General features: G+C 41.0%; 4 protein-coding genes across 7 annotated transcripts; 3 read left to right on the forward strand and 1 right to left on the reverse strand.

The window, feature by feature from the left end:
• Positions 1-6,432: 6,432 nt before the first annotated feature.
• LRRC3C (leucine rich repeat containing 3C) lies at positions 6,433-13,938 on the forward strand. Of its 2 annotated transcripts, XM_030541394.1 has the most exons (3): positions 6,433-6,766; positions 8,021-8,266; positions 12,318-13,938. In XM_030541394.1, exon 3 carries the CDS (start codon positions 12,399-12,401, stop codon positions 13,179-13,181), a length of 783 nt encoding a protein of 260 aa, XP_030397254.1. In that variant the 5' UTR covers positions 6,433-6,766; positions 8,021-8,266; positions 12,318-12,398; the 3' UTR covers positions 13,182-13,938. The 2 variants fall into 2 exon arrangements, with proteins under 2 accessions (XP_030397254.1, XP_030397255.1); XM_030541395.1 differs by lacking the exon at positions 8,021-8,266.
• An 11,513-nt stretch (positions 13,939-25,451) lies between these two features.
• On the forward strand, positions 25,452-41,609 carry LOC115639216 (gasdermin-C3-like). The gene is made up of 11 exons (XM_030541701.1): positions 25,452-25,602; positions 26,976-27,208; positions 27,766-27,940; positions 30,184-30,352; positions 31,538-31,640; positions 32,211-32,258; positions 33,058-33,090; positions 33,642-33,781; positions 35,301-35,478; positions 36,689-36,762; positions 41,138-41,609. The coding sequence occupies exons 2-11, from the start codon at positions 26,998-27,000 to the stop codon at positions 41,369-41,371; spliced, it is 1,365 nt and encodes a 454-aa protein (XP_030397561.1). The 5' UTR covers positions 25,452-25,602; positions 26,976-26,997; the 3' UTR covers positions 41,372-41,609.
• Positions 41,610-48,245: 6,636 nt separating this feature from the next.
• On the reverse strand, positions 48,246-62,897 carry ZPBP2 (zona pellucida binding protein 2). The gene is made up of 8 exons (XM_030541709.1): positions 62,601-62,897; positions 61,447-61,549; positions 58,825-58,950; positions 57,110-57,271; positions 55,929-56,147; positions 51,838-51,923; positions 50,504-50,681; positions 48,246-48,343 (listed from the first exon to the last, which is right to left on the reverse strand). Exons 1-8 carry the CDS (start codon positions 62,895-62,897, stop codon positions 48,246-48,248), a joined length of 1,269 nt encoding a protein of 422 aa, XP_030397569.1.
• A 6,704-nt stretch (positions 62,898-69,601) lies between these two features.
• Positions 69,602-118,946, forward strand: IKZF3 (IKAROS family zinc finger 3). 3 transcript variants are annotated; one of them, XM_030541583.1, is made up of 8 exons: positions 69,602-69,715; positions 80,415-80,468; positions 81,526-81,636; positions 97,514-97,774; positions 98,494-98,661; positions 101,177-101,293; positions 109,863-109,979; positions 116,278-118,946. In XM_030541583.1, the coding sequence occupies exons 1-8, from the start codon at positions 69,709-69,711 to the stop codon at positions 116,979-116,981; spliced, it is 1,539 nt and encodes a 512-aa protein (XP_030397443.1). In that variant the 5' UTR covers positions 69,602-69,708; the 3' UTR covers positions 116,982-118,946. The 3 variants fall into 3 exon arrangements, with proteins under 3 accessions (XP_030397443.1, XP_030397444.1, XP_030397445.1); XM_030541584.1 differs by having other exon boundaries at positions 81,529-81,636; XM_030541585.1 differs by lacking the exon at positions 98,494-98,661.
• The last annotated feature ends 2,950 nt before the right edge of the window (positions 118,947-121,896 follow it).

The raw sequence follows: 121,896 nt of genomic DNA on the forward strand, positions 1-121,896 counted from the left end.
CTGCTTGGCATAATGCCCTGAGTAGGGCGGCCAAGCCAAGGCATCTGGGCTGTTCCTGTGCAGGCTGTGAAGCTGGCGCAGCAAAGCGGCTGTACGAAGCAGCCCCCAGGATCCTCTCTCTGTGTTTGAACTAACTAGGCCTTTGTCTACACAGGGGTTTTAACCTGCACTGTGCAAGCCCCCTGTGTAGACACAACTGAATCGGTTGCACCTTACAGCAGTGCAAAGCATGGCTACAAATCAGCTGTAGGGGTGGCTAAAATCCCAGCACAGACAAGGGGTAACTCACATTTTCAAAAAGCTTTTAGCTCTGATTTGCTGGGGCGAGTGGTGGCAGGATTTGTAATATGCCCTTGTGAGTTTCACAGTCTCTGTTTCATGCTCCATACTTGGGTTAATAACCACACGTTACCTTTCTGCCGTGATTGGTATCCATGCGTTCCCAGGGAGCCCACAAACTCTCATTCATTAGCCTTTGCAGACCCTTTGCAAGGTGGGTATGATCACCCCACCCCACCCCTTTTACACATGGGAAAATTGAAGCAGGGAGAGACAAAATAACTTCCCTGTAGCCACAAGATGAGTTGGCACCAGAATCCAGGAGTCTTGACTTCCAATTCTGCCCCCACCCCACTTCTTTCCCAGAGCTGGGAATAGAACCCAGGAGTCCTAACCCCCAATTCCCTGATGCCCAACAACTGGGTAACACTCCCTCTCTGCTGTGATGAATGCAGAAAGGGCCTCCAGGACAACTAGAGTAACCCTGGGGGAGAGTGTGACGACATCTGAGAGCATGTAGGAAAAAGCACCATGGTGGACTGGGAGCCAGTTTGCAGCAGCAGGTGACGATCCACCTGCCTCTGAGTCAGATTCCTCTGAGGAGCCTGCAGTGAAATAAACAGAGCCCACCAGGCCGCCCGTTGCTACGTAGGAGAGCAGCCAGAATCACAGGAACAATGACGGCCTGGAGTCACCGCAATGCCACTAATGGGACTGGTAACACCCACCAGGCACTGGGAGGCTAATGAGGCTAATTAGCCCCATCACTAGATTTGGTTTCCGGTGCTAAATAAAACACCCAGAACTAGGCTGTCAGCATCATTACTGCTTTAATTCTGAGCCCAGAGCAGGCTGCACACAGGCTTCTTCCATGGCCATGCATTTCGTCTGATGCTTAGGAGTGGGTCTGTTACCAAGCAGGCTGCTGGGCTCCCTGTCTCACCATGCCTTGTCCTGTCTGCACTGCAGATCAGCTCCCCCCAGGAAAAGAGGAGCCACAAGCAGATGTCACACTGCAGGTGGGGGTGGCAGTGCCAATGACTTCTCTCTGATGCACCTGGTTCCTGCCAGTGCTCAGGAGCCCAGAGTTTGCCCCCTCCTCTGTGCGATGGCCTCACTTCCTTCTTTGATGCCAATGGGACAGCTGACGTAACAAGTCAGTGCCCACTAACAACTGCATGGTTCTCATTGTGCTGCATCCTGTGACTTCTTACAGCTTTGCAGCAATAGCAAGGCTAGAACTCAGCTCTTCTTGCTCCAAAAGCACAATCCCCTAAAGCGAAAGGAACAGCTTTGTTAGCCGTACAGGGCCTATGACACACAGGGGAGAGGTTCTGAATCCATCCAGTAGAGGGCAGTGGGGGGACTAATAGTCAGAGCTGTTCAGTGCAATGCAGCTCCCACTGAGTGGCTTTAAAATAAACATGCACTGTCTCTCTTTAGTTCTCTAGGCAGTCATGTTGCATCATCAGATGGTCCTGGCTGCAGGAGTGTTATTTATTTATTTATTTTTTAGATGAGTTGGGGAGAATGGAAATGCATGATTAAATTTTTTTGCTCCCTGCATTGAAAAGGCAAATGAAGAATTTAAGATCATCCTTAAACCAAGCCAAGCTCACACAGCTCATCCCAGGAATGGGAAAGGATCTGGACAAGATTAGCAGTGACCTAAGGGAAGTCACTCCAGTGCCTTTCACTCCGAAGTTAAGGGACTTCAGCTAGCAAAGCAGCCCACAGTGACTGCAAATTCTGGGTGCTTGTAGTATCCCAAATGGCCCTGAATTCCTTCTAATGAGAAGAGAGTTTTCTCCTAAATCAAAAGGGATGAGAAAAAACATCTGTATATCTGAACTTTAGCAATAACCATAATCTCAGCCCAAAGGTTTAGGGGGAAATGGGGAGTTCCCGGAATCCTTTTTTCACCAGCTAGTAAACATAATAAAATAATAATAAAAAATAACTCCAAGCAAATAGGTGGGATTTCATAATGATATTGATCAATAATGATCACACTCAGTAGTCGATTCCAGGATGCCTAGAGTAACCTAATTTTACCTAGGCAAGTGGTGGAATCTCCTTCTTTAGAAGTTTTCAAGGCCCGAATTCACAAAGCCCCGGCTGGGATGATTTAGTTGGGGATTGGTCCTGTTTTGAGCAGGGGGTGGGACTAGATACCTCCTGAGGTCCCTTCTAACTCTGCTAGTCTATGATTCTGCAATGCAGGGCCTATTTGGGGCGATACCAGGGGTATAACAGGTCACACTGGCACCAAGTTCTAGATGTGCAGAGATTTTTTTACAGTCCCACAGGACTCTTGGGAGCTATACGGGGTGTTGGGTGCCAGAGAGCCATACTGGAGACTACTGATCTACCAGTCTCCCTCCACCCACAGGCCTCCCTACACCTGGGCCCTGTGTCCAAGCAAGTCCAAGCTCAGCAGTTTGTGTCAGAGGCTGTCAGCATATCAGGGACCGGAGAGCAAACCAAAGGAAGGACTTTCCAGTGGAAGGTAAAGAATAAACCTGCAGGCACAGCAGAGGCCCTCATTAGTGCAAGAGCGTCCCCAAGGGCTGACCCTGCACGCTTGGGTGTGTTTGCCAAACAAGAAATGACACCGAAGGGCTAAAAGGAAAATGCAGATGGACACAGGCGCAGTCTGCAAGGAGGTGCTGAGCATGCATGGATGGAGCAGCAGCTGGCTCCATCATGGGGTTGTTATTTGGTCCAAGGTGAAGGATCTGCTGCAGCAGTGTGGCTATGCTTCACCTGGCAATGGCGCAGAGCTGCCTGTGGGATCACAAAGGAACTGGCAGGCAGGCCTCTCTCTAGGTGGAATGATTTATTTTCTATAGGTCTATCTATTGACCTGCCTGCCCACCCCCATACTATATATATACATGGAGATATACCTATCTTATAGAACTGGAAGGGACCCCAAAAGGTCATTGAGTCCAGCCCCCTGCCTTCATTAGCAGGACCAAGTACTGATTTTGCCCCAGATCCCTAAGTGGCCCCCCTCAAAGACTGAACTCACAACTCTGGGTTTAGGGCATCAGCTGGGTCTGTGGATGTGCAAGGCATTTTGTGGTTCTTGTTGTTATCCTTTATTCCCATGGCTCAGCTCCAGGGAATTATACACTGGATGTTTTCTCCCAACATGGTTATTGCAAGACGACTTTGGCAGAGAAAGAAATGCCTTGTCTTTCTTTCTGAAGGCGGGACAATCTGGGCTTATTCTGTCTGCTAGTGGAATGGATTTCCATGTTGAGGTGGCCTCTTGCTGTGTCCACCTTGCTCCCAGAACACTGCCCTCGGGTGATGAGATTTGATCACAGGCAGCAAGTCAATGAAACCAGAGGCAGAGGAGGTCAATGGAGATGCTGCACCAACCAGGGGCCAGGCTGAAGGAAGGCATAGTGTGTGCTAGCTGAGTGTGGTTTATTCATTATGGTAGACTTCTTGCTTAGTGTGTAAATTGTCCTGAGGTCCAATGCCAGGCAAGCCCTCATAACACCTGTGAAGGTTATGGCTGTTATGTCCACAGCTTACATTCAGAGAGAAGTTAGATAAAAAACATAAGAGACCCTTGCTGAAAGGTTGCAAAGTAACACCACTTCATCGCTTAGAATTCAGAACAATAACACAAAGGAACCCAAAACAGAAAGAGACAAACAGGCTAATCTTGAAATCAGAGAGGCTCAGCTCACCTCACTGTTCTGTAGACTGACTGTCTGATGACTGAGACTAATCTTAGGGTTCCTGCAAGCAGGACCAAGAAACCCACCTGAAATTTGAAGTGATAGCCTACAATTTTAACACAGGTTTACACACACTACAACGGTACTGTAATCTCTTTGAGCTGAGTGAGGTTTTGCAGGGTTGCTTCCATTAGGATGAGAAATTGGTAGTATGGGTCTGGTCTACTCTTGGTGTAATTTTTTTATAAAAAACGTACAGAAAGTCCTGTTTCCCTGAACACAATAGGAACAAACAGCAGCAGGCCATTTCCTAGCCCCCAAGTCTGTCCCTCCAGCAATTTCTGTGCCCAAGAAGCTCTGCCTTTCTGCTTCCTCTCAAGGGCATGCTCAGAACTCTTTGTCCCTGACTTTCTGCCTCCAGCACGTGCCAGTTGCATCAAATATGCTAGTGGCTGAATTTGTAACTTTGGGAACCCTGCAGTTCACATGGGTTAGCTTTGACCTAATGTGGCTTAGTCTTTGGGCAGTCACCTCCACTGTTTGCCACTCTCTTTGCTACATAAAGGGACTTGATTGCACCTTCTGTTGATCCTGAAAGCGAGTGCTTGACCACCACTGGTTTTAATGAGATCTGGTTGTTTTTGGATCTAAGACTCCACTGGTGGCAGCTATTAGCACCGTCCAGCATCACACCAACTCCAAGGCTTGGCAGAGGGAGTTCAGTCTTGTGGTTAAAGCACAGGTGCTAAGGAAACCTGCATTCATTTCTAGGCTCTTCCCTAGATTTCTTGCATGATCCTGGTCAAGCCACTTATGGGCTGATTTTCAGAAGTTCTCAGCATTCATCAATGCCCTTGAAGTCTATCGGACATGAAAGTACACAGCAACTTTGAGAATGAAGCCAGTCATTCTGAGCCCGAGTTCCCTATCTGTACAATGGCGAAAATAATATTTCTTTTCTCCCACCCTTTGTCAGACTTGTGTGGACAGAGCACTAGGCCGGGACACAGATTACCTGGGACTCAGGAGACTCCCAGCTCTGCCACTGGCCTGCAGGGTGACCTTGAACTAGTCATTTCCCTGCTCTGTGCCTCAGTTTCCCCATATCTAAAATGGTGATAATGACACTGACCTCCTTTGCAAAGGGCTTGGAGATCTATGGATGAAAAGTGCTGCATAAGAGCTAGGTATCATTATGTAGGGCAGGGACTGTCTCTCACTGTGTGTCTCTGCAGTGCCTGGCCTACAGGTCCTCTAGGTGCTACCATAACCCAACTAATAAATAATAAATAATGGTGAGATGAGGGAACGAGGTGGAAAACCGAGAGATACAAGTTTCATGAGATGGGATGGAGTGAGTCCTTGAAAGGCCTCTAAAGCAAGGAAGGAATGTTGAACTGAAACCCCTGAAAATAAAGTCCTGGCCTTGAAGGGATAAAACACCAATATTATTTTAATTATTTATATCGCAGGAGTGGCCAGGAGCCCCAGTCACAGACCAGGACCCTGTGGTGCTGGGTGCTGAACAAACACAGAACAAGAAGACAGTCCCTGCTGCCCCCAAAGATAGATGATATGAATCTAAGGCTATGTCTACCCTACACTATAGATTTCTGCCACCGTAGCTATGTCAGTCAAGGGTGTTAAAGAGGTGTGAGCTGTCCGGGGGTGTGCTCCAAATGTGGATGCAGTTATACCAGCAATACTGTGCTTTTCCCAATATAGCTCGTTTCATTCAGCGGTGGTGAAATAAACTACCAGTAAAAGCATCCACACTTACTGATATGGTAAACCTAAATATAGATTATCGGTAGGAAAACTTTTCTTTCTTTATTCTAAGAGCAGCTATATCAACACTGATATGAAGCCAGTAAAATTCACCATCCATCTTGGGTCTTTTCTGACTTCCCCACTTTAGAAAGGGTTGAAAGCAGATCTCCATAGCTGAATGGGAAAAAAAGGAAGCAGACAAAGCCTGTTCTCTGCACCCTACAACAACTCCTCTGATCCTCAGGGTTACTCTGGATTGCTCTTCTTACAGATCTTATTCTTTTTTTAAAGAAATGTTTAACCTGCCTATCCCTCTGCTATCTCTGCCTCCCATCATTCAAGGAGAGGTAGCTAAAATCTCCATCTAATCCATTTGCCAGTATACAGGGGCCAGATATCTGGGCAGATCTCCGAGAAAGGGGGTGTTGAGTTGATTCTGCTAAAATGAACCTTGCAGCTACAGTCTGAGTGCTTTGCTTCTCCCAAAACTAATGGGCTTTCCCCCCTGGTTGCATGGAGACTCTCTCAATCTCTCTCTCTCTCTCTCTCTCTCCTCCAGGCGGAGTTTTCAATTCCCTGAGGACGGCTATCATTCTCCGGCGAGGAAAAATCCACTGCTTTTTCTCTCTCACACACATACAGAGTCTCAGATACGCACACCCCCAGCATCTGGGCACCCGCTTCCTTCCCTCTAGCATCTGTAGCTTTTCTTTGCCTGCGATTTCTTTATACAACGGTGCTGACCCGAAAGGGTTATTTGTTATCGCTCCTCTTTCTTTGCACATCTGGCTGCACCTTGCAGCCCCCACCCCCTCCTCATACGCTGGAATTGAGACCTATTTCCAACGATCAGGATCCCCCAGCCTGCAGCCTGCTTCCAGGAGGGGTACCGTGACAACAGGAGCCGCTGTGATGCCTGCTTTTGTCGAAATCGTAGCTGGTTTCTTTCTGTTTCTGTCCCTTTTCCCTCTCCAGTTCCAGGACTTTGAGTAGATGCAGAAAGATGCAACTGACGAAAGGTGAGTTAATTTCACTGAACGCGGTTAATGCAATAAGGTAAAAGATGAGGCTCGGGGGTTGCCTCAAACATGCTCAAAGCGAGAAGGAATGAGACAACATCAGATCGGTTCAGGAAAGAAACGAGACGGCCAAATTCTGCTCTGGGTTGCACAGGTGTAAATCTGGAGTGACTTCACTAACTTCCTATTTATACTGATCAGAATCCGGCCCTGTGATCACTCATCCGGCAGAACCTCTAAAGATCTCATTTCACGTGCTCATATCAAAGGTAAAACCAAGGAATTAGGTAGAAACCTGCTTGGCTGCTTTGACCTTCTCGGAATGGCTTTGAAAAGGAGAGGCGGCGGGAGGGGTGGGGAGGGGCAGGGGAAAGCATGTTTCAAATCAAAAGCGAAAGGTAAAAAAAGAGAAGGAAGGGGGGGAGGGAGTCTGCTGATTGATGCAAACAAATAGCTGGACTCGGGGGAGGCAAGAGTTGTGTGCGTTAAGTTTCTATCAGCTGCTCTCTGAGTCTCAGAAATCAGATGAAATCTGAGCTTACCCAAGACAGGGGAGTTGAGTGTTGTATGTACATCAGACCCCAGGAGGTGCAGTTTTAAATCTATCCCCGGTTAACCTGCTGGCGGATTTGCTTTCTCCTCGCTGCAAGCAGGGAGGGGTCTTCCTCTTCTGCCCTAACTTTCACTGCGGTGGGGTGGGGGATCCCCTCCATACATTGTCAGGGTTTCTTTTCCCCAGAGCTCCAAGACTCCACTGTATTAGGTCCGGAGCAGATCTGACGCCTCCTTCTGGTGATGGGGAAAATGGCATCGTCTTTCCCGAGCTAGAGGGCTTGAATAGTCGGGAAAGATGAGAGAGTAATTTTTCTTCTTGTCGTTTATTCGAAAGGCTGAAAACCCCAGGAAACCCCCCAGATCACAGAGCTGTTGTGATTTATTCCGGCACCCATGCGTATGCTAGACACTCTCAGGACAGAAACACAATCCCTGCCCAAGAGAATGTGCAGCCTTTCTGTCTCTGTCTTCAGAGCAAACTGTGCCTTGTCAGGGTGCTGTCCCCGTCAGCTGTATAGTCCATCGATGCTCCCCACTCCCCCAGCCATGCTCCCTGCGCTGCCGTTGTGTTTTCGGTCTAACTTCACGTGGTAAGTCCCTGGAGGAGCCTCGACTTTCTGTTCCATGCACATCTAAGGAGTAATAAATACTGCTGATCATATGAGAATAGTGGGACAGTTTCTTTCTCTCTCCTGTTAGGGGGACTGTCTGCTGGCAAAGATCTGTTTCCTTGAAAGGCGGGAGATGGGGGCGGAGGACACAACTTCCCTGGTTCATCTCAGGAAATTCAAGAGCAAACTGCCTGATAAAACACATAGGGGAGTATTGTTCCACTTCTCCTGCAGAAGATTTTCTGATCTGCAAGGTGATTTCCACTGAATATCACTGGGTGGCTGCAGAAAAGCAATTTTCTTCCTGAAAGGCAGTGGAATATTAAGGCAGCAGGTATTGCAGTTATATTTGTTTTACATTATATAATATTTTCTTTCTTTCCTTCTTTCTTTCTTTCTTTCTCTCTCAGCCAGAGAAGGGTTAATGCAAAAGGGATGCAATGTGTCTATTGCACTACCCCTTTCTGCCTGTTTTCACTGCTCACAAGAGGTCGGGGAGGGGGTTGGCTTCATTTGAACACACTGGACAGATTGGGGATTTCAGGAATAATTCACAGGTGCACCTCACTGCTGCTGGATGTGCAGCGATACACTTTGCAACTCTCCGGAATATATTTCTTGTTTGGTCTCTGCCCTCTCTCTGGCTGCAGGTATCAGGAGATAAAGGGCTCATCACCAGCTCAAGACAGTCAGTGTCTGGGGTTACCAGGTCTCCTCTATTTTCCATATTCACTTCATGTTCCCCAGCTAAAATATCCCACTGTGTGGTATCCCCTTCTTCTACCAAAGAAGGCTGGATGTGTCCCCTTCTGCCTCCTCTGACCACCTGAATGATGCTAAATGCTCCTGTCCCATGCAAACCTAGGGCCAAAGTTAGAGAGGAAGGATGGTGCAATGGTTCAGATGTTAGCCTAGGATTTTGAAAACCTGCATGCTCTGCCACAGACTTTCTGTGTGACCTTGGAAAGTCACTTAGCTTCTCTTGGCCTCTATTCTTCCTCTGCAGAATGCAGATAATAGCCCTGCCCTACCTCACAGGGATGTGATGAGACTAAATACATGAAAGATTGTGAGGTGCTGAGATACCATGGTAATGAGGGCCAAAGACGGCTCTCAGATGCTGTTGCCAGGTTGTTTGGCCAGTCCCAGAGAAGAGGAAGCTGCAGTCATATCATCAGAGATAATTAAATAGCAACTGGCTAAGAACTAATATGTCAAGAGATGAGATTTTCAATACTGGTATTTAAAACCCCCTGCTGCTGCTTCGTGGCCTCCATCTCTGCAGATAGTGCTAGTGCCTTTCTTCAGGGGAGCTGCCATTTTACAGAGGTTTCCCAGCAGAAGCCCCGTAAAGCGGCACTGCAGCCTGAGACAGGCTTTGGGAAACCCAAACCCAACCAAACAGCCTGTCCGTGGGGGATGATTATCAACATGCAGGTTTCAGATTCACATTTAAATGTATAAGCTCAGAACTGGCGTGGGGTGTGGATGGAAGATACCTACACATTGCCAGTTGATTATTAATCACCATCTTTGCAATGAGGAGGAATTGTACATCCACATAGTGCTGTTTCCTTTAAGGTTGCAGGAATTAAAACTGGGATGAACGTTTCATTGATCATTGCTAAAAAAACAAAACAAAAAAAAAAACACCATGCAAGCAAAAAACAATGAAGCAGCATATAGGTGAATGCAAGTGCTGAATGTCTGTCGCCTACTTTGAGATTCCTTGTGATAAGCTACTCTAGAAATGTACATTTCATAGGAGTTTAAAGCTGGGTTGACAGCCCTGGAGACTAGTCATCCACAGAATTGGAGAAGTCCAGGCAGAGAGACTGCAAACTTCCACAGATGGCCCCATTACTGAGCTGGTGAACTCATCATGTCTAGATAATACTTAGTTCTGCCTCATTGCTTTTGTCTACTTGTTTTTGCAGATCAGGGTTCCTCTTGCCATTCTGCTGCTGTAGTTTTTAGCAAAACCCCTGTAAAAGGCAGCCAGCTGTGGGAGCAGCAGGGCACAGATCTTGAAGGGCCTGTATCTGGAAGAGATCAACTCACCAGGCAGCCCACATCAGCTTTTTAAAGCATGCCTCACCCCTTGCCCCATTTGAACCATTTCTGGGGGACCCCACTCAGTTTTTAAATTCAGTGACTATGTGGGCACCCTTTCATGTATGTTCCTTTAATCGTGGGCTGAATCAGGCAACAGTTTCTGTGTCTCGTTTGGATTGCTAGTGCTGGTATGATATCGAAGTTGCTGTCAGGCTCAAAAATATGAGGGCTCTTTCTGTGCAGTGTGGAGGCTGGTAGATTTCACAGGGAGACCCTTATCTGCTGTATCCACTCTGGGAACATATTTGCAAGCTCTGCTCAAGCAAGTTTCCTTTTTCTGTTTTTGTTTCTCCCTTGCTGACGTTCTTCCCTTCTGGAATAAAGAGCTGGATGGAGAATGCGATTACAGCACTTCGTGGGGGCCACCCAAACTTGGTGACACAACGGGATGTATTGGCCAAAAGCCAGCCTTCTCTGTGTGTGAACCAGCTGGGTTGGGGCCAGTGGCAATCTGGAAGCTAACTTTTGCTAGGACCAGGATCAAAAGCAAATGCACCCACCGAAGTATTTGCTTATGCTTGCATCTTTCTGGAGAGATGAATGGAAATTGCTTGTTTGAGTTTGTTGGCATTAAAAACCTCAGAAAGGTCAACTGCAAGTTTCCACAGCAGGGTGATGGCAGCCCTGTAGATGAATCTTTGTACCCCCAAATCAATTTGTAAGAGACCACATAATTAAAGAGCAACAGACAAATCCTGGACAACTCTGGGGGCCAATTTTGCTTCTGTCTCAAGTATTTCTGCATTCTGCTCCCCTTGTTGTCTCTATTAAGAGAATGATTGCCTGAACACAGGATTTTGCCACCGCTGCTTATTCCCCACCTGGAGTCCCAGGGTGAAATCCTGCCTCCCATTGACGCCAATGGTAAAACTCACATGGATTTCAGTGGGGTCAGGATTTTACCCCATTTTGCTTCAGGCTTAATCCTGTAAATTCTTTGTAGCACAGGCAGCTTGCGAAGAGGAGATGTGCATCCACTGAGCAGGAGGCTAACTCTATTTCGGTGAAGTTTTGGCACTGATTTCAATGGGAAGCATCATAAAAACATAAGAGTGGCCGTACTGGGTCAGACCAAAGATCCATCCAGCCCAGTATCCTGTTTATCGACAATGGCTAATGCCAAGTGCCCCAGAGGGAGTGAACCTAACAGGCAATGATCAAGTGATCTCTCTCCTGTCATCCATCTCCACCCTCTGACAAACAGAGGCTAGGGACACCATTCCTTACCCATCCTGGCTAATGGCCATTAATGGACTTAACCTCCATGAATTTATCCAGTTCTCTTTTAAACCTTGTTATAGTCCCTGCCTTCACAACCTCCTCAGGCAAGGAGTTCCACAAGTTGTGCCCCTATGAGCATATGCATTCAGTCATCATGCAGTGCAGTGCAAAGCACGATACATGTAGGTTCACTAGACTCAGCAGGGGGTATGCTGGGGGAGCAGACACTGGGCATGCCCTGGGCAATGATGCCGAGCCTTTATCCATATTATGGAAATGAGAAATGAAATACCCATTTTTTGGCCATAACTGGTGCTCTTCCTAGGGCCAGGAAGGGAGGTGAACAGCCCTGATTCTCCTGCCTCTCTCTGCTCCCAGGCATCACTGTCATTTCCACAGCAACCTGTTAGGATGTCCCAGTTCTCTGGATAGGGCATGGGACTAGGAGGGCAAGAAGACCTCGGCTTCTAGACTCAGCTCTGTCACTAATCTGCCTTTTGCGGGCCAGGACTGTCTTTTTGCTGTATGTTTGTACAATGCCTAGCACAACGGGGTCTGGACCAGCAACTGAGGCTGCTCAGCACCATGGTAATACACACAAAGAATAATAAATATGATCTTGGGCAAGTTGTGTCACTTCTCTGTGCTTCTGTGAGATGGGGATGTTGATACCTGGCTTCCTTTTGTGATGCTCTCTGAGATCTCCAGACAGAAGTTGCTGGGTGTGGCTGTTATTCAGGTAAAGTGCTTGGAAATGCTGACCACAGAGCCAGGTTTGAGAGCCATTGCCCTACAATACATGCACATGCTACTTTTTCACTGGCTTGAGTTCTGGGCCTGGATACTTCTGATGTGTCCAGGACAGATCTCCATGCTGGAAGCCATAATTCATCTGTCGTGTAACAAGAAGGGGTGGTTGGGTATTACAGTGGTGCGTGCTGTTATGAGACACCAGATAGAGAGAATAAAGGACTGGGATCACATAAACGCCACACTGTTTCTCCCTGTCTAGCATGTTTTATATCTTCCCCTTGCTATCTCTTACTCAGATACGATGAATCCGGCGGCCTGCTTGAGAAAGAGACACAGCTGATAAGCAAGTGGCCACATGATTATGCAGACACCCCACCATGCCTCTAGTAGACTGGTTCCTCCGCCACTCAGTTACCATGTGGCTGCTTCTCCAGAGCTTTGTTCTGATGACCTTTTGTTTCCATTCAGCCACTACCTTTTCCAAGGGCTGCTATCACGCAGAAGAGGGCGGTTACAAAACCTTCCGGTGCAGCAACGCTCAGCTCACAGAGGTCCCTAAGGACATACCCAACGACACTAACAAACTCTACCTGGATTTCAACCAGATTGCCTTCCTCCCCATTGACGCCTTTCGGAACTTGCCAGTTCTTCTGGAGCTGGATCTGTCTCACAATGCCATCGTCAGGATTGAGAGTGGGGCTTTCCGGGGCTTGTCGGAGCACTTGCATTCCTTGGATTTGTCCTCAAACAAGCTGGTGTCAGTCAATACGGATGTCTTTAGCAATCTGAAGGCCAAGGTCAATCTCTCCAGCAACCCTTGGCTGTGCGACTGCAGGCTCCAGGAGCTGATCAGGACAGTGGACCTGGTTGCTGGGTCCTCTGGGAGCATCGTCTGCGACTCCTCTGCTAAGGAGGAGCATGTTGGCAAGCCCTTCCTGCAAGTGGTCACAGACATGGACTTCTGCAGCGTTTACAAAAAGACCACGGACATAGCCATGCTGGTCACCATGTTCGGCTGGTTCGCCATGGTGATCTCCTACCTGGTCTATTATGTCCGGCAGAACCAAGAAGATGCCCGTCGGCACCTTGAGTACCTGAAGTCCTTGCCCAGCAAGCAGAGGAGGTCAGAAGAGTCCTCCACCATTAGCACCGTGGTGTGACTGAAAAACCGCTCCCTCCTGCCCCAACCCCAGCAAATGTAGAACCCCTGGGGAAATTTGTGGAAAGACCCCTGATGAGTTTCATGGGTATTCAATCAGCTCCATAGACACACAAAGGCTGAAGAGGCTTTTAGTTAACAACAATAACAACAAAATTAGTTTTTCTCTTTAGAAATCAAAGAGACGGTTTCAGGAGACCCAGACCTGCTTGTTCAGAATAAAACAGGAGCAAGGAAGGCTTGAGCTCTATCCACAATTCTGCAGAACAAGAGCCAACTGGGTTGTGATCTAGAGCAATTAGCGAGGGCTCAGCAGGACCACGAGGGATTTGGGCATCTGTTTATTGTGTTGAATAACAGAGGGAAAAGAAAAGAAATGAAACCCAGTGTGTCTCCTCAAGCATACAGTAATTACTCAGATGATTCCCCTTGCAGACATTAAACAATTTAAAAAGAATTTTATATACTTTACAGGAATCCATTAAGGTGTTAAAAAAATCAGTGGTTCAGATAGTGGGTCTCCTACTTTCCCAGTGGATACTGGTCATGGCCAGAAGGCATTGCCTTGAAGTGGGGAGATTCCTCACAATCTTGTATCTAACTGCCTCCAGAAGAGAGAACTTTGGTCATCATGTTTACTTTAGAACTCACAAGTTTGTCGACCTATCACTGTGACATGTTGGGAGAAAAAAGGATGTGGTGGGTTAGAGTGAAGCCACAATTAAGTTTCTCTTTCTTTCTTTCTCTTTCTTTCTTTCTTTCTTCTGTTGGCAAGTGGCCTCATGCCTCACACTCACCAAAAAAAAAAATAACATCCCTTCTCTATGTTTCCAGTATTGAAGCATAGAATCCCCCCAGTCCCATGTTGAGAAACAATATTTGAATACCTAATAATTAGAGAGGGGCCTGATCCACTAAATTTTGGAACTTGATTGGACTATCTCCAAGATTTGGGGTGTGTGTGTTTGGATCAGAGGTTTGGGATGGCCTTTGATGGAGGACAGCTGCAAAGTTTGAATCAAGATTCAGCTGCTGTTTAAAGAAAGAAAAGCCAACTGGAACCAGAATCTTAAAATTTAACAGCTGGATCTACCTCTGGCCCAGGAGGAAAAGGCTGTAAAGCTGTTTTGTTTTGTTGCATCCAGTCTAAATGGACTAAGGGTAAATTGCCTTAATCTGTCAAGGTCATGAACCAAAGTTCTTTGAGCTCAATCTTTGCTTTGATGTGAGTGGGTTTTGGATCAGGCCTCAAGTCTCTCTTCTTTCTTGTGTAGTTCTGACAGCAACCAACCATTATATTATATTACTATTAGCGAAGACCCTACTGCAGCAGAACCTGGATTCAGATCCTAATGATGAACTGAACTTCACAACATTTTGGGGGTGTGTAGATGTTGGGTCTAGGTTCAGGCCCCTCCCTGACAAGCATGAGACCAAATTTTCCTGAATCATCAAAAAGAAAATTTGAGTACTGGGGGAGGGGAAGTTGGTGAAATCTCCAAATGATCTGAAAGAGATTTAGATATGGGAAGCAGCAAAAGTTCACTTGGTGCTCGTGAGAAAATCTGATGTCCCATGCACAAATGCCTTCAGAGCTGCTCAGATATATTCAGAAGTGCCTACTTTCCAAACATCCGCAGGGCTCCTGCATCACGCACAAACACCTTTTGACTCTGTCTGATGCCACTTTTGTGCATTGACAATAAAGATCGTTTAACAAGTTTTCCCTTTACAAATCTATCTGATGTGCTGGAAAATGGAAGGCTGAAAGCAGCTAATTCAATGACCTGGGTCATCCAGATGTCCACATTAAAACCAAATGTGAATTAATGAACTGCATATTCCCCCCCCCCCGCCATCAACCCCAAGTACCCCTGACATCTATGCTCTGTAACAAAAGCCCAGTAGAATGGTGATCTTCTGGGATGCCAGGTTTAAAACATGGTGGTCAGAGCATGCTCACCGTGTGGGATTATGTCTTGATAACATCTGACCAAATGATATGCTTAAATAGACTGTTCATTTTCTTACTTTATATGAGAATAAAGTTGACTTTTACTTTGGAGTTTGTGTCACTCATCTGAACGGTATGAAATGTTGCTCTCATGGCAATTATTCCACCTGACCGGCTAGGCCAGGATTGGAGCTAGACATTTCAATGCTTTCGGTGCAGTGTAGACATAGTGCTGGGATCATCCCTAAAGGAGAACACTTTCCCACCCCCACAAAAGCTGCCCTGGATGGGGAGGAAAGTTGTGGGCTGGAGCTACCCCTAAAAAGTCAGCGCCCTCGGTAGCTGCCTAAGTGGTTTGACCCTTATTTAGCAGAGAAGGAAAGAATAAGAACCCATGGCTGGAAGCAGAAGCCAGACACATTGAAATGAGAAATAAGACAAATTTGGAACAAACTCTCAAGGGAAGTGGTGGATTCTCCATCTCTTGAAAGTCTTCAAATCAAGACCAGATGCCTTTCTGGAAGATGTTTAGCCAAACATAAGTTGTTGAGCTCAATAGAGTGTAACTGGGTGAAACTCTGTAGCCTGTGTTATATAGGCTGTCAGACTAAGTGATCTAATGGTACCTTCTGGCCTTAAATTCTATGAATTTGTGCATCTTACATCCAGTCCTGGTCTCAGCACTTTATCCCTATCAGGACAAAAGCAAAAGGTTCTTATGTTTTAACATCAGTATCACAGTTTTGGTGACCGGATGTCATTCCACTACCAACCCTTGAGAGCAAGACATGGTGATGGTGCCGTTTACAATTGTGATTTCCAGGAAAGACAAGGCAAGATTTGTTCAATTTGCTTTTGTTGCTATTTCTGTTTTAAAGGAAAAAATGAAAATCTGCCTCGGGATGGAAGGAGATGTGGAAGTATGATCTGATATGGCAACTCCTACATTCCTTGGAGCTTCTCTTCCCCGGGGCACTAGCTAACCCCATCCACTTCCCAAGAGGCATTAAAATCCAGTGCAGGATTTGCATGTGGCTGGTGAAAAATCCCAGTGAGCAAGCCGTGCACTCATGTCAGACGCTGAAAGGGAATTCTCTCTGTCAGTTCATCCATTTGACATAAATAGTAGAGGAAGTAGGACTGGATTTTTTTATGTCCTCGTGGAATCTGGTCTGGTTAGAGCCCCTAGGAAGACAAAATCCTGAACTGGATTTCTTTGCCTGCCTGGAACGTACTAGGTACTTCCCCTATATAGAAAGCTGGGGCAGGAAGCTCTAAGCTTCCCTTGAAGTTGTTTACTGCCTATGTTTGCAATAACAAAAGAGTCACTAATTTTTCCGTGATTTGGTGACCTGATGATGGAGATAAGTGGAAACCTTTTCAATTACCTGGTGGTGTGTATGCCAGAGCTGACTTTGTGACTTTAGAATTCACAGCTAATTGGCTTCTTTTTGAAGTGCCACACCTGCTGCTTTGGAGGCATTGTTGACAAAAGAAGGAAAAAAGATGAACAAGGCTACTAAAAGGCCCCATAGAGATCAATGATTAACACACCCACAGAATTTCAGGGAGGCTGAATAACAGTCATTGCTTTTGCCTTATCTTTTTATACACCACTATACCTTTTGCGACACCAAAGTCAAGGGCAACACCATTTATTTGTATATAGACATCATTTTAAGTACCACATATAAAATACATCAAATTATATTTGCTTGCTCTTCTATCTTCCTTGGGAGGGCTGAAAAAGAGCTCTGTAGACCATTGTAAAGAATACCTTTCCCTCTAGAGTGTTTACACCCTTCCAGTAGCTATAGACATTTGCCATGTTTCCCCACCATTTAGCTGTCGTTTAGACAAGTCATAACTTCCTAACTTTCTAAATCTTTCCTCATTCAACTTTCCTGATCATTTCTGGAGCTCTTCTCTGAACTCCTTCCATTTTTTTTGGTCAAATGTTCTGTTTGGCACCGAAGCTTGCTGGCTGAATAAAAGATTCCAGGAACTTTCCCATTCAGGAGTGACCCTGTGAATTAATGCTGCTGTAGACGATAGTGTTTTGGGTGTGTGGGATAAACAGTAAGGATAGAGTGGAAGCTGGGAAGAACCTGTTAGTGTTTAGAGGGAGCTTAGTAGCATTTCTACATGCCCAGTGGTTATTCCATAGCCTAGGCTTTACAGTGTAAGCTGATAGCCTGCTGTGGGAACTGAGGAAGGAGCTTCCCCCCCCCTACCCATAATGGCCAGAACCCAAGTCAATAGGAGTCTTCATCTGCTTCAACAACCTTTGGATCCAGCCCAACTGACCTGGTGTATTTTGGGCCTGAAGAACTGTAATGCAAAATACTGGACCATGAGTATGTCTACACAACAATAAAAAACCCTCCAAAACAACCCTGAGTCTCAGAGCCTGGGTTTGAGCAGGCAATGCTCTGCCCCTGTTCTTAGATACCTCAGAGATTGCTCAAACACACTTTCTTTTAGAGTTCAGTTTTTATTTTATTCCAAACCCTTCTACCACCACCAGTATAATGCAACATCACAGTTTTACATCCATGCATCTTTCACCCCCTCTTTAGTAAGGCCCAGGTGGAAAAGAGATCTCCCTAGGGAAGCTTTTTCATTCTAGACTCAGTTAGCCCTGTCCTCCCCCATAATGCTGCCTTCCTGGTTTTTATCAGGTTAACCAGCTGAGGGCTAATTAGTTTATTACCTCCCCATCCTCTCCTTCTTATTATCTAATTATTCAATCAGCACTCACTGGGGGAACTAATTGAGGCTACCCTGATCAGAGGGCAAGCCCACCTGTCAGGTCTCAGCACTCTGCCACACCAGGTTAACTGACTTGGGCTCCCAGGGCTTATGCTACAAGGCTAAAAAGAGCAGTGTAGACTTGCACTTTACTGGGGCTGGGATCTGAAAGCCAGTGAGTGGGGTGGGTCTCAGAGCCCAGCTGCAGTCTGAGCATGGGAATGGCTATGCTGCAATTTTTAGCCTCAAAGAGCAAACTGGAGTCAGTTGTCCCAGGCCTGGCAACTCGTTTCTGTGGGTTTTTTTTTTCTTCAGTGTAGACTTACCATATACAGACAGCAGCATTCTTAGTCCCTGCCAGACCTTTGGAAGATGGAGGCCCAAATTCAGAAGATCTGTCCATATTTTAATAAACCCTCCTTCCAGTAATTTAATTTAAAACTAGCAGCCAGAACCCATTCCTGAAGAGATCTAAGGAAGTGCTAAGCTGGTATTGTTAAAGCAGCCACATGTTCTATACAATATTATTTTGATTAGCTGGTAAACTAAGACATTTTGCTACATGTCCTTGAGAACCAGGGTAAAAGAGAGTGGTGTTTAAATACTATTTTTTTTAAAGTGTTGACCAGCTGGGCAAGTACAGCAGCAGAAAGGAAATAAAAGAGGAAGTGGTCCAAAGAAAGAGGACTAGGTAAGGCCATGTATCCAAATATGAGTGTGTAGTCACGTTCTGTGTGAGAGGGTCTCTGAGTGTATATGCATGGGTACTGTATGTATGTCTGTGTCTCCTGAAGTGTGTGCATATGTATTGGTTTCTTGTGTGTATGTTGGTGTTTGTGGATACATGTGTGTTCATGTAAAAGCATGTCCACTGACTTTTTGTGTATGTCTGTATGAAATGTATACCTCGGTTCTCTGATCACATCCCTGTGTATACTGGAATTAAGGGTGGTACTGTCTGCATTGCTTCTGTTTGCATCTCCATGTCCATCTTGTGTAATGCAAGAGGTCAGACTAGTTGATCATGATGGTACCGTCTGGCTTTTGACTCTCTGTGTAGGTGTTGGGGTTGTACATGCAGAACAAGGCTTCCCTGTGAGTAGAGAGAGGCTTTCTTTGTCTCCACAGCCAGACTGAGCAAGAGGCAGACAGCGATGGTGGCGATTGCAAGTCCTCCCTTAGAAAACATTGCCTCTGTCTGTTTCCAATGCCTCCCACAAAGCTGATAACATAACTTTAACATGATAGGCAGGAAAAGCTGGTTAGTTTCCTTTGGGGTTGTCCTCATGACATTTAGAGAATGCAAACACCCCTATCCTTCATGCTGGTGGAGCCCTGCTCCCTGGCCCAAAAACCCTCCCTACCCTCCTTTTCTGGATCATTGTTGGCATTCTGCTTTCTTTTAAGAGGATGGAGCTTTTAGAAATAAAATCCCTTAATCCCAGGTTGTCACCTAGTGGTAACCCTGCCTTAGCTTTGAATTAATGAACACACAGAGGTCAAGTTTCTGCAGACAGGAGACCATGCGCAGGATCAGAATAATTCAGGTCACTTAGAGGTTTGAAATTAGATAGGCAGCTCGTGCAGAAGCAGGGGATGGGAAGGTGAGCCAGCCAGCTCAGCAGCATCAAATCCTTGCGGGGACCATTTAGGGAATGTGGGTAAAAAAAACAACTGTCTGGGCATTTGTTCTGCTTTGAGCAGGGGTTGGACTAGATGATCTTCTGAGGTCCCTTCCAATCCTGATATTCTATGACTGCATCTGATTGGTATACAAAGGATGGAAAAGGAAAATGGAGCAGATTTTTAAAGGTATGTAGATAGCCATATAATGGGACATTCAAAGCTCCTAGCTGCCTAATTCACATTGCAATCAATGGGAGTTAGGCACTGACATGCTTTTGAAAATTCCACTAGGCATCAAATTTTAGATGCTTAAATATCTTTAAAAATCTCACTCAATGGGCCTAATTGAATCATATTGGGCTGCAACTCTGCTACCCCCATCAAAGGCTGCAGAGAAGTCAGCAGGCGGCAGGAGAAATTGCACCATGCGAAAGAACTGTTCTTCCAGGCTCAGTTGCGTGACTGCTTCCTTTATTTGGACACTCGTCATCTGAGAACCCGCCCTGCTCTGTCGGAGCTCTGGAGAGGGAATTTTGCAGAAGAATCTGCAGAACAGCACCATAACCAAAGACACTCACTGGTCCATTTGTTAATAAGTTAATTTTCCTTTAACTTTCCATCTATATCTATCTATCTATCTATCAACCTATTGACCAGTTTCAATTCATTGTTCTTGGTTGCAACCCCTTCTCCCCCTTCTAGCACTCTAAACAATTCCCCTTTCCCCTTATGGCCTACACCTTTCATATACTGACACATAGTCATAACATGCCCCTTTGGTAGCTCTTTGTCTGAGCAATCCATATTTTATCTTGTTTCTGTTTGATAAGCATTGATTTTTTTAAAATTTTTTATTTTTGCTACAGAGCAGCAGTAGAACAAAGCAGGGGCATAGTTCAGAGGCCCCTTGGAGGAAAAGATAAGTAGCTAATAAACTGTTGTCTTTACATTGCAGGGAAACTTTCATCTCAAGGCCTATTTTGCAAACATTAATTCTCATGAAACGTGCTTTATAGCCTGCTAAACCCAAAGTTGTGAGTTCAGTCCTTGAGGGGGCTATTTAGGGCAAAAAGCTGGGGATTGGTCCTGCTTTGAGCAGGGAGTTGGACTAAAAGACTTCCTGAGGTCCCTTCTAACCCCCTGATAGTCTATGAAGAGGGCAGGGATAGGGGAAAATGTCACTTCCCCCTCTCTAACAACAGAAGAAGCTAGGGTAAGTCAGAGGGCTTCCCTATCACCATCCCAACCCCCCTGTTGTTCAGTTGGTAATGTCAATATTTTTTCTAAAGGGCTGGGAAGAAAATTCCCTGGTAAATGACTTGGAACTAAGGTTAGGGGTTTGTTACAGGAGTGGGTGGGTGAGATTCTGTGGCCTGCATTGTGCAGGAGGTCAGACTAGATGATCATAATAGTCCCTTCTGACCTTAAAGTCTGTGAGTCTATAACACTCGTAAACTAAAGCTGAGACTTGTCCAGGAGACCCATCAATTGCACAGCCAGTAAAAGCACACAGGAGTCCTGGTGCACAGTTCCATGCTCTACTCACTAGATCATATCATCAGAGGTGAAAGTAAGCCGATCCGGTCTGGTCCGGCGTCCCGGCAAGAGCCAGTATGCCGTGCTGGACCGCACCGGCTTTCGCAGTGGGGATTTAAAGGGCTCTGGGCTCCCTGCTGCAGCGGTCAGTTCAGAGCCCTTTGAATCCCACCCACAGCTCCAGTGGCCAGGCTAGGGCCGGATTTAAAGGGCTCAGAGGTCCCCCGGCTATGGGCAGCCCAGAGCCCTTTAAATCCCGCCGGCAGCTCCAGCAGCCGAAGCTGCGGTGGGGATTTAAAGGGTCCAGAGCTCCACAGCAGCCAGAGTGCCAGGCTCTTTAATTTGCCCCTGTGCCCTGGGGGCTCCCAGCCACCTCTGCAGCTGGAAGCCTTGGGTTGATTTAAAGGCCCTAGGGCTCCCAACCACAGCTGGTGCCCCAGGCCTTTAAATCTTGAGAGACCCCGCCTCTTCCAGTTGAGGCCACGCCCCCTCAGGACTACAGCAGTACCGGTAAGTCCTCTAAGTTACTTTCACCCCTGCATATTGTTCTGTGCACCAAAGCATAACCAATTTGTCAGATTTGGTACCGAAGGATGCACAAGGCTAGCAGCCAGGCTAAAGAATAGACATTGTACCACTGCGCTCCCTCCCTCCCTGGGCTTTCATTATTTGGAGGTGTCATCTACACATGGGAGGAAAACTTCTTTCCTGACTCCTGCAGTGACCCAGTGCAAGCCTGGAAAGACCTTTGGCTGCCAGTGTCATGGAGTGTGTGGGGAGACTAGGCCCTGCAGCCCGGCTTCCTGCAATTCACCATGACTCTCAGCCAGCCAGTAAAACAGAAGGTTTATTTAGACGACAGGAACACAGTCCAAGACAGGTCTCGCCAGTACAGACAACAGGACCCTCTTTAGTTAGGTCCATCTGGGGGCCCCACGGAGGCCACGGCATCGTTGGGAAGCCCAAGCCCTGCTGGGGAACCGGTCTCCATTTCCCAGCCAGCTCCAAACTGAAACTCCCTCCAGCCAATTCACTCAGCCTCCCCCCAGCTCCTCCCCCAGCCTTTGTGTCCTTTGTCCAGTTTCCTGGGCAGAGGTGTTCCCTGGCCTCCAACTCCCCTCCTGAGTTCTCATGTTACATGCTCAGGTATCCTCCCTTCCCCAAAGGCAGTCCCAGAAAAACTTCTCTGCAACCTTCCCAATACTCCCCACTCAATATTCAAATAACACATCAAGACCAGTCCCACTTTGTCACAGCCAGTAATGGGCAAGCATCTTAAGCTAACACAGGGCATTATACTAGAGCTTATAATAGAAGAAGGTATTGTTGCTGGTGGCAGATCCATTGTCATCTCTACTGCAGTTTGCAGGTGATCTTTCCTGGTCCCACAAAGGGTAAAACTCATGACTTTATGTGGAATAACAGCTCCCATTCATGGGAAATTAGCCTCCTTTATCACATGGCTTGCTCCAGACACAATCATGACATGACTTGTTTTGACGGCTGCACTCCTGCAGATGATACACTGCCAGACAGATGGTGGGTGTTTCCCTTCTTGTCTACACAAGTTATCTTTCAGGCACTTTCCTCTGACCTTTTCGGGATCAGATGTGGAAGGAGGGGGATGTGTGTATATGAAGGCACCCAAGTGCCATCACTGGCCTGTCCCACTTGGTGCTTATGGAGATGGAGGCTTAGAGAGGAAAAGTCTATGAGCCCCCACTTCTCCCTCTCTGGGTCTTTTGGCACCCATAGCAATGGATGGCACAGAATCTTGGACCAACAAACTATTTGCTGGGTAATTAGCTTTGAAACAACAGGCTCATGGTCAGACACCATGGACTCTGCACAAGTGAATTCCCTGTTAGAATTTGCTAGCTAACAACCAGTTTAATTAAGGGTATGTCTACACTACGAAATTAGGTTGATTTTATAGAAGTTGATTTTTATACAGTCAATTGCATATGTCCACACTAAGCGCATTAAGTTGGCGGAGTGCGTCCTCACTCCTGTGGCTAGCATCGACTTACGGAGCAGTGCATTGTGGGTAGCTATCCCACAGTTCCCACAGTCTCCACCCCCCTTTGGAATTCTGGGTTACACTCCCAATGCCTGATGGGGCAAAAACATTGTCGCGGGTGGTTTTGGGTACATGTCGTCAGTCACTCCTCCCTCCATGAAAGCAATGGCAAACAATCGTTTTACACCAGACACCAGAGTGATTAGAAGAGCACAGCACGGCATGCTGCACATCAGAGAGGCTTTGAAAGCCAGTTTCATGACTGGCCAGGCTTTGGTGTGACAGCTGGGTGTGTTTCTCCTTGATGCAAACCTGCCTCCTTTCTTGATTTTAATTCCCTGTAAGTCAACCACCCTCCCCCCTTCGAAATAAAGTAACTAAGCTGTGCCCTATCAGTGCAGGAGGGCTGCATGAGCTCTGAAAACATGGAATTGCAACTGCGGTTTTTTTTACTTCTAATCTGTGATAACCTCAGAGACGAAGATGATAGGGGGAGCGTAGAAACATTCTACGCTCTACGATTCTGGGGGCACTATATGGTCACCTGTGCTGCTGAGTTCGCCACGCTAAACAAACAGGAAATGAAATTCAAAGATTCCCAGATCTTTTCCTGTGTACTTGGCTAGTGCATCGGAATTCAAAGTTCTGTCCAGAGCAGTCACAACGGGGCACTCTGGGATAGCTCCTGGAGGCCAATACCATCGATTTGCATCCGCACTACCCCAAATTCAACCCAGCAAAGTCAATTTTAGCATTACTCCCCTCACCAGGGAAGAGTACAGAAATCTATTTTAAGAGCCCTTTAGGTCGACGTAACGCGGTTGGTTGTGTGGACGCATTTTAAAATTGACCTAACGCGGATAAATTCGACCTAACCCTGCAGTGTAGACCAGACCTCAGTCTCAAGTGGGGAAGGACTGGAACCTTTTTGACATACCCTGGTCTCTTTCACTTAGTGCAGAGGGTGCTGTAACTTTCCCCTACTGAAGGTAACACTGCCAACCCATAGGGAATCCTGTGAGCTACACCTAATCTATTGTTCCAATGCTTAGAAACTTAGGTCATTGTCTCCTGTTGGAAAGCAGATAGACTTGTTTGATTTTACACTGTCTTCAATAAAAGGGACCCTGTTTTACTCACAGTGCCATTGGCTGTCTATATAAAGGAACAACCGTACTAGCTCATTCATGGAAAAATAAAAGAATCCAGATCCTATAAATGGGATTTATTACCTAGGTTAGTGGTGTTAATAAAAAGATGTTTGACTTAAGAACAGTTTCATCCATTTCTCCTACCCAGTCTCCTGTCCATTACTCCCCATGTCTATTTAACTACTCTGTCCTCTCCTCATCTTTGCAGACAATCACCAAAACTCCTCCCCAAATCCTTAATCCAATTGTGGAGTTCCAACGGAAATTTGCTAAGTTTCTGAGTCATGTAGCCAGTGATTTTAGTTTATTGTTCATTTATTGTGTGATGTTATAATTAACTAATATGTTATGTTATATATAATCATTGTATGGTAAATAGAGTTAAATTGTAGGATTATAGAAGTATAAAACTGATCAGTAGTTAGAAGGATAATCATGTATTAGGTATCTAAGTGAAAGTGAGTAGGGTTGACACGCACGGCCTGTAGGCTGAGGCCTGCAAGATTTTAGCTTAGCTATTTTAGGCCTTAGAGCTAAGAAATGCTGACATAAGTAAATGACCAAAGAATGACGCAATGCCCTAAGATTACATGAAAAGATGATGTACCTATGCATGATATTGCGAAAAATTAACAGAGTAAGATACCCAGTAATCACATTTTTCTAACACATGCCCATGCAGGGTGTACAATGTGCATAAATGCTAGTGAGGTATAGTCAGAATTACATTATAAAAAGGGATGCCCAGAGCAGGAAAATTGAGCTCCCTATGGGAGACTCCAGCAAGAACCATCCTTCTACTGATGATCAATCCATCAGAGACCCATCAGACCCTAATACTATTGTTAAGGATGTGAGTATAACTGTATTTGCAACTTGTGCATAGGTTTGTATAGACTTTTGATATGCTTGGGTAATCATAACTTTAACTGTAACTTTAATGAAACTTGTAAAACAGATACCGTGTACTTGTGAATATATGTGTAGTCACTACCCTTGCTCTTTATGTGTTCTTACAGACTCCAAATCTAAAGCAAGCAGCAGAGGTGACTTTTTTCACTCTGTTAAGCTTGAAACTATAGTGACCAGAGCTGAGCCCACAGTGGTGCAATACCATATTACAAAATGTATAAGATAAAATAAAAGGCTACAGTCATGTGGATATAACAAGTGAAGCAAGCCAGTGCCAGTAAACTACTTCCCTTTGTGGGTAAGCACAGCCTAGAACTTCAAGTCACTACTTGGTGATTTAAATTGCAGTGGCAGAAGTTCGCTGGTGGGAACATATTGGACAGTCTGGTGCCATCACACGTCTCCTCTCCTCACAGTTAAAACAATTGGGAATTTTCTCCGCATACAGGACAAGTGAAGCGTGAGAGTCCAGGTACGTCAGTTTTTTCAAACATGCTGACAGCAATCTCCTTTTCATTCCCATTTTCAAAATCTGTTCTTTCAGTGCTGGGACTCACATCCACCTCTGCCAATGCATCTCAGTCCTGACTCCTTCCCACACTTGACCTTACTATTCCAGTCCTGAGCTCTCTGCACAGTTGTCTGCTGGTGCTCTTTAATCCTTTCTGACTCACCTCTTCCTTACTATTCTAGTCCTGGGCCCCTTACATACAGCCCTATCAATGCCTCTCAGTCCTGACCTGCAGCCCCTTGCTATTCCAGCTCTGGGCCCTGCTCCTGTATCAGTGTGCCTTGATCCCGATCTGCAGCACCACCTGCTTATTCCAACCTATTACAGTTCCAGGCTTCTCCTGAGCAGGCACTGCATGTCACATTTTGCAGGAAATAGTTAGTTTGCAGTAGGTGAACAAAAAAGAAAATCAACTATGGACTCTGACAAGACCACAATATATATTACTTGTATAGCTAGTCCAACCTGAACCCAAATTTCCATAGGAAATCATGTCATGTATTGCTCTTCAAACAGCAGTGTTAACAACTTTCATTATATTTGGTGGGTTTTCTTTAAGGCTGCAGTTCTTGAGTTAAGCAACTACCTGAAGGGGGGTTCCAAAGAGGATGGAGCTTGGCTGCTCTCAGTGGTGGCAGATGACAGAGCAAGGAGGAATGGTCTCAAGTTGCAGTGGGGGAAATCTAGGTTGGATATTAGGAAACACTGTTTCACTAGGAGGGTGGTGAAGCACTGGAATGTGTTACCTAAGGAGGTGACGGAATCTCCATCCTTAGAGGTTTTTAAGGCCCGGCTTGACAAAGCCTTGGCTGTGATGATTTAGTTGGGGTTGGTCCTGCTTTGAGTAGGGGTTGGACTACAGGACCTCCTGAGTCTCTTCCAACTCTAATCTTCTATGATTCTATGATTTCAGAAGCTCTTCCTATGGAATATAAGTAATAACAATTATAATACATCACATTTATATTGAGCCTGTCAGAGAGAGATTACAAACCACTATGTAGACATTAAATAACCTTCAGAACACTCCTGTGAGCGAGATAATGTATTGATTATATTATCTATTTAGAATGCAAACTCCTTGAGCAGGGACTGTCTCTTACTATATGTATGTACAATGCCTAGCACAATGGAGTCTTGATCACAGCTGATGCCTTTAGGCCCTGCCATAATATAGACAATAACTAATAGTAGCCTCCTTTGTAAAGTGCTTTGCAATCTACAGATGATGAGTATGATTATTATGTTAACTTCATGTATTCCAATAATTTACCTTAAACAGATGGTCCATTGTTAACCCATCAGCTACCTCCTTCTGTCCCATCTTTAATTAGATTTGGCTACAAGTGGCTGGAAATGTTTGCTAGAGTGGCCAAGCAGCTCACACAAGAGCTGGACTCTGACGGGAGGCTCATTCCTATATCCAGCTTGGCTAGTGCCGATCGTTACAGACTCTTCTCTTTGGTCATGAAGGAAGAGTCCAGGCTGCCTTGGCAACCCAGAAAATATCTCGCCACCCCCTACAAACTTACAGATGTATTCAAAGAAGGAACAACTATGGATGCAGGTATGACTTGAATTCAGACTTAAAGGGCTGCCAAGAGATCACCGGTTATTTTGGGAAAGGGTCGACGAATAACTGTGCCCCTCTATAGCATCTTCCATTCAAGGATCCCAAGTGCTTTACAAACAGTATTTCATTAAGCTCTCACCACCCTCCTGGGAGGTACACTAGGTAAGTATTTTTTACATTGTTTCCTCTGATGGGTAAACTAAGCCACAAGGAAACAAGCACAAGATCACATGGCAGGTCAATCTCAGAGCCTGGATTAGAACTCAGGAGATCTGAGCTCTCCAGTCTTATGTTCTAACTGACCACTAGACCTCACAGGTCACTCACAAATCCCTGCCTGGATTTTGGTGCTCACCTGCAGTGTACACTGAGTTGACTCCAACTTCCTTGGGAGAGACTAGTTTCCAGTCATCTAAGAAAGCGGTGATTTTGTTGCGTATATTGAGGGTTTGTAGAAAGCCATCGGTGAGAGCATGAGGTAAACCTTAAAGAAATAAGTACAAATAAGAGTTTCTGCAATAAATGAAACCTGATTAATTTTGTTTCCCAAGAGGTGAAATATGATGATCTGTTAGGATACTCCGAGACCACAGGCCAGAATGCAGGAGGAAAGCTCAGCCTTAAGTTACAGACCACTGAGGTGGACTTTGGTGGCTCAGGGAAGAGTTCATTCTCTGTCTCTCAGATATCCGTGAGAAAAGCCTACGTGGTTGAAAAAGGGCAGTGGTGAGTCTGGATTTTTATTTTACCTCTTCTGGGAGTGACTTGCCTTTGCAGCCTTGAGATCTGCTTCCCATAGCCAGGCACTGTTGCAATAACTGGACTTGCAAACTGACTAATTGTGAGCTCAATGGTAAAAAGTGAATGAAAGTTTATAAAATGTCACAATGATCTGTTGCAACAAATGTTGCAGGAAAAGATACAAAAGGGAGACAGACTGAATTATAACAAACAAAATGGCCAACTAATATAATTCAAGGAGTATGCAAATATTAAACCTGGTAAACAAGGGAAGTGTGAAACAAGAAATTAATAAACCAAAATGAGTGTGTCAAAAATTAGGCCTAATTATGAATGAAATAATTAGGGTGAGGGGCTATTCCATGCACCACTTCCATTTTGGGGTCCTCAAAAGATTTTGGGGAAAAATCAAAAGGTGTTTCATAACTGCTGTCTGGGGGACGGGTGGACTAGAAGAAGTGAGATTTACCATCATGATTGTCACCACCATCTCCTGCGAATCCAGGATCCATTGTGACATCTTTGGGACTTTATTGTCCTAATCTCAAGAGATGTCTCAACCAGACTGGGCCAGAGAGAGGGACCCAGATGATAAATCCCAACACCACCTGGGATGTGAGACTTGGTTATCCTCCCTCCCCGGATCCCAGTGTTCTTTTCCTTTCCCATCTTATTTCTTTTCTTCTTTCTCTCTCTCTCTTTCCCCCCCTCCTCTCTCCTTTTCCCTTCTGTCTAATAAGAGCCTGGCTTAGTCAGCCCAGACTGCATATTCTGCAATGCTGCTGTAAACCTGTGATCAAAGAGGTAGTTAAAAGCAATGCCTCAAACAGCCTGAGGTTGGTATACGTTTGCCAGGTCTCGGAGTGGCTAATAATAAATTCCACACCTGTGTTTCTCCAGCAGGAAGAGTACAAATAAAAGTCAACACCAGAGACAGAAGTGGCATTTTCTATTTTTGCTGTTGTTTTCTCTCCCGACTTGTGAGTGTTTTGTCTTTTAGGAAACATAACCGGACTTTGACAACAGCAGCAGCACCTCCACCAGCCCATTTAAATTCTTCTTCTTTTTTTCCCCCAAAGAAGACTATTATTATCCCCTTGAATACCATCTAAAAGACTGAAAGTAGGAGGGATTTCCTTCTAAAAATTCTCTCCAGATAAAGGCAAAGGGAATAAGGGATATTGTTGAAATGAAAACCTTCCTTAATACTTTGCATTTCAAATGCTTTACCTATTTTTCCTTTTCTTCTGTATCTTTAATAAAAGTTTCTAAAAAGTTAATATTGCATTTTCCATGGTAATAAATATGTGGAAGTCTCTTTGTTACCAAACCCCAAACCTGGTTTAAAACTGTTTAATGTTGGTCAGTGACTAGGTCATGTTAACACCTTTAACCTTCTGGGCCCATATAGCCCAACATGAATACAACAATGCACAGCATTTAATCCCATTCCTAGAAGCCATCCTGCTAGCTGAAGGAGGTAAACCTCTGTCTGGAGCTCAGCAACCCTCTGGCAGGTGAAACAAATTCCTCTGCTGGCCAGAGTGTTCTCTGAGGAATGACTCATGACATTTCCCTCCAACAAGGATTGAGCACAACACTCCCAGTCCCTGTGGCCCTGGGACATCCTGCAGGGCTGTGCAGGTAGGAATGAAGGCCTTGTGGTTAAACTGTGCACTAGAATTGCAGAAGCCTGGATTCAATTTACTACTTTACCACAGGCATCTTGTGTGACCTTGGTCAACTCATTTAGCCTCTCTGTGCTTCAGTTTCCCATCTGTAAAATGGGAATAATAGCACTTCCCTGCCCCACAGGGGTTTCATCAGGGAAATACATTCATATTGTCAGGGCCGGCTCTAGGCACCAGCGTTCCAAGTATGTCCTTGGGGCGGCCCTTTTCAAGGGGCGGCATTCCGGCTTTTTGCTTTGGCGGCAGCTTTCGTCTTTTTATTTTACTTGGGGTGGCAAAAAACCTGGAGCCAGCCCTGATTATTGTTCGTCACAATAGTGTCTGAGTGCCTAGGCCCATGTATGTTTCTAAAATAGAACATTAACCAGAAGAAGGTGTAAAGATTTCCTCCTGCTACACTAGGAACAACTTGCTTATAATTTTTTTTTTCCTAACCAGCTATGGTTAGTATTTGGCAGATACCCTGAAGCACCAGGGCTGAAACCCTCTGTAGTAACAGCAGATGATGTTCTCATTGTTACTCTGTGTCCTCTGCAGGAAAATTGACACATCGCACAAGTTCATAAAAGAATTTTCAGGCTCCCCTAGGAGGAAGTTGTATGTCGTGACTGAGGCTTTTGAGATAAAGGAACCATTGCTCATTGAGAAGACGAGCCAGGGAGGAGGCAAAGTCATGATTACAGCAGGGGAAATAGGTGGAATACAGGTTTGTGCATTTGTACTGTGTCATTTCAATCAGATCTCTGACTCAGATGTGGTTGGAGCCATTGTATTAACATCTGTGTTCCTACCAGTTTGCAAAGCGCATGATACTGGGATCAGCTAGGAAGGCACTTGGAGCACTGAATAAGTGAAATAAACAAATGAAATCTACAGTAAAATAAATGTATCTTCCATCTAATCCTATGTGCCTGCCAGAGGTGTTCATTTCCAGGAATAGCCTCTTCCATTAGTCACTCAGTAGCAGCATGGAGGAAGTGGCAGTTGGTGTCATCCGCACCCCACACACTGAAGCACATATTTGACAGAAGTGACACAGCAGTAGAAAAACTTAATGAGCGGGTGTCAGTACAACATTGGCCCTCACTGCCATTGGTGGCAGTGTTCTGTATGGCCATCATGCACGAGATTCTGGTTTAATTTCCCATCCTGGTATCTTACTGCCCAGTCTGGGAGTGCTGCCAGACACCTCATGTCTCCTCTGGCCAATTAAAGGTCTCTGACGGTCACAGAACCAGGGCTGTGCAGCAGATACGAAAGCAGCAACAGCCACACCGGGCCTCATGGAGTGGGAAAAGACATGATTGTGGGGGAAAGGAAGGCAGACTTCTCACTCCAGTTCTCAATGGACAGGTATTGTCAAAACCAACAACGCAATTGGTTCTAACTTGCCCATGTATAGGCAGACTCCAAAGATAAGTCTCTGGCTTGAATGAGAACTCTTCTCATTCCAGGGACACAATAGGTGAGGTTTGAGGCACACCAGCAGGGGGCAGTGTGGAAGCACAGCCTGGGATGCTGCTGGTGCCCATCATGTCCAAGCTATCCACTGGCCATACTTTCGCCAACACTTAAAGTCACACCAAGATTTTGAAAGAGAGGGGAGGGGGGAGAGAAGAGACTAGATTTACAGGGTATTTGGCTCTGCTGAAGTCAGGCACATAACAGGAGCCTATTTCCTGCAGCTTGTTCCTTTCTTCTGACAAACTTTCTCTAGAGCAACCTTGTCTAAAAGCCATAAATAAGCAAAAGCCTGTTTTGGATGAAGGAGCTGGAGAACTACCTCTCCCCCCCCATAGATTCTGCCAAGAATCAATGCTTGTCAAGTACCCACTTGAGGATTTATTGACCTGCTTTAGGAATCTTACCAGAGTCCTGTTTGACTCCATAGGGGCGGGGCAAGAGCATTAAAAAGAAGATGATGCTGATTCCTCAGGGCACAGTGCTGGCATATGTCGTACAACCCCTGAATATCCAGAAGGAAATAACTCTCTGTAAGTGATCTAAGCTAAGCGTTGAAACCATTAAGTCACATGTGGCACGGGGTAATGGGTCCAACTTTAATGCAGTTATATTCGTCTTGCCTTCAGCAGCCCAAACCACCACGCATTTTCTCTTTCCTCACAACAATATTAGATGAAACATGGCAGTTGTATCTTGTGGCTAGAGTTGGGGGCTGAATGTCCCACCTGGACTAAAAGTATGATTCTCAGAAGTGCTGGAAAGGGATTGGTCTCTGTTTCCTGGCCCTGATAACACAACATGGGTCAGGATTACACAAGTTTATACCACTTTTATTTGGTAGGGGTCAAATGTCCACTGACTTCAGACGCTACAGTTACAAGGACTCCTGGCTTGGTTGCCACTGAGTTACTGTGACCTTGGGAAAGTCACTCACCCTCCCTGTTCCTCAGTTTCCTGATCTGTTGACAACAGGATAATAAAATGTACAAGGATTACACATATGCTGAGGGCCTAATTAGTGAGTGATTGGAAAGCACTTTGAGATCCTTGCATGAGAAGGTCAAAATATCAGTAATAATAATTTCTATTTTCTTCTCCAGGTGCCAGTGCGGATTTACAAAACTGGAAATCTTCATTTGTTTCTGATGGTAAGCAATTTATTGTATTGTCCTATTCTAGCTACATGTAACTTCTAGCTTTCTTAGCTCTCTTTTTTCATATCACTTATATTCCCCTCCTCTCCTCAGCATCTCTTAACTAGCTGGTTCTCTGCACCGCATCTCAGGCATGTCTCATAATGGCTGAAGTCAAAATGAGTCAGCGTGGGTATTTTGTTGAGCCAGAAATTAATTTACCAGCCATGAGACACTCCAGAAAATGTTTCTGGGACAGGAAGACAGGGAAATTTGGAGTGGAGACCTAGAGGGATAATAGAAAGACACTCTCAAATCAATCACTGTAGCTGAAAGAATGACATCTGGACTTGGGTTCTTAAGAGGGAATCTCATATGATGGCACCAATGGATGGAGGTAAATGATCAGTTAGTAGATTTACTATGAGTAAAGACCCCATAAAATATAGCTGTAGGATAAAGCTACCTGGCACATATCTGGACTGTCATTAGAAGGCAAGTCTAGTCGTTAGTGAAAAGGAAGGAGAGTCAGGAACTCCTGGGCTCTGTTCCTGGCTCTGCCATTGAGTTGGTGAGTGGCCTTGAGCTGCTTAACTTCACTGGATTTTAGTAAACTCTGGCGTAAAATGGGTATAACCACACTCCCCCATGAATATTTCTAGCTCCTAGGAGGTTGTGAAGCTCAGTTAATGGTTGCTTGTAAAGTTCTCTGACAGTCTTGAGAAAGGACCACAGAGAAAGACATATTATTGTTAAGCTTCTGTTTCAATTTAATTGTAGGCCAATGACAAAACTGATGTTTTTCTCATTTCAGGCTTCAAGGATGAGTCACAGCCTTCACTAACAGGCAAGCAGCATGCTGTTAATTCCTTTCTCCATATTTTGCTTCTGTTTTTCTGATCTCAGAGGGCTTGAAAAGGGGCTCTGCAGAAGTAATAATACTTTTCATATATCTAGCTCCCCACAAAATGATTAACATACACCAGTTGGTCAACACAATCTGTTATGAAGAGGATATCAGCAACAGATGGAGGAACTGAAATGACTAGCCCAAGTCCCAAAATGAACCCGTAACAGAGCAGGGAATGGAACCAAGGAGTTCTGTCTCCAAAGTCACAGGTGCTCAGCACTGCTCAGTATTTGGCTGTCTAGTATTAGCTCTGTTATTTTTAATTTTATTTTACTGTGTTTTGATTGTAGTTAACATTTTTTTTTCCAAATAGGTCAGCATCATTGCAATGAAAATATAATTGCTTGACTCCACTCTCTTGCTATAACATTAGACCACATTGATGTATGCATCACACCATTGCCAGACTTGGTAGAGTAGCTTATTGACACATTAGGTGAATAGGCTGGCTGAGTGCTGATGCATGTTGCGTTTTTATCTGCCACCAGTATTTCAGGAAGTGAAGGGCACCATCAAAAGAGAATGTGAGCCGCTGATGTCTCTGAGTCAGGATTTCAGGATCAAACTGCTGGGAACCTTTAAGAGTTTTCTGCAGGACGGTGATGTTATATCAGATGTTAAAACTGTGGTATGTGCTCTTTAAATTTCATTTGACAAGTTCACATTAAGCCAAGAAACACATTGATTGTGCATTTCTGATATTAATGTATGCCAAGTGCCACTTAAATAGAGATTAGAGACACATTCGTCACTCCATCTGCTTGGCCACAATACTCTTGTAACCCACCACAGATATAACAGAGCTATGGGCTAGATCAGTGGTCCCCAACTTTTGAGGGTCACCTCCCCCAACCCTGTCCGCACCCCCCGGAGCCTAGGCTGGGAGCAGGGCCATGGCTTAGGGGGTGGGAACATGGACAGAGGTAAGGGGATGAGGCTGGGGCTACAGTTAGGGTGTGTCTCGGGCAGGAGCAGAACCAAAGCTGGGTGCGGGAGCAGAGCCGCAGCCAGGCTGTGGTGGGGGCCAGCAGCTGGGCCTGCGCCCAGGTGCTGCTCCGCTCCCGGCCATGCTCCCAGCCTCGGCCCCAGGCTAGGAATGGAGCTGCGGTCAGCAGCTGAGGCTGGGGGCTGGGGCAGGGCTGGGAGCGGAGCCATGCTGAGGCTGGGACAAGGGATGGGGTCGGGAGCTGGGGACTTGGCTGGGAGCAGGACTGGAGCAGAGCTGGGGGTGGGGAGGGGCAGGGTGGTGCTCCCTCCCCACCCCAGGGGGGCTGACCTGGGCCCCGCTGCACCCCCCTGGATGATCTTCCACACCCCCGTAGGAGGGCGCACCTCACACTTTGAGGACCTCTGGGCTAGATCATGGTGTTACATGGAAAATCCCACACAGAGGTTAGGAGGCTTGGAGGAAAATATCTAAGCTGATGGGTGTGTCTACACTACAACTGCTGTAGTGTCATAGTATAGACACTTCCTATATTGATGGAAAGGAGTTTTCTGGTAATGTAGTTAGTTAATACACCTATCTGAGAGGTGGTAACTAGGTCAATGGAAAAATTCTTAGCTGCACCTACACTGGGGGTTAAGTCAACCTAACCACCGCGCTCAGGGAGCAACATTTTTCACAGCGCTGAACGACATGGCTAATTTGATCTAATCTCTAAGTGTAGACCAGGCCGTTAGATAGTTGTGAACTACCAAAAGGAAGGATTTAAAATATAGAGCCTGATTTGCATTTGCACTAAGACTCCTTTACACTACTCTGGCAGTGTAAATATGCCTTAAAGTTTATGTAAATTAAAGGAACATAAAGGGGCCATCATGTAAATGAGATTCCGGGTCAAAAATACTTTAACCATTGCATTGACTGGGAGACTGGATGGTTCAGGAAATTAGTAATGGGATTTAGAGTGCAGCTTTCACCTTTACGTCACAGTTTTGCATCCTGCCTGATGGCTAACGGCTGAGAGTTGTTCCCATTTGTCTGGTGGTCCCAGTACAGTGCTAAGGGGGCAGGTATCTATATCATACATGTTTGCACACACGTGCCTGCATACACACAAAATGCCAATCTTCTGGGGGAAGGAACTATACTTTGACTGACAGCCATTCCTCCCCCCTACCCTTTTTATTCATTTTACCACCAGCTGGAACTGTTCTTGGCAGGGGGTCAACCTAAGCACTCAATGTTGGACTCATTGGATAAAATTCTCCGGCCTCAGGTGGAAAATTTGCTCCATGATTTAGGAGTTTCCTGTGAGAATCAGAGAGAAGAAGCCCCTTCCTTATTGCAACCGGTACACTTCCTGTGTTCTTCTTTAGAAGGTACAGAGATTTCAATCAATGTAGAGACAGTCCCAAAGTTGCTTGAAAAATGCATGGCTTGGGGAAAGCATGAACGATGGTCCTTATCCATAAAGAACTAGGTTTTCCACATAGAGTTCTGCAGTTTTATGTGTTGGATCTAAATAAGCATATACCCATATGTTCATCTGAGCTTCCTGGGTTGAGTTTTTTCAGTGGGATGTAGAATTTCTATTGCCCTTTGTGTTTTCTCAAAATCAGGACTGTATCTTCTATTGAGAACTTGAGAAAACCCAGCCTGAGATGTCTCTTCTATTGATTCTTTCGGCAACTGATATTGCTGTTCAGCCAGTACTGTCTATAATATTCAAGGAGTACACAAATTGGGCTGAGTTTCTGGGATATGCTCAGAAGCACATGCAAGATATTCCAGTCCATCTTGCAAGAAGTCCAACCTATATGCTATCATGGTGTCTTACTAGAAGTATCAAGCTCTATAGTAAGCAGTGTTCACCTTATCCTTATCCCAGGAAACTAGGTTTTCACAGGTTGGAAGCAGCTGGCTTTGGACTACTGCTACATCATGTCAGGAAAGTACAAACCCAGCATAATGAGGGTGTGGAAGGGTCAGCAGGATATTGAACATCGAAGAATCAGAGAAGTGTTGGGCAGGAAAGGACCTCTAGCCCACCTCGCTGCACTGAGGCAGGATTAAGTATACCTAGATTATCCATGACAGATGTTCATCTAACCAGTTCTTAAAAACCTCCAGTGACAGGGATTCCACAGCCTTCCTGGGTAACCTCTTCCAGTGCTTAACTTAGAATGCCAGTTCCCTCAGCCTCTCCTTATTAGTCATGTGCTCCTGCCCCCTAATCATTTTTGTTGCCCTCCGCTAGACTCTTTCCAATTTTTCCACATACTTGTTGTAGTGTGCAGGGCTAAGGCGCATCAGTGGGGAGATGTGCACCGAAACTTGCACATTGCTACCATTTGCACTCTACCTGCTCGAGAAACAAAGGACTCTCAGCCTCAAGGGCTGATAATCTGGCATTTTTCACCTGCACTGAACAATTGAGAAAAGAAGGTATTTTGCATTTTTTAAAAAGTGAATCACATTAACCAATTATTACAATGCACCCAGAACTTTCAACAGCTCCATCTAAAGCACCCCACACCGAGCATTTTTCTTTTTCTGACTCTCTCTGAGGTTCTGATTTAATTTTCACAGATCTGGACGTTAGAGTGCTGCCCCTGCTTGTGACCTGCATAGAGAAGAACATGGTGACCAAGCAGCTTGCGCTGGTAAGATCCTCCCACTCTCGTATCTTTGAATATTTACTAGTTAACAATGCAATAAAGTTGATTGATACAGCTCAGGACAGCATCCAGCAGGATATTTGGCAGGCCTGGTACATCTGAGATTCACCAAGGTGCTATATGAGCTCAAGATGCTTCCTTTATAGTCAGCACAAACTGCAGAGCAACCATGCCAAGCCATTCTGACCAATGTCCTCACAGCTGCCTCTTGTGTGGATCGATATCTAGGAGTGGATTTTTTAGCTGGAGGTCGAACACCTGTAGGAGGTGAATGTTTTAGTGAGAAAAAGGCCCCATGGTTAATTTTTAGAAAAGCTGGGCACTCAGCAGACCCCATGTGTCACACTGGAGGCCGGATTTTTCCATGAGCTCAGCCCTCAATGTGCTGGCCCCTTTGAAAATGGGAACTGAGCTTTAGCAAGTCAGGCCTTTAATCTCCAGTTTATCCTTGCAGGAGGCCATGGACTAAGATGTGGACAGAGACTGAGATGGGTCAGAATCCACCAAACCATTGCCTCCACCTCCACTAAAATACTTCAGTTGATTTCTTCCCTACCCCTACCTCCACCCCCAGTGAGAGCCAGCAGCATTTGCCAAGCATGTTAGCCAGGCCAGAGTTATAGGACACCCAGTTGCTTCCATTTCCCCCTCTCCAAACACACACCCATTCTTTTGCTAGGTTTATACCATGACGTGACTCAAAGTGGCTTGGGACGCACTATGAATTCAGGCATTTCCTGTTCCCTAGATCTTACCACAGTATCAGGTGGCCAGAAGGCGGTGATCATCTGTGTATCCGGCTGACTAATTCAGGGCTGCATTAGGTCTTCAATAACTGTAATTGGATCTCAAAGATCTCCTCCCTCAATATTCCCAGTACAGGTTGTAGACTGTTGCTAGTTGTAGCCTCTCTCACAGTATTTCAGGCATAAGGAAAAGACTTAATTTACCCACTTTGGAATCTGTCTCCATGTATCTTCTAGTAGGGATGGTTCCTTACATCCATCACTACTCTATTGCAGACATAGCTGCAGTAAAAAGTGATGGACTGAGTACATTCTGGATTTATGCTCCTTTCTGCATCTGTAGTGAGCCTGTTACTTAAAGGAACAAGAGTAAATACCTAGTCTCAGGGCCGGCGCTACCATTTAGGCAGCCTAGGCAATCACCTAGGGCCAGGATTATTGAGAGGGTGGTATTTTGCAGGAGGGGCGGCAGGCAGCTCCGGTTTACCTGCCGCAGACATGCCTGCGGAGGGTCCGTTGGTCCACAGCTCCGGTGGAGCTGCCGCAGTCATGCCTGCGGATGGTCGGGCTGCTCCCGCGGCTCCGGTGGACCTCCCGCACGCATGCCTGCAGCAGCTCCACCAGAGCCACGGACCAACGGACCCTCCGCAGGAATGCCTGCGGCAGCTCCACCAGAGCCGCAGGATCAGCGTGGGGGGTGGCGAAATGGCCGTGCGCCTAGGGCGCGAGAGACCCTCGTGCCAGTCCTGCCTAGTCTGCTCAAGCATAGCACACAGCAGAGTATAAAAGTGTTGGCCGTCCCTTGCTTGGTTAGAAAATGTTTATCAGTGCTGTCTGTGATAACATCTTTCACACTAGGGCTGCTAGCTAGCTTTTATTTATTGCTCTTCGGGATTAATCTAGTGCTGGCGAAAGGCACAGATAAGCAGTCCTGAGGCTGAAACTTTTAATTCTGTTCTGCGAATGGGAACACCTTAGAAATATCAAAGATCCAGGTAGATACACTGACAGATAAATAGTACAGTGGCAGTACAACCTTCCGCACGCTCCAGTCTCACCATTATTCTGGTCATTGATACAGAGCTTGGTAAACCGGACTCAAGCAAATTATATGCATTTATGGCTAAATGCAAATGTACGCATCTAGGAACCAAGAAAGTAGGCCAGACTTACAGGGCGAGGGACTCTGTCTTGGGAAGCAGTGACTCTGGAAAAGATTTGGGGGTCAATAATGGTGGATAATCAGCTGCACATGAACTCCCAGTGCGATGCTGTGGCCAAAAGGGCTAAAGCAATCCTGAGATGCATAAACAGGGGAATCTTGAGTAGGAGGAGAGAGGTTATTCTACCTCTGTATTTGGCACTGGTGTGAGCGGCTGGAATACCGTGTCCAGTTCTGGTGTCCACAATTCACGGATGTTGATAAATTGGAGAGGGTTCAGAAAAAAGCCACATGAATGATTAAAGGATGAGAAGACATGCCTTATAGTGCTAGACTCAAGGAGCTCCATCAATGTAACATAATAAAGAGAAGGTTAAAGGGTGACTTGATTATAATCTATAAGTACCTACATGGGGAACAAATATTTAACAAGGTCTTTTCAATCTAAGAGAGAAAGGTATAACATGAGCTAGTGGCTGAAAGTTGAAGCTAGACAATTTCAGACTGGAAACAAGATGTAAAGTTTTAACAGTGAGAGTAATAACCCATTGGAACAACTTACCAAGGGTCATGGTGGATTCTCCCTCACTCACAATTTTAAAATCAAGATTGGACATTTTTCTAAAAGATCTGCTCTAAGAATTATTTTGGAGGAAGTGCTATGACCTGTGTTACACAGGAGGTCAAATGAGATGATCACAATGGTCCCTTCTGGGCTTGGAACCTATGAATTATGCTTAAAACTGACTTGGACATATCACCTTAGGAAAAATAGCCCATTCCATCTTTGGCTTTTCTGCTGACACTGGCAACAAAGGGACCAATCAGTGCCAGGTGATGGTGCTATTTGTGGTGTGGATTATTAGCTCATTAGGAAAAGGACTATTTCCACCCAGCTCACTATTGTACAGGGGTGGGATTTTTGAAGGAGCCTAAGTGAATTAGATGCCTAAAACACATTGGAAATGAATGGGATTTGGGCACCTTACTCCCTTAAGCTCCTTTGAAAATATCAGCCTAGATGCCCAAACAGTAATTAGAAGATATTGACTTTTGGTCATTATCAGCCTGGGCTGGCTTGAACCAAAGGCTTAGTAGCCTCTGTAGTCTACTAGACAACCCCTGAACCATCATGGGGGTCACTAGCAGGTTCCAGTGTTGCAACACGTTCCTGTTCTTTATGGCTAGTTGGGAGTCCTAAAACTTTTCTGTTGTAACATGAGGTTGCTGTATGGAAAATGTTGAGAACCAGTGCCCTGAACCCTCCTAATTTCTAGGGAGTGAAGTTAGTTGGATGTATAAAGCTGTCCAAAATAGTTTTTAAACCAAATTACTGAACTCCACAGACACCCATAATAATGACTGAAGTGAGTCAGTCCTCAGATATAATAAATTGATATGGTAGTAACTGACTAAGATGGTATTACAGAGGGATAGAGCTGTATTCGAAATCTAATAAAAACCTATACTAGCTTTTCAACTGGCTACAGTATTCTCCAGTGCTAGAGTGGTATTAAACTGGATAGAATATTCTCCGGTGCTCCCTAAAAAATGCAGTTTACATCCTATAGCAACTTTGTCTAATCCAACAATTGTTGCAGGAAATGGTGAGGAGAAATAATAATGTACATTAAATGAGGAATCATAGTAAAAGGGTCTGCACATGAACTTCAGAGGCTAAATGAGATGCAGCCAAGATGTACATGGGACTAGGGGAATGTGAGTTAATATTAAGCTCCATTAAAAACATAACACTAAATTCCATCCTGACAACCCTAAATTCTGACCTGACTTGCACCTTATGCAGCACCACTGAAGTCACAGGGGGTTTGTATATCCTAAAATACCTAAAAGAAGTAAATCTTAGTCCTTTCTCAGATAAACCTCCTACTGAAATGAATGTAAGGAGTGCAGCCTTTCCACAAGTTTGACAAAAGGAAAAAAAATGGAATCACTAAGAAAAAATTATAATAAGGTTGTGCATGAAATGACAGCTGACCTTACATGCTTTAACTAAAGGGATTCTCACATATTTGTCATGAAAACCAATATACTAGCGAGTGGTGCCCTACAAATCCGATAGATTTTCTAAAAGCAACTAGTGATTTTGGTTGCTCCGCCGGAAACACCTTAAATGGTCCCAATTTTCAGAAAGCGCTGAGCACTCACCCTCTGAAAATCAGAGCTTCTAGTGATTTTGAGTGCCCAGTTTTAAATCCCTTCATCACTTTTGAAAACTGTGGCCACTGCTCTCTAAAGATCAGTATAATTGTTTCTGCTCTCCTCCTCTTCCTTCATATTTGATATAGTTACAGACTCCAAACCAGCACGGTTTAGGCAGTAAGTTGATGTCCCAGCTTATGGACAAACATTTCATTTGCCTTTTCAAGTCATGTTCACTGTCTTGCCTTACCCTTTGTTTTATGGTTCCTTTTTTTTTTTTTTTTCAAAGATGAATGACATCTTGGAGTGGGGGCTTCTTTCCAGTGACGAAGCAAGCATCTTCAGCCTGGCCTCTTCTGTGCCAGAAGAAGAAAAGAACATAACTGCAGAAATGATGGATACGTGCGGACTGATTCCAGAGACAGACAGACCCTCTCTCACCTACCTGTGGAATAAGGAAGCCCAATCAAACCTAACTGTACTGTATGCAGCCTTGTATGCTTTGTGGATTCTAAGTGAGTGATACCAGTTTAAGTGGGAGGGTGTAAATATAAAAAATGTGGATCAACAAAGAGCTACAAATCATCCCCCTAAAGTAGGGTTGGGCAAATTACAGCCCGCGGGCCACATCTGGTCTGTCAGACCATTTAATCCGGCCCTCAGCTCCCGCTGGGGAGCGGGGTCTGGAGCTTCCCCTGCTCCCGCCCTCCAGCAAGGGAACAGGGTTGAGTGCTTTCCCCACTCCGCTGCCCCATCTGCAGGCCCCGTCCCCACAACTCCCATTGGCCACGGTTCCCGGCCAAAGGAGCTGCAGGAGTGGCCCCTGTGGATGTGGCAGCGCACAGAGCCGCCTGGCTGTGCCTCGCAGCTGGAGGTGGGACATGCTTCTGGGAGCTGTTTGCTGTAAGTGTCGCCCGGAGCCTGCATTCCTGAGGCCCACTGCCCCTCAATCCCCTGCCACAGCCCTGATCCCCCTCCCGCCCTCCGAACCCCTTGATCCCAGCCCAGGGCCCCCTCCTGTACCCCAAACTCCTCATCCTCAGCCAGAGACCTCACCCACCACCTGCCCCATCTCTGATCCCCCTCCTGCCCTCCAAACCCATTGGTCTCGGCCCGGATTATTGTCCTGCACCCCAAACCTCTCATCCCCAGCCCCACCCCAGAGCCCGCACCTCCAGCCGGAGCCCTCACACCCCTTCCCTGTAAACCAACCCCCTGCCCCAGCCCTGATCCCCCTCCCACCCTCCAAACCCCTCGGTCCCAGCCTGAAGCCCCATCCTGCACCTCAAACCCCTCATCCCCAGCCCCACCCCCAGAGCCCTAACCTCCAGCCAGAGCCCTCACACCCCTTCCCTGTAAACCAACCCCCTGCCCCAGCCCTGATCCCCCTCCCACCTTCCAAACCCCTCGGTCCCAGCCTGAAGCCCCATCCTGCCCCTCAAACCCCTCATCCCCAGCCCCACCCCAGAGCCCTAACCTCCCCTGCACCCCAACCCAGAGCCCCCTCCCACACCCTGAACTCATTTCTAGCCCCACCCCAGAGCTCTCACTCCCAGACGGAGCCCTCATCCCTTCCCATACCCTTACCCCCTATTTTGTGAGCATTCATGACCCGCCATACAATTTGACCCTCAGGCCAAAAGGTTTGCCCATCCCTGCCCTAAAGCATGATATTCATTAGGGTCGCTTGAAATATCTGTCCAGGAGCAGCTCAAGGCTAATAGTCTCTTCTGGGGTACTCCTTAGGAAAATAAACTGATTTCTGGGGGCTATACCTGCCATCCATCTCTAAGCAGAACTCAGTATTGATCTCAGTGGGAAATTTTGCTTAAATGTGGATGGCACAGTCAGGGCCGGCTCTAGACATTTCGCCGCCCGAAGCACGGCAGCATGCCGCGGGGGGCACTTTGCCGGTCACCGGTCCCACGGCTCCGGTGGACCTCCCGCAGGCATGCCTGCAGAGGGTCTGCTGGTCCCATGGCTTCGGTGGACCTCCCACAGGCATGCCTGTGGGAGGTCCACCAGAGCCGCGGGACCAGTGGACCCTCCGTAGGCATGCTGCCGAAGGCAGCCTGCCTGCTGCCCGGCCGGCGACCGGCAGAGCGCCCTCTGTGGCATGCCGGCCCAAGCACGCGCTTGGCGTGCTGGGGCCTGGAGCCACCCCTGGGCACAGTATAGCTCTGGGCACGGCGGGTGTATCAGACAAAGGTCTAGAAATTGGATATAAAATACATTAGTTGTCTGTAAAAAGGAATCATTTCCCTTATCTCAACATGACTTTACTGTGGTAAATTGGAAGGACAATCTTTCTTTTTGGTGTGCAGTGGGTAACAGTGAGGAAAGGGACAAATTGTCCCATGTGCTACCAAATAAGGGTGAAGGGGCATCCCAAAATCCTCTCTGGAATGATCCTGCACAAGTGCACAGCAAATGAGATCACATGACATTTCGTCTGAGCCCTGGTACATGCCTGCCACTGTGTGCAGGAAAAGGTGGTGAGGTTGTAAGGATAAGGCCTTTGTATGCAGCCATATTGTAAGGCCTAAAGCCTATGGCCTTCGTCTGCAGCCAGATTAAAAGAGCACCCGAGCAGCAGCCATTAGCTGAGAAGCAGAAAGTCACATCCTCACTTTCTATCTAAATTACATTAAAATAATGTAATATCAGGCTGTTAAGAAGGAGACCCCGTTCTAATGGCACCCACTATCACCAGATAAAGAAACAGATCTTAAGATGGCTAAAGAAAACTTAGTTTGATAGTATCCTGAAATCACTTATCAATAGTTGTGGTTGTGAAATCTTCATTTCTTTGTTTTGTCATTATGGTCCCCACTTCCCTATTGTTTATCTGTATGATCTCTGTCTGGTTCTTTAATTGTTTGTCTGTTACATAATTCATTTTGCTAGGTGTAAATTAATTAAGGGGGTCGGGTAGGATTGGTTAGAGAATTTTGTTACACTATGTTAGGATTGGTTAGTAAAATTTTAGTATAACGATTGGTTAAGGTATAGCTAAAAAGGACTCAAATTTCACTATATAAACTAGGGTCTAAAAGAAAGTTCTTTGGGAACCAACTCCGGGACACAGCCCCAAAGATCAGAGCTGCTAGACCTCAACACTCTGCCAATGACACTGGGCAGAAACTGGAGTCCCCAGATGGACCTGATCCTGACAGGTCATCAAGAAAAGTTAATTTGTCTTATTGGGAGTGGTGAGCATTGTATGTGTAGCATGTTCATTCTGCTTTTGGTGATTGTTAATAAATAGAGGTGATGCAGTATATTACTGTGTAAGGCTCTTTCACTGGTAAAAAGTCCTGCACACCTGCAGTAGTAGTATACACCCAGAGCCCTATGTATTGGGAAAAGATGTAGGTACTCAAATTGACCAGGTTAGTTACACCCTGAGCCCTACGAATTGGGTACAGGTGGCCTTGAGCCCTATGAATTGGGCAAGAGTAGGTGCTTTTTACCTGGAGCTCTACGAATTGGGAAAAGGTGAAGTGACCTAATGTGTGCAGGTAACAAGATCAATGTACATTTGAGTGTGGCAATAGGAAAGGAGGCAGCTTGGTACCAAACCCAGCAGAAATGAGCCCAGTGGAGTTGTGTAACTGGTGCACAACTTAAACCAGCTTCAAGTTGGTATGAATTATCCTCACTCCACAGTGCACAATGGAAGAGGAGACTCAGAGCTCTAAGATGGGAGAAGTATTTTTTTTTAAAAGTGGATTCAATGACCAGATGCCTTGGAGCCTTTTCCAGACTGGTTTATTGTCAGGCCTCAGGACATGAGGGGCTGGGGCTGGAGAGTGCCAAGAACAGGTGTGTTTATTGGGAAGGTGAGGGTATACATTGCAATTATTATTGTGACTGCTGGACCAGTATAGGGTTTTGGTGGTGATGCTCCTTAGAGCATTTTCCCTTCCTAAGAAAGCAATATCTAGCTAAGTAAATATTTCCTTTGTAGATCACCCATTGTATATATTATATACTCTCTCACTCAGCATTTATACCATACACTTCACTGTGGGTGCTATGTGTGCTCAGCATGATTAATTAAATTATTTAGCAAATATTGTTTGAAGATTTTTTAATATTTGTAAGTATCATCAGCTTTCTTACTTACCCAGGTTTTTTGGATCAGAAATATATATTTGATGTCAGTAATATTCAGACAGAGTGGAATGTTCAAGGTACTCAAGCTAGACTGTGTTTTATCACTTGTAAATGTCTCTAATTTAATATTTACTCCATCCTTTGTAATTTAGGTAAGGGTTGACATCTGAGTCAAATCTGAAACCAGCATGACTGGTACTGTTTGTAGCTAAATACAGGAAATTGCCAAACACATGGGCGAACTTAATTCCAAGGTAAAATTATCAACCACAGTGATATAGTAAACACTTTTCTTTTGAACAAGAACATATGTTAATCCATTTTAATATCATATGTCTCTGTAGTTTTATTTGCAATTATATTGTATATTTATCTGCTGGAATCAGTAACAACAGAATTAGAAGCATGACCTCTGAATGTATCCTTTCATCACACGGTTAAATCTTGGTTATTGACTTCTAAAGAATTCTTCTTCACTCAGATGAGTGGGTAATCAGTTTGGCACACCCAATGGAAAGCAATTTTATTCTGTGGCTGAGGAAGAATGTATTATTGGAAAGAAATAAAAATCATGACATGGCCAGCTGTGAGCTAATCACCACCCTTGCAATCCTAGAATTCATGGCTTATATTATCCCCACAGATAAAAATCAATGTGGTTAGATGACTACTGCATATTGTGCAAGATTCTGAAATCCTTACTTAGGGTCGTTACTTAAAGGGAAAACCTTCACAGGGAGAGGAAACTCTACAAGTTGACGGAACTCAGATGGTGATTCTCCCCTGCAAAAGAAGTTGGTGGCTCCACTCCCATAAACCAATGGATCCCCCATGACCTGTGTAGATCCCTGGGATAAGCAGGAGCCGCCTGCCTGGATTGCCCTTGGTTTACTCTGTCACTCAGTCTCACTAGTTTCCAATGGCCCCGGAGTTGTGCTTCCAGGGACTATCTTTGTTATGGCTCCCCCCAGATCTTCCTAAAGGGGCTGGCTTTATAGCTGTAGAGTGAAACAGAGTATTTCTACCAGTTTACACATAATGTAGCAGTACGACAACCTGAAAAGACTCATTCTAGAAGTGAAAATAAAACTATTTTAGTGTATCCCTGAGCTTAACATTTTTTAAGGAAGCAGGAATTCCAAAAGATGTATGAAAAAACCCCACTTAAATCTAAAAATTCAGGATCCTCTCCCCCCGCCCGCCGGGAACTGTAAAGCTTCTAGTAAGATATTAGGTTTACAAACCAAACCATTTTAAAATAAACATAGCTAACCCTATTTGGACTCAAGAAATATCTCAGGCCAACTTTTTCAGAGGCTTGCAAGGTACATACATATTGTGTATTATGAAATTACTAAAAAACAATGTTACTTGAAAAGCACTTGTATACCACAGTGTAGTATTAACACAGCTTCTATTTTATAGGTAATACAGTCTATAATTGTAGATATCTTCATTCCATAAGATAACATTGTTACCAAATTTGCTTTACTTTTGAAAAGTTAGATTCTTTCTGGGAATAAATACTTCCATTTATCTTAATATATGCACAATTTGTTCCTGGACTTGTTTACTGATCCGGTAAAATGATGAAGGGTTCAAAACTGCTGTGAAAAGAATAAGCTTCTGTTCATACAGCATGGCACCTGGGACCTCCAGCACATGCCACAGGTGATATGCAGAGAAAAAGAAATAGCTACAGAGGCAAGCAGATGGAGATCAAAATGCTCAGCACCTTTTTTGTTTGCTTATAATATAGTTTCTGAAAGCATGATGGAAGCAAAATACAACATAAAAGTCATATAAACAGGCCCTTTATGTTTCCTGATTCCAGGACTGTGGAATTTGCCAACATATCTTGCCTTTAAATATGTGATCTGGAATCTAAGCTTTTATTAAAAAACAACCAACCAGAAAAACTGTCTTTCCAGCCTTCGTTGGCCTACTCTACATTAAGCTTTTTTTAAACTTCCACACTGATCCCACTGGTGATGGCAATGGTAGAAGCTCAACTGGCTGCCAGTGTTTTTATCATCATACTGCCTAACTTTGCAGAGTAGGCTGGAATGGAAGGATTTCAGGCACAATATAAATGCTGAGATTTCACTTTGATAACATAAAGAAATGTGCAGGAACTTTCTACAGTGAATTAAAGTTAAAAGAAAATAACCACTTTTATTCTTGGCAAATCCCTACTCTTACAAAAATTGTGATTTGATCTTTAATATCTACAGAGAACTTTGCTTTTTAGGAACTCCTCCAAGAGACATGTCAATTACATTAAACAACACAAAACTTAATTTGTCTGTCTCAGAAAGACGAAGAATGGAGATGATCCTTCTTGAATGTTGGTACTGTGGTTGCAGGGAGACTTTTTCAAATTGCTGATGAAAGCAGATGGTACTTTCTGGAATTTGTTTTGAATTTATTAGATATGGTCTAGAAACCTTTTCTGTATAGAACTGTGACATTCTCAGTATAGTAAATTAATATTTTAGCTACACAATGTGTCAGAGTTTTCATTGTAGATTCTGTGTTTAAAGGGGTTTATAAATGAGTTCTAACAACATGCTCTGAAACATTTAGCTTGCATGGCTAATAATATTAGTACACTATATCTTATAGCAAACTCAGTACAATATATTAATATAAATGATTTCGACCTCTCTGACTTCAAAAGGAGTTCATATGCAAAGAGGAAAGTTGTAACAACCATGTTTTTTCCAAAAAGGGACAAAAAGCAAAAGGAAATACAATAAATAGTTTTATTTTTTACATTATAGAGGTTAAATATGTACTTCCAGCCTACAAGATTAAATTCTAGCAAACATTAATGTACATGGACTTCTACTTAAAGCATTATAACACATTAATATGCTTCTACAATCATTCTGCTATACCATATATTACTTCTCCATTAATTGTTTATGGCTCCTTCATTTATTTAAAGTACAGTGCTATGCTGTGTTCAGTGTCAATACCACAAACCAGAGATTTTTCTGTAAAAACCACTTATTAATACTCATAATTTTCTTTGCATTCTTTGTTTTCCACTGAACTACTCTCCTCGGTATGAACATTTTATACTAGACATTTTTTAGAATCTCCATCCACAAGTGGCTCCTGACTACAGAAAATGTAAAGCTATATAAATCCTAAAAGGATTGGCTATTGAAATACAAGAGCCCCAAGATTGGAGGTAAAAAAAGGGACATCACAAAAGAATAATAATGCTTTCACAACTTTTCTTCAGTTTTCCAATTTCTATTTTAAGTTTATTAGCAAGATTTTGCTCCATAGTGTTTGATTCGAATGCTTGTACAAATCCGACATCTCACTTCATTATTAGGACTGTATGTTCCAGGGTCACAAACCACTGCAACCAAACAAATATACAGTATTTCAGTCAGATGACTTCCACCTTGGGCTGGGTTATACACATTATGGAATTTTCAAACTTTCAGCAGATCACTAAACTAACTCCAGGTTATATTTTTGCATGTTGAATATTTCATATTGAGCTAAGTGACCATATGAAGGAAAACTACATTCTTAATTTTAATATATTTTAAATCAGTGACTTTTCATTTAATATTTTAATGCTCCATTTCGACATACCCTGTAGGATAACTCTACCTGTATTACAGAATGCCTTTTTCAGTTTCTCTGAGATCAACACACTTAGATTCACTTCATAACACAGTAGCCTGAACCAAAAGTCTGATCAGAAATTAAGGGCTCAATCCAGGGGCTGAACACTTTGTCCCAATCCAGCAATGCACATTTACTTTGCTTAATATTGTGTAACATTGACTCTATGTGGCTGCCTTGCAAATTTCAGTTGCCATAAGCAATAGATGTGACCGTTGGAAATGACTAGTGACATGTAAATACCCCCAACTCCACTTTCCTGAGAAGTTTTTCTGGAGGGTTAGCTATTTATTTTTTTAGGTATAAAACATATATGTATTGCATAGCCTTTGGGTAAACTCAGAATTTAAAAATACAACCTGTTCAAACTATAAGCTTGTTAAAAAACCAGTACCAGCCTAGTAGATGGTGTGAAACTACAGATGTGATATATCTTGATTTTAGTAAAGCTTTTGACACAATCCCACAGAACATTCTCATATGCGGCTGCCCAGCTGTGGCGGGAAATCCCCCCCGCAGGGGAGGGGAACAGGACGCTCCGCAACTGCCCAGCCTCAGCGGACTGCAGGGGGACCCTGTAGCTGCCCAGCTGCAGTGGGTGGGAAGGGGATCTTCTGAAGCTGTCCAGCCGCGGCAGGTGGACCCCGAAGCTGCCCAGCCATGGCTGGGGGACCCCCAGGAGCTCTCAGGCACTGCAGGAGAGGAAGGAGGGCGAGGGAACCCAGAAGCAGGCTAGCCCCCATGAGGGTTGGGGAACCCCAGAGCTCCCACTCGCTGCAGGTGGCGGGGGACCCCAGAGCCTCAGCAGCAATGGGTGCTTAGCGGAATCCACCTCTCCATTTTGTCAGGGATATTTTTAGTCGAAGTCAGGGACAGCCACGGACTGCCGTGAATTTTTATCTATTGACCGTGATCTGTCCCTGACTTTTAGTAAAAATATCCCTGACAAAATTTTAGCCTTAATTATAGGAATTGTTAAGCACTGGAATAAGCTTCCAAGGAAAACTGTGGAATCCATGACACTGGAGGTTTGTAAGTACAGGTTAGACAAACACCTGTCCAGATGGTCTACATATATTTGGTCCTGCCTCAGCACAGGAGGCTGGACTAGATGACCTCTCAAGGTCTCTTCCAATCCTACATTTCTTTGCACTGTATACTGAAAGCCAACACAAATAGAGGCTACGTCTAAACTGCACTTTCGTCAGTAAAACTTTTGCCAACAATGCTACTGTCCCTCTTTGGAGATGGTTTTATTCTGTCGGCAGGAGAGCTTGCTCCTCACCACAAAGAGCGGCTACACTGCATGCCTTACAGTGACGTGGCTGTACTGCTGTGAGGTGCACAGTGAAGACACAGCCTGAGCGCAAGAACTAAAGAACTACTGAAAACGCCCTGCCTCCAGTAACCCTAAATTCAGAAATGGATACTGGTAGCAGGAGAACTTCTAGAACAGTTGGGCATTTATTTTAAAACAGCAGTACTACGAAAGTGACAATTTCTTATTGATCTTATGTCCTGAATCCTATAACTGATCTAAGAGCAAGAGGAGAAAGTCATCTAGCCATATTTCCAGATGGGCCAATGACAGCAGTGGTAGCCTTTATTATAGTATGATATGCATCAAATACTATCAATACTTTTTTCTTGGCTGTTTCCATTCCTGCCAACTTTATCACCTAGAATTTCAATGCCTCTCCAAAAGATTAACAGCAGCACACTTACTTTTATCACCAATATTAAAATCTTATATTATATATAACTATATCTATATCTATATCTATCTATCTATATCTATCGCAGAAAACCGGTAAGCAGGGTTAATATACAATAATCTTTATATTGCTTGCTAAAAAATATGGATACTTAATTTTTCTATAATTACCACAGCAACTAGCGCAGTCATTGTGGGTGTCATCATTTTTTCCAAAACCTGGACGACAGCTGTCAATGCGAGTAACTTCAAAACTATGGTCTATATAATGTATTGCAGGTACATTCCGAAACTCGTGCTTCAGAACATATGTTTGTTTATGGAAAAATTCTTCAATGAGATCTCTTGCCTAAAATTTAGGAACAATTAAATGATAAATATGACTCTAGGATTTTGTTTTTTGTAGATCAGATACATCAATAAATATATTTTGTCCTATATCTGCTTGAATATGTATATGATATGCAATATGGGCCTGATCCTGCACCCACTGGACTGCATCCTGATCCAGAGTCTTTCCATTAGCTTTAGTGGGCCTTTAGGATCAGGGCTTTATAATGTATATCATAAACAATCACCACGAAGCTAAATGAACTATATATAAAACAGAAGCTACATTTGATAGTTTCTTTAAACTGTATTACAGCTACCAAATCATAATCCAAAGAGCTATGTTCTAGGAAAACTGAAATAAAAGATACAGTACATGTTAACATATTGCTAATTTTCATAATTTCATATTTTAGAAAGTAAATGTAGAAGCAACATTAACATTGGCCTCAGCAAATTTTGGATAAATATGACATTTAAATACAGTCTTCTATCCTGAGCTGAATTATTTAAAATCCAGACATAACATACACATTCCTGCTTTTTGCATACGGTGGATTACAACCAGTCAAAATCTGTAGATGCTAATGGTGAAATTCACTGTAGCGTGAAGGGACCATGAAAGCCTTCTATAACACTTAAACCCTACTGATCCACTGAACACAATGGTGGACAGACTACCTGAATACAAAGAAAAGTATTTAAGAGTGGGACGTCTGCATGGATATCTACATGTCCTTTTAAATAAGTGGGGGGGAGAAACATTCCACAATGGTCCAAAATTGGTTACATAGGGGACCACTGGGGATGGATGTGCGGAGGGGCCTCTAGGTCCTGTTTACATGAATCCAATGGGCTAAAATATCTGCATAGGAAACATGGAGTAGCAATGGCTACTATTCCCTACCACATCTAGAATAGCTGCACCAAAGCACCACGGTCTGCTTGTGGATTGATGGAATAAATTCTTTCTCCATGCTGCGCTTGCTCTTTGAGACTTCCCTGCACAAAGCCCAATTATCTAGGGTTTGTATAGGGAAAAGTAAAGTTCACCTTTAAATAACTTTGTAGTCCATATTTTACAAATCCCCTCCCGGCAGCGGCTCCTTCCCTCATTTTGAGTTCTAAAATATTCACACGTTTATTTAGGTATGCTTGCATTAAAAATATCCTACCTCCTGAACTCTTCTGTTGGTTACATCTTCACAGTCATAAGAAATCTGTTGGCAAACTGCTTCCCATCCTGGGGCAAAAGGATTTACTATAGAGAAAAGGAGAAAGGGTATAAAGGCAAAACTGTTTTGTAATAGCTCATCACAAATACCTTGAAAAATACATTACAAAGGAGCATCCTGAAATGAGTGTCTTTCATTTGGAGATTTATTTTACAAAGCACTGTCATGCAAATACCAGTCATCATACTGTTGCTGCTGCTTATCTTTATATTACATTAATTTTATGCAATTACAATACAACTCAAGAGCAGCGGCACTCTCTATTTTGCCTCAAATTTGTGAGGAAGAGTCATTTTCATAGAATCATAGATTATTAGGGTTGGAAGGGACCTCAAGAGATCATCTAGTCCAACCCCCTGCTCAAAGCAGGGCCAATCCCCAAATGGCCCCCTCAAGGATTGAACTCACAACCCTGGGTTTAGCAGGCCAATACATTTGTTTCTGTGGTAAAGATATTGTTTTCATAGCCATTATTCTTGTGATCTAAGATACTTAACTGAGTTTTTAATAATAAAAATAAAGAGAAATGGATAATCAGGAAGGAAAGGCAACTTTGATTACCTCCGACTGATTAAAAACAGGTAAGGAAATACTAAGAAAACATGAACACATACAAATCAGTTAGTCTAGTTGGCTTGGCATTCTAGGATGTTAAAAGTATTAGCTAATGAACATTCTGAATGCTTAATAATTACTTCCAAAGGGTCATGGAGAACTGGAGAGATACAAGGTTCTGGAAAAAACTATGTGGTATCATTTATTAATAAGGAAAAAAAGGAGTGGTCCTGACGATTCCTATCTAGTGACGTTAGTGTCATTCACTAACAAAATAATTACATTATAAGAGAAAAGATCTGGAAAGTAGAGATGGAACAGACTCAAACCCCCATATATACAAATAACTTCAAACCATGGAAAGGTCCAAATGCAGATTTGAACTTTGAGGCTTGTGAACGTGGGTGGTGGTGGTGAGGTGGGGAGCGTAATTCATTCACTCTGATGAAGAAAAATTGCCACAAAGCAACTGCAGGTCCCATCGGATGAATTCTCTTCATGTAGGGCAGATACACAGTCAAGAGAAAATGTGTCCGAGGTGTCCCTCTACCTCATCAATTCCCCAGTGCCATGACACCGACAGAGAGCATTATAGGTCAGCTATCCTTATGGACTTCAAAATGTAGAAACCTTGGAAACACCTGAATCCCTGGGCACCAAAAAGGTCTAAGCACTGGAAACTTAAAGATGGGAATTAAAAAAATCTTTAAACAAGAAATTATGCATAGACTTCCTGACTACACAAAGGGATTTGTTGAGGATATCTGGTACAAATTAAAGTTAATGTTGATAGAAACAGCATATGAAGTACTAGAATTGATTAAAACAGTGCCAAAAAGGATAAGAAGGAAGACTTGGTGGTGGAATCTTCAGGTTAAAAAAATCTGTGGATAAGAAAGAGGGAACTTTTTAAAAATGGCAGTCTGAGCAATGATGTATATGGAGGTGAAAAAAGAGGCCATTAGAAGTGTTGTCACAGATAAAAATTTGGCTTGTGACAAACTATATAATCAACTAGGAAGATATGACAGAGAAAAGACTGTCCAAAACTCGCTAAAGCAAGAAAGAAAATGCTCATGTGAGTTTGTACATACTAGAAATAAACATGGTATATTGCAAACAATGGTGAATCAATCAAGAATGTCTGGAGTGATTATTTCGAAAGAGTGACAAATGAGAACTCACAGGAGGAACTAAGACAATGTAATCAGAGCCAGGCCATAACAGATTTCATATAGGAGGAAGCAGTTGTAGGCATTGAGGAATATGAAAAAGAAGACAGCGTGTAGGCTAGATGAAGTACTGGTGGACGCACTGAAGTAAATGAGAAGGGACAGCATCAAGTATTTTACAAGTCTGTTCAATGATATTCTTAAGAAACAGAAAATGCTGGACGAATGCCATAAAAGCTTTGTGGTGTCCATTTTTAAACACAAAGGAGATATTATATTGTATGCCAATTATGGCCCAATTAAGTTGACATCACATACTATGAAAATATGGGAGAAGATTATTGAAAAGCATCTGAGAACCCTTGAGATTTGGACGGGTCAATATGGATTTATGCTGGGAAGAGGTACAACTGATACCATATTTGCTCTATGAATACTCATGGAGAAGTTTAGAGACAAGAGACAGCAACTGGGTGCAGCCTTTGTTGACTTGGAGAAGGTGTATGAATGGTTATCAAGAAAATTAGTTTGGTGGAATTTGCAATGGAGAGGTGTGCCAGAAGGGTATGTTGCCTTATTCAGGATATTTTTGATGGAGTGACTACCATAATAGTCTGCTACAGTAGTAAATGTTTAGCTGTACTAGGGGAGGAGGGGTCAGCGTTGAATCCTTCTTTGTTTGTAGTTGCGTTGGATGTGATAAGTGAGAAGGGAGCTGCCTTGGAATATGCTGTTCACTGATGAGTCAGGTCTTGTCTACACTTATTGGGGGTTCGACGTGCGGTGATCGATGCATTGGCAGGCGATTTAGCGGGTCTACCCGCTAAATCGGCCGCCAATCGCTCTCCCATCGACTCCTGTACTCCACCTGAATGAGAAGTGAAAGGGAAGTCAATGGGAAAGCATCTCCAGTCAATATTGTGTACTGTGGACGCCATGGGAAGTAGATCTAAGTATGTCGACTTCAGCTAAGTTATTCATGTAGCTGAAGCTGGTTAACTTAGATTGATCTCCCCTCGTAGCGTAGACATGGCCTCAGTGATCTGTGCGAAAGATTGTGAGCCCCTGAAATCCAACTTTGAACAGTGGCAACAGAGCAGGCAGGACTTAGAGTGAATGTTAGCAAGACTGAGGTTGTAACTGAGGGAGGAGGACACACCATAAAGGATATTACAGGCAAAGAGCTTAGATAAATGAAAGAATCTAAATACACAGGATCAGTGGTTGCTGATAATAGTGCCCTTCTGAGTGAAGTCCAGCACTATACCAAAGCTGCTTGGTGCAAATGGTGGGAGCTGACCCCACCAATAAAATTAAAGGGTAGAGTGTAAAACTATAATTCTATCCATCCAAATGTGCAGAACAGAGACTTGGCCAGGCACAAGAAAATAAATCAGTATGCTTTCCACCACGGAAATGAAGATGCTGAGATGGTAAAATGGTTGCACACTCCATGATAGGAAATGAAATGAAGTTGTGAGGGGCATGATGCGGGTTGCCCCAAATGAAGACAAGTTGAGGGAGGCTAGGCAACATTGGTAGGGACATGGCCAATGGAGAACTGAGAGTTATGTTGATAGGCTAGCCCTTGCAATGATCATGGATGGAAGATGACCAAGGGGAAGGCCAAAGACTTGGTACATGGACAGGATAACAGTGGACATTAGAGAGACTAATTTGCATGACAACCAGGTGTACAATCATGAGTTTTGGAAGAAGACTATAAAAATTGCCGACCCCGAATAAGGAAGTGGCAAGAAACAAGAAGAAGAAAATAGCAAGAAAGAAATCTGATCATTTTTCTGATAGAATTACAACATTCATGAAGAATCATAAATGAACTATATCTGGACTTTAGTAAATGATCTTCTGGGAATGGGCAACAGGTATGGATCAGTTCATGACTACCTGTTCTGTTCATTCCCTCTGAAGCAACTGGCATTGGCCACTATCAGAAGGCAGGATACTGGGCTAGATAGATCTATGGTCTGATCCAGTATGTCCATTCCTATGTTTCCCAAGGCCTTTTGCAAACAACACCCCTGTTAGAGAATAACCTTTGCCAGTAAGGTTGTAAAAAGTACAGTAGTAGTATAAATTCAACTAACTCATAAGCTGCATTATAGCTCCATCTGTAGGCTAACAAGAAAAAATACAGAAATTCTGAAGAAAAGCAGAGAAGTAACATACATGGGAACATATGACTCTGATATAATTGCAAATGTTATTTATATTGTCCTTAATTTAACTCTTTTGTTAATAAAGTAACAGTGTGACCTCTTAAACAATGCTTAAATCTGTTACCTTGAAAAGTAACAAATAGCTCATCCAGGAGGCCATGCTTTGGTATCTTGATGACATGACATTTGTATGATGGTTCTATAACATGACATGTCAAATCAGAGATTAAATCATTCAAGATTTTCTTCAGCTCTTCAAAGAATTGACCATTAGCTGCTAGTGTGCATTCTTTTGTAGTAAACCGAACAGATATCTGGTATGTGTAGTCAGGCTCCCGATATGCTTCAAAAAAATTAGTATACACATAAGTACATGCAATATAATGTCTGTCTCACACGTTATATTTCCTATGCAGTACTATTCTTTGTACTTTATATCCTAAATAGACTTTTATTTAGAGGCAAACCAATTTGTTTACGTATTAAGCATGATAGGCCAAATGTATCCTTGATATAGCTTCCCTGACTTAAATGGTGTTACGCTATTTATTTATTTTGATATGCACAAGAATTTTTGCATGTGTATGCACTATATTTTTATATGACTATGTGTCTAAATACCAAACATGGGAAAATGTTATATGTCAAAATAGCCACAGAACACGCCCATTCTTGAGCCTGTGCACTTGCTTAAAAAGTAGACATAACTGAAACGTGATGAGAAGCTGTTAAAGAAAGTACTTCATGTACCTGCATTTTAGGGTGGAGAGTTTTGAAGTCTGACTGGAAAGAGAAATTATATCTGTTTCTTTCTCCTTTCATTTATTTTTTTATAACTGTTTTGGGGAGAATGATGGGGTTGTTAAACTGCACAATCTGTCACCCTTCCACCACTTGTAACATAAGTCATCAACTAAGATCAGACCAGGACAGAAGCCCATCTTTGACACCTCTTTGGAACAAGATCACAACCACACCAGAGCCTCCTCTTCTGACCTTGGGTATCTTTGGGTGATGGCATGAAGAAGGCAATGACCTCATCTATTTTTCTCAAGGGTAAAGATTATTTCATTCTCAAGGACAGTCACCACATGCTCTTGGCAGTTGTGTTGATTTGACTGAAATCAAAGTTATATTGAACTGATTTTTAAAAAACCGATATTTAGAATAATAAAGATGTTTAACACCAAGGTGCTTGAAAATGTAACTTACATTCTGGAGTACAGTGCTAACTAATTGTTTTAATAAACCAATATTCAGAAAAATCACATGCACTAGTGTACCAGCAAATTTGTACAGTCTTACCATATACCATAAATTTATATGTCTTAAATTTCTCTCTCTCTTCTTGTATGTCAGTGTTGATGGTTTTATAAGAAAGAGTGCAAGTATAAGATCCAGACATAGACTCCTGAAAACCTCTCACCATCAGTTTTCCTGTTTCAGTGAGATTGACGTAACTTTGTCCTAAAATGGAAACAGGAAACTACCTGATTAATATTGGAAAAATACTGATGCATAATTTATGTAGTATGCTAACAGATGACAGAAGATATATTTACCTTTACAAGGTGTATGAATTTACTTATAGATGTTGGTCTGGATCTAATGACCTACAGGACTTGTTGCAAATCTCATTTTTTTCCCTCAGGCATTTGAAAATTTGGAAGAGGGAATATAATTGTAAGGGTCCAGAATTATTTGACAGAAAGGAGGATTTGCAGCAGGTTATCTTAAATTATTGCACTTAAGATGTATTTTAAGTTAGTGTGTTGAGAACATAAAGATGGGAGTGCTTTTAGCACTGCTATATATCAAAATAAAAAATATACACTTTATATATAAAAATACTAAAACAGCCTTTAAATATATATCAAAGGTCACGTTTTTACATCCCTTAGTAAAGTACAAATCATGCTTTGTGTATTTATTTGTTGAGAATACTTCAAAGCATCAACTGTTTTGACAACTTAAGAACAGGTGAAAATATGCTCTTGATATGCTAATAAAGTGAATACCCAACTAATATTATATATGTGAAAACTGCTTAGTTTCTTAAAAAGTAATTCATTTTTTTCATTTATGGTATTCATAATACCATTGTTGGTGTTCAAACTAGTGGAGTGGGGAATGTTTGTGTGTTTACATCTGTAAGCTGATGGAGTGGGATTTATGGTATTCATAATACCATTGTTGGTGTTCAAACTAGTGGAGTGGGGAATGTTCGTGTGTTTACATCTGTAAGCTGATGGAGTGGGCCAACTGGATCAGCTACAAAGTCTTTTACCAAGTGAAGCTTTTCTTCACAGTTTTATTCTTTTATTCCTGTCTGTGCTTAGTTAACAACAACAAAACAGGAAAATATAGATTCAAACAGAAAAATCCCAAATCAAACAACAACCCAGCCCACTAGGCGTGGAGCTCCACCTTCTCCATAATCTCTCACCCATTTGGTTAGCAAGCAGCGATTTTTAATAGTGCTTCCAGTTTCCCTCTAAGTGCCTGATTGGATATTCAATCCCCAGCCTTGCTTCCTTAATCTGCTTTATACATCTGTGTCAGTTATGTGAAGAAAATTACCTCCTTTCTTTATGGAAATCAGGAAGAGCTCCAAAACAAATTCTGACTAATCACACATTATTATTTCTTCTGGAAAATGGCTTAAAGAAATGAACATTAATGGAAGCACCCATGAACAAATTCACATAGGATAATATGACCCATAAATCACACTATCTCACTGGTGATAGAGATCACCAAAAACTTAGAACACGTGATCTCACATACAGAATTCTGAAATCTACTCAACCCTTAGTGATGGAATTAATTTTTTTCTGTAAAAGAGTAGAGAAATAGAAAACAAAGATCTCAGAAGAATTTTTCATTTTTGCCATTACATATGGATTGCTTCTAGTTATGTGATATTCAGAAAAATCAGATTCTGTGGATTAGTAGGTGATGGAATAAACATGGAAACAGTAAGACTGTATATAAACTGTAATGAGGAGAAAGTAACTTGCCTTTTAGAGTCTTTCCATTGGGTCCAATCCATAAATAGTTTGGATCTATTACTTCTTTCTGAGAAAGTGCCAAATCCATGCATACTAAAAATGGACTATTTGTATACACTTTAACATAAATGTTCACTGCAATACAAGAGAATGAATTAAAAAACCAGCAATGCTGAAACTGAACAAAATTACTAAATATCAATTTATATATACATATACATTATTTAATTCTTTACTTTTTTCGCTGCAACTTGCAAAATTAGTTCAGCGTTACACTAATCTCTTAATGGCCTTCTTTATTAATTATTATTTATTATTTTGTAATGTGGAACTATCCATAATGTGCTTCATACTGTCCAAATATACTGGAAAACATGGTCCTAGTTCCAAAGATTTGACAGTCTAAGAATATCAGAGCTCCAGTTTGCAGCTGAGGTGGTGAGAAGGCAAGAAGTACCTGAACCCTTATTCTGACATTAAATACTTACAAAATTCTATAGTGATACCACAGGGGAAAAGTGTTTGTTAAACCACAGCTCTGCATCATGGGAATAGTATTGTTGGAATCACCAGCAACTCAGCAGCACGTGTTGTTCCCATGGTGTATCCTGATAAAGGTTAATGCTTTAATATAACAAAGGCTAGTGCTAAAATACAATAAATTGACCACTGCCAGCACTTAGATTTTACACCCCTGAAAAACTTAAAGATTCAAGGGCATTCTTCTAATATGATCTATTTAATTTCTCATTAAATAATAAATTGTGCTCCCATTGACTTTGGCTCACCTCCCACCCAAATTCAAGTTCTTCTTTAGAGTTTTTCTAAATCAGTTTCCATTGTAACTCTAATAGGTAGTTGTAAACATGTGGTGTTAAACTTTTTGTAGAATAAATCTATTATATTAATTCTATTAACTGTGCTGATCAATCAGATACTTTATGGGGTCAGACTGGTAAATGAACAAAAAGGAAAGAAAAGAACAAGTACAGACTAGATCCATATGGAAACGAATAAGCTGTAGCCCTACTCTATATCTCAGCTACATAATTTGTGGGATCTGTTACAATGGGTATGGAATAAATACATTTTCCACTGCTGTTGGGTATGTAACAAGTTTCTATCAATGCTACTATGCCAGTAACTGTACTTGTTTCCCACCAGGCATGACCATTCGCCATCCCCAAATACTCTGCCACTCTAAGTTACCCACCATGTAGTAGCAAACAGGTATTTAGAGAGCAGTTTGGACTCTCTGCACCTTGGCACAAAGGCTTTTTAAACACCGTTTACGCCAAATCAAGTTTTTTCTCAAACCCACCTCCATCTGTGTCAGAATGGGACCCTGATTAAAGAATTCACACCAGAACCATGTCTAATGTATATGCCATCCTCTGATTAAAAATACATAATTGTTCTCTTTTATCTTTCTTTACTGTGATTCAGTTAAAAACATTACAGCCTCGGCCAGGGGTCTCCAAACTACGGCCTGTGGGCTGGATCCAGCCCGGGGCTTCCATTTGTCCGGCTCTCCAACCAACAGGGGAGAAGCGAACAGCTGAGTAGGCAGCGGAGCAGGCATGGGGAGGGGCTGCCAGCAGTAGCTCATGCAGGGCGGCAGCACAGCTGAGCTACGCAGAGGCGTGAGTGCCCCCGGGAGTCAGTGTCCCCCCCAAAGGGGAGCCAAATTAGGGGAGAGTCGTTGCTGCAGCCGAGCAGGCACAGACCCCTGCCTTAGAGTAAAAATACAAGCCAGATGCTTGATTACATCTCCAATAAATGGAGTAAAGAAGATAGAAATTAACACTTCCATAATGGTTAAATTTTAGCTACAACACTAATAGAACCAAACAGTATTTGTATGATACAAATGTGTGAGTGTTTAGAAATAAAATAAAAATGTGAAATGATTTTTAATGTATTGACAAATATTTTGTGATTTCACAGTACCTGCATCGATTAACTTTTATATCTGATTTAGAATTTAATGCAACACTGACATAGTACAGTATTGTTGTTTAACAATTTTGCATATATTTAATTTCTTTAACAGTTGCTTTGGCCCATGAAGCCTCTTCAAAAAACTAATATGGCCCTCATCTGATAAAGTTTGGAGACCCCTGGCCTAGGCCAAAACACAGTTCTGCATACTTGACTTACAGTCCTTACTGAAAACAGACTCTCCAAGATTGTGGAATGCTGATAGCTTGTAGAATGAATTATCATTTTGCCAATACCTTTTTCATTTTATATAAAAACCCATTAAGTGCACATCCTACTGCTCCGTGCAATCACTTAATTCACAGATCTTTCTGTTTACAATGTCCTTTATTGCACAGTAGGTATGATTTGTTGACAGCTTTCAGATTACAGTAATTGAATTGTTCCAGCAGGGAATAATTTGAAGTAAAAAATTTAGTTACCTATTTTATGATATCCATTTCCTGTTTATATGCTTGAAGAATTATGTAATTTTCTATATAATTAGGATTTGAAATTCTTGCTATAATAACACAGCCACAGTCATCTACATATGTATATTTGTTTATATGCTTTATTGCTGTATTTATTATATTTGTATTAATATTGTATTAAAATGCTTACTTAGATCTTAACTATAAAAATAATCACCTTGATGTTTGATGTTGCCATAAATATAATTCTTTTTAATTACTTTAACAGAATATTGTTCTTCATCAATTGCAGCTTCCACTGTAGAGAAAATACAGTAACACTTAAAAAATATTTTAAAAATCAAATCTGAATGTAGTTTGTTTCCTCTTTTATTTTACTCTTGCAGTTCCCCTCCCTTCCATCCTTTTCTTAAAAAAAGGACTCCTGTTTACTGTTTGAGCAGTAAACCTGTCTTGACTTTGGAGCCTCTAAACTGGCTAAATATTTATCTTTCCAAAAAAATGTAAATAACTAAGGAAGCTGTTTAACAATTTGCAGCTCTCAGCTACAAAACTTGTCAAGCTTGTATGAAACTTACAGAATGGACATTACTTCCCTGATATAAATGCATACTAAACAAAAACCTGGAGTTTGGAGCCAGAAGAATTACCTACTGGTTTGAACCATTTTCTGCTGTTTAAAGTCCTGGATTCAATTTCTAATTCGTCATTCACTACCCTGGTCAGAAAGTTCTGTGGAAACAGCACACTTTGCCCAAAAGGCTAAGGAAGTGCTTTGCATGCTTAACTAATCAATAGCAGTGCCTGTGCTAATCCACCGGCGCTCCTAAACAGGAATATTTTAGGGGGCACCCCCATACAACATTTACTAATTAATGGGGGGGCTGTGAGTTGCTCATGGTCCTTAAGCAATTGCTTTGTCTGCTTATGCCAAGCACTGTCTTTGATCAACTTCAGGACCCCTGAAGAGTTACAGATTTCAGTGAACAGGTTAGAGATTTCCATTAACACTCTCTGAAAGGAATACCATTTGTTTATAATTTGCAGGAGCCCCCAACTCCCAGACACCCCATCTGACTTTGGGGCAAAAGAAGTGATAACTACGGTTATGTAACGCCCACCACAGAAGGGCATCTCACCACAGCTGGGATTGCGTTAGGGACGCACCTGCTGAGGTTGCAGGAGGCCCTGATTTCTCTGACAAAAGTGGGGTTCAGGGAAGCCACAGCATTAGTGACCTTGTGGAGAGTGTGGGGCCCACGTTTCTCTGCTCCAGTTTCCATACCCACTGAGCAGTTTAAAGGGAGTCGGTCCCCTTTGATGTATGTGTGCAAGGGGAGCCCCAAATGGGTGTGAGGACCGTTGTCCCACCATTTTGGGGGTCCCCAATGACCCCTGACCCAGGCTTTCGCTGAAGGCCTCCAGGCCAGTGGGCTGGCCCCTTCTGGTGCCTGGCTTCCCAAAGAGCGAGGCCAAGAGCTCTCGGCGATGACCCACGCGGAACAGGAGGCCCTGATGGTTTCTGCTCTCAGGCAATGAGGGGCTCTGGGACAGGACAATGGCCCCTTTCCTCTCTGATCGCAGAGCCAGGGCCGCAGGGAGAACCTGGTGTGCCGCAGGGTGAGGGCTGGAGAGCCGGGCCGCCCCCGCAGCGAGTGAGGACACCATGGCCCCGGGCTACCTTGGGTCAGGGCACACCAGGCGTTCAGCAACACCCCCAGGGAGAGGAGAGCCGCGCTGCACAGCCCCCAGCCGCCGCCCTCCATGGTCAAGCGCCACCCCGGCTCGCTGCCCAGGGGAGGGGGCGGGGCACAGCGCCCCTCGCAGCCCCGCCCCGGCCCGCAGCCTTCTAACCGCCGCGGCGCGTGACCGACAGCTCTGCGCTGCCCGCCTTTTTCCGCGGGCGTCCGCAGCCCCGGGCCAAATGCCCTGCCCGCCTGTCGCCCGTGCAGCGGGAAGCCAACTGCCCTTCCCGCCTTTTTCTCGCCAGTCGCGTCCGCAGCGCGAGGCCAACTGCCCCTTCCCGCCTTTTTTTCCGCCTGTCGCGTCCGCAGCGCGAGGCCAACTGCCCTTCCCGCCTTTTTTTCCGCCTGTCGCGTCCGCAGCGGGAAGCCAACTGCCCCTTCCCGCCTTTTTTTCCACCTGTCGCGTCCGCAGCGCGAGGCCAACTGCCCCTTCCCGCCTTTTTTCCGCCTGTTGTGTCCCCAGCGCGAGATGAAATGCCCTTCCCGCCTTTTTCCTCCTGTCCCGTCCCCAGCGCGAGGCCAACTGCCCTTCCCGCCTTTTTCCGCCTGTCGCGTCCGCAGCGCGAGGCCAAATGCCCTTCCCGCCTTTTTTCCGCCTGTCACGTCCCCAGCGCTAGGCCAACTGCCCTTCCCGCCTTTTTTCCGCCTGTCACGTCCCCAGCGCTAGGCCAACTGCCCTTCCCGCCTTTTTTCCGCCTGTCGCGTCCGCAGCGCGAGGCCAACTGCCCTTCCCGCCTTTTTTCCGCCTGTCACGTCCGCAGCGCGAGGCCAGCTGCCCCTTCCCGGCTTTTTTCCGCCTGTCGCGTCCGCAGCGCGAGGCCAACTGTCCTTCCCGCCTTTTTTCCGCCTGTCGCGTCCGCAGCGCGAGGCCAACTGCCCTTCCCGCCTTTTTTCCGCCTGTCGCGTCCGCAGCGCGAGGCCAAATGCCCTTCCTGGCTTTTTTCCGCCTGTCACGTCCGCAGCGCGAGGCCAGCTGCCCCTTCCCAGCTTTTTTCCGCCTGTCGCGGCAGATGCATACGAAGCCTACCAGCTCTTCCCGCCTCCTTTCTGCTGCCATTTGCTACCTTGATTCTCCAGAGAGGCCTCTTTCCCCCTTAAAGGGAGTCCCTGTCTCGTGGGGGGGAGGTCAGCTGCCCACCTGAAAGGCCGATGGGGCTGATAGGAGAAGGCCGTGCAGGAAATCTGGCTGGATAGGCCAGCATCCCCCCTCTTTAATAAAACCACTGGGTGGGGTGGGTCTCCCTTTCTACCCCATTCTCCACCCCAGCACAGTAAAGCAAGTTGCAAAGTGCAAAAGCATAATTCTCCTTCCTTGGGATTGAACCACCCGGAGCGCCACTACGCCATCTATCCTCAACACCTCCATGCCCCTCACCAGTCGAAATGTTGTTATAACCATGCCCAGAAATTATTTCCAAATACCATAACACAGTGCTCCATATCCTGGCTCACACAGCTAGCAACAATATTAGAAAAACCTTCAGGGACCCTGAGGGAACTGGGGCATGGTGATGTCTGCCCCTCCTTCGCACAGCTAGAAACAGCACTGCACTATAACCATGTTTAGAAACCATTGCTAGACACAGTGACAATATGGTTTGTGTCCCCACTCCGCTGTGTCAGCTTTCACAATTTAATTGTGAGCCCTGCAATGTTTAGTGTTTTTCTAAAAGCCCCAGCTTCTGGAGGCATGTGATGAGTTGAGACTCTCTACTATTTCTTTTAATTTTAAGTAAATTTTCAGCACTGATTGTGGCAAAAAGCTTGAAAATGTGATCTTGTATCAAAATCCAAAATGCAAACAAAAAGAACTTCAGATTTATTGTTTTTAAAAATATCATAATTTTTAAGCCAATCTCATGATTTTGGGGGCCTGGCTCAACTTTTTTGAACATTTGGGGCTGGTAACACTGCATTTCTAAAAACAGTGTTAAAATAACCATGTTCAGAAAATGTGCCTGGACACAGTATTCATATTTGACATGGCTAGAAACAGCCATATAACCGTGTTCAGAAAACATGCCAAAGACTTTAGCTAACAGTATTAAGAAAGAAAGAAGCCTCCCAAGGGAATAATATTGAATTATGAAAGGAAAATGTTGAGATTGAAAACACAATTATGGACTAAAACATTAGTGTTTTTAAACTATTTATCCTCTAATTTTCCTGCTATTTAAAGTTTCCTGCCTAAACATTGGTGCTGCTTTAGTTATTTCAGTTTACTCAAGTTCAGGAAAACTTAACGGTTATGTCTAGACTAGCTGGCTCAGGTGTAAGGAATATGTCAAAAGGGGTTCGGTTTTAGTTTCAATGAGTAGTTGATTAATTTAAAATTAGGACCATCTCAAAAAGGTCTAGCGTTCCTCTGTGTCAAAGATTTTCAGTTTTACTCAAATTAACTTTTCACACTTATGTGATATCGGCAAAGTGATTCAGTTCTAATCTGTGTCCGTTATATACTAGTCATATCTCAGTCTGTTCCAGAGGATGTTTATGCCCAAATTTAATTTGACTGTCCCACACAAACTTTCATTATCCCACTTGTTAATTATTGTAAAATAAGATTCTCTCCATTATAAAGCTTTGTCTGCAGTTTTGGATCTCTGTAGATTGAGACTTATGATCTATGTTTCTAGCCAAATGACTCATTCCTTTCAAAGTCAGTATGATATTTCTGAGTTAAAAGCAGCTAGGTCATCTTTTTAATAGATCTGTGAACAGCATTTTCTTCTTTAAAAAGATTCTTTGTCAACCAAAAAATAAGTGATACAGTTTGGTTTATTTCCTTAAATATTTTTTATTTACTTCTTATTCTTGTGATAGCGCCCACTGGCTCCAATATGTTAGGCGCTGTACAAATACATAGAAAGATCTTCTAAAAATTAAACAAAGCTACATTAATCTACTAAACAACAATTCCTTAATACAGAGCATTCATATACAATATGCAATAAACTTATTTGTGCATCTGCCTCTTGGTGTATTTTACTTTCTATAGTAAGAATTAAGTTGTATTTTAGAGTCAGTACACTAGCATTCAGATAATGCTTCTCATCTTACTGGCCCTTGATAGATCAATAAATATGTTATAATTCACAAACACCCAATTTTACAATTTCATTCAGACAGCAAAATGTGTATATGGAAAAAAGAGTTCAGGTGATGAAAGCACTTTTTTTAATGGCAATCCCTTCACAGTCACCTGAAGAGACAACTCTATCCTTCCCTGCTTCCACTGAAGCCAACCTGTAACTTCTATTATTTCCTACAGCTTTGACTTTTCAGTTGCAATGGGTGTTTCCAAGGCGCAATGAGTCTAATTTGGAATTTAATACAGATAAACTAAACATAACAATAGTTATCCCAAGACCCTGGAATACCAGCTAACTGCTCTGCTCAAAAGGAATAATAATAGTATTTTATTTTATAAAGTCTCTTGTACTTCCCTCTGTTGTCAACATTCAGAGTTTTAATAATCCTTACAAACATAGTCATTTCTATATTATTGATATTTTCTATTTTTTTCAGGGTTTTATACTATCATCCAATACTGTAGTATCTCAGGACCTTTGACACTGAACAGACTGGGAACAGTGAGGTACTCAGGGACTTTCATGAAGTGTCTAGCTCTTCTCCCTTTTTGGGTTATAGAAACTGGATGGACATTCAGTCAGAATGCTGTCTTCAGGAGGTCACAAAAAATAACTCTTAGAATCACATCCCTGTGCTGTACTGTTATCAAATAGCAGAGCCATGTTCTCTTTGTCTTTTGAAAGATCTCTTCAGATCACCATTTCATTCACCAATACTTTAGTCTCTTGATTTTGCAATCATTGCATGAGTACTCTCATTGACTTCAAAGGGACTACTTGCAGAAGTATGGGTTGCATGACTTGGCCTCCATAACCTTAGAGATGTAATCGTTCCCATAAAATGTCAAGTAACAATGTAAATTAATTCTCAGTCCAGTTCTTACTCCAATGCTTTTATTTAATTTCTCAACTGTCAAATAAATAGATCATAAACAAGCTGCAAGTTCTAAAAACACAAAGTCCAAATTAAGCAAAACATATTTTTTAAAAATTAAGTATTCCATACTGATAACAATCATAGAAGCCTCAATCTAAAGTATTAATTTCCCCCCTTCCTTTCGCTCACCAGAGCTTGAAGTTGCTCATACAAATATAAGACGATGTCAAATCATGTCATGAGATGATTGTTCTTGTGATGATGCTGGTTGCTGATGCATTGATTGTAATATCTAGGCCATTTAAAATTTCATAAGGCCATTTCTTGGTAAATAATTCTGAACTCTGATAAAAACAATTACAAAACTATTTTTAGTTAACATGTGAATTCTCGCACATTCAAAACTTCAGCTGATTTGGTTCCCAAGGGTTTATTAGACCCAGTTTCATGTTACTTTTTGTTGAGTTGTAGGAACAAAGATGATTCATTATTAGTAGCAAAGGTATTTGAATGGAATTACTCATAACTGATGATTACTAGGCATCTTTGTAATTTGTCATTTTTTAAACAGCTGAGTTATTTTTGCTTTTTTTTAAAAAGCTAACAATCATTGACTTTCCTTTATTAAGACTAAAGAGAGGCCTAGTGTTGTCTCAGCGATATCATGTTAATATATATGCAAGCCTGCGAGGGTGAATAACACAGAGAAAACAGTGTTGATGCAAGTGTCTGAAGACCATGTCACCATGTTTACATGATGTAAAAACAGTACCAGTCCAAGTAACACATAAAGGAAATTAAATATAAAGAAAGAAAAATATTTGTTCATGTTGAGTGTGGGCATGCTGGCATGCTATTGCAACACTCATTCAAACAAAGTCCTAAACTACCCTTGCCAAATTGTAAGAAATGAGTCACAAACCCACCAAGGCAAGGTAGTTCTGAGTTACTCCTGTCAAATCCTTCTTAGCAATACAGTAGTTACTGTCTTTTGAGTAACTAATAGACGACCGAAACTAAGTAGCCCCCAAATGACTTTTAAGGGGTATTGTGGAAATTAATACTTGTAAAGGACTTAAAAAATGAAAACCACTGTATAAATGATAAGCACCATTTTTAACTGGAAATTTTTTTTAATGGATTATGGGCCCATTAGATCACCTGCTTTACAGAAGGAGTGGTAAACTATTTTCACAAGTGTGGGCTACGATGGCAAATTGCTTGAATGGAACACATTGCATCTGTCTTTTATGTTTAATATGGAGGCATATATCTTACAGACAACTGTAGTTCAACTGGACCAATATGGGTCATGCATGCTGGAAACTAGTATCTGCTGATGCCCTGTTTGTATTCAAGATGAGGGCAGACATGGGACATGTGGAATTCCTTGAATGCACCTTGGCCATTCCTTTCAAAGAATAATGTTTTTTTAATCATAATGTTGTACATGTGAAGAAACTTCCCTGGAACAAGTCACTGGGAACTAAGAAAGATATGTGAGTGTAAAGACATGTGATGACTTAGGACACCACATTTTAGAGGTGTTACAACATCCTCAGCAACTCAGAGCCCAGTTTCCCTTTCTGGTGATGGGATCATGGAGAGTGTCAGTCACATAAGACCTTATTCCCTGTTTCACTAGTGACACCTCCAGGATGGATCCCATGCTTTTGGGAGTCCCTCAGTGGCTTCCGGGGAGACAATGTAATCCAGGGAATAGGACATGGATTTGGTAACCAGGATACCTGGCTTCTATTCCCAACTCTGCCACCGCTGTAGCTCCATGAATAGCAAGTGTTGTTATTCTGTCTTGTATATCTTGCTCCTTTCTCCAAGTAGTATCTGCCTGTTTCTGGGGACCCTGCCATTGCTTCTTTACTTGGCAAGCCAGAAAGCCATCTCTGCACACATGGAGCTAAAGAGCCATGACGCTTGTTGTGACCCTTTTTCTAAGAGTAGGGTTTGCACTGGCACTTTTTGATCCACTGGTGCTTTGTGTGAGAATAGGAGTTTGCCCTTATATCCCTACCAAAAATCCCCCCTTCCTTTGCACTATTGCATCCTGCACACAGATTGGGGAGGCAGGACCCTATATCCCTCAGATATTGCATTACAGTGCCTCTGCAGTGTAGATTGTGTGCAAAGCACTTCGGTATAAAGGGTGCTGGAGAAGAGTAAAACGTTATGATGTTTATAAATCTCAGGTTACAGGACTATGAAGAAGCCTTTTAAAAAATCCTAATGACATTTTAAATGTTTATTTTAGGACTAATCCAACTGCCTCCGCCTATCAAAATACATGGTCTTACAGGTTTAACTCTCAAAAACACACCGATTTCCTCCCACTATAGATAACTTGCTGGTAATACATTTTAGCTGTCGAGGTGGCATTTTTTGTGCCTGAAACTAAACATATTTCAATCACATGAAATGAATGCATTTTTAAATTAGTTAATTAACCAAAATAATTCTGAAATGTGCCCATTTCTCCTGCCCAGAGGTTGAAATTTTGCACCCAGACTCATGCCAGGGATTACAGGGGCTCTGTGTTCTCGCAGCAGTTTTGCACGAGGTTTTCAAACCACCACCCGGCGCCGCTCTAATCACACAGACAATGAGTTCCTGTCCCTTTAAATGCCTGATGTCACCGTCTCCTATCCAGAGCGGAAGCCCAGTCGCTGGGAATCTCCCGCCTGCTGCAGTTGAGAATCCTAGAGCCCTGGACCAGCACGTGGAGTAGGGAGCGCACGTGGAACAGCAGCATGGAAGGTGAGAAGAGACTCCACTGTTTTTACAAGGGTGTAGTGCACCGGTTTAGGGATCCCTGGGTGATTCTTTTTTGGTTGCTTTAATCGTCTTTAATGGAGTATTTTATAAATCATGACTGTCCTCGCAGTTAATTGAAAGTTTCTCCTTTTGCCGTCTTTTCTGCAACCAGATTCCAATCCATAGAGGTGGAATCAAATCGTGTGTTGCAATAAAACAGGAAACGAGTCGAGCCTCTTTCTACATTTAATTTCAGAACCTGTGCAACGTGTATGTTAAAGTTAGATTTAGAGCCCGGTTTAACTACAGCTCATCTTCTGGGTTTTAACGAATGAAGAGCGTGTGGGTTTCTTTGTGCTTATAAAAAGCGCACTCAGCTTTCATATCCAGTTGAAACGAAGCTGCAGGTTAATTTAGGTTCTAGTATTTAAAACGAGGCAAAATACTTTGTTTCTTCATATTATTAACAACCTTTGCAATTACCCACATTCACTAGTAGTTTGAGAGAGATTATTAATACATTGTTTCAATTCTTCATGTTAAAAAAACCTGAGAGTAAAATCATCCCTGCCTAGTCTCACTCAGTTCGAGGGGGAGACCCCCTTCTTGTAGGTTAAATTAAAATTTTGTTTTAACAATGTCTATCCCTCTTGTGATGAAAGATTTTGAGATGTACATTTCTGGAAGACTCATAATTTAAATACAACCTGACTCAATTCAGGTAGCCACAGCTTGATAGTCGTGAATGCTTTGAAAGAATGGGTCTAACTGCAGTTTGCCTACTTGCCTGTGTCAGTTTCATTTTTCTTAGTAGATCAAGTTGTGATTACTTACTGCATGTTTTTATTCAGCAAGTGAGAACAAACAGTCTCTGAATAAGAAATAAGCAGGCCTCTACCTCTGTGAAATGTATATTTTTCTCCAAAAAATTGCTTATTTGTCTTTTAAAAACTCTTGCAAGTAAAATATATCTTGCTACTGATGATTCAAGTTTTCATGCTATCAATGGGTCCCATGTGACATCCTACACTCTGAAATTCACTTGATGCATTTGAAGTGCACTAAAGTTTCTTATGTTTTCGGATGCAATTTATGTAAACGATGCTGTATAGAATAAAGTTACACTGTATATTCTCTGAACACAATAACTGTAACGTTTTCTTTTATAATCCTAGTTTTACACTTTTAGGTGAAATCCTGACTCCATTGAAGTCAATGGAACTTTACCATTGACATCAGTGGGACCAGGATGTCTTCCCTTGTTTTTCCTGCCCTAAAAAAAGAACAGGTAATCCTATGGAATTCAGTGAGGTTTTACTCACATGTTTACTTGCAAGAGTAAGGGTTTTCAGATTGGGCCTGGTGTTTATGAGCTAAATTCTGTAGTCCTTCCTTTACCAAATGTTAGAGTTTAGTGAAAGTTTATTTTATTAAGGAATGCAGAATTTGACCTTGTGTGATTAGCATTTTTGCATTTAATGTATTGGGATGAATAAACTGAGTAAAGATATCCCACATACCACACAAGGTCAGTTTCTTAAGGTAGATACCAATGTAGATCGAAATTTAAAGTGAAAATCAAAATGTTGTCCATAACTGCATACTACTAGACATTATATTTTCCAACATATGTCCAAGACTAACTTAAAATACTGTATAGTCCATGAGACTGGCTTGATTTATGCCTCATTATTCCAGGAGGAACATAGGGCCTTCATCACTGTTTTCCAATATTGAGCCGAGAAGTAGTGTATATTTCTGTAACGGCTTTGTTTTTTACAGGAACAGGTTGTTAGCCCTCTTCCAACCTCTTAGCAGGAGGACAGGTAGACTGCCTTTGGTCAGGCTGAAGGGTAGGAGCCAATCTGGCATGGGTGACCCTACCAGTTATATTCCTGCCAGCATAGTTTTCAGGCTCATGAGATTACTCAAGCCTTTCCATCATGTTGAGGCACAGTCCATGGGGAAGGATGTAAGATGATTAAAGTCCCATCGTGTTTATTTTGAGGGATCTATAGACTAAAAATCTGTAAACTGTTACATTTTGAGTTTTCAAGGTCATTTTCAAAATGCATACTAGTTTTAGCAGAGAGCCATGGTGGAAAAGAATCAGTTTAGTCTACTTAGGTTATGGCATAATTTATTTCTAAAACTGAAATGTCTCATTTAAAAAGGGAATTAAAATTATTAGGAAAAAGAGAATGCTTTAATGGGAAAGAGCTTTAATGCTGTATTAGCTGGACTCTCTGAGACTATGAGAAAGATACTATTAGGGACACATATAATCGAAAAAGTGAAAAGAAATAACTTTGTTTAATACAAGATGAAATAGGGCCAAATGTTTTCTTCAGGAAGTGATTGAGGTTTGAAATGCCAAATAAGGCACTTCAACCTGAAAATTAGATAGGCTTTCCCTTGTTCACTTGTTAGAAGTATAACATGGTTTTGAATATGAAAAATATTGGAAATTATATGACAGTGACAAAAGAAATTACATACTATATGTAACAGACTGATCTTGCATTAGGAATCTTGGTGGATTCAAAATTTAAACTGTGTAGATCTGATTGCAGACAGAGGCCTAGACTGTTGTATTTTTATTTCAAAGTTTCCTTGTGCCTATTAAGATTATATCAAGACAAAGTAAATAGTTTTAATTGCTCCACTACATGCAATAATAACAGGGTTAATTGTCTTTAGAAACTGAAAATACAAGAGAATGCAAATAGTAATCTGTGAAACAGGTATTTGCAGTGAAATGCTGACTCCATTGAAGTCAATTGGAAAACTTCAGTTGACTTCAGTGGGGATGAGATTTCATCCTCGATGTGTAGAATTACAGTTGCATTGGAAAATGTAATATACTAATAAAAAAGGCAAAATCCTGCCTTTAACTGGTGGTGGCAAACAGACAGAAGAGAACATAACAGTGCCAGATTCACACTTGCCATTCTGCTGGTTAGAGCTGTGTGGCCAATAGAAAGATATTATTCACTGTATATTTAATGGAAAAAATCACAAGTCATTGAATACATGATTCATTACATATGTTCACAAGTTATTCAGCCATGTCTGTATGCTGATCAAATAACAGAATAAATTGTTCTAAATTATTTTAGGCTTAAAATATAACAACATTCCTTGACTAAGTTTGTTGTTAAGTATTATTTGACAGCTCTAATGCTGGCATAGAGTGAGTCTCACTATCTATTACACTTTACTTCTGTTTTGTAAATGAACTTTGCGCACTAAATGCAACATACACTTTAGTCAGCTGCACCCTTCCCATGTACCCTAGGCAGCAGTTCCTGCCTCCATTAAGTTTATGAGGACTAGCTGGTATGTAAGTGAGCCCCTCCTTGTGCTTTTCTGGGCGCTATGTAGAGATATTGTCTTACTGTTTTCATGAAGCACAGAGGCTTCCTGTGTCCATTTCTCCTTCTAGCACACCTGCATGGTATAAGGAAGGATTTGGCTCAAAATATTTTACTGAGAAAGGAGGTCTGAGGATATATATGAAGAAAACATAAGGGCTCGAAGGAAGGTCTTTTAGAGAAGACTAATGTCTGGTGAAATCCAGGTGCAGATGAATAGATATTGAGGCCTGAAAGTTATGCAAAGACTGTGGTATTAGTGAATGAGGGAAAAAAATGATACATAATGTCATTTTTTAAAATTTGAATTAATTAATTTATTTATAGTGACGTATTTCCCAAAGGTCCTGGTCATGACCAGGGTCCTATTGTGCAAAGCACTGTACAAATCCACATAAAGGGATAGTCCCTGCACTGAGAGGTTAAGGGCTAGTCTAAACACCGTTTTTGTACCACCATAACGAGCGGTTTTAAAAACCGATATAGTTAAAATGGTACAGCTCCCTAGTATGGATGCAATTATAACTTTAAAGATGCTTATATCGGTACAGTTTAGTGAATTAAAGTGGTATAGATTATTGAATACAGTATAAAAGTTCTTATACTGGTATAGCTGATTGAATACCATACAAAGGTGCTTATATTATATATAACTTATTTGAATAAGGTATACCTTTATGTGGTATATCTGTATCCACTCTAGGGAGTTGTACTGATTTAGCTATATTGGTTTCTAAATCAATATAGTGGTACAAAAACTGTGTAGACGTAGACCAGCCCTAATTTAAGATAGTCTCTAGGTAACTTTAATTTATATTTTACTTCCCAAGTCCATTTGTGGACCCTCAAGAGCAAATAGCTGCCACAGTACAGTGCAGGCATGCCCCCAACACATTCCTGATCTACCCACTGTGTTTAGTTCTGGGAGTTTGGCCCCTGCAGAGTCCTTACACCAGTTCTACACCAGCCAAGTGCCCTCCCCCTGCCCCATACCTGCATAGGGAGCCTTTCCCACTCATTTTAAGGCCTCTTGATTCTGTCACAGTGGAATAAAAATATGATAGTATAGCAAAATCAGGCTGTTTGGTAACACAAGATGTTTGTACAACTTAGAAGGTATAAACACACAAATAATTAGAATTGATATCAGTGGTCCCAACCGGACATCTACCTAGGTATTATCAGCTGGGAGTTACCCATCATTTTCACAGCAGAAGCCTGTCATACACTGTTCTAGGCTTTCATATTTAGACATTATAGGGTAAGAAAATGACAAATCAAATGCCTTAGCTGTGAAACTCCTTGATTTCTAAGTCCAATATTTCTAGTAATATTTATTTTTTTTTGCGTTTAACCTTTTGACTGTGACTTTGGAACATGATAATGTAATGTGTTTATTTATGATCTAAGACAAATATGAAAAAAGTTGCATTGCATGAATCAATGGACCCCTACCTTTTTTGCTGAGCATTTTAACACCTTTTCTTTGGGTATGATTTGAATATAATAAAATTAGGCTTTGGAAAAAAACAGATTATTGAAGAGTTAAGATTTGTAATAATTTGTTTTTATTCCCATGATTGATGGTTTCAGATAATATAGGCTTCTGAAGAGGATTTCTTATCACATGAAAATGGAAAGCTAATTCACATTTCACAATTGATTATTACACTGAAAATGTAACTGGAGGATACATTAATAATCAGAGAGTTAGCTATTTTTTCTTTTATTATTAATTGTGCTCATTGCCAATGGAGAATATTTGAGGCATTTGCATTGTCAGAAGAGAATACTAGCCATTTTACATTCCTAATGGAAAAAAAACAGGGATAGTGCTTTTTTATTTTATTTTATTTATTTATTTATTTTATGAGTGAGAATTTCTGAAAAGGGCAAAGAAAGCCACAGGAAGGGCATATACTTATCAGTGGACAGATATTCACTCAGAGTGTCATGAGATACAGCAAGGGTGGATTTTGCATTTGGATTTCTTATTTAGTTTTATGGTGGGTAATATCACATGATGCCAGATGATTCCTTTTTGAGAACACTTCAAGAGATGCCTAGGATCTCAAGTTATTCCAAAAAGGTCATAGAATGGGGTGTACTCCATAATTTGCCTAAAGATCAACCTGTTTTAGATAACACATAAGCGACTTTTGTCTCTGGGTAAATTCACCCACTTTTGGTCAAAATATGTTCTTTTCTAAGATTCTGCTTCAAAGATGCAGACGACATGCAGAACTGGAGACCTGTACTGTACATTTTTGTGAAAATTAGAGTTAGAGAAGGTCTTCAAATTATGCACTATATGTTACAGTATATAAAATACAGCTTTCTTTATTTCTGAGATCTACATTGCAGATATCGGAGATGATTTTTTTATCTATACTTCAAAAGAAAAAAAATTATGTATTGTGTAACATTTATATTGCGGTAGAACCTAAATATCTCCAACAGGTTGGGTCCCACTGTGCTAATCATTGTACAAATTTGTAGTGAATGACAGTCCCTGCCTTCTTAGAGGTGGATATTTTTATATTCTTGGGATCAGGCCCATCAGGAGCTAAAAATGTATGTCATGTAGCTAAAACCAACATTTTATTTGTCCATTCAACTGTGAAAGGATTAGAGATGAAACCAGAGTATGGAAAAATCAAAGCAATACATGTGGAAAAATACTGCCTGTGAACAGTATCCACCAGATCAGCAAATGGTTGCCCAAGAAATCAGAGAGTAACACAGAAGGAAATTAACATTAATGGAACAAAACTACTTAGCCCTTCTATTTAGCTGATGATCAGCATATCAAGTGGTTATTTGATATCAGTGGGAAATGGGATTGAAGAAAAACATTAGCTGTCCCTGGTGGTGGTTCTTCAGAAGATGTCTTCTCTGAAAGTCTTTGGCCAAAGGGATCTCTTTTTTCATTACATAAGGTACCTGGTGAAATGTATGGGCAAGAAAACCAGTGGAAAATATGTATTAGCTACTTATGCTAAATAATCTGTTTCACCTTGCATTTTGCTGTGATGCCAGGAGTTCCTTTTCCAGGTTTGAAAAGGAGCACTGTGTAGCTCAAAAACTGCCTCTCTTACCAACAGAAGCTGGTTCAATAAAAAATTGTTACCTTATTCACCTTGTCTCTCAGTGGAAAAAACTGTCATACATAATGAAGTACCTTCAAGGCAACCTTCAGGCCATTTATTGTAAAGCATTTAAAAGTATAACATTTTATAGAAATTAGCATGAACACCCAACCCCCCCAAATTGTTTTCTTTCTAATTCAGGCCCTGATTCAGGAAAGCACTTAGAGACTCAAGCATGTGCTTAAGTTCTTTCTTGAATTGCACATTCAAATATTAACTTTGGAAGACTTTATTTTGCAACATGCAACACTATTCAGAAATCACAAAATCATAAATGAGTCAGAAGTGACAAAGAGAAGGTTATTTCCACAGTCCAAATATATATATTACTGAATTATCACACTTCATATAAATCTGGACATGGTGTTAAATTGTTAGGTTTCAGAGCTGTGTCATCCCATAGCAGTTAAATGAAAAACAAATGATTTAGAGATGGAGAGATATTACCTCTTTATGTTTAGGAATTAGATTATGACATCTTTGTCTTTCTGAATATCTCTGCTTTAGATCTTATATAGAGATCTCATGGTGACTTGGAAGGGATGAAGAGACATGAATAAATTGAGGCTGTCAAGCAATTAAAAAAATTAATCGCGCAATTAAAAAAATTAACTGCACTGTTAATAATAGAATACCATCTATTTAAATATTTTTGGATGGTTTCTACATTTTCAAATATATTGATTTCAATTACAACACAGAATACAAAGTGTACAGTGCTCACTTTATATTTATTTTTTATTACAAGTATTTGCACTGTAAAAAAACAAAAGAAATTGTATTTTTCAATTCACTTAATACAAGTACTGTAGTGCAGTCTCTTTATCATGAAAGTTGGACTTACAAATGTAGAATTATGTAAAAAATCCAACTGCATTCAAAAATAAAACAACGTAAAATTTTAGACCCTGCAAGTCCACTCAATCCTACTTCTTGTTCAGCCAATCGCTCAGGCAAACAAGTTTGTTTATATTTGTAGGAGAGAATGCTTTCTGCTTCTTGTTTACAATGTAACTTGAAAGTGAGAACAGGGGGTTCTCATGGTGCTGTTGTAGCTGGTGTCACAAGATATTTATGTGCCAGATATGCTAAAGATTCATATGTCCCTTCATGCTTCAACACAATTCCAGGGGACACGTGTCCATACTGATGACGGGTTCTGGGCGATAAGACTCCAAAGCAGTGTGAACCGACGCATGTTCATTTTCATTATTTGAGTCAGATGCCACCAGCAGAAAGTTGATTTTTTTTTGATGGTTCGGATTCTGTAGTTTCCACATCAGAGTGTTGTTCTTTTAAGACTTCTGAAAGCATATTGCACACTTTGTCCATCTCAGATTTTGAAAGCACTTCAGATTCTTAAACCTTTGATCAAGTGTTGTAGTTAGAAATCTCACATTGGTACCTTCTTTGTGTTTTGTGAAATCTGAAGTGAAAATGTTCTTAAAATGAGCAACATGTGCTGGGTCATCATCTGAGACTGCTATAACATGAAATATATGGCAGAATGCAGATAGAGTAGGGGATATACAATTCTCCCCCAAGGAGTTCAGTCACAAATTTAATTAACGCATTATTTTTTAATGACCATCATCAGCATGGAAGCATGTCCTCTGTAATGTTGGCCGAAGCATGAAGGGGCATACAAATGTTTAGCATATCTGGCACGTAAATACCTTGCAATGCCAGTTACAAAAGTGCCATGCAAATACCTGTTCTCGCTTTCTGGTGACATTGTAAATAAGAAGAGGGCAGCATTATCTCCTGTAAATGTAAACAAACATGTTTGTCTTAGCAATTGGCTGAACAAGAAGTAGGACTGAGTGGACTTGTAGGCTCTGAAGTTTTACATTGTTTTGTTTTTGAGTGCAGTTATGTAACAAAAAACATCTACATTTGTAAGTCGCACTTTCAGGACAAAGAGATTGCACTACAGTACTTATAGAGGTGAATTGAAAAAATACTATTTTAAATCATTTTTACAGTGCAAATATTTGTAATAAATAATATACACTTTGATTTCAGTTACAACACATAATACAATATATATGAAAATATAGAAAAACATCCAAAATATTTAATGAATTTCAACTGGTTTTCTGTTTAACAGTACAATTAAAACACCAATTAATTGGTGGTTTATTTTTTAATCGCAATTAATTTTGAAAACAGCAAAGATTCCTGTGGCACTTATAGACTAACAGATGTATTGGAGCATGAGCTTTCGTGAGTGAATACCCACTTCATCGGATGCATGGATGTGGGTATTCACTCATGAAAGCTCATGCTCTAATAACGTCTGTTAGTCTATAAGGTGCCACAGGACTCTTTGCTGCTTTTACAGATCCAGACTAACATGGCTACCCCTCTGATAATTAATTTTGAGTTAATCACGTGAGTTAACTGCGATTAATCGACAGCCCTATAATAAATATTATGGTCTAGTTTGAGAAGCAGTACTTTTTGGTGCTGTTTTTGAGTCTGCCTCTGAGTTTGTTTGACCTTGAATGGATAACTTAATTTTTCTATACCTAAATTTTTCCCATCAGTAAAATGTGTATAATAATATTTACCTAACTTACAGGGAGTTTCAGAGGCCTTATCAATGTCTGTAAAGCATTTTGGGATCCTTGGCTAATAGACACTATGGAAATGCCATGTATAACTAAATGTGAGAGATGATAGGGATTCTGATTTAATTTTAAGATGACATTTTCGTAAGTATTCAGTGTTGGTCTAAATGCTTCCATTTAAGTTCAATGGGAGAAGAGTTAGGCCAGTGCTGAATACTTTCGACAATCCCACTTCAAAAAAGGATCAGTTTTTCTTGCTGTTTACTGCTAATTACTATTTAACCATAGTGGGAGCTACACACATACAGAATTTGAGAAATGAAAGCTAAACATAAGAATTTAAGAGACCAAAATAGATCCAAAATTTGTAGCAACTTTATCAGGCAGGTACAAGGCTTTTTTTTTTTTTAAAACTTACTTTTACTATGCTGAACATGTCAGCAAGGTCACACTCACCCAGAACTTTTAGGATAACCTCACACAGTGCCAGGCATCTTTACTTTTTGTTAACAAAGCTTTACATTTTGATGTTGCAGAGACCACAAAAATGTTCCATAAACAGTGGTGGTAAAGAAAGATAATTATGGGGTAAATGTCAGTAGTGGTTAACACCTCACTGCCACAGTATGTGTATTTCTGTTATGTAACTGTCAGGAATGAGTTTTATGTGCTGGGTCTCTTGTTTGATTGTGTAAAGACAATTCAAGATTTTTTGACAGGTAAAAGTAAAGAAACAAAAATAGTGAAGGAAAGAGGAAATAAAGGAACAGGGAGCTATGGCACCATTAAAAAGGTGAATATTAAAATCAGCCACATTTGTAAGTTGTCATGACAGTACAGGCATCTAGAAAGTGCAGTGCATTGATCTACACAGGCCAGGATTTAAAAAAAATCAATGACTGCCTAAGCTACTAAGGTAACATTTAGACACCTAATTAAGTCATTTTCACAGGTGCTGAGAACCTTTAGCTCCTACTGATTTCAAAGTGTCCTATTGGGTGCTCAGCAGTTTAGAAATTCACATCACCTATACTGTATATGTTCCTAAATACAGACTTAGGAGTCTATCTTTAGTCTCCAGTTTTTAAAAATCTCTGCCCCTATGAAAATTCAGAAACAAAGTTGGTTTTGCACCCCTAGTTAAATAAATTTGATGTAGCAAAATTAATAAGAGCTTTTTTCCTTTTGTTAATAAGGGAATTTAGGAGCATCTAGTACTCTGCTCCACAGAGATTCCCCGATACATAGCTATCACCATCAAGCTGCATTCAGAATGAGGTCTTAAATGGAAAACATAGATGATTTGATTCACTAATACTGAGAAACTATAAAAGGAAGAATGCTGTTTGCTTGTTTTGGACACTTAACACTAGTCGAGCTATAGAAAAAGAATGGGTATAAATTAATTATATTGCACAAATTCCACTTTCTAAAAATAATTCTTGGATAGCTCTTTCTTTAGATTATTAATGTGTCAATTTTGCTGTGTAGGTTTATTCATAATAAATTATACTCTTATAGCTTTGTTAGAGCAGAGATAATTTTAAAAAATATTATTAGCAATTTAGATTGCTGCTAGCATTTACTTTGTCTGTGTCTTTTCCAGATTCACAGTCAGGTATGGACCTAAGTAATTCTCAGGAACAGTCAGTGGCTACAGGTACTGTGTACCCTTAAGCTTTCTCTCACCCTCCTCTTTAAAATCTTAGTTAATTTTAACTGGGAAAAAATGAAATAATTGCACAGTCTGTTCAGATTAACAATGTACTAGATGATACATTACAAAACTGAAGATGGGCATTACAGGACAGAAAATTAAACTCTGGAGTTGAAGTAAATACATAAGAGGGTGATAGAATTTTAGAAAATAATGTGATAGAAGAGAAATCAAAAGAATGTGTGATAGAGAATTATCATTGCTCATGGACAAAAGAAAAGGTTTTAGAGATGAAGCTGGAGGTTTTGGTATCTGGTTAAGAGATTGTTTGGGCTTTTTCAGCCTGGAATTGTGGGATAAGCACAATAACTGCTGTTTCTGCCAAAATGATCATCAGTGAAGAAGTTAACAATTTTCATATTTAAGGGTGTAATTTTTCCAAAAGCACCTAAGTGATTTAGGAGCACAAATCCATTGACATCAATGAGACTACTCATATGGTTAAAGTTAAGCATGTGTTCAAGCACTTTGCTAGATGGGGGCCAGAGTTTTCAGCACCTTGCAGGATTGAGCCCCATATGAACAAAGTACATCTTGTGATCATTTTCTAGGCTTTATTTAAAGTTATTGTTTATTTATATGCTAATTCATAAAATTAACTAATTTGCAATGGGTCTCCTAGTCAATAGGACACATTAGAAAGGTCCTACAGCATATTATGCTTCAGTTTATATGAGTTTTTAACCTGACTCAGAACAGTTCCAGAATATTTAAGTCTGAACAATAAACATTCCTTTTAGATGTATATTCTATGGCATTGGTGATAGTTGCTGTTTTAGCAGGGTGTGTAGTTTTGGGGATCTATTCCCACTTCTATCAATGACTCAGTGAATGACCATAAGCAAATTATTAAGCTATGTTGCAATGTTGTCCATCCATAAAATGGGTACTGACACGAGTGTTGTGAAAATTATTTTGTTTGCAAAGTGCCTTGAGATAATTACATGGAAGGTGCTTTTGAAGGGTTAATTATTATCATTTAACATTTTTCTTTCTTCAGAAGGACAGGAAGTTTTGAAAGACTGTAATGTGAACAAATTCCAGGAGATGGAAAACATGGATAGTAGGGAAGATATGAAAGAGCACAGTCAACCTCATGAAGAAACAGGAGGTAAACAGGGGCTGCATGATGAAAACCAATAGTTAAAGATCTTATTCCTTTGATTGTATTATGTTCATGCCTAGAAGTTTTAATTAGATCATGCTCCCGTGTGCTACGTGATGTACAAACATTGAAATATGAGTTTGAGGTCTGAACATTTTAACAGATTCCCGGGTGATATGCAGATTGGAGTACTACTATTTCCCATCAAACAATCTCCATGTGCAGATTGCACATAGGTCATGCATACAGGACCCATGAAACATACACTATCAGGTTCGTTCTCAGATAAATGCTGTACATTTCAATCTTGGTTTTATGAATGAGTTCATAGATTAACTGACTTTATTATTTAGCAAACTCTAATGGTGTGCTCAATGCTGTACAAAAGCTCAAGGAAAAATGGTCCCTGCCCCAGAGAACTTATAATGTATTACTTACACAGACAAAACAGGTCATACACGTATATTAAGTAATAATATATCAGATACCAAGACTGTAGAACAGGGATTGGCAGCCTTTCAGAAATGGTGTGCCGAGTCCTCATTTATTCACTCTAATTTAAGGTTTTGCATGCCAGTAATACATTTTAACATTTTTAGAAGGTGTCTTTCTGTAAGTCTATAATATATAACTACTTTACATACAACAATAGCTTTAAATAAGGTTTTTAAGATGTTTAAGAAGCTTCATTTAAAATTAAATTAAAATGCAGAGTGCCCTGGATCAGTGGTCAGGACCCAGGCAGTGTGAGTGCCACTGAAAATCAGCTCGCGTGCTGCCTTCAGCACGCGTACCATAGGTTGCCTACCCCTGCTGTAGAAGAAGGAAATTTGGGTGCAATTTTGTTGGGAGCCATGACAGACTTTCAGATAACAAGAGGAAGGATAAGCAGGGTTATTTGGGTAATGCACCTCATGCAGAATCATTCACTCAATGTTTTGTTGTTGAAAATCATACACTGAAATGTTTTGAAAAAAGTAGTTTGCATATAACAAGATATACATGCTAGCAGGGCACTGTGCATCAATATCACTTAGCCCCTTTGTTAGCTCAGAATATTTTGTCAGCTTTCAGCTTCATTTTCTAAAGAAAGGGTAGATTATTCTAAACTCTTGGGACAAGGGTGCACTAGAATCTTCAACTGCTGTACGCAGTAATCTTTTCCCTGTAACTGCTCAGTGAGGAAGAAGCTGAGCAGCTCCATGTTTTTATTGACAATGAATTCAAACAACAAACAATTTCTATATATCTCTCAAGGAAGATACAAGTATAAGCACAAATATTACATCCATGTGCACCTATTTTTAATTGAAAAGATATCTTATGTACATTTATATGTCTTTAACTCTTTCTATCAAGAAACGGGTATGGCTTCTTCTCTGTAGTATCAAAGCACCTAACAGGCAAAAAAGGATAAAAGATGCAGTCCTTGGACTCCAGATAATCTGTCATGGTGTGGCCTTTAGGGTTGCAAAATTTGAGAGGGGAACTTGAAACAGGTCTCAGTATCTGGATGGTTATAAAGTGAAATCACAGCATTAATAAACATTCCAGCTACTCTGAGTAGAGCATGTTCATTTATGCCAGTTCTTAACCACAGACAGTGAAAAATACTGCTTGGCAGAGGATGTGGTAATATATACTGAGGAAAAGGCATGTGGTGTTTTACCAGTTTCATATTGCCACTTGAATACAGCATGTCCATGAAAATACACTAGTATCAAGAAAAATTATGTCTGTGGCTTCAGGTGACAGTTTTCTGAACCAGGATTTACTTAAATCATGCCATTTTAAAAAATTGTCTCTAATTGGTCATCTAAATCAGGGATTCTAAAACTTCATTGCACCGCGACTCCCTTCTGACAACAGAAATTACTACACGACCCCAGGTGGGGGGAGCAAAGACTGAGCCCACTTGAACTCTGCTGCCCTAGGTGTGCCAAAGAGGAAGACCAAAGGCTTCAGCCCCAGGCAGAGAGTCTATAACCTGAGCCCTGCCACCAGGGCTAAAGCTCTGAGGCTTAGACTTGCTGGGGTCCACAGCTGAAGCCCAAGCCAGCCCTCGGGGTCGCGACCCACTTTGGGGTCCCGACCTACAGTTTGATAACTAGTGATCTAAGTGAATAAAGTTAGACATTATCTGTTTTTGCCATAACTTGGAAATAACAGTTTTACTTTGATCTAAAATGAACTTTCACATCGAACCTTTGAGTAATTAAAAATAAAACTGCTTTAACAAAATACAAAACGATACATAAAGTAAATTTAGTGCTAAACTGGTGAATGAGGCTAGAATGACCATATTGGAGACAGAAGTACTTTATTTCTCCACAAACTAGGTATAGCACAGGCAGCAGGAGTAGAAAGTGGGAGAGGAATTATTTAAGCTTAGTACCAATGTGGACACAAGAACAAATGGATATAAATTGGACACTAGGAAGTTTAGACTTGAAATTAGATAAAGGTTTCTAACCATTAGAGGAGTGAAGTTCTGGAACAGCCTTCCAAGGGGAGTAATGGGGGCAAAAGACATATCTGGCTTCAAGACTAAGCTTAAGTTTATGAAGGGGATGGTATGATGGGATAGTCTAATTTTGGCAATTGATCTTTGATTATTAGCAGGTAAATATGCCCAGTGGTCTGTGATGGGATGTTAGATGGGGTGGGATCTGAGTTACTACAGAGAATTCTTTCCTGGGTGCTGGCTGGTGAGTCTTGCCCACATGCTCAGGGTTTAAATGATCGCCATATCTTGGGTCGGGAAGGAATTTTCCTCCAGGGCAGATTGGCAGAGGCCCTGGAGATTTTTTGCCTTCCTCTGCAGCATGGGGCAGGGGTCACTTGCTGGAGGACTCTCTGCAGCTTGAGGTCTTCAAACTACAATTTGAGGACTTCAATAACTCAGACATAGGTATGGGGTTTGTTACAGGAGATGCCTAATGGGATTTTTCAAAAGTGTGTAATCAAGTTAGTTGCCTAACTTCCTTTGAAATCAATAGGATTTAAATGACAAAGCTGCTTAGGTGCTTTTGAAGAGCCCACTGGGCACTCCTTTGCATCTTTAGTCACGTACATATCTTTGAAAATCTGGCCTGAACCTACAATGTACCACCTGTCCAATATCCTGGCATCAATTGGGACATTAGTAGTTACTTGACTACCCCCTACCTTTAGCCCCTTCACAAAATTTTCCCAGGCACTTCAACAATCTGCAATAGTATGGAAAGGAAATTATCCAAATAATATATTTTTTGTGCAGAGAAGAGAACATTTATGTTGACCCTGCTCTTGTACATATGTTACATTATTTTATATGGCAGCTGACCTCCTGCAAGCCTCTTTTGTGCAGTAACTTTTATTCTTGAAAACAAAGGTCCTGTGAATTTTACACATCAAAGATACTGTTATTAATATCGATACATCATCAATTCACTCTTCAGTAAACTACCTCGCCATTATAACATCCATCCTTCATGAAACAACCCAGAGTATAAACCTACTGCAACACCACAATAATCCACTCCTCTGTGAAGATCCTCAATGTACAAATAAAGAGATTTTGAGAAATACAAGGATGTTTTTATTACATAAAAAGACATACCGCAGCATCACAACATAAAATGACATTTACTACTTAAGAACATAACAATGGCTACAGTGGGTCAGACCAATTGTCCATCTAGCTCAGTGTCATGTCTTCCACCAATGGCCAATGCAAGATGCTTTGGAGGGAATGAACAGAACAGGATAATTATTGAGTGATAGGGAATATATAGTCCAGTTCCAGTTTCTAGCAGTCAGAGGTTTAGGGACACCCACAACATGTGGTTGCATCCCTGACTATCTTGACTAATAGACATTGATTGACCTATCCTCCATAAACTTACCTAATTCTCTTTTGAACCAGTTATACTTTTGACCTTCACAACATACCCTGGCAATGAGTTCCACAGGTTGACTGTGTTGTGTGAAGAAGTACTTCCTTATGTTGGTTTTAAACCTGCTGCCTGTTAATTTCATTGGGTGACTCCTGGTTCTTGTGTTATGGGACCTCTGGTTCTTGTGTCTTGGGTTTGCTTCACATACAGTTCTGCACCATCAGTCCAGTAGCGTATGCACGCAGTAGTTCTAATTTGTGCAGCATGCTGAGTGTAGGCTATGCTAGCAGGCTCAAGTGTAGTTGCTTATGTGACTGTGCATGTACTGATAGCAATCCAGCTGCCTTCACACTCGATTGTTAATTAAAAACTTCACTTTTGCTTTCACATCTGCTATACAAAAGGCATTGGGTATGATATTAATTGGAACATTAGTCACTGGACAGTCATTGCAGGTCAACAACCATCTTCATTTTACTTCCAGTTACCTGGATGCACGTTCCACCCAGTGACAGGGTGCTAAGCAGAAAGCTGCTTAGCCAACCCTCTGTCACTCCAGCTCCAATTAAGGGAGGTGAATTGGAGCTGGATAAATCACCTGGCCCTGATTGGGGAAGCTGGAACAGCTGCTGCCTCCTCAGGCTGGGGCTGGATAAAAGCCCCAGGGAAAGGAAGCCAGGAGAGGAGCTGGGAAAAGGGGAAGCTGCACTAAGGGAAAAGTAGCTTGTCCCTTCTCGCCTGCTGGCAGACAAGCAGAAAGGGATTGTGTGTATTGTGGTGAAACGGTGATGGGAACACTACTTGTAAAGTAAAACACCAGGTGAGTACTGCAACAAAGAACTCTGAGTGACTTTCTCAGCCCAGCGGGGGCAGGAGTCAGGTGGGCCCAGCAGGGACACCGCTACACAACCCCATGCTGCACCTGCTGGATTTACTACTGGATGTGCATCTTTTGGGGTTTGTCGTAACTATGAAAAGATTTATTAGCCATTGCAAAAATGGGTATGCAATGTCATCCAGAATCACAACGCTAACATGACAACATTGTTAGTGGGAATACGGTTCCCCTTTCTCTGCTCTCCACAAGTCCGCTGTTTTTGGAAAATTCTGGCATTATGCTCTTTGCTGGACCACTTTGTGTACACATTCATGAACATTCCTTGATGATCCACCAAAGCTTTCATCACTGCTGCAGCTTTGAAGATTAAAAATAAATGTTTAAGTGTAAAGAATTTTAAATGGATTCAGTTAGGGTGACTCAAATGCTACGCTTGCCTGCATCCCTTTGTGGGTGGAGAAGGTCCCAGAGCAGCAAAGCTGACAGTCCACTCTTCCGGGTGGGGATGCCATGGAGGAGCTACACCAGGGACCGCCACACCCCATGCAAAGCACAGAACCCTATTCCACAATGTCCTGGAACTTGGCTTACAGCAGGATGGGGGAAGGAGGCTGGGGTTGTGGTGTGTTCCAGGCCTAGGGAAGAGTTCAGTAGCAGAAAAGATGCTTCCACCATTGCGCCTTTAGAAATGGAAGTGAGGAGTGCAGACTCAGGCTTAGCTGGCTCTTTCCTTCTTTTCATCATCACCAATCCCAAAAGTTTTACAGGTCAAACCAGGCTTTGATGGCATCTGTGCAACCAGCGTTGTCCATGTTCTGGCCCCTCTTGTGGCCTTTGTACTCTGTTTGATCACGCACCCTGCAGCACATTCTGTATTGCCCTGCAAGCCTCCACAACATACCCTCCACTGACTTCCCATCATCAAGCTTGTCCCCAAAAGACCAGGATGGACAGTTTTCACAAGGAAGTCCAAAATCTCTTCCACATTGAAGCAGTGCTCTCATCCTTGTGGTCTGGTGCTTCACTATCAAGCTTAGCTCACCAAAGGCCTACCAAGAAGCCTCCTTTCCTATCCTGATGTTATATAACCATGGACGCTCATGCCAGGTTTTGAGAAGAACTCAGTTCCACCAGCCTATGGTCATTGTCCATGCCCAAATGGTGTTCTTCATCTGCTTGGATGGCGATCAGGCATTTGATAGTTTAGAATTTTTTTCAATTAGAAATATCTCCAACAATAATAATTTTCCTGTATTACTGCTGTAAGCCAGCATTTTCCCTGTTATTTGATTAAATCATCCATATCTGGTAACAATAATCACTAGTTTCTTAGAGCTTGTTCACTTATTAATCTTGTATTATCAATGGAGGTGGTCTCTATATAGAATAATGGAGACATGGTTTCAGGCTTTGTGCGAGGTGGGGACAACTGAAATCTGTATTTTGTCCAACTCTGGATTGGTTTGGTAGAAGTTTTGGTCTAACTTTGCAGATGGTGAGATTGGGAAACGTCAAGGAGACATTACAGAAAATTAATAATGGCAATAAATGAATTAATGTCAAAATATCTCATCAAAGCTAATACTCTTGATGTATTTCCGTATCAGTCTTCACTGTTTTCAGTGGAAAACAGGAACATTGCAAATCAGTTGCAAGAAAATCTGCAGTTGTAGCTAGCAATTTAAAATTCGCACAGTCTCTTGGCCACACAAACACACTGGGTAATATGAGGCTCCCTCTGCCTGCATACCGCATGCTTAAAACATGCAATGGAAAGCTTACACACAGTGAGTGAAATTCAGCCTTTCACACACACAGCCCAATAAATAGGCTTCACTCTAGTCTGATCACTGAATATAGTGCAAGCAGTTAAACAGAGGACTATAGCACTAGGTTAATAAAAAGCTTGGTGAAGAACAAAAAAAAACCCTTGCTGCCCCAAGGGAATTGAAGTTGTATGCTGTGGTGCACATGGTGTATGCCTGCCTGCAACTATGAAAAAAACCTGTTCCTATGGTGCTTCCTGTAACTAGTCAGAAAAGAGACAAGCAATGAGGCAGATATTGGGGGAAGGATTTAGACTTCCCTTTCCTTTTCATATCCCCCACCATGGTGGCCTTGAGTGGCAGATATGCTTACCTGAAGAGTCTTTAATTTAAAAATTAAATGAAAAATGTTTGTGTCCATGGGAGACACAGGTCAAGCACAGGTATTGTAATTAAAGTCTCAATTCCGTCATTGGTTGAGGCAGACTACTTTTTTAGTGTTATGAATGTTAGCTAGCTTTCATGGTTGTGAAATAAAAAGAAATAGAAGCCACATTTGTGGTTTATGGATGCTAATTGCTGCTGCATTTAGGTGTGTGAAAGGGGGCGGTTAAAAGGCTGGAGTTAGACAGGAGAGGCTGACAAACCCTCGCTTAGGCGCTCACTGAGGTTCCAGTGGTGCTGTTTAGCACACGCACTTATCTGCTTGAAAAGGAAGTGCCGTTTTTTATCAGAATATTACATCTCCCAAGCCTAGATCGAGCCCTGCCGCTCATGGGACTCAGGGTTTATCTCACAACATCAGCAGTACTTTGCTGCAGAAGTTCACTTAACAGGGGATTTCTGTCAGCGTTAAAACCAGGCAAGGAGTCTGTACTGGTTAACTGTGTCAAGTCTGTGAGCTTTGATAGCTATGTATGAACTGAAAGTCACATCTCCCTAATGTTATCAACAAAAGATTCACTCTGCTTTGTTTTAACTCTGCAGTACTGTACTGTCAACAAAAAGCAATACTGCCAAACATTTTTAATGACATCAACAAAAATTAGTCAGTTTCATTACAACTTGTTTATGAATGACATACAGTTGCAGATTGTGTTGTACTGGGCACTTATAACAGGACCCAATGTAATTAGGAATTAGAGGTATGAAAACTCAGTAATCTTGATTGCCTTAGCCAGAAATGTGCAGCTACTTCCTTAGTCTGTTTAATCCATTATCCTTACCTAGGAAAAAGAGACTAAATTTCTTTTGAGGTATGTGACTATTTGTATCATATCTGGTCAGAGAAGGCAAGGTCAAGGAGAAAAAAGGTACATACTATTATTCAATAGATCTGGAATTTTTTTCCAGTAACATTTTTAGTTTTCAAGGTAAATATATTCTGTACTCATTTTCTTTGTTCACATTGTTTGTATTCCTTAGATCCATACAATACAACTGAGAAATTAAAACAGGGACAATTATTTTCTCTTTTTGTACTGAAATGAAATCTAGCCCAGTGGAGCTATATTTTCCCATGCAATATACAATGCATGAGAGGTGAAGATGAGAGAGTGGCCCTGGAAATCAGATCACAGGTCATATTAGATAAGAATCAGTTTACAGAAACATGGGCTAATAGAGAATATCAATTAAGATAACTCACACTTTATCCCCAGACCTATTTATGTGGCAAAAAAGGATGAGTTTAATAATGTTTGAGTCACTGGGAAGATGCTGGAATGCAGAAATTAACCCAGAGGGGTCAAAGCTAGATTAAAGTGCAAAAAATAATTCATGGATTATATTATTGCAACAAAGTAACTCTGGAGGGGAAGCATTTGTAATCTAAAAATCTAGCTTCAAAACCTGGATTATCAAGAATTATAAATTCAAATCCTGGCTTGGTTGACTCACCTTTCATTCTTCCAAAATAGATAAATTAAGTTTCATGCAGTTTAATCTGTTTGGGTCTTTTGGGCAATACCTTAAAAAGGAAGGTCCTGTCTTCTCTGCAGGTTCATTAAATTTCCACTGGTACTTTTCATAAGGGTAGGAATTTGCCTTGCTTTTTTGGGCCAAAATGTTCCCTTCTTTATGCATATAGTGTACTGGCTGCTAAACTCCACACAAGAGTGATTCCTCAGTCCTGTATATTGTGCATAATTTTGAAAATATTTTGGAATCAAAATTGCTATATGAATATCAGTTACTATTATCAGGTGCTTTTGGAATAAAGGACATTTGAAAATCTACTTGAGAGTGATTAGCAGGATTGTACTTTAAACATTTCAGATTTTGAAATGCATTTTAAAAAACAGATGACCAAAGAAAGTCAAGCCTGACTGATCACATTAGTAATATGTCTTAGTATAACCTTTAAACACTAACGAATTAGATTATCAGAATTTAACATGTAACCTCTTTCAGTCTGACTGTTATGTCCAGATGTTTTCTGATTCAACTGTCTTACTGAAGTGTGATTTAACGGTTGTGATTGTATCTAGCTTTCTGGACTTTAGGAATTGTAGAAGATGTCTTTTATGAGTGATGTTATCTAAATAGTAACAGAAGAAAACTCAGTTTAATCTTTTTTTCTTTTTTTTTTTTTTTTAAGAAAGGGAGATTTTAAAGGACACTAAAGTTCAGAAAACCAGTGCCAGAAAATCTTGTAAATTAAGCAACATTGGCATAGACAGGATTTGAATGGGAGAGCTCAAGATAAAATTAAGGCAGTGCAGGTGATGCAGTAGGAAGTGGTGTCTCTCTGAATCAATAGTAAACTCATATCCCCAAATAATGCCTGATGTTCCAGTCAGATTTCATCCAGGATGCTTACATTCCACTTCCCTAAATTCCTACTGCAGCTTTAGTTGGATATAATATATAGTTGCCATGTTTCAGTCAAGACAATTGATAATACATGAAAGCTAACAGACAGTACTCTTTAAAATATTTGGGCATAAGATCCTTCATGAAATTATAGGTCTCCACAAGGGAAAAAAATCAGTATGTTAGTCTTTGATTAAAAACCTCTAAGAAGCTGAGGGTTAGGATTAACTCTGAATTTCCTGGCTCACTTGATTTTACAGCATAATTCTTATGATGTTTTATTTTGTTGTAATTAATTATATTTTAAGATACATCAGATTCTACTTTGATGATAGGAGGACAGTTATTAAAAGGGACATTGTTACAGATAGACGTTAAATATACAAATGCTTGGAAGATTATTCCTGATTTTTCTACTATTTGAAGTGCTGTATTTGTCTGATTTGCTTCTATTTTTGTCTGAAGTCTGAATAAAAATAAAGAGACTAATTAGCATAGAACATGCATTCCACAGAGAGGAATTATGAAAGTTTCTCTCCTATTTTTAGAAGTGAAATTTCTACCAGGTGCATGCTACATTGGCTCATTTAGATATCACCCTTGAAATGTGCTGTATACAGTGTATAAGTTAAATGGGTGTTTAATTCCTTATCACTGTAAAATGTAGATGGTGAATTATAGCACTAAGATTAAAGACACTAGTTGCAACAGACAAAAATAATATGACAGTAATAAAGAACAATAGAGCCAGATACTCACTGAAGTCAATGAAGCTTTGCTGATTTATACCGGATGAGGATCTGATCTATAGATTAAATAATTATTTTGATAAGACAAAATCTCCGGCACACTGGCTCAATGCTTGGAACACCTATGGAGAGTGAAGCAAAGGTGGCTTTGCGCTGTTCCACCCGGTCCCTGGTGCAATGTAGTGCAGCCCCAGTCTGCTGGTAAGCACATTGTCTTGTAATGCGACTATAAGACCTACTGGGATTGCCAGAGTACAGTGAGTTCCAGCCTGGCCTATTCTGTTCCTAGGGCAGAAGGGGATATGGTTGGAGTCAACTGCTGGGGAATCATGAGTTGTGAAATTAAATGGACAATCAGGTGGAGAAATACCGAAAGGTCGCAGCTCTGGAACATGGTCTGGAACAATGGAGAAGGGCTGGCTCAGAAGACAGGTATTAGGTAGTGGAACCTTTTACTTCTGCTTGCCCATGAATCCAGTCCAGATTAACAGAGCTCATCTGATGGTGATTCAGCAGACTATGAAATGATTTGAGAATATAATTTCAGTGCCTAGTGGACAAATGATCTTCTCACAAAAATCACCACAGTCACCATTAATTGGCCTTATCACCAGTTTCAGCAGAGAAGCCTCAAAGTCTGACTGGGCCAGGAGGACTTGAATTCCATTCTCATCCTTACGGTTGATACCTTCAGCCACATTGACATAATGGTGTGAAGGAAAGATCCTCTGCATCTGTTTGTGTTGTCCCTGTTCTGTACCAGGCATAGCTGTGTTGGTCAGAGATATGATGAGGTGTGATTTGTGACCGACATAGCTGTGTCACAAAATCCCTTAGATTCAGTAATACCAGCAAAAGTGTAGTTTTACTGGTAAAAGCTGCATGCACACTAGGAGCGCTTTACCACTATATGTATTTTCTAAATGGACAACTTACCCTAAATGCTAAATTACTGAGGGACAATGTACTCTCATTCCTATATTTGCTTTCTACAGCCAACTCACTGTACAATTTTTCATGAGTGATGTACCCAAATACTTGGATGCTAACATTTAAACTGTATTGTTAAATTTATTCATCTAAATTTGGGTTATTGCTGATCATGCATTATATGTATCATATGACTTTTAAACAAACTTCGTATTTATGGATAATCTAAGCACTATACCCAGATGTACAGACACTCTTTCTTAACCTGTGTATTATATAATTTTTTGACATTAACTTTAATAATTTTTTTATATCTATACTGGCAAAGTGCTTGTAGTTTAGACCTGGTCTAAATCGCAAGCTGCCTGCCTGGCACCTTTCTCCAGTACTAAGTATACTGAAAAATATTTTTGTAATCTGTATTGAAATTTTTTAAAAAGTGTTAAATTACATGTTCATTAAATCTTAAGAAAACATGGAAAGGAAAGAAAAGAAGTAATTTATCTAAGGTTTTGTAATTGGATGAACTGTGTGCATCTCCTCAATATTTAATTATGGATTTTTCTTCTTTGTTTACCCTTTCACTTGACATTATTGAAAATGGTTGCCATGTTATAGAATTACAGTATGTGCACATTGTGTTATGTTCATTGCGTAGTGATTGCTGAGCTTTTCATAGACATTCAGGATTGTGAATTCTCTTTAATATGTAAACTCTTATGATTTCTTCAGTTTTGTGGTATACAACTGTGCTATTCTGCTAGCATAGGCTAGAAAATCTCACTTTCTGTGAGGTGGCAAAGAGTAGTTTTAGTACCTCACAATTCTGTCTTCCACTCACAATTCTAGGAACAGTTTGTGGAGACATTTGCATACTGTATGTAACAATTCATCAGTTAATATCAGTCAGATACAGGTAGTCACAAAACATTCTAATCCTTCTCTATATATGCATAAATATATATATAGAGAGAGACTTCCTTTTTGTTCTTTAGTTCTCCAAGCTTCTAAATCCTGTGAACAGCTGTCAAAATCTGGTAAACTATCTAGATGCTTTCACAATTTGTTTAATTTGATAGTTAGGAAATGGCATACAAGAAAAGCCTTTTCTTTTCTTTTTTTTTAAGTCTGGCTGAACATCTGTAACATTAGGGGCTCATTATCTCTGAATTGGCATAGCAAATCAGTAGCATCATTAAAATGCCACATTAAGATGATTAAGTTTCTTTGTTATCCATTTGACTTTTTGCATGTGTTGAGGATTTCATTATTATGACCCCACTTCTCGTACAATACTCGAGCAACATCACCCTGTTGTGCTGTTGCCTTTAATGGCTTCTGATTCTTAATCTTTCTGTCTTCTGTAGCATCAGTAACAAACTTTGCTCAGTAACAGCACAAAACTTACATTCTTTTCCCTGTGTTTGATGTCAAGGAATTGGATTAAGCATGGCAATTGAAGGCTGTTCCCCTGAGAATTCTTATTAGAGAGTATAGTCAAGACAACACACTTGTTTTTCTTAATTATTTGCTGTTACTGACTTTTTATTTTTATTCTTGAATTTACAGAGCATACATATGCAGAGTTTCTGTGGTGACTCAGTCTAATGTTGCCATCACAGCTTTATATTTTGGATCTTTTCCAGAACCCATTGTTTTTACAGTGTTTCAGGTGAAACAAAAATATTACTCTGGAGTATGTCTTTCATCTCATAATCATCACCCCAGGAAATGAAACCATGTGCATCAGCCCTAATGTATCACACCGCCACTTTGTTATGTAAAATCTACCAGATCCTTTCTGCTGTGTGTATTGTCTTCAGGAGGGGCCCCAAGAAGGTAGTTACCCAGGCCAGGACAGATTAATTAATTCTTCTCTATTAACCTCTTCACTTACCTGAACACGGAAGGGACAATATGTATTTCAGTGAGAATATCCTCATCTTTCCTCACTTTAATTCTCCTCCCCCATTCTGTGCATTCTCCTTTTGGCTGAGGAGGACTAGATTGGACATTCTCTGGAACCTGTCAAAATCTCTCTTTAAGCAACATGAAGCATCTCCACCCAACCACCAATGTTATGCTTCCATAGGGCTCCCTGTGCCTGCCAGCTTGCAAAACAAAAGGCCAGGACTAGAAATTGAAATTGTCTCCTGCATGGCAGTGCAGACCTCTACTACCACTTGATCAATTATTGACCTACTTTTCCTAGGCCATTTCTATTCCTTGGGAAAATGGCATAAATATTGCCACTTGTTCTCTTTTCCTATCACAAGCACACTGAGGGACTTTGGTAGTACTACTTTCCCCTTAATTATGGCCAACATCTTAAGGACATATTTCTATTCCAACATTCACTCAAAATGAAATACCTCTTCCCTAATAGGTTCTGCTTTCTGCTATCTTTTAGTTGTCAGTAGCTGCAATTTTCCGTTGAGGTTCTTTTAACGCCTACATGCAAACTGAAAAGCACTCAAGCTTTGGTGGGATATCACCGACAGCTGGAGTGGTAGAGATGATTTATGAGGGAGGGCCTTGATCAGAACTCAGGTGCATCCTTCTCATTTATCATCAGAAAACAAAAACATTGCAAACAGTGTGCAATAAGGAAAAAGCAAAACAGTTATTTTCCATGGTGGAACCATAAGATATAGCCCAAACTATACCAGTCTGCATCATCTGTCCCAGTGGAAATCAGGGACAAAACACATGTATAATATATACATGAACATTGGCATATTTCTCTAAAGAGTACAAAGATGTGAACCATGAACTTGTGGTGGGAAACAGAAAGGATAAAACTATAGAAATGTCTTCTACATCAGAGGTTAAGACCAGTTCTGTTCCCCTAAGCAGTTACATTTAATACAGATGACAGGTAAAACATTAATTAGTAAGTGGAAATTTAAATGTATTTCTGAAGGTATCAGCAAGGTACAGCTGCAGTGTGCACTTTCTTTTAACACACTGTACAGGACCTGATGAATTATTTTGTAAGGATTGTCCTCTTTTATTAAAAAATAAATCTGTGTGGAAAAGAGTTTTGTTAAACATTCCCCCCAACAACGAGCAGTAAGTATTGTGCAAAGTTATACAACTAGAGGCTACACTAACTTTTGCTTGAGCCCTGTCTGTTCTGGAGAATCCCCCACTTGGGGGCATGGGAATGGGAAGCAATAGCTTCAAGCAGGGAAACCCTGTCAATGTTGTGACTCCAAAGGAGATGCACTGTCCAGGAGGTAGATAGATAGGCAGGGTTACTCCTGAAACAGATAAGAAGAAATAAGGTACCTGTGTGGATGAACCTCTGGTGGACCATTACCCAAGACAGGTCTGAATCCTTGGGTGATCTGTGGGCTCTGAGTGCCAACCTCCCTGCTGACAGAATCATCTAAGGGAAAAACCGAGGGAGACCTGGAATTTTCCTCATGACCAGGACCCTCACAACCACTCCCCCCCCTCCTCATACCTTTAAGCCAGAAGTAAGGCTACAGGCAGAAAATTGCGCCCTAGTGGGAAAAGGCTATATACTTAGACAAAAGCATACTTGGTGCCCATATAAATGCCTGAGCTCACTGAAAGTCTTCAGGACATAGGAGTATTTTTCTTCCATACTTTAGCTGAGAAGTTTGACTTCATGAAAGGGTTTATTGCTTGGTTTTTATTTTTTCACTTATTTTTTTATGCTGTCACTTCATTTTCACTGGCACCAATTGTTTTTTCTCTGCATCTGATGTGGTTTCTTTATCAGATCCTGAGATAATGCAGTTTTGATAGTCCATGTTCTATACATTAGAGAAAGGGCACGCACCTTGTTTAGCAGGAAGGCCATATTTAACTGTCTAACCCTCATTTCTGGAAAGGAGCAGGTGGCCAGGAGTGCAGTACTTTCAAACAGGAAATTACATATTTTATCTCTAAAAGAATGGTCTGCCTCCTCATGTTTTTACTCCTGGAGCATCGTCTCCCGAGTGAGGGGTTATTATTTGCAAATGGCTAACTACTTGCGCCACTGTCCCATCTTGCCGGTAGGGTCATTTTCTAACCGAAACTTAAGAGGTTGTCTTCATTAGCCACCCAGAAAAAATGGGAACTCAAAGGACCAGGAGTCTTTCCAGGGACATTTAGGAGAAGGAGGCCAAGTATGGCCTAGAAATAGGGCAGGATGCTGATATTCGGGGATACCTGAATTCTTTGTCAGACACATGTTATGTGACTGTGGGCAAATATCTTGGGGAGGAATTTGACCTCTGAGATCTCGTTGCAATTTTAATGGAAATTAATGGGTGCTTCTAAAAGCTTTTGAGATCCTTGGATAAAAATTGTTATTTGAAGTGATAATTAGTGAAAATCCTGATGAGGATTGTTGAGAAGAATTAAATTAAAAGGATCTTTCCTCACACTACAATATAGGAAAAGCAGAATTGCATACTGGATCACACCTGTGGTCCATCTAGTCAAGTGGCAAGCACCAAATGCTTCAGAGGAAGGGGCAAGATTCCCCTGTATTCTTGGCCTCAGTGACATCCTGAGGCAATAATTTCTATAGTTTCATTATGTATTATGTGAACAAATATTTTCTTTTATATACTGTACTGTATATATAAGGTAATAACAATTTGATATATAGTGTATCATGTATTTATATAGCTTAGAAGTAAAATATCCCCCCAAATAATTAATATATATAATTTTATAAAGGTTATTTCTTTAAGATTATCACTATAAATGCAAGATCCATGAGGACTGATGTCTTAACTGTATTTCATTATTTTTGTGGATTTACGTCAAGCATGCAGAGTTATTTTAAACTTTTTTATATTAAATTAGCTAATGTGGATTTGTTTTAGAGAGACATTAGAGCTTCTAACATAATTTTTCATTTTGTGCTTTATTGCTCACCGGCAGATGACTTGGTCAAAGTGAAGGGTGAATACAATGAAAGAGAAGAGAGTGCTTTGAATTCAGAGCCTATGGAAAATACAGAAGAATCTGAAATACCTTACAGCTATTCAAGAGAATATAATGAATATGAGAGCATTAAACTGGAGAGACATTCTGGTTCATATGACAACATCAGGCCAACTAGTGGAAAGATGAACTGCGATGTCTGTGGATTAGCCTGCATTAGCCTCAATGTCTTGATGGTTCATAAGCGTAGCCACACTGGTAAATATCCCTATATTATCCTTAAAAGAGCTACAGTTTGATAGCATATGATTTGAGTGTGGTCTAGTGATTAAAAGGGTAGCAGGAATCCCTATTCCCTTCCTGAACCTGCAAATATGACCTTGGGCAAGTCACTTAATCTTTCTGTGCCTCTCTTTACCCATCTGCTAATGAGTACAATAATATTTATGTATCACATCAGGGTTGAATGTTTGTAAAAGCATGTTTGTGAAGTGCTTTGAGAATTTTGGATGAAAGGCACTAGCACTTCATCATGTAAATACTTCTTAGTCGGTCAAAAACCAGGAGTCAAGCTGTTTTGTTGGTTGCTGCATCTTGCTTGCATGCCATGCTTCTCCTTATACCATACCTTAACATGAAGTCACTATCATAATAGGTACAGACTGGGAAGAATTAAAAAGATTTTTTTCCTGCAAATTCTCAACATATTAGAATCAACTTCCTCAAGAAAATTTATTTCCAGTCCACAGAAAAACTATACATTTGGAATATTTCTCATAAACTGACACATTGTGCCAAATTCTGCCCCCAGCTTCACAAGTAACTTCCACTGAGGTTTACAGGAATGGTGTGTGTGTCCCAGGGCAGAATTTGATCCAGTATCTCATTCTTTCCTCCTCCAACAAGGAAAGGGTGAGGGGCTTGAGGTGATATCCATATAAATATTTAATGTCCTTTTTTTTCAATGTCATTTTAAGGTGAACGGCCATTCCAGTGTAATCAGTGCGGAGCGTCCTTTACTCAGAAGGGTAACCTCCTCCGCCACATTAAACTACATACAGGGGAAAAACCTTTTAAATGTCATCTTTGCAGCTATGCCTGCCAAAGGAGAGATGCACTAACAGGTCATTTAAGGACACATTCTGGTAAGTGACTACAGAGACACAGATGTTGTAAATGTGTGTCACTAGGACATCAATTGTGGAAAACAGAAAGGGTTAATCAATAAGGTTTAATCTGCCAGTCGGATTCTGGAGACCTAACAATTTGCAATGATCTCTAGTTCTATATATGGTACATTCCACCTAGGGGCTCAGTTCTGCTCTTTGCTGCATGGATGTGCTAGTGAGGAAAAGGTTGTAGGAAGCCTTTCTTTCAGGAAAGAGTACTATAAGAGAGACCCAGTTACTCCACTTGTTTGCACTGCATAACATCTAGGCATGGCCTCTGCATTAGGAGATGTGGCCATGCCATCAGACTCTCAGTTTTGATAGTTGCAGTAAACTATACTCCGCTAGGACTTTCTCATTCTTGTCTATTAGAGCTGTTCTATCCTGTATCATCAGAATGGCCCCAGGAGAATACCCAGGGCTGGTGTCACTCAACTACCAAATAATATCTGCCCTTTTTAGTGCCTTTCATCTGAATATCTTAAAGAGTTTAACAAATGTTATTTAATTTTTTTAACATCTATTAACACATTATATCCATTTTACAGATTGGGAAATGGAGGCACAAAGTTGGGGGTGACTTGTCCCAACACTGCAAGTCACTCAGAAACCTAGGAATAGAACCCATATGTTCTGATTCCTAGTCCTGCTCTTTAGCAATCAGATCATACTTACTCCTTTTTATTTTTATATGTCCTTAATGTATTACATAGAGGTTTAGAAAAAAAGCATTTTGAATGACAGATACTATCTATGTACTACCGTATGCAGAAAAAAAAGTTTAACCTTACAAAGAATCAAAGTTAAAAATGAGATTCTTACATGAATAAACAAGGTTCTGATTTGACTTTGACCCAGATCAACAAAACTACACGTCCGCATCAAGACACACATAAAAACATCATGCTTCAAATGCATCTTAATCAACAATGCAGCAACCCTCTTTGGCACAGCTGCCAAACAATATGTGAACTAATAACCTTACAATCAGAAGCTGTTTGTGATTTAAAATTGTTCTGAGAAGTCTGTTAGTGACTAATTAAAAGATGTTAAAATCTTTAAATAAATAAACAAAGGCCCTAATTATACCGGATTTTGGGGTTGTTGTTTTTTTTGTATTGGTATAGAGTGCAAATTCCCAATATATATGTGTTGTATTGATTCAAGAAGGGGTTTGCACCTGCGTGCCTTTGAACTTGTCTGCACAGAGTGGCACTAGTTTAATATAAGGGATGTTTTAGACTAATTCAATTAAAGCAGTGTAAAGGCTGTATGGATACTTTTATTTCAGTTTAAACTAGGTTTATTTCATCTTATCTTAAATTGATTAGGAACATGTTTACCCTACATTGAAATAAGCCACTCTGAAACTGAAATAAGAGCATCCATATAGGGCTTCCACTGGTTTTACTAACCCTGTTGAAGTAAATCAGTACAAGGTTAAGTAACGATGATTCAAGTCCTGTTTCAGACAAGTGTAGTGTCTCTGTGTTAGGGGGTTATGCCAAGAGAAACTAGTGCTTAAGAGTAGGGTACTAGGAATCAGAGCGTCTAGGTTTTGTTCCTGATTCTGCAAATGTGGAGGCTAACTTATGAAAGTCTGAGCCTAAGAGCACTGCCTCATGTAATCTTAGGATGTGAAATGCATTAAGGAAAACTGAACAGTTCTGACATGCTAAGGGTGAACAAAGGGAGACTCTTTATCCTTCCAAGAGGGAGAAGATAACATCTGAATAGATCTTTTTAAAAGCAACATGCTAATTAAATGATAATAATTTACATTAGTGGTGTTAGCATGGTATCAACAGATATGTATCTATTGCATATTTATTTTACATTCTACCAGGAAAAGTCTATCATTCAAAGTGCTGTATTCATTTTGTTAAAACTGTGCTTACTTAGAAAATCTCAGACATATTTTAGCAATTATTTATAACTTTACTAACATAAAATGGCTATCCTAGGGTGAATTCATATCCCATACACCACAAATTGATCTGCAGAGTTTGGATGAGAACATAATCTAGACCCTGACCTGTGAGCAGTCTGCAGGGTTCCAGTACTGCCTTTCTGCAGTCATGATGTCAGAATTTGGGCTGTATGAATCTGGAAATCCAGGTCCAGTAACCCCTTTGGTCTGCCCCTGTTGGCCCATTTTCCAGCCTACTTGACACAGATCTCAGCTGCATGCAGTGCAGAAGCTCTCTGACAGATATTCCATTACTGTAGTAGGGCACTGCTAGACTTAAGAAATGAAGAGAGCCATGTATGGACCCTCCATACTGGGGTGAATTTCACTCTTAGTTAACCTTGATTTCATAGTAATAAATAATAATAATAATAATAATAATAGTTACCAATTACATAGGAATTTAAGGCATCCCCCAAGTGTTAAATTGAGAGTTATCAGTAATTATGTGGTCATATACAAGAAAGGCAGTGTTTCATCAGTCTCATGTGGTTATTTTATCCTGCCATCTTTTCTTTCTAGTGGAGAAGCCCTACAAATGTGAGTTTTGTGGAAGGAGTTACAAGCAGAGAAGCTCATTAGAGGAGCATAAAGAGCGATGTCGTACTTACTTGCAGAGCACTGGCATGTGTGAGGCTGGTGAGTTTATCAGATTACAGTGCTTGTCTTTGTATGTTACAGTGCCTTAAAAAGGGCATCTGGCAAACTGTTAATTTGCAGCCTGAAAACAGTTTTCGCTACAATCATTTGTAGTAACCTAAGGGACTGCAGTTCTTATAAAAAGGTCTAGCTTAATGCACCCCTCAGGCAGTTAGTTAAAGAACGCTTTTATTTTAATTACTTTTTTATTTCACTGTTACTTTCAATAAAACATCCAGAATTCTTCATACACAGCATTTCTGTAGGTGACACACACATTAAATTAAATTAGTCCTACACTAGTACTATTATGTGGTTTATTTCATTAGATGAGTTGCTGCTGGTATTTCATTACAGCAATTGTTTGCATGTGTTAGTCCATTCAGAACAATTTTCAGTAGATTAATATTTGCTGTTTGATACCATCATAATCAGTTAGAATTTGTTAGTGTTTCAACTGCAAAAGTATAGGGCTAGGGGATGGAAATGGGGTGGGAATTCTGACACTCTTGATAGACCAGCCTCTAATGCAGAGAGAAGTTTAGATGGGAAATATTGAATAATAAACAAGGAGATAGAAATATGCATATTATGTGAACATAAAAAATCCATGTTCCATTTGCTCACTTTCAGGGCACGCTGAAAGGGGCTCATACGTTATACTTGGCTTTTGAAGGGAAATGGGAAAATTGAGGTATAGGCAAAGGCAATGGGTGTTAGTATTTGATTATGAGTTGCTACTTGGAGAAGAGGTCAACTGATTGAACTTAGTTTTGTAATTTTAAATAATTGACACAGCATTCAGAGCCAGAATAGAGGTTCTTTTTATTGTTCCAAATTGAAACAAAATAAAATAAAAATAACTTTCTTGTGACAATGTCTAAGTAGTTTAATAACTGAAAACAACCGTTTGTGAATTCAGGCAAACTAATTTTACATTCATGTAGTCTCTATATTGGTCAGTGACTTAAATTCCTTTAGTTATTTTGAAGCAAAGTTTGTCACCTGATTTAAAAGTTAATTTCCAATAATAGTTTGTAACTTCTGTTTTCCTTTTCATTACTCCAATACTGGATTTCAGAAAATATTTCAGTGACAAAAGTAACAACAACAATACTCTCCCTTTCTATAGCTATTTTCATCAGGGAATTTCGAAACATAAATTAAGCCTCACAACATCTCTAAAAGGTAGGAAAATATAATTATCCTCATTTTAGACAGGCATAGAGATATTGTGACTTGCTGAAAGTTTACAGACCTAGTCAGTAGCAGATATGAGTCTAAAACCTCAGCATTCTGGCTCCCATTCTCCTGCTGTTATAGGTAGGAACTTCCTGCCTTGAAAAGTGAATGTAAAGTATCAAGCCTCTCATTTTTGGTTCTGAATTTGAAATAGATGTTTCTTTTCAAACAAAGAGTTTAAGTGCATGTTTTCCTCTGATAAAATATGAAAATTTAAAAATGTAAAATAAGGATTAAAATACTTCTTTTATGTGAATAATAATAATAAATAGTAATAAAGTTATGGAATTAACATGGACACTTCAAACATAACATTCTTGTTGGGATATGGCTATCAAGAAAAAATATTCAGCTATTTTAGACCTTGTTTCTGCAAGCAGCACCACAAAGGTAAGCCCTTGCACCCATGGAGCCCCACTGATTTATTAGGATTCTGCAATGGGTGCAGGGATTCCTTCCCACCTTGCAGAGCTGCTTGCAGGTTTGGCCTTTAGTGTGAAGAAAAAAAAATTCAGGAAATGATGATTTATCAAAGTTAATTAGTGCTTCATAGAGTGTTTTCCTTTTTGCGCACAAAGAAATGTGTTAAGTATCAGTAAAACTAAATGGTTAACTGAGTGTGTCAGCAAGTTGTGATTTTCATGAGAACCTGTACATACCATAACTGCAGTTTTATCTTACAAGGTACACTCACATGGTGGCAATCACATTGAGATGTCCACCACAGGGAAATTGAGGCACAGAAACTTTATACGTACTGTAGATTTTTGCTTTATAGTCGTTCCCATTATTTGTACTCACTTCAGAATGGCAACTTTTCACTTATCCATAATCTCTGAAATATAGTGCTAAAGCAGTACAGTATGCCATAAATTGGTCATAGAGGAAATATAAATTTCCAGTACAGCATTATGTATCGGTATATTCAGCCTTTAAGGCCTCATACCTTAAAAAATAGTAGCATTGTAAGATTACGAAAAACAGGAACTCAGATCTTGCTGAGGCATTTCTGTTCAATCCTCTGCTGTTAGGCACTGTATTAGATGGCATATTCTGCCCTTGTTCCACACGTGGAACATGCATTGATCACAGTGGCTGATATGCAAAAAGATTCACCTTATGTTTGTCAATATTTCAGAAGTTTCCACCTCAGTGTGGCATTCCCCACCTCCCCCCCCACACTGGTTGAGACAACAGGAGCAAAATCTTGAAATGTCATATCATTGCTCCTCTTACCTGTAACCCTGCTGCCGCTATTATGATTATTCTTATTTATTACAGTGATGTCTAGAAGGCCTAACTAATCTCATTATAATAGGTGCAAAAACCCATAGTAAAAGACAGTCTCTATCCAGAAGAGCTTTACACCCTAATTTAAGACAAGATGTAGTAGGGTGTGTAATAAATAAATGGAGGAAACTGTGGTGGGAGGATGAGGATAATAGTAATAGGAACATGTGATTATGTAGACCGGCCACGGGAACAATTATATGATTTCCATATGGTGCTTCAAGGAGACACATTGCAGTGTTGCGCTGACATTTTTAGACATTCAGGATAATATTAAAAAATACCTAAGAGACGTTGGGCTCCTAAATCTCACTTTCAAAATTGGTTTTAGGTATTTAGGTGCCTTAGTCTCATCAAAAGGCAATGAGGTTTAGGTTCCTAAGTGCCTAAGTGTCTTTTGAAAATGGGATTCAGGCTTCTACAACACTTCAGCCCTTTTGAAAATGTTGTCCTTAGTCTCAGAACTGGATGAATATTGTGATTTGTACTTAAATGGATCTGATTTTTCAATTTACTCTCTTCTATGAAAACTAGAGCAGAGTAAGACCAAGACCTGTGTTCTCTGGAGTTAAAGCCAGAAATTCACTCTGGCTTGGAGAGGAACTTAATAGACTCCAGGAGCAGACAATATATGTCATAATTTTTTTTCCTCAACATAGATACATGTTTTGATGACCAAGTCTATTCTCGCTGCTTTCAGGAGAATAAAATCTGCAGGCCGATCCCATTTTTTTCTCATCCTTCTCCAATAGTTGTATCTTGTTACTAACTTATAAATGCAAATATTAACCTTCTTTTATTAAAAAAAATAAACTAAAACCAAACATACAAACGTAATTTCCCTGAGGCACACAGGCTCTCTACAAAGCTTGGAGAATATTTATTCTTTTTAATGACTTCTGGACAAAGTCCATAAATCTAAAGTTGAATTCCAAAAGTTAAAAGTAATATCCGTGGACTGGGAGTCCTGTAAGTGTCTTACCCTCTTAACGCCTCAGTTTATCTCTAAAATAGCTATAAGATTTACTGCACCTATCTTGCCAGAAGATTGTGAGGCTTAATTATTGTTTGTATAGCTCTTCGAGATCACTAGAAAAAAAAACACAGCACAGTAGTAATAATAGTAGCAGAGGCAGCAGCAACAGCAGAATACACTGTGTATTATGGAAACCTAATGTATCCCTTAAAAGTTTAGTGTCAGACTGTTAATAGAACTACAACTGAAATAAATAAACTGAAGAAAAGGGCAAAAAAATAAAAAAACAGAACTCTAGTTAAACAGAATTTTCAGCAATCTCCAGTTCATCCATTCTTTTAAAATTTTAAATAATTTCCCATTGCATTTTAGTATTCTACTTGCTCAGAATGTGGCATTATAACAATATTGCTGAAAAAAAGATTTTATGTAACAGGGTTGTTAGAACTTAGCTCCGTCCTTGATAACAATCTCTGATCACACCGTTTTCTTAGCACAATAACCCACCTCTGTGTTCCACTCTCCATTATTTAGTGACCACACAGTAGATGTGACAGGAAGCAATGCCTCTAATTTGAGCTTCATTTAGCACTTCAGGGTTTGCTAACGATGCCCACATGCACTAAAAAGTATAGTCACAGTGTGACAGAAACCACATTGTGGAAACAATTCATTACAAGCCGAATGATAAAATATCAATGTTCATGACTGGAAGAAAAGGACCAACTCCCTCTATTTCTACAGCATGGTAGTAGACAGTAAAGCTTACTAGAGACAGTGCTCTCTTAAGAAATTAGTATAACGAGTCTCTGCTCTCTTAAGAAATTAGTATAACGAGTCTAATGATTATAGCAAAAGTGGTGGTCAGTAATGAAAAATAGCTCACATGTATGTAATGCTTTTCATCCCAAAACGTTTTTTAAACAAAGGACTAATACTGAAATGCGCACACACTTACATCTGAAATGCGAACACTGATAGAGTGGACAACAGCTTTTATAAGCACTACACAGATGTCTAAGACATTAAATGAAGAATGCCATAACCAGTTGTGACTTCAGGGAGAGTTCAGTTGAAAATGGTCAGAACACTAGAGCTAACACTCCCTACTCTTGGATAGAAGGCCCCGATCAGAAACTTGGCTTTACATTTCATCTGAAAGACAGCTCCTCAGTGTTTGTAACACCATGCTAGGGCATTGATTAGTAAAGGTTCAGAGGGAAAAATACCTAATGGATCTCCAACACTTCCTGCAGCACCCTTGGGAGTTTTTATGGTGCTGTCCCATTCAAAGATGAACCATGGCCAACATGATTTGATTTGAGTGACATATCAAGATCACAGTCTAAAGTAGTATAACTTCATTGAGTCTAGGTTTTCGATCATGCTTTTCAGTTACTCTCTATGTAACCTTGGGCAAGTCATCTGTCATTTCCTTGTGCCTCTGTCAAGCCATCCAGAAATCAGTTTTCAGATGGTTGCTGATTTAAATCCAGATCCTTCTGAGCCATCCGAGGTCAATAAGTGACAAAACAACAAAAACAAAAAAAGATGCATGGTGTATTTAGATTATATTATTTACTACGTGTTGAAATGACACAGTTTCTACTTGAAACATCAAGTGAATAAAGTACCAGTGTAGGAGTCAGGAGATGTGGGTTCCAGTCCTAAAGACTGGCTAAAAACTGACCAACTGCAATTGCAGTCACTTTAGAAGACACATTGCCTCTTTGAGCCTCAGTTTCTTCATCTATAAAATGGACATAAAGATACTTACCTACCTTTGAGAAGTGTTTTGTGATCTTTGGATGAGGAAAAATGCCACATAATTACTAAGTATTATTCTTTATTAATTAAATGGACAAGAATGAACAGGTAGATGGGATTATCTCAGGCCAGCCTTTAGACAGGGAGAACTGCACTGATAAGGTGTGGGACAGCTGAGCCTATGCCTGCACACCTCTGCTACAGAAACAAACATATTGTTTTTCTAGAACTACATTTTGAAGAGGTTGCAAATATATTTTGCAGCCCATATTTTGGAGTTTCTTAAAAACAAAGGGCTACTAGCATGCAGAAGAAAAAATTAAAATCATGAGACACAACAGTGTAGAAAACTGACATTTGCAGATGACCCAGAACATACTATGTAGGTCAATATTTAGTGTCTCTTCAGCAATCTCTTCTCTGCACAGAATATTAGTGTCACCCAGCAGGAAGCTGCATATCTACCATTTTAGACTGTAATGTAGTAAGGTTCCATCAGTGGTAAATAAATGGCATTGATAAAACCAATTTGACATCAAGATGCTAAGGATAACTCCCAATATAGATCTTGGGCTGAGTAAAACATCTTGTAGTCACCGTTTCTTGCTTCTAGAGTTCTACCAATAGATACATAAGGTAGATCTGAGAACGTATATTAAAAAACACCACCACCAAAAACTGATGAGAGGATACTAGGGAAGACTTAGAGGCATAGGAGGAATAAAAGAAAATAGAAAAAGCAAACAAACCAAGATCTGTGAACAGGAAAGAAATAAACAAGTAAGCAGTACTGTTATCACATATTTATTGTGCCCTCTTTTGCGTTGATATTTTTCATTCTGGGTCTAAAAAGTGACCACAGTTGAAAACATAATCCTTAACTTGTTTTTGTTCAGGAGAGATGTGGGTTGCTGAGTTTCTTTTCAATATTAATAGCAAACTGCCTTGTACAGTGATCCTGTCAAAATCAAAAGCCTCCTGGGTTTAGGATGATTCAGAACTTGGCTAGGAGACCTCCAAAGATAACCCAGGGTGCCATACAGAGTGGTGCTGGGGATTTAGTAGCAGGTGCTCTTCCCCTGAATTAGTATCAAACCAAATGCCCCAGCATGATGCTAAGGCATATGGTGTTGCTGAATGTGACAGCTTTTGGATGAGATGTAAGCTGACATTAAAGATCCCATTGCACTATTTGCAAGAGTTAACCCAAAGATCCTGGCCAAAAGCCAACTTGGGTAATTAAATTTTGCCTACTTAACTTTCTCTTGCAGTTTCAACTGATTTTGGTATTCTTCTTCACTTCCTCACTTCAACTGCTATGTTATGTTTGTATACTCTATCACCCCAGAGGCAGCTGCATTTTAGCAGTTGATAAAGTGATCTCTGTTTATAGTATATATATGTTTCTTAAGTTTGTTTAGCAGGTTGTGATCCTTTGGATTAAAAAGAATCACAATATAAAGGCAAGGTATTATTATCTTTAAAACACTGAATGTGTTCACTTGTGGGCCTGATTTATCATGTAAATCAATGGAGGTACACTTGCATAAGACCAGAGTAACACAATGGAGATACAGACCTTGTTATTCCATCCATTCTAAGTCATATATATAGCTAGATTTCATGGCAGGAGCAGTTTAATACTTAACACTTGTGAAGCACTTTACATATTCAAAATGCTGTACAAACATTGATAAACTAAATAATCATAGCTGAGGTTTGATGAGTCATGGTTAGTACTGATTGAAATACATCCAATATCAATAACAGTAACAGTAAACATGTAAGGTTTAACTTATTTTTAAATGTCAGAAAAATACTGCACAATAGCTTAAAGGAAGATGATATTGCACTTTTGTTTCCACAGCCATATTTTACGTTATTTCTACTGCTGTATTTTTAGCAAACAGATTAATTTAGGTCTAATACTTTATAAACTGCATTTAATTGGTCTGCCGCATCAAAATGTTTATGTAGCCTCCATTTATGATAAGACTTCTCTCTAGGCAAGGCGACAAATCTTATGGTATCCATGTGAAATATGATAACATTTAAATTGTCCATTTACAGTGAGGTCATCCCACAGCCCAACCTGGTGTGTGACCTTGGGCAAGTTACTTCCCTTCTAGCCTTTGTCCATTTAGATTGTAAGCTCTTTGGGGCACATCTGTCTCTGATATGTTTGTTTAGTTTCTACCCTGATGTGGCCCTAATCTTGGGTAGTGCCTCTTAGTGATGCTCTAATACATATCACTAATAATAATACCTATCCCTGAGGAGAAAACAAGAATCTGGGGGCTAGAGCAGTTAAAATCAGAACATGACTGGCAATACTGGGTTGAGGTGACAAACAGGTATTCATGGCTGGTCCAGTTCATAAGTCTGGAGAAATTTGAAGAGGTTGAGAGCATCCACAGTGTGTGAATGTGTGACAGTGGGCGCTGGTTAGTCTTACTCTGGAATATGGTAAGTTGCTTAAAATGGCCAAGAGCCACAGCACTAGATGAACAGACACACACCGAGTATTCCTAAATTTCAGAAATTCTAGGAAGTTTAAATAGTTTTAAATAGATCAGAATAGCTAATGATAAAACTGCAGGTGATGCATAGATGGAGGGTGCACAGTGAATTTCAGTTGTAACAAACAGAAAAAATGTAACACTAGATAACAGACTTTTTCTAGAATCTGGAAAAAAATTGGGAATGGGAGACAGTATTGTAATGCTATTTAAAAAAATGTAAAATTTATAGGAAGTTTTTATGTTTCTTTGTTGCCAGCTTACTAATGAACCCAGTTTCTGAGCAGTATTATTAAAATACTTGCACTCTTTTGATAATATAACATAGGGACTGTATCTTTTTTTAAGCCGTCTTGAAGAATTTTGTTGGTCTGCAGCTGTCACATAGTGTTACTCAGAATCAAAAGGAAAGCCGAGCAGGGCTTATATCTCCATCTGTATTTTGTAACCAACCACGTCCAGCCTGTTTATTTTACACTTCCTCTTGCTAATGAAGATATTGGTTTTGTATGGGTTACGCTCTCCTGCACGAGCTTAAGACTGCAAGATTTGTGTGCGTTTCTGTGCTTGGTTCCACTGACCGCAACTGGTGCCCAAGACGCAAGGAACAAGAACAACAGAAAAACAACAAAACAAGTTTACATCAGATCTCCAGACTGTTTCCTTCCAGTTACTGTGGCAAACTCCGGAGATTAAACCATTCATCTCTTCCTTTTTTTTCTTCTTCTTTTTTTTTTAACCTACGTGTGTTTTCTTTTCACATTTTCCAAACTAGCAAGCGTGGAGGCAAGGCACATCAAAGCAGAGATGGGGACTGAAAGAGCACTTGTGCTGGACAGGTTAGCGAGCAACGTGGCAAAACGAAAAAGTTCAATGCCTCAGAAATTTATTGGTAAGAATAAAAAATTTTTTCACATGCAGCAGTTAACTGTGTGAGGGCTGGTAATCAACAGATACAATAGCAGTACTTGTTATGAAGGGCCCTTTCTAGCATATCATGTATTTAAATAAGGTGACTTCTACTTTCCTGCTGTGCTTCTACTTACTGATTACAAGTATTTGATAAACAAGAGAAATTGTTCAATTAGATAAATGACAAATAGATCTGAATTCATACTGTATTTTGTGTACCTGTTTGTGTTAGTGTTTGCATGGTTAATAAATATACATTTTACGGTGGGTGGGGTGGGGGGGATTGGAGCTGTATGTGTGTGAGAAAACCTTTCTACTTGTGTTTTACTGGGGAAGAATCAGAGGGCTTGATCCTGTTAGGGGCGAGTACCTTGAACTCTCATCGTAGTCAATGGAAGTCGAAAGTCCTCAGTACCTCCTTGCAGGAGGCACTGCAGAATAGAGCCCAAAGACAGAAAATTACTGAATTTTTGAAAGTCATTTTTAAAAATTTGAATCTGAATTATAGGGTCAACCCCTTTCTTGTTCTGGTCAAAAAATATGGCCACAATACATTTCCATAGAATTTATTTTGGGTTTAATTTTATAAAATCAATGTTTGGCAAATTGGAAATCTTAAATAGCAAGGCCTCATATAATTTGTTGTTTTCTTTAATGAATGTTTATAAAATTGCATTCATTTCATTTCAGTTTTACTGAATCTTGAGCTTTCAAAATGAGATTATAAACAAATTATCACAGAAAAATATTTGACTCTAGTTTATATCACTGGTATACTAAAATAGCCCAGATGTTTTCTGCAGAAATCAAAATAAGTTTAAAACACATTTCTTTTTGCCAAGTAGCCTGCTGAAATGGGTATGTAGTACTAGTAATAATACTTATCTCATATGTAGCTAGATTTGTTTCAAGTTTAAATAAAAAACTATATACTGTGATATTTTAATTAAAATAGCTAACCAATCAAAGATGTAATTTTTAAATAATCCTGTATATCTGAGTTTGATGGCAGGTCCTGTTTCTCAGCAGTGCTTATCTCTGTCTGTGGTCATAATTATTTATTTTGCACTATATGAAGTTGTGTTTGAGCTCAGGAGTTTAATTAGCCTGCAGTTATGAAACATTGCTACTAATAATGTCTTAATCATACATTTTCCAGAGGGATATATGTGGTACAGGATGCATAATTTTCTTAATATACATTTTCTATTGCAAATACTGGCCTCTGTGGTAATTTACATTCACACTCTCAGAAAAGAAAGAAAGAGAATAGTGATAGAAATCATCTGCCAGAACTTGAGCAAACCATTTTCATACAGTCTGATCTGCACCCTGCATAGAGGGGTACTAAGGATGTTTCTTGAAATTCTGGGCCCAAATTTTCAAACCTGGGTACCAAAGGGTAGGCTCCTAAGTAAAAATGTAGACATCTAAATAAAAGTGACCTGATTTTCAAAGGTGCTGAGCACCTATAGCACCTGTTGGTTTCAGTGGAAACTCATGAACTTTCACCATCCCAAAAAAACAAGCCACTTTTACATAGGCACCTAAATATGGATTTAGGACCCTAACTTTAGGTACCCAGGTTTGAAAATATTGGCCTTGGGGATTAGGCCTTGCAGGCCATACTGTGATTCCTAAAATGCTTCTCAAGTTCTTTAGCTCTTCTTTTTGGTATTGAGAGCAGCCTCTGATTTTTGTCATCATAATTCATGGAGGGGGAGGGGGCTGATTTTACAAGGTGCTAAACACTCTTGCCCAGTGCAACAAATAACTTAATCCTTGATTCAGTAAACCACTTAAGCATGTGTTGAACTTTTCATTAGAATTTAAGCACGTGGTTAAAGTTAAGCATGAGCTGAAGTGCTTTGCTCAGCACTTTGCACGATAGAGCCCTTTGTATTCTATTGTAATGTTTCATTGGTACAGTTTATTAACAGTGAACGCTGACACAGTGGTATAAAGAAGTGGTTTTGGGGATAAGTTGGGGGCACTGAGGACATTCTTTTAGTGATACAGAGTAATTGAGTTCTGAAACATGCTGTTTCTCTAGAACCTCTGCTACAAGCATGACGTGGTTGGGTATTATGTGAAAAAAGCATGAGTCACTCACTCCCTTTTATTCTTGAGTGGCATGTTTGCAGCAGCAGTCTTTTCGACCTCGACTTGACTTTTGTGACTTCTTGAACTATATGTGCAGGAGGAAAAATCTGCCAGGACAGTTTTGTGATTTCTTGGGAAACAGAGTTCTCAAAAGGGTGCTGATCTTCCATTTCCTCAGGAAGGAGGGATAAGGAGATGTAAACCAACAGGCCGGCCTAGGCTCGTTTCTGTGAAAGAAGTCTACTAACAAGAAAAACTATTAAATTGTCTGTTGACTCCTCTTAAACATGGTGACATTGCAGACTCTCACCCTTTCTGTAGGCCAAACTCTGGCCCATCGTGTAAATGGCTCTAAAAGATTATGTATCACATTCTGACCAGCAGTGGCCCCATTGTGTAAATCAGTGGTTCTCACCCTATTTATCATTGTGGGCCACATATTGTTATCTGGGCTGCAGGTTGAGAACCACAGTGTCCCCCAATTAAACCCTCACATAAACCCCCATGCTCCATGCCCTCTGCCCAGAGACACCTCCACAGAAAGGGGCCAGGAGCGGAGAGTTGGGCAGGGGGCAGGGACCCCAATGCCCACCATGCAGGGCCCCAAGACCCAGACCTGCTGTACAGGGCCAGGCAGCAGCTGGCTGCCCGGACACCGCGCCCCACTATGTGTGGCTATGTGGCAGTTAGCTGCCTGGAGCTCACTGTGCTGCAGGGCAGCTGGGAGCCTGGAGCCCATGGCCTTTAGCACACAGCTAAGATAGGCTACAGCTGTGTGCTAATTGGCCTGCAGGTTGAGAACCACTGGTGTAAATAATTTGTGTGGGTATGTGCAGTTGCAATTGCCATGACATATATGAATATACATGAACAAACCATACCCCAGACTCCTAAAACTTACCTGAGACCTTCCCTTCATGGCTCCTGTTGCAGAGGTTCTGCCTTTGGCCTTTCCATCGGTTTTGGGAGAACAGCTGTTGCACTCCCCGTCTTTCTGACAGATTTCTAATGTATACCAAACTTGTAGTATTTAGCACCTTGTAATTACCATTTCAGTTAGCCATTTTTTCTAGTTGTATGTTAAGAGGAACTGATACCCAGTAATAGGAATATAGCTTGGTAGGCAAACCTTTCAATTAAACTTGCTCCTCTCTTGAATAGAATATACATTGGGGTAGATCCTCAGCAGGTGTAAATCAGAGTAGCTCTATTGAAATCAATTAAACTGTGCCAGTTTACACAACTGTCCATATGGCTCATTTTGCGCTACTTCTTTTTGAGAGCAGTATTAAAAATATCTTTCTCCCCAGTGCTAAATGTGCTAGTACAGTTTTGAAACTTCAGCAAATACCGCCAGCTCTCTGTGTGAAGTAACTAATGGCCTTCCTTGGTAAGCAGAGCAACAGGAAGCAGGTTCACTCCCTTTTTCCAGTGTCCACACCTCATCATGTCACAAAAATCTGCATACTGCTGTAGAGTAAGCATCACTGAGCAGCAACTGGCTATGTGTTTGCATTATATGATCGTGTGAATTCTGAAGGGGAAAGTTTTGCATTGCACTGAGGGGAAAAAGATTAACTGGGGAAAGATATTTCTTAAAATGTGTAGTAGTTAGCTTTGTAAATCAACAGTAGAAGAGAATGTAGGCTTGGTTCTTAATTTGGTGTTTCACAGTAACTTTGTGGTACTTCCTTTGGGAGCAATAGCAATTTAACTCACAGTAATCTCATGCATCATCCCACAATGCTGCAATAAATAAAATTGTATCACTACTTTATGCCCTAATTAATCTTTTTCACTTTATTCCATTGCTCTCATGCACTCTTGCCTTTTCCTAATCTACTCTTCTTTTCTTTCTCCCCATGTCTTGTTGCTGTTTTAATGGGGCAAAGTTTGAGCTGCCTTTTATCTCCTTTTAAGCAAAGAGTTGTTGACTTAACACACAACAAAATCGGTGGAACTCCATCCGTTTGCCTATAATGTTTTGTTATCATTTGGTATGATGTAAATGCAGTGAAGAATATACACTTACTAATTTTTCTGACATTTAGTGCCTTCAGTAATGAGATCTAATAATAATTCCACTTACTATATTATTGAATATGTAACACCTTTCCTCCCAAAGTGTTTAACAAACTTAATAACCTGATAAATACATGTAGGAATCATTCACCTACCACTGTTTATGGTGTGGAATATGGAAGCTTTTTAAAGGTGCACAGCACATGACACCCCTGTTTATGTCAAGGGAGTGAAGTTGGGAATTCTATCTAATTGAACTATCATATGGAATTTTAGGGAAGCAGAATGGAATTAACTAAGTGGGAGTTTGAACAGGATCTGAGGGCTCTCACATCTATTGGAAAAAGTAGTGCCAGATCGTTAATGACCACAAGAGGGCAGGGCATTTGTTTCAACTCTTATTTCAATGACTGCTGAGCTTTTTAACAGGAGTTTCATAGTAAGATTCTGTATATTTTTGCTCTTGTTATTTTTTAATTTCTGTTTTGATTAAACCTTTCATTTGTCTAGAGGTGGTATTATGAGTCATTCAAATGTGTTATACCATTATTGTTCCCTCTGAATAGAAGTTGGATCACAAGTTTTGCTGAGGGTTGGAACCAGTTACATTCTTGTGGTTCACTAACCTTTTTTATAAAAGTGTTTTATAAAAGAAACGTGAGCTGCTGGTTTTGCTGTCTTTGCAGTGGAACCTGGTGAGTTTCATATACATTGAGTCATAGTGTCTACAGGTGACTGATAAACATCTGTACTATTTGAGTTACCGTAACTCAGAGATTAGTGGATCTGATGTTTGCAAGTCACTTGCATGTGAACATTCAGGCTTGTCCATTTTCTTAACTATGAAAGATTGTAAGTTTCATTTAACCACAGAATTCAGTTACTTATTTCTAGACATCCACAAAAGAGTTACTTCAGTCTTTTTTGGAGTGCAGCTTTCTTCCTTCCTTGCACCTGGCACACAAAGGGTCAGGGCCATGGCTCCACCCACACTAACCTTCCTTGTCCCATACTTTGCTAGCAGGGCTATGAGGAGAATTTCAGTTGTGTAGACCCTCTGCTCTCTCCCCATTCCCTTGATGCTTGGCTGAGTACAATATGTGCAGCATTAACATGGTCAGAGCAGAGGTGGGCTTTTCTCCCCTGTGCGACTGCATTAGAAATAGTCATAATCTAGCCTGATGTAATGTAATGTTCCAAAAGAATACATTATCTCTACTTATATGGCTGCCAATACTGTATTATGTGAGAACCTTCACGGAGTTAAAAGGAAACAATTCCAGTCCAAGGGGAGCTATATTATGCCGTAGTCTAGGTTGGGAATATGCATAAATTCTTGTTAATTTTAATGTATTAAAATACAATAGGCATTATTCTCCAGTGTAATTCTACAGTTTTACACCCAGGTAACATAATGGAGAATCAGTCCCAATAAGAACAAACAAGCTGCAAAAAGAAAGCTTAAGTGAGGGCTCCCATGCAAGGAAGTGAAAAAGACTAAGTGCAATTGTCCCAGAATTATGCCTTTGTAATCTTATTGAAGAGGCCTTCCAACTACTTAATTTAGAGAGAGATAAGTAAAAGGAGAATACATTATATATATATATAAAGCAATGAATGGTATAAGAACAGCCAGACTGGGTCAGACCAAAGATCCATCTAGCCCAGTATTCTGTCTTCTGACAGTGGCCAGTTTACCCTCCCCGTCACAGAAGAGTACAATTTCTCAGGAGATGATCAAAGAGCTAGAGGGAATGTTCTAAGGACCTGCTGTGGATTTTGTTTATTGACTAATTGACTTTTTTGCCTGTTTTATTTTTCATAAATCAATTTTCATGATTTTATGTAAAGATGAAGGAAATAAATCCTTGACGATCTTTCTTAATATCTTTTCCTTAAATCCCAGAACTATCAAGCTCAGTGATGGATTGGCCAGCAAGTTGCTTAACTAACTTCTCTATTGCTCCATTTCCTGTGGGCTTGTGCTTCAAAAAGTCAATTTACTTACATAAACAGCATGCCTACCCCAAAGAGCATACAGCTAAATTCAAATCTGTTTCCTTTTCATGGACTACTGCTATTTAGAAAAGGATCCTACAGTTTCAATACTTTTACAATCCACTCAGTAATTCAGTTTCTTTCCTCTCTTGTAGGTGAGAAGCGACATAGCTTTGACATTAATTACAATTCCAGTTTCTTGTATGAAAAGGAAAGCGAAATGATGCAAGGACGTATGATGGACCAGGCCATAAATAATGCAATCAGCTATCTTGGAGCAGAAGCACTGCGTCCCCTTGTACAAACCCCACCGGCTCCCACTTCTGAGATGGTTCCTGTCATCAGCAGCTTGTATCCCATACCACTGACCCGCTCTGAAATGTCAAATGGCAATGCACAAGACACAGAGAAGAGCCATGCCCACCTTAGAGACAAAAGTTTGTCTTCTGACAGAGGCCTTTCCCCAAACAACAGCGGCCAAGACTCCACAGATACTGATAGCAACCATGAGGAGCGCCAGAGTCACACCTACCATCAAAACCAAATGATCCCCTCCCAGGTCCGCAATGGCCTCCAATCCTTGAAGGAGCTCCCAAGGCCATATGACATAATCAAGCCACCAACCATATGCCCACGTGATGCCTTTAAGGTTATCAATAAGGAAGGTGATGTCATTGGGGTCTACAGATGTGACCATTGTCGTGTCTTGTTTTTGGATTATGTGATGTTCACCATTCATATGGGATGCCACGGATTCCGTGATCCTTTCGAATGCAACATGTGTGGGTACAGAAGCCAAGACAGATATGAGTTCTCCTCACATATAGCACGAGGAGAGCACAGAGTGGTCCTGAAGTAAAAGGATTGATTTTCCAAGAGACCAAAGGATCTGTTTTAGATTTGTTTGTTTTTAAAATTTGACTAAAAAAATTGCTTAAATATTTTTTGTGCCAATTCTAAAAATGTTAGTGTCCTTTGTAGTAGCAAAGTACTGATGGGGCTTTTTATTTGTTACTCAAAATGCAGTATTCTGTAGCATCTGTGCCTAGATACTGCGGTGACTGGCACTATATATAAATACCAAAGATAGGCAGATACAGATTTTGTATGAACTTTATTTTTGTGAAAATTAATAACAACTTAAGATATGTTTTCAAATATTTTAACATGTATTTTTGTTAGAACATTTGCTTCCAGTAATAGCAAAATGGCAATCTAGCTGTATTCTGAGTGAAATACAAAGTCAAATATTGATGTAATAATTCTCATAAAAAAAGTTGAAATTCAGCACAAAAGATTGTCTATCCTTACTGCCCTTTCAGAACCACTGTATTCCAGCCAGTAACGCACAAGAGACACTTTCTGTTAGTGTTTCAATTCCTGAGGTATTCCTAAAATGGCTAAATTATTGAAACAGGGAAAACACATATCTGGGGAGATCGTATTAAATAACTTTTAAATATTTCCCCCAAAGTCTTAAAGAGTGTGTTGTCTCACCACACTTTGCTTTTGCTTACCCCACTCTGTTCACTTTCTTTAAAGTCTCTCCCCACTCACCTCTTACTCAGTAATACCAAAATAAGCCATCTGAGCTATTGGAGGTTTTGGTTTTTTTAACTGAGTACGCTTTTGGGATACCCATTGAGACCCTTTTTTGGCTTGCCCCTAAATTCTGGAGGAAATCCTGCTTTTCATTGACGGATCAAGTATGTGTCTTTCTAGCAGACCAAAATTGCAATGAGACTTAGACCCAATTCTGCTCCCACTGACATCAATATCAAAACTCACACTGACTTCACCTGGTGTAGGAGCAGTCTCTAAAATATCAATGGGCAGCCAAAATGCTCATTAAGGCAAATGGGATTTTTGCTTATCTAAGGGCAGCAGGATTGGGCAGTATGAGGTTACTGTAACTCAGGGAGCGAACAGAGAAGATAACATATAGAACAAATATCATGAAAACTTTTTGATTTAGAAAGCAATTTTTGGATGAAAGTGTACTGGATGTGAAAATAAACGTCCCAAGTCTCCTCTCACTTGTGTTACACCTGTGTGAGAGGAAAGCTAGGCTCAAAATGTATTGGATCAGATGCTACCCTCATTTACATCCATGTAACCTCACTGATGGCCATGCGGCTGTGTAGATGGGCATAGAATTTGACTCAATATATTTCGGATTTAGCGTTGCCAAGTAGAATCATAGTGTCCTGGCAGATATTAGCAGTAGCTACCGTGAGAATCTTCATGTAAGAATGTGTGGGAGCGGACAATTCAATCACACTTTCTGGTTTTACATGGGGATATCCCTTGGAGTGAAATGTGCTGTTCTGCAAAATGGTATTTACGATTACTTTGAAGACAGTTTTTAAAATAGTTCTTTTAATCTAATCATTGTTCTGCAGCTGTATTATTAGTCACTGTGCTGAAGATGTGAATATGATAATAATTTTGCTGAGTGTATGTTTATTTTTTTAAAATCTTTTATATAATGTAGAGTTAGATGTGTTTTGCTGGATTTTTTCAGCCAGTGAGTATTTGGTTTGAGCACTTATTTTGTACTTTTTCAGTGTTGTGTCAACTGCTGCATTATGTGTTTCACTTTTTTCCATGAAGCAAAAGTGGGAGCTAGTGTTCTGAATAGAGGACTGAGTGTCAAGAAATAGGGAATTCTAATTCTGCCTCTGACACTGGCTCCTTCTGTGATCTTGGACAAATCACTTCACCTCTCCCTGACTTATTTTCTCATGTAAAAAGGGGATGATAATATTTTCTCTGTCTGATAGGGGTATGTGTGAGGATTAATAAAATTAATGTTTGTAAAATGCTACGAAGTTGAAAAGTACTATATAAGTGCTATATTTTTTGCGCAGAGTGGGGAAGATATTTTTGTCCATTTGTGTTCAATTTGTAGATACATAGTTGTAAAATACTTTCATGAATACCTTTGTGGTAGAAAACTTCTTATTGCCAGGGACAGTTTTAGTGGGCTGGGTGGATGCCCCTCCTACCCCCAAAAAACACCCCTGCCACAGCACTACTACAAAACCCTTCAGTTGAGTTACTCCTGACTTACAAGAAGATCTGTAAAATGAGATAGCGGACATTAGGTTCATGCTCAGTATATTTGGAAATACTTTGGAGTGGGTCTCTTACAACAGGAGGTTGCCTAAAATGGGTGGGGCAGAAACATACTGTATTCTTCTTTATTTCCTGTCCTAAATTACTGTGAGCTGATAAATGGTTTCTACATTTCTTTCCAAAGACAGCTGTATTTTCATGGTGAAAATGATCAATATATATGTGCACTGTAGAAAAAATGTTTCTCTTTAGGGTTAAACAAAATCATTTAGAAAGATGAATAAGAAAAAGTACAAATAAGTGAAGTGTTACCTAGTCATTAGCACAGGAAACACCTTGAATTACTGCATGTATATTACATCAAATACCATCAGCTTCTTTCTCACGCCACCATAGAATCCTTGAAGATTACTTTGCCCAGAATTTACTCTCCCACTCTTCACTTATTGTTCAGCTAGGCAGGGCTTCAGCCACCTACCCACCCATTATTTCCCAGATAAAGTGAGCAATCAACCACTGAACCTGTGAAAAGTTCAGTTTGAGCTACATTGACAGTTTTTTGAAAGAGAAGTTTCACAGAATCTGCTCCTAGTAGGCAGACTTTTCCCACCACTACTCAGGCAAAGAAGTGTTGTTAAGACATACTGCACCAAAAGAAATTGTTCATAGCCATTTTTTGGGCCCAATGAGCAGTGTATTTTAATGAGTACCTTTTATCTGACACATAAATCCTCATTAACTTCATGAGTGTGTGTTTGGGTCTACTCCCTCTTGGGCTCAGGACTGCGTTAATCACATACTGGCACTGAAGCTGGAGAAGTACATAAGGCCTACTCCTGCAAAGTGCTGAGCATCGCTGCTTTCCATTTAAATCAGGATTTGCCCCCTAATTGGCAGAAAATTGAGCAGGTTGAAACTTACCTCATCTTTAATATGGAGGGGTAGCTCACAGATACCATCTTGCAATGCTCCATCTTGATCTCAGCAACCTTCCACTAGGTCAAAAGGAAAGATTGCATGGTGAAGCAAGCAGTCTGTTTTGGCCATGTCTGTTTATCAGAAAGAAGGTGGATCACATCGCTGTATACTGAGAGTCACATTTAGCTTGCAAGATATATTTTGCCAAACCCTGCTGCAAAGAGTTCAAACGCCAGGGTTGAAAAACCTATTGATGACTTTGCAAAATTACCTGAACTGCAAAATGAAAAACTTTTGCAAACTGTTGCTAGACTAATTTGTTCTACTGGCCTATTTTAACACTGCTGGTTCAGTTGATTTCAGTATGAAAACATTTCCATAGACATTTTTCTGAAATGCAGTCTGATCAACAGTTTTCTTTGTCTCAGTCAATTCTTCGTTGTACTAACTGATAAATTGCACACATACAAAACATTGATATGGTTTTTGAAATTGTATTGTATCATTAAGGAATAAATGTTATTTTTTTGTTTAACATTTTACTGATTTTTTGAAGGACAGGCCTACAAAAGGAATATCTAATATTTATAATTGCTAAAGAAGTCTCAGCAGATATAACAAATAGATGTACTGCAATTGTGTATTTGTAAAAGGCCTAGAATAATGGGGGCATGATCCCTGATTGATGCTTTCAAAACACAATGCTTATATGTTGAATAAATTTTTTTATTTAATTAAGACAAATTAAGTCAGATAGGCAGCCCCTAGATTCCAAATGCTGAGAATTTGTCTTATTAAGCTTTAATCTATCACAGGGGTCAGCAGCCTTTCAGAAGTTCTGTGCCGAGTCTTCATTTATTTACTCTAATTTAAGGTTTCGTGTGCCAGTAATACATTTTAATGTGTTTAGAAGGTCTCTTTCTATAATATAGAACTAAACTATTGTTGTTTGTAAAGTAAATAAGGTTTTAAAAATGTTTAAGTAACTTCATTTAAAATTTAATTAAAATGCAGAGCCCCCCTGGGTGTGGCCGGGACCCAGGCAGTGTGAGTGCCACTGAAAATCAGCTCACATGCCGCCTTCGGCACAGGTGCCATAGGTTCCCTACCCTTGAGCTATCATATTAATAAATCAAGAAATTGTGATGAAACCTATGGTCAATATGCAGGTTATGTGTTATACCCTTATGAATGAGCTTAACGGCTGTGGTTAACAGAATGTTAAATAGTTTCTTAATATAACTCTGTTAAACGTAGAGATTTAACTATAATATAGGCTACTCTTCTAATTGTGGAAAAACTATACCAGTATTCAACTCTAGTTAAATGTATATATTATATATATACAAAAAAAAGGACCCCTTGTTTGACCTTTTGGATTTATATTTCTCATTCCCTGTGTTCCAAGCAAATCAAGGATAGGCACATAAAGATGGATAACAGGCCAAATTCTGCCCTGGGATACACATAAGTAATTCCCACCAAATTCTCTGGGACTTTTGTGTGCATATTTCTGAAGACAGAGTTTGGCTCTTAGTTTGTCACCCAGTGTATTAAGAATCTCCATTCCCTTTTGGCTCTATATTACTGAAGCCAGGTTGGCCTTGGAGATAGTTTACAGGGAGCAAGAACCCCACTAGTTGATTTGTCAGTGGAAAATAAAGTACGCTGTAAATGTTAGCAGCGGATTTGAAGAATAGAAATTCCATGTGTCTACATATACTGCCTGGTGAACTTAAGTGACTTTACATTGTTATAGGGTCAAAGGCTTTTCACCT

Source organism: Gopherus evgoodei, chromosome 23 (genome assembly GCF_007399415.2).
Source record: "Gopherus evgoodei ecotype Sinaloan lineage chromosome 23, rGopEvg1_v1.p, whole genome shotgun sequence".
NCBI classification, from domain to species: domain Eukaryota; kingdom Metazoa; phylum Chordata; order Testudines; family Testudinidae; genus Gopherus; species Gopherus evgoodei.

What these genes read in the sequence shown, in the direction of transcription:
- ZPBP2 (XM_030541709.1), bottom strand. Translation starts at nt 62,897, where the DNA reads ATGGTGTCCTCACTCGCTGCGGGGGCGGCCCGGCTCTCCAGCCCTCAC. An exon ending in TGGCAACATCAAACATCAAG is followed by an intron (nt 58,951 to 61,446) that starts GTGATTATTTTT and finishes CTTGTATTGCAG; the next exon opens with TGAACATTTATGTTAAAGTG. An exon ending in ATATAAATTTATGGTATATG is followed by an intron (nt 56,148 to 57,109) that starts GTAAGACTGTAC and finishes ATTTTTTTGAAG; the next exon opens with CATATCGGGAGCCTGACTAC.
- LRRC3C (XM_030541394.1), top strand. Translation starts at nt 12,399, where the DNA reads ATGCCTCTAGTAGACTGGTTCCTCCGCCACTCAGTTACCATGTGGCTG.
- LOC115639216 (XM_030541701.1), top strand. Translation starts at nt 26,998, where the DNA reads ATGTTTGCTAGAGTGGCCAAGCAGCTCACACAAGAGCTGGACTCTGAC. An exon ending in CCAGAAGGAAATAACTCTCT is followed by an intron (nt 31,641 to 32,210) that starts GTAAGTGATCTA and finishes TTTCTTCTCCAG; the next exon opens with GTGCCAGTGCGGATTTACAA. An exon ending in TGACCAAGCAGCTTGCGCTG is followed by an intron (nt 36,763 to 41,137) that starts GTAAGATCCTCC and finishes TTTTTTTCAAAG; the next exon opens with ATGAATGACATCTTGGAGTG.
- IKZF3 (XM_030541583.1), top strand. An exon ending in ACCTCATGAAGAAACAGGAG is followed by an intron (nt 81,637 to 97,513) that starts GTAAACAGGGGC and finishes GCTCACCGGCAG; the next exon opens with ATGACTTGGTCAAAGTGAAG. An exon ending in AATGCCTCAGAAATTTATTG is followed by an intron (nt 109,980 to 116,277) that starts GTAAGAATAAAA and finishes CCTCTCTTGTAG; the next exon opens with GTGAGAAGCGACATAGCTTT.